Source organism: Nuphar pumila, chromosome 4 (assembly GCF_984573655.1).
Source record: "Nuphar pumila chromosome 4, dmNupPumi1.hap1.1, whole genome shotgun sequence".
NCBI lineage: Eukaryota > Viridiplantae > Streptophyta > Magnoliopsida > Nymphaeales > Nymphaeaceae > Nuphar > Nuphar pumila.
This window is the reverse complement of record NC_143252.1, coordinates 126,798,591-126,942,769: the sequence shown is the minus strand read 5'-3', so window position 1 is coordinate 126,942,769 and position 144,179 is coordinate 126,798,591. Positions and strand designations below refer to the sequence as shown.

Below are 144,179 nucleotides of genomic sequence, written 5' to 3'. Positions count from 1 at the left end.
CTTAAGCATGTTCAAAATCCTCAAGAAAAGAAAAGTAAATATCATTATAGAAAAAAGGGAAAAAACTGTCTAAAAGGAAAATGCAGGGCATTGGAAAGAAAGCGGCCATTTTTATAAGCAAGAAGAAGAGAAACCGAAATGCAACCCAAAAGATAAATGGTCTTTGAACAAGAAACAGACAAAAAAACGTTCGTAACAAAAACCAAGAAGAACCAACGGGGGCTCCACTTGTTTGGTAGGAACAGTTAGTGAACGTCACCTTGTGTTTGGGACGTTGCAAGTTCAAAACCCAATGGTACGGTTGTATAACTGGTGGAGGGTCTGCCTCCCAAAAAAAAAACGAAAAATAGAGCCCAAAAGACTGGGTCATTCGCAAAAATCTTTGCAATGAAACCCCATAAACCAAAATGCCAAATGCAACTAGAAAGAAAGCAGTGATCGTAGACAAAACACAAAACGTCAATTCACCAAATGCCCCCAAAAAAAAACACAGGCCCGAAAGACATATACAACCATTTACAACAAAACCCAAGAACACAAATGTAAAACAAAACAAAAAAAATAAAAAATGAAAAATGAAAGAAAGAGACCATGGACAGAATTTTTCATATTTATTTGCAAGAAAGACCCAATAACCACAATGGAGAATAGAATAACCACCGACCATCCTCCCACAAGCTCCAAACGAAGAAATGGTGGAAGAGAAGCCACAGGATCACACAAAAACCGACCAATCTCCCAGAAACATGCATCACCCGCAACTTCAAATGAAAAATAAACGCCGGAAGAAGGACACCAACAAAGAAAAAACACTATTTTTTCACAAAAATACCATAAAAAAATCACGCGAAACCCAACACCCAGATACCAAAACCACAAAAACAAGCCTGCCAAGAAAGAGAAAAACGAGAATCTCTTCAAAATAAAAAATGCAATTTGAATGAATACCTTCAGGGTACCGTTACACGCACAAGGAGACTCCAACTCCTTCTCTTCGTCTTCCTCCTGGCATATTCTGCACTCTATGAGCCCCCCTTTCTCACCCTTGCTCGAACAACCCTCCCCCTGACAACTACTACCACCATTGCAACCATTGTTCGTCAGAGGGAAGTTTTCTGGCGCTTCCGTCCTCCCGTGGCCGTTGAGGAGACCCTCGTTGACGGTATCGAAGCAGGCTGAGGAAATCAGACGGTCGACGTACACCATGAAATCGTCCACCATCTTTTCCTCTACGCTTTGCTGTTTCTCTTCCCTCCCTTTTCCCTTCCCCCTATGTATTCCCCTTACTTGGGGGTACTTTAAGGATGGAGTAATTTTCAATGCCCCCCCGCTTTCGTTTTAATTGACAGGAACCTATCAAAATTTTGCCATTTTCAAAGTATCGTTGAGCAAAAACACTCCACCGTCTGTCTCTCACCCTTGGCTCAATCTCAATTTGATTATAAAGCCAAATTTCTCTTATTGCCTATCTATAACTTTTTTCAACTCATGTGCAACCATGGGATTTGAGAGGCAGGGCAACTCCAACATCTATTTAAGACAAACCCCCTCTCTTCAGTCATTCGTCTTTAAAATATTGTGCACTCATGGTGATGCATGTGAACGTTACCCGTTTGTTCATATAAATTACTTTTATTTATAACAATATCCTTTAAAAAATTTGTTTTTTAACGCTATTCTATGTTGATGATTTTGGCGTGCTTATTAAAAGGAGATATGTGGGGCGTTAATTTCTAGTGCCCCACAGTGTGAGATTTTAAAATTTCAAATGAAGAATCACTGGCCTGACCTTACATGATCGACCCTGAAATCTTGGAACTTATACAAGTGCAACTGGGGATCTGGGATCTGGAATCAGGAATATAACATCCCCCTTTGAATTGGAGGTCAAATTCCGCATGTGGCCCATGCCAAATCCGACCTTCAATCTCATGTACGTGAACCATTCAAATCCAAGCATATAGATGTTTTGTTGTCTTATCATGGAAAAAACATTATAAATTGAAATTATTACTGATATTCATGGCTATTAGAATTCAAATGGGATCATGCTACTACTCTAAGGGTAAATTAGTCATTTCACCATCTATTCTAAGTTAACTTTTTTTCCCCCTCGTGTTTAAAGTTTGAGGACATTTGTTTAATAAGAGAACTTGGCTCAAATTAAAAGTTTGTTGATGTTGGGAAGACGAGTCATTTTAATATAAGTACTATCATGTAAACTGGGCATTATCAGCACCTTTTTTTTTTGAAACTTCAAGAATGTAGATGTGTTTGGAATACATTAGGAATCAAATGTTGGAATATACATTTTTGAGAAAAGAATATAATTTTTTGATGTTTGAATATTTACTTTGATTATGATGTCTTGATTTTAAAGCATTAAAAATTAGTTTATTCTAATGATTTTGTTGAATGTTTTTTATCGTAACTTTAGATGAAATCCATGGATATTCGTTCAAATAGGGTCATGATTATATTTATGAACTATTGTTCTAGCATTAACTTATACAAGATTTTATCATGGTTTTACCAAATTATTGTTGTACAGTGAGCTCATCTAAAAACTTATATAAGTTAATGTTAATTATAAACATAGAAAAATACTCTAGCCTTAAAAATTTTTATACTCTTTCTCGATATCTTACAAATCAGGTTGAGGGTATAAGCTTGACTGAGTTGGGGGGACGTGTATCTTGAAGATAAAGCTTTCAAGAGATAGACCTACTTATAACGTCAATATGAGAAAATTACTCAAGAAGACCATGAAACATGCAACACACATGTTTGCAATAGACTTCATATTGTCGACAATTTGATATGCACAAAGACAATGTGTATTGCAATTGACCGAGGAGGATGCAGGGGGACAAGGTTTCCATCTCCGTGATTGTGAAACTTTAAACCTTCACCCCGTTCCATCCTAATTTTATCGTCTTCGTTCTCATTCTCGCATCTCACCAAATTTATCGTTCTTGTGTTCGTTAGAAGGAGAATGAGAGGCTGAGTCGTTGAGAGGATCAAGTTGTCATGCGGAGCAACATAAAGAGCCTTTAGAAGAGGCTGAAAAGGTTGATCACGGCGACTAAAAGAAAAAGAAGAAGAGAAAGTGAAGAAGTCCAAAGGATCATTTTCGGTTTTAGGGTTGAAAAAATAGTATTAAGAATATATATATATATAATATTATTAAATAAATAAACGTATTTTAATCATTTTACTAATGATAATGGGGGAGGGCACTCATTCTCTGTTTCATGTCCTCTATCTCCGCCCCAAACAGGGTAGATGGATCCCTACGTCTCCTACGGTCCACTGCCATACCCAAGGGTCAGGTAGCCTTATGAACAAGATTTAGAGTACAATCCAACAGATTCAAGATTTGGTCCTTATAAACGAGACCACATATTATGATTAAATTTAAGATTAAAAAACAAAAAATCCACTAAAAACATTATTCACATTGAGCTTTCAGATTCTAGTGACTCATGAATAGAGGAGAAAAGAGTTGGGGTGTGGGGATGGGATACTTCAACTAGGCACAAACATTTGGTGGTGACCTGAAAATTGCGCTTTTGAAGATTGAGCTGCAGGCTTTGATATATGCCCTTCACTGACTTCTTTTCTCCATTGGCTGTTTTAGTGGGGCTGGTGGTGGGCCCAATAACATTGATCTATTGGATGTGCACCCCTGTTCATTTTGTTTTCTCTTTTTCGCAGGTGCTACGGAGGTCGGTCGGGTATAACCCGATCCAGATTCATACTGGATCTGGTAGGTTCGGGGTTGAGTAACAAAGGAAGAGGTTCGATTAGCTATCTGAGCTGGACTCATAAGATTCGGTTAGGATATGGAAGAAGCTATGATTTATAAAATTTAATCTGTCTGACCCAAGTTTCGATTAAGTTCTGCAACTTTTCACTGTAAAAAATATAACAAAATATTGTTTTACCAGGTAATGACTTGGCTTGGTTCATATAATGCTGATTAGGTCGTGTATGGTTATTCTTGTGGTAGATCCAGTCAGACCCAATTCTGGTCCTTGTACCAGCACTTCTTAGTTGGATCTGGATCCAGACCCACTCATTTTTGGAGGAGGTCCGACCCGTTAACACCCTACATGACATGCATATTTTGTCGTGGGAAAGTTGTTTCTTTTTATGAATGGAGCAACATCGTTTTGATAGTGAGTGTTGGAACATAATTGAAAACATCTAGTTCAGTGGGGACAGTGAATCTCTTTCTATCAGTGGGAATTTATTGACACCCTTGACCCTACTGCTAGTAGGAACTTGTAGAATCAATAAATTTATATTGTTTTGCAGATAAGAATATTGCATGATGCCATCAGAATTTGGAATCCCTAGCATTTTCAAAATCCCAAATTTTATGTGGCATCTATAATTCATGATGCAACTAGTTAGAAAGGTGAAGCCTTTTCAATTTAGATTAGTAGCATCTTCTGTGAATAGTTTGGAACATTGGCTCTCTTTTTTATTGTAATGGCAAGAACAAGTTCAGTTTTTGGCACTACGAGAATCTGTGCTTAAATCGATGCAAGGGAGAAAACAGTTCTTTCATATGAAAATAGTTAAAAAAAACAAAACAAAACAATCAAAACACACCTACCCACACTTTGGGCAACAGTGAAAAACGTACTTGAGTTTTCGATATTATTCAAAACACACTGAAACTTTTTCATGATTAGTTAAAACACCCCATGGTTTACTTTACTTCCGTCAAGATTGTCATCAAATGAATGTTGTAATTATCAAAAACTAGATGTGTTTTTTATTGTAGCTAAAACTTTAGATGTATTTTGAATTTTTTTCAACAAAATTATTATTTTAAAAGTAGTAACTTTCTTCTATTAACTCAACTCGGATCGATGACAACCTAAGTTAAATGGACAGAAATATGCTTTTAATTAACATAGCATCAATTTAGGTGTGTTTTTACAATTCAGGTGTGTTTTTAACAATATCAAAAACTTACGTGTTTTTATTATCACTAAAACTTTATTTTATCTTTTCCAAAATTTTCATTAAAAGAAAAAGGTAGTGATCAGCATTAGAATTATTTTACAAGGTTGGCTTGAAACTTCAGAAGCGCCCCCTTTCCAATCGATAAAAACTCCACAAGGAAGGTGCTTTTGTAATCCGAGTTGGTGGTCCCAAGAGTTGAAAAACAAGAGAAGCTCAAGGCCACTGGTTGCTGTGGTAGTTTGCTCTGCTACTGAGTTTGTTTTAAAAGACCCCATTTGACAAAACAGCATCATGATGTAGGTTTTCCAACGAATACTATGTTAATTTATATGCTAAGCTCAAGAATGAGAGGTTTTGACTCCCTTAAATTGTGATTCTAGAGAGAGAATGCAAATAGAGTTCACTGGAAGGTTTCACCTTTTCTTGAAATCAAAGGCTCAGATTTGGATATGGAAATTCTGATATTGGCAGTAGATCTAGTCTGACGCAGTTTAGTTCAATAATATAAATGCAAAGGTACATCTCGTCTCCCTTTTTGTATTGATATTCTTCAGTTAGGTGATGAGGAATATTAAGTCCTGAATTATCAACTAGCATAAATGACTAGTTTCCAACTGTTCCTCTCAAGTTTAATGTATATTGGTCCACTCAACTTGCATCCCCAAATGATTCCAAGGATAAGATAGCATTGATAAGCAATCATACTTTATATATAAGTAGTTTGTGACATAAAATATAAGCCCAATTCATGCCAGTTCTCAGGTGTTGTTTATAAAGATAGAGGAGTTGCTCACCCCGGGTGATCAAGTGGTTAGGGTAGTTCCTAGAAAGATGGTACAACGTTATCTTGCCAGGATTAATTCTCGTGATCAATACTGGTGGTTTGTTTGGTGGGTGTCCTTTCCACCCTCACCTGAGGTTCATTATTTAGGAGGGGAACCCCATTTAGTGTCCCTTGTTCATAGGTAAGTTCTTGGTCATCAAAAAATAAAAAATAAAAAATAAATAAGAGAATTTAGAAAAAACTTATTTAGGAATAATTGCTTCAATGTGGGGAAAGATGTCTCTAAACTTATATTATTGGCAAAAATATTGAAGGTATACTTAATACCCAGTGCAAAGAGGTGGAACCACCCTCTCCCCATTAAATGGGCAGTGGGGAGAGGAAGGAGCCCCACCTCCTCTCTCTAATTAAGAGGAGAAACCACCCGCTCTTCCACGATTTTGGTAGTGGGAGAGAGAGAGGTAACTCCTCTTAAAGAGAGCAGTAGTGGCGATCAAAGTAGCAAGGGCTTCGAGGATGAAGTCCCTCTAAGTAGTCCATCCTGTGGGCTGTTGTGTGGCTATCAACAAGGAATTTAATTCGACGTAAATGTTTAAGTTTGCACAAACAATTCTTTCTATTGATGTTCTTAATAGGCATCTAAGTTCTGAATTTGCACAATTCATAAAAATCTAAACAATTCAGGAATTACTTTCATATTAGTGCATACAAATTTAAAAAAAATACACTCACCACGCGATGTTGGTCAGTTGGACGAGTTTGAGCCAAACTTTCTCTTTAGCTCTGATACCAAGTTGTAACACCCCAAATTTTTTATCTCAAAAATAATGATTTTTTTTAATTGGTTTTATAAATTACAGCAAAAATTCAAACGGGATAAAAGCTTTGACATATTACATATCGATTACATCTTTTCAAATATACTTTGAATTTAAATTAAACATCTATAAATAATAATTATCCATTACAAACTTTGAATTAAACAATTTTAGAGTTCTTTAAATTAAAATATTATCAGAGTCTTCGAGTTAACCGCATTTAACAACACTGCTATTTTACAACAATATATGATCAAATCTCAAATAGAGCAGCAGTTCGAGACATCCTAACCGATATTCTGACATTTATAAATGCAACACAGAAAATTAAAGTTTGATCATCAGAACTAGTCTTTAATACTAAATATGCGTGTAGTTTATAAATAAAGTCAAATGAGGGCTTCATTTTTTCGTATAATCAATAAATATCTCCACCAAAGCCAACAATGCTCCTGAATTTAAGCAAATAGGTCACAATAGAATCACGTAGGCAATACCAACGAAGGCTCCGCTTGTCTGATAGGAAGAGCTAGTGAACGTCACCTTGTGTTGGGACGGTGCAGGTTCAAAACCCAATGGTATAGTTGTATAACTGGTAGGGGTCTGCCTAACCCCAACTTGCCTTTAAAAAAATAAAAGAATTATATGGGCAACCTATTACCAAAGTAACTATTTATTAAACCTAAATTTTGTTTTTTCTTTCTTTTTGACGCGGATGAATCTGCCTAGGAACCCTAACCCACCAAGGGGAAAAGATAGTAGACCTCAGGTGGCAGCCTAGGCCACAAAGGCACACTCACCAACCTAATCATGGGTAACTGGGAACCAAACATGAGAGATCTAGATATAAACAAACAATTGCACTTTGACCTAACCATGGTCAACCCCATGGTGAGTACCTAAATATTACTAATATAGTACAGAAAGAATCACAGAAACAATAGATTAAAATTTGAAAACAAAAATAATTGTTGAACATATGAACAATGAATAATGACTAGCATGGCATTTACCAACATAAAAACACTAACCTCTAAAAATTATACATGTACAACCAGGGAGGAGGGGAACCCCGCCTCTCTCTCTCTCAATTTTGTTGTGAGGGAGAGAGAGGGGACAAAGAAAGAGCAAGAGATTGAGATAAAGAAGGAAGAGGCAAGAGAGGAGAAGAAGAAGAGGGTGGCAAGGAAGGCATCACCGTCGGTGGAAGGTAAGTCTATACTCTCATTTTCTTTAAAAAAGAAAAAAAAATGCCAACCACCATGGTTGCCGACAACGATAGTGGAGCATCGTCAATGAGAAGAGAGGGGCAGGAACAGGGAGCTGCCTCTGTCCCTGCTCCCTGCTACCCTCGTTGAGGAGGCACAAAGGGGGGGTGTTCCCTTTGTCCTCACCGCCAACAACCAATAGGTTGTTGGTGGCTGAAAATCAAGACCAACAACCACGAGGGTTGTTGGATCAATACAAAAAAAAAGAAGACCGCATAGGTCTCAGGTTCCTAAGGGATCAACTCGGTCTATGTAGCGTGGTTGATCGAGTCGGTCAGACCGCTCGGTCTGGGTGCGACCCATCGGGTCAGTATTAACCCAGAGCTGGTCGGCCAGCCGACTCAGTTTGGATATGGTCCAGACCGAGTCGAGTAGAAAATATATATATACTAGACCAACTCGGTCTTGATGTACTCCATACTAAGTCGAGTCTATTTGTTTTTAGCAAACCTACTCGGTCTAGACCGAGTTAGGTCTATTTGTTTTTTGAATTATATAGATATATATGTGTATGGATATATATACATATAGGTGTGGATTGAGCATGGTGAACGTCTCATATGAGTCGGATCTGGGTTTGAATCTAAAATGGATCCAAACTCAGATCAAATCTTGTCTATTTATAGTAGATCCAAAACAAACTTAGATCCAGTTGCATTCAATTCAAACCAAACGCATTTCATCGTTGACACCACACTTGTACCAAACACATTATGAACAAGGGTTGGATCGATCATACTAGATCCAGGATCCAGTTGTGTTTATGTTTAAAATCTTAAATTGTCCACATTAGAGTAAAATTGGATTTGGATATGAAACTCAATCAACAAATACAGTTGAACTAAATCTAGACCAGGATGAGTGTGAACTAGGTGTGGTATACATGCAAGTCTGGACTCAGCCCAAAATAATTCTAGGATAAAGTTCCATGAACCCAGGGATGGTCGAAAAGTAAAAAGACCATTTTCCCTTGAAATGTCTGATTAGTAGATTAGGCATAACTTTTCACCCTTATATCAGATTCAATAGACTCTTGAATCCTTGAATTTTTCTTTTCGAGTAGAATCCATTAGCAAGAGACATGATAACAAACTCTAGTAAGTGGAGGCAGACTTTGGCATGAAAGCATAGGGGTATTTTTATAATTTTATAAGATGAGCATCTGAATGATGATATTGGATTTTTTATCTATTTTAAATCAGAATTTGCAAGAAGACTAAGGTTATTCCTTAGAATTAGAATTTCAGTATTTCAGATAAGTGAACATTTGCAAATTCCTCCTTAGTTAAATAAAATACATGTCATTTTATTTAAGCATCTTATAGTGTGATTCCATGTGTTATTAGTATGCTAGTATTATCCTATTTTTAGTTGAACAACTGAGTAGCATGCTTAGAAATCTATAATTTTGATATTCAGTATGATGCTTAAAAATGTCGATACATATTACATGTTCTTTAACTTATGACATGATTTCAATTATGAATGTATCTTGTATGGAGAAAATCATGACATTGATGTATGTAAAATGCTGCTAAATATGGATGTTTGGCTTTGAGAAATGAGAGTAGAGTTTCAGGGTTTCAGGATGAGATTTATCTTGAGAATGTCACACTTATACCTTGAGAGGAGGCATTGTAAATGTTGTAATGTGATGAGCGGACTCTGTGGTGGGTTGTTATCCTTAGAAATATGACATGTGTTGGTGATTATATGTTAAGAATAGTTAGTAAATATACATTAGTTATTGTATATTGCATTAACAACATGAAATGAAAGTTGAAAGAATGATGCATATAGGATAACAACACAGAGTATAATAAGGAACTCTACCAGGACAAACATGGTCTAGGGCATTGTTTGGGATATGTGTGCCTCGCTCGTACATCAGAATTTACTCAGGAATTCCTAGGTAACTCTTAGGGGGTAAAAATATTGCCCAATAGACACGTATAGAATACAACATGAACCATAAACCTTGGGGGCAGGTATAGCTCCTCGAACACCTTGGGGGCATGTATAGCTCTTCAAACACCTTGGGGGCAGCTATAGCTCATCATGCACCTTGGGGGTAGGTATAGCTCATTATGCACCTTAGGGGCAAGTGTAGCCTCTCGGGCTCTTCGGCTAGCTACCAATGAGCATTTTTAGGCTCCCGACAATCAAGCGATAGCGATTGAATCCATAGTCTGGGCCGGTTTGGACTATATTGTTATGAGTGGTTCATATGTATGGCTGAACCTTGGAGGCAAGTATAGCTACACTCATAGAGGCTATTTTCGAAATAATCGATTAGTGTATAATGTGAATATCTACTTTGAGAATGACGATAGAGAAATAACAAAGGGAGATAAAATTCATAAATAACATGTGTGCTCAGTTAGCAAACTAAACTAAGATTATAAGCTTAGCGCACACTATAGTTGTAACGGTCGTGTCGTATTTATAAATGTGAACTTACTGGGTTATAGACTCACTCCCGCCTGGTTACAACTGTAGGTTCAGAAACTTTTGTTGATCGAAGGACGTGATCTCAGACTCAGACACAACTACTTTCAAACATCAAGTACTTAGAGTATTTTAGTTGATCTTTGCATTTTCTTTTTATTTAAATTATATAATTTGAATACTTTTTATTGGGATGATAATTATTGCAATTGATGGATGAATAGACCTTACTGTTATTATCATTATAGAAAAAAATTCTAACATGATATTTGAGTTTGTTTTGGTAATTTCCCTCTAGGAACTAACGTCCACAAACCCGGACTTGAGAGACCCCAGTTTGGGTCATTACAATTTGTATGAGTCAGGTTTATAAAAAAAGAATATTATAGATTGAGGGTTATCAAGATTATAAGGTCTTATAAAAAAGATAATTTTATCATCCAAGTTTGAATCAGTAGCATCGAGTCGTAAGAAAGTCCACCAAGTTGGTTAGATCCCAAGCTTAATAAGTGTTTCATGTTAGCAGGTATGGATGCTAACAACAGCAACCAAAACGACTGTAGGAATGGTAGGGATACAAAGAGATAGATGTGAACACCCCAAATTTTTAAAAAAAATTCAAAAATTCCCTTTTTGCCACTGACCCCCATCTTCTGAATAATTGGGGCAACTTCTGAACAATTTTCATTTATTTCACAGATTCACTGGTTGAAGATCCAAAATTCAAATTCAAATTCAATTTCCATATCTGACCCAATTTCGGATCCAGATCTGATATCCAAATCCAACTCTGAGTCTGAAACTTCTATTTTTAAGAAAAAAAAAATCTCTATATTGATTCAAGATCCAATCTCAATTCGAGATCCAAACTCGAGTTTTTCCTCAAAATCCCAGATCCAGATCCATTTTTTAATCTTAATTTCTGAAATTAACCATGTATTTCCCTCCAAAAAACTTATTTTGAAAAATCCTTATATTTCAAAACAAATATTTTATAAAAACCTTTCAAAAACCTCGTCAGGATCCCATCTTTTAAAATCCTCATGTTTCCTTCATATTTTCTTAAATTTTTCCTTCAAAAAAAAATTATATATATATATATATAAAGAAATTCAGAAAATGGCCTTATCCTTTTTTCTGAAAAACTTTGTAAAAGGAGACCACCATTTTTGAAAATTTCAAAAATCAAAGGACCTCTTTTGAAAAATAGCCTAACGGCTTCCTCTTATAAAAACAACCCGCAAGGGTCGATGAATGGCATCGCTTCTTCACCTCTCCACCCTCTGATCTGCTCTTCACCTCTCCCTCTTGCATCAAGCATTTGTTTCCTCTATCCACGAGCACCCATTCCTCTCTATGCTCTCATTTCCTCTCCCCTTTCCTTCCTTCTTCCTTCTGTTTCCTCCCCTTTCAATCAAGTGAAAGAGTTTGAATCTACAACAAGAGTCCACATAGTGCAAGGAAGGAACTTCATCTTGTTCAGGTATGAATTCCTTTCCCATTCGCTCTTCTTCTCTTCCTATTCTCCCCTTTATTTTTGTCTTTATGTTTTCCATAAGTTTTCTGGTTTCTTCTTCAGTATTTTAATAGCAAGCCTCCTTGTAGTGCCGATCTGCGTATAGCAGTATCGGCCTACATATGGCAATATCACCAGAATGTTTCTATTCCAACATTTTGTTAATTTCCTTTTGCAATTTGTTATTGAATTTCTCTTGCTTATGCATATTGTTGAATATTTGTTCATTAAAATTGGTATTCCTTTGTTCCTACATTTTACCTGTAATTACTTTAGATCCATCTCATTTGTTTTTTTGTGTTTTCTCTCATTCATGCCTCCTCAATTTAACACACCGTGCATCCTCTTATTCACGTTGCATCTGCATTTTGCTTTTAATTCATAAATAGCCTTTGCATTTGTATTCATAGCATCGGTTTTATGCATAGCGTTGCATTCATTTCATTGTTGTTGGCCTTCATCATACCCATCTAACGTCTTCTTGCACGAATTTTGGATATAAATTTGGGTCTTGGATATGGATTTATATCCAAAATCGATATATAGTCAATTTAAAACTTTAAAATCAATTTAAAATTTAAATTGGGTAGGTAGAGTTCTACTTCGGTAGAACTCTACTACATGAAAGCTTCCATAAGGGGATGACACTCTCTGGAATGTTTAATAGAGCATTATATTTTATCATATAATAAATAATTAATTAAAATAATTAATTAAAAAGCGGTATTATCTAGAAGAGGTAGAGTTCTATCTTTGGTTAGATTGCACATGTGTGTGTGCATGTGCAAACTGATCAGATTTGCACTATGTATGTAGTCTGATCAGACTTGCCTACAAGCCATGTGAGTGTAGTTTTATCAACCTACAATAGGTTGTTTTTTTATATTGTAATCAGATTTGCCTATATGTTATTGTTGATACTGATCAGACTTGTATGTGTATGTTAATTTGATGATCATTATCATATTTAACCATATGTTTTTTTTTATGATTGTTGTTAGACTTAACTATATGTTAATTTGATAATCGTTATCATATTTGAATATATGTTAACTTGATGATTGTGATCAGATTTTATCATATGTTATTTTTTTATGACTGGATCAGACCTCTATATAGATGTTATTTTGATGACTATTACCAAATTTTGTCTATATATTATTTTAGAGGACTGTTATGAGATCTGCCATTGTGCTTGGTGGGTGCAATTTGATCAAATTTGACACTGTTGGTGTAAGTGTATTCTGATAATGATTATGTGTAAAAAAGGGTTAGATTCTATTGATGAGTATGTTAAAAAATTTAAAGCCATTTGTGATGACTTTGCCGCCATAGGTAAGCCTGTTGAAGATAAAGAAAAAGGCTTTTGTTTTTTCAAGGTCTTGGGCAAAGGCACAAGTCGTTTGTAACCACTATGTTGAAAACCTAGTTCCCTCCTACAAAGAAATTGTTACTCTTTTGCAAAACTTGGAAGTTTGAAACAAAATCCATGAAACAAATAGCCAACCGCAAGTTGCCTTTTATGCCCAACATGGTCAAAACAAAAGATGAGCAGGATACCACTATCAGTTCAACTCTAGGGGTCGTGGGTTTGCCATAGGAGGTTGAGGTGGTGGCTCAAACAACCATGGCAATAAACAATAAGATGGAAATCAAAAAAAGGAAAAGAAAGACATTGTTATTTGTCAGATTTGTAAAAAGAAAAATATACCGCCTTGAAGTGTTACAATCTCTTCAATCATGCCTTTCAAGCTGAGGATGATCCACATGCTCTTGCTGCCTTGACTATGAAAGAGAGCCAAGATGTTGAATAGTTTGCTGGCATGGGAGCCACCACACACATGATTGGCGATGCAGGTAAGCTCAAGAACCTCACTCCTTATTATGGCCATGACTCAATTATCGTTGGAAATGAGAATAAAATCCCTATTACACATGTTGGAGAAGCCAAGTTTTCATCAAACATTCATTTAAAAAATGTGCTTTATGTTCCTAGTCTTACAAAAGATCTCATTTCAGTGAGCCAACTCACTCATGATTTACCATATGCTTTTGAATTTACCTCGTCTGGTTGTGTGTTAAAGGACAAAAGGACGGGCAGGATAATGACAACAGGGAGTGAGCGAGGTGGTCTTTATGCTATGGACATAAGGGATCGACAATAGGCAATGTTCTTCTCCTCTCGTTTCAGGCGTGTTTCAAAAAACAAATGGCATGAACGTTTGGGACACCCCCAAGTGAATATTATTAGGCATCTTAAAAATAAGCATCTTATTAAAGTTGTTTCCAACAATATTTATGATTCTATGTGTGGTAGTTTTCAAATGGGGAAAGCATGCAAATTGCCTTTTGTTGATTGTGAAGAAGTAACTTTTGAACCATTTGATAAGATCCATACCGATATTTGGGGGCCATCCCGGTCACGTCTCAAGAGTTCTATCGTTATTACATGATTTTTGTTGATGACAAAACCCAATTTACTTGGTTTTACCCCTTAAAGAAAAAATCAATTTTTTGAAGCTTTTGTTCATTTTCAAAAATCTAGTGAAAGGCAGTTTGAAAGAAAAATTAAAAATTTTCAAAGTGATGGAGGAGGAAAGTTTATAAATGAGAAACTTATTGCTTATTTAGATGATCTTGGCATAAAAAGGCAAACTTCTTGTCCTAAGACTCCCGAGTAAAATGGAAAAGCTGAAAGAAAACATAGAAATATTATGGAGTTAGGACTGACGATGATGTTTCATGCCAACATTCCAATTTTTTTGGGATAGAAGCATTTTTATGGCAATTTTTCTTATTAATCGTCTTCTTACATCAACCTTAAAAATGGACTCTCCATATTTTTAACTTTACACAGGATATCCAGATTACTCAAGTATGAGGGTCTTAGGGAGTCGATGCTTTCCATATTTGAAAGGGTATGCTTCTAACAAATTTTATCCAAAATCTCTCCCTTGCATTTTTGTTGGATATAATACTCAATATAAAAGATACAAGTGCTATCATCCTGGCAGCCAACAAATTTACATGTCAAGACATGTGATATATGATAAAAATACCTTGCCTTTTAAGGATTCGAGATCTCTTTACAAAAACACAAAGTTAGAAAATGATTTTTCTTCCTTCAATGACTGGAAAAGTTTAGATAAATCAAGCATGAAGGATCCTCCTTCTCGTTTTGTTTCATATCCACGCATACATGTTCGTGAAAGTGATATTCAAAATGAAGATTGTCATGCTCCTTCAAATGAAAGTCAAGAAGAGGGCCTTGAGAATCAAGATATGCATGATCATGAAGGTAATATTCAAAATGAAGATTGGCATGCTCCTTCAAATGAAAGTCAATAAGAGGGCCTTGAGAGTCAAGATAACATTCTTAATGAAATTAGAGAATCGAAACATGGGGAATCAAGCAATCATGGGGAGATCACTGTTGAAAATCGAACCATAGTTACTTGGAGAATGGCGGGTATATTTAAACCTAATCCTAAATATGCAAACATATGCATGACCTATGATTGCATTCCTAAAGAGCCATAAGGTGCCCAAGAAGCTTTGGCTCACCCAAGTTGGAAGTCAGCCATGGACGAAGAGATTGTTGCTCTTCAATCTAACAAAACTTGGGAGCTCGTACCTTGTCAACCCTCTATGAATGTGGTTGGATCCAAATGGGTTTTCAAATCCAAACTTAAGTCAGATGGAAGCCTTGATCGACTTAAAGCTCGTCTTGTAGCTCGAGGGTTTACTCAAGTTGAAGGCATTGATTTTAAGAAAACATTCTCACATGTTATAAGACCTGCAAGCATTCACATTATTTTTAATATTGCCACTATAAAGAAATGGGAAATACAATAATTGGATATTAAAAATGCTTTTCTTCATGGATCGTTCCATGAAACGGTTTATATGGAGCAACCATTTGGATATGAAGATCCACTTTTTTCTCACCATGTTTGCTGACTTTGAAAGGCTCTATATGGTCTCAAGTAGATCTCTAAAGCATGGTTTGAACGATTAAGTGATTTCTTGCTTCAATATGGATTTCAAAACAATTTTTAAGATCCATCTATGTTTACCTATCACTCTTATAGGGATTGCCTTATTTTACTTGTATATGTGGACGACATGGTACTTATGGGGAGCAGCTCATGACTCATTAATAAGTTCATAGATCAATTCAAGCATGAGTTTCCAGAAAAGGATATGGGAAAATTTTAATACTTTCTTGACATAGAAGCCATTTATACTCATAAAGGTCTACTTTTGTGTCAAACTAAGTATGCTCAGAATATACTTGAGAGGACAAAATTGCTCGATTGCAAGCCCTTAAGCACTCCCACGGCCACCAAGATGAAGCAAATTAACCCTAAAGACAAGGTTTTTGACAATCCCACTTTGTATCGTTGTATAGTAGGAGCACTATAATATTTGACTATCATAAGGCCAAAATTGTCTTTTTCATTAAATTTTGTAAGTCAGTTTATGCATACCTTGACAGAAGGACATTTTTAAATTGTTAAATGGATCCTTTGATATGTAAGAGGAACCATGGATTTTGGACTTCGGATATTATCCCAAAGCTCCTTAGATCTTTATGTTTTTTCAGATGCAGACTAAGTCGAATGTCAATTCACCAGAAGTTCAACATCAGAAGTTCAATTCTTGGATCAAGTTGTATATCTGGGAGTGCAGAGAAATAAAGCATGGTAGCCAGATCTAGTGCCGAAGCAGAGTATCGATCTATAGCATCTACAACAGCAGAAGTCACATGGCTACTATGGGTTCTTCAAGACATTAGAGTTAGAATTCCTCAAGCTCCTGCCCTTCATTGTGACAATTTAAGCCCTCTTCATCTGACAATAAATCCAATCTTTCACAGTCGGTCCAAGCATATTCAAATAGACTTCCATTATGTTAGTGAGATGGTTGCTTATCAAAATCTTGTCTCAAAATTTGTTCCTTCTCACGGACATATTGCTGGCATTTTTACTAAGCTTTTGAGAAAAGCACAATTCTTAAGTTTGAGAGACAAACTCAGCCTATATGCAGCTGGCTTCGTTTGACTGAGAGTATTAAGGAAGTTGATCCGAATAAGTAGTTGTCGTTTCATTCGGTATTCAAGATAAGGATCCAGTTGGCGATGTTAGGGAATTGCATGAATTAAGGAATGGTGAAATGATTAGGAATGGTAAACAAAAAAAAGATGTTGGCTATGGTAATAGCAAACAAAATCAGATTCGGATGAGAGACTTACCTTATCATGTTCCTAAAAAGAATGCCAATCAACTTGGTGATGAATAATATCTAGTGCGTGAGGTGAGGGTTTTCTGTGGGTGTAGGTTCTGACAAACTAAACCACGTATATTCCTTGTTTGATTCCTTTTACTTTATTCTTTACGTGTTGCTTCTTTATGTTGCTCCACAAATCTATGGAAGATCATGATATCATGGCTAGGAACAAGTCGAATACTGGAAAGGATCAGTTGCAGGGCTGTTACCGGCAACCATCTTCTTCTCAACCACCAATGAGGAAGATGAAGGAGGTGTATCCATGTGTGCAACTAAACTGCCTCCACTAATTGTCGTTTTTCTAGAGATATTGGGACTTTGGATGGTTCCTTTGTCTCTTCCAATCTCACCTGGATTCGAATTTAGTGTTGTTGCTGAAAAGTCTACATCTTCACCACCCGTTGGTACCTCTGAAGATAGGGAAACTAAAGCTAAAGCCTTGCGAGGTGCTACCCGTCTCTGCCCTCTTATTCAACAGGGTACTATGAATCACTATTCAGGTGGTGCTCGATCGTCGTCAATCATCGGTACGAGCTAGTTAGTTGGGCTTCAAACGATGAACTAATGGTGAAAACATGTCCCACTTCAGCCTTCACCTCCCATTGCCAACACGTCCTCTGGTTGTCCCCTGTTGGCATTTGATATTTATGCACGAACTCCACAAGATTCCTCTTTGGGGATTGAGAATGCAAACAGCTCAGTCATGCATTCTGATCTAGAGTCACTTGGTGGTGACTTGTATCCTGACCATTCCATACTCTTATGAAGATCCTCACATGAAACGTCAGGAATTTGCTAGCTACTTCTGTAGCACAACGTGAAGTACAGGATGTTCTGTGGAAGTACAAACCAGCAGTTGTTTTCATTATAGACTCTGCTACGTTTTGTAGGCATTGACAAACTTAAACGTCAGTTGACTGGTTATGACTCCTGAGTCCTGATGGGTGAGGATGGATATTGCAGGGTTTTATGTTTTTGGGATCCAATGCAGGTAATCTCACTAGCTGCCTACCCAGATACAGGGACACACGAAAACCAGATTTAACGTGGTTGAGTGTGGCTAACACCTACGTTCACGATGGGTAACTCCACTCAATGAGTATCGTTGGTGGAGCCTTCCACTATTTATAATGATTTTACAAGGTAGAGTTTAGAAGATTTAAATCACCAAGCTACTTAATTATATTCTAAAACATAAGGTCAGTCATAAGAGGAAACTTAATATTTGATGAGACCCACTGGGTCTCTAGAATTGGCGCCCCACCCTCTTTCTTTATCTTTATGGAATCCTTCCTCATGTGACTTGATTTCGAAGGAAACCCAATTACCTTATCACCATGGGTTTCCCTTTTATAAAGGATTTCCTTAGCATGGTAGGTTTCCAACTTGAGATTGAGATTGAGCCTTATCTTGGCACCACCAAGAACGGAATCTAAACCACGGTTTTGAATATAGATTGATGGGATCATCTCGCTATCATGCCCCCTTAAACTGGATGCAGGAAGAACAAAGAGGCCTAATTTGATTTTCAGATAAGCAAACTGAGAACGTGGGAGAGCCTTAGTAAAAATATTAACAATCTGCCTGGAGGATGTCACAAACTTTGTTACAAGAGTGCCCAATGCCACCTTCTCTGACAAAGTGATATTCTATTTCAACGTGCTTTATCATAGAATGAAAAGCAGGTTTAATATTAGTATGCAGGCTGAAATATTGTCACAGAACAGAGTTGGTGGAAGCTAAAGGTAGATGCCAAGGTCAAAAAGAACGAATGTCAATCAGACAATACTAGAAGTATAAAGCGATATTCGGCTTCAGGACAGGATCTGGCAACCGTGAGTTGCTTTCTAGCACTCCATGAGATGCAATTGAGCTTCTGATAAGGGGGCAGCCCAATCTGCATCAGAGAGTGCATATAATTCGAGCAAGGACCTGGATAGTACCTGAATCCTATGATTAAGAGTGCCATGAACATTTCGAAGAATCTTTTTGATCATTTGGAAATGAGAGTTGGCTGGAATGATGGTCAGAATGGCACTGCCCTGCCAGTCCAACCTTTGCCCGACCAAAAAATGAACAGATTCTGGTTTGGTGCATGGTGCTCACATGAGGGTTGTTGTAGCATGGTGGTGGTGAGGTTTGAAAACACGCTCCCTCTGATAAGCCTAGTTGGAAAAATAGGTGAAGGTGTTTTGCAAAACTGGGTTTTTTTAAAACCTAGTTTTGTGCCAACCAAGGTTAACCTAAAACCTGGTTTGGTGGCACCCAAACAGCCAACAAACAAAGTTTTGGGTCTAAAACCTGGGTTGTCACCCAAATCCAGGTTTTCAACATGGTTTTGGGTGTCATCCAAATACAACCGTACTTCTGCTTTTGTCATTTGCTATTGATGATCCAAGTGCTGCAATCTTATATAATAAAATTCATCAATTTTCACATTATTTTTTTTCAAAGTAACATCTTTATCTCTTTATATTTTTATATAGATATATACGAGAAGGAGGAACATGCAACCAACTCTACAACAACAACAACTACACCTTCATTCCAAAACAATTGGGGTCAGCGATATGAACAAAAAAAGAAAATCATTCTGTATCTTCCACATGAATCCTTCTCCTCCAATCATTTCTATCCAATGCCATGTCCATGGTGAGGTTCAAAGCATTCATATCCTTTCCTATCATCTCCATCCAAGTCTTTCTAGGGCTTACCCAACCTATTTTAACTAATATATTTTCCCATTTCTCCATCCTTCTAACTGGAGCATCATTAGGCCTTTGTCGAATATGTCCAAACCACCATAAACGATTCTCTCTCATCTTATTTTCAATGGGTGCAACGCCTACCTTCTTACGTATCTCTTCGTTCTGAATCTTATCTTTTATTGTATTTTCACACATCCATCTAAGCATACGCATCTCAGCTACACTCATTTTTTGAATATGATGTCTCTTGGCAGAACAACATTCTGTACCATATAGTAAAGCGGGCCTAATAGTCGTCCTATAAAACTTTCCCTTCAACCGCAATGGCATTCTATGATCGCACAACACTCTAGTTGCACTTTTCCATTTCATCCACCTAACCTTTATCCTATGATTTACATCTCCACCAATTTCTCCATACTTTTGAATGATAGATCCCAAATATTTGAAAGAATCATCCACCGATATTTCTTGCTCACCAAACTTCACTACACTCCCATCACTACTTCGTTGCTTACTAAACTGACACTCCATATATTTTGTCTTACTCTTACTCAACTTAAAACCTCTTGATTCCAATGTTTGTCTTCATAATTCTAATTTAGCATTAACCCCAGCTCTAGACTCATCAATCAAAACAATATCATCAGCAAACAACATACACCACGACACATTTTCTTGAATTGATCTCGTAAGCTCATCCATCACTATAGCAAATAAGAAAGGGCTTAAAGCAGATTCTTGATGTAACCCAACCGTTATAGGAAAATTGGTTGTCACCCCTCTACAAGTGCGGACATTGGTTACTACTCCTTCATACATATCTTTAATTATACTAATGTACTTGAGAGAAACACCTTTCTTCATCATTGTCCACCAGAGAACGTCCCTAGGTACTCTATCGTATGTCTTCTCCAAATCAATAAAAACCATATGCAAATCTTTGTTCCTCTCTCTATATCTTTCAATAAGTTGTCTAAAAAGATGTATAGCTTCCATAGTTGATCTTCAAGAAATAAAACCAAATTGATTTTCTCTGATATCATGGCAACCTTCCTCAACCTAGACTCAATCACCCTCTCTCAAAGTTTCATAGTATGACTCATGAGTTTTATACCACGATAGTTTGTGCAATCTTGTATATTACCCTTATTCTTATATAGAGACACCAAAGTACTCTTCCTCCACTCATTAGGCATCTTATTTGTCTACCAAATCTTGTTAAAAAGATTTGTCAATCATTCTAAACTTTTCTCTCCCAAGCATTTTTAAGCCTCGATAGGTATACCATTTGGGCCAACTGCCCTTCTTGATTTGATTTTCTTCAAAGCCTCTATAATTTCTTTCTTTTGAATCTTGCACATGAAGTCATGATTCATCCCATGAAAAGGAATTTAGAAGTCTCTAAGATCCTGAGCATGACTTCCATTAAATAGCTTATCAAAATAATTTTTCCATCTCTCCTTAATCTCCTCATCTTTGACTAAAACCATTTATATTTCATCTTTGATACATCTAACCATACCCAGATTTCTCGATTTCCTATCGCTCATCTTTGCAAGCCTATAAATATCCTTCTCGCCCTCTTCGGTATCCAACTTGTCATAAACCTCCTTATATACTTTATCCCTTGCGTTTTGAACTACTTTTTTTGCTTCCTCCTTTGCTATCATATACTTCTTCAAATTCTCATTATCACGACTCTTACTTAAATTTCTATAACACTCTCTTTTAACCTTAATAGCTAATTTGACATCCTCGTTCCACCATGATGTATCCTTATCTAGCGGTGCACCGCCTTTAGACTCACCCAATACCTCCTTAGCCACATTTCTCATGTCGCCCTCTATCTTACTCCAAATTGATTCTGAATTATCCTTGAGACACCAATCAACTTCCTTAACTACCTACTCTACAAACATTCCTTGTTTAGCTCCTTTCAGTGCCCACCACTTAATTCTAGGATCTGTCCTATGTCTATCCTTTTGTGGCATTTTCTAATTCTAAGATCTAAAATTAAGACTCTATGTTGTGTAGCTACACTTTCTCCCGGTATAACCTTACAATCGACGCAACAACCCCTATCTCTCTTTCTAAGTATGAAAAAATCTATCTGACTCGTATTAACCCTACTTTTAAATGTTACTAGGTGAGACTCTCTCTTCCTAAACCAAGTGTTTGCTAAAATCATATAATCATTTCTCCACTTTCGTTTCTTTCTCCTATACTATAGCCTCCATGGATACTCTTAAATTCATCCCTACTAATGCCTACATGTCCATTAAGATCACCGCCGATTAAAAACTTTTCTCCATAAGATATCCCTTGTACTACTCCATCTAAATCTTCCCAAAATTGACGCTTAATGGAATCATCTAAACCTACTTGAGGTGCATAAACACTAATAATATTAATAATATACTTACATAATACTAATTTAATAAGTAAAATCCTATCACCCTTCCTACGGACCTTAACTACATTATCTATAAAATCGCGACTCATAACAATCTCTATATTTTTATTCCTATTCCTATTTATTCCTGTATACCAAATCTTATATCACCAAGGTTCTATCACTTTTGCTTTCTCACCTACCCATTTGGTCTATTGTATACATAAAATATCAATCTTTCTCCTACATATAACATCTACTAACTCTACCAACTTACCTGTTAAAGACCCTATGTTCCAAGTGGCTAACCTAATTTTATGGTCTTGGACTAATTTCTTTACCCTCACCCGTCCAACAAAGTGAGGGAACCCTTGCCTATTTGACACCACACCCGGGCGCCGGTGTGACCTGTCACTTATGGGCGACAACCTAGCAACCCTTGCCCATTTATCACTGCCTTCGGGCCTATAGAGTACAACGCGTCGCTCAGTAGGGAACGCCTCAACGAAATTCTCATATTGGTTCATATTCATAGGGTATGACTAAGTTTTTATGTTGGCTGTCACTGGCCTATCGCAACCCTCCTCCTTTATCCAGGCTTGGGACCGGCAATGTATAACTAAACAATTATACACAGGCGGAGTTGTGCATCCAACTCTACATGGGGCATTTATGACAAGATCTGGGTTGCTGGATTTGATTAAATCCCTTAGTGCAAAATTAATTTTGAAATTCAAACCTCCACAAATGGTAACTTGTACATAATTATGATGAATGGGAATTCACTTACAACCATTATTTTTGGATACTATTTAGTGTTGAATCCAAAGTTGATAAAACTTGGCCTGTTATATTGAATATATTCAAATTGTCCTAGATGATTGCATATATGCTCTATATATGTTTGTTACATTTTTTCTCCTTGTATGTGTATTTTTATTGATCCTTGTAATGGATTCATTCTTTCAGTTGTACTTAGTGCAACCCAAATTTGATGTTGATTGTTTTACATAAGGATAAATTATCTATATGTCAATCAGTGTCACGGGCCTATTTCTTCAATACGTCAGTGCAGCGCGATGATCCTTCCTTACTGCCGCAAGCTTTTTGGTCACTCGCTTGCCGTTGCGAAAGTTTTGATAATAGAGAGTGCAAGAGAGCGAGAGAGAATAATGAGAGAGAAATGGCAATCACTCAAAAGCAATCACAATGAGGATGAACAAAAGAAAGCTCAACACATTTGCATTCATTCACAATTTTGCTCACATGCATTATTACAGTTCAAATCTACGAACTAACCCTTCAGGATATTGATCAAATTGAGCCAAAGTACAAGGGTGGCCCAAAGAAAGTTACAAATGACTCGACACTTAACATCAAGACTCAACCAAAGCAAAATAGACTCTAGACACAACTGTACAAAGTAAGTCACAGAGGAACAGGCTCCCCCCTTCAAATCATGTGCTACCCTCGGCTCCATCTGCTTCATGGTAGGCTCTGACTTCATCTAGATAGCGGCTCTTTATCCAGAATGTTGGCTCCCACGTCAGTTTCGTTGTCTCCTTCCACTGCACCAGATGCTCCTTCGCTTTGCCCAAGTAGTTGACCTTGTAGTGAAGGTTCTTGCTGAGACACATCTCAGCCCGTTGTGTTGCGAGTGCCCTCCACAGGATAGGTGCGCATTGTGGCACGCTACATTTCGGATCTCCCTAATCCACATATAAAGGTTTTATGTTACATACGTAAAACACCGGGTGCACCTTAAAGTTTGAGGGCAAGTCCAACTTGTATGCTATGTTATCCACTTTTTTGATGATGGTGAATGGTCCCTCGTACTTCCTGATCAGTCGGCAGTACTGTCCACGGAAGATGCCAGTGTGATCTGGGTAAAGCTTCACCAACACCTAGTCCCCAACACGAAACCCTGCAGGCTGACGATGCTTGTTTGCCCACTTCTTCATCCTCTTGGCCACTTTGTGCAAAAACACCTTCGTTAGCTCGGTCTGCTTGTGCTAATCTCGAGCAGATTGATAGGCAAAGGATGACTTTCCCTTCTCGTCCAGCTGTCAATGCAACTCCTTCAGTTCAGTTGGCTCCATGCAATAAGGGATAATGGCAGGAGGCTTTGCTCCAGGGATCAACTCCAACTTGTGGTCGACCTCACATCTCGGAGATAGACATTTTGACAGTTTTGGGGGCATCATTCTCTGAAACTCAACCAATCGTGAGGCAAGGGTTGGCGACACTGCTGTTTCCACATTCTCTTCTTTGGTGCGCACAACGACTAGAGATGTTTGATCTCCCCGCTTGACACCCCTCTTTAATTGCATAGCAGGTAGCATTGAAGACTCGCCTCCAAGAGTAAGGCACTGTATCGTGTATGAAGAGTTTGACCCTATGATTGTCAATGAGTTAAACTTCGGCACCATTATCATATTTTAGCCGTGAAGAAACTCCATGCCTAAAATCATTCTATAGTCGTCTAGGGACACCACTAAGAAGTTGGCTTTGCCAGCCCAACTCCCAAATTGGATAGTCACATTTCTTACTTCACCAAGAATGGGCTTGGACTCAGAGTTCACCATCTTGATGGTCATCTGCTTTGGCCTAGGCTTCAAGCCCAACCACTTTGCCTCTTCCCGTGAGACGAAGTTATGCGTGGCCCTGGAGTCTACCATTGTTATAGTAGACTTCTCATTCGCAATGTCTTTCAAATACATGAGTTCTTTGCTAACTGGTATGCTTTCGGCTGCACAACTTTTAACTGTGTTGATGGTCTGCAAGGCTCCCTTCCTGGGTTACGCAACCACAACATCACTACTCTCTGCCTGTACCGCATTGATTTGCCCGTCGTTCCTCACGAGGCACTTTGGACATTGCCTAGCAATGTGCCTATCGCCACATAACCAACAAGTCATAACCGACCCTTTGTTGCTATTATTGATGTACTTTTTGTAATTCTGCCTCTTTTCAGAATGGTGTTGGGTCGATGCCTCACACTTATTGTCACATCGATCCTCCTTTTTGCTTTCGTGGACCGACTTCTTCCCAGCCTTAGTCGATGGAGTAAAGAACTTGCATTATGTATCCACTAATCGCTCGACCGTCACATACACATCTTCTTAAGTCTTGATATTGCTCCTTTCTACTTCAAATTGTGCCCAAGATTATAGTCCCACAATAAACCAGTTGAGTCTATCTTCATCTGGCATATTGGATACGTCTAGCATAAGCTTTTGGAACGTTCTGATGTAGTCGATCAAGGCTCCAGTGTTCTTCAATTTTGACATCATCTGATAAGCTTAACATTGTACATTCCTTTGCATAAAGTAGTTTCGTAGCTCAGTTTTGAAGGCCTCAAAGGTATCAATCATACAATGCCCTCTTTTCATGTCGCTGCATTTCCTTCTCTACCAGACTATCGCATCTCCATCAAGTAGAGTTATTATTGCCTTCACTCTTAGGTCTTCAGCCAATATATTCTGAATGTTTAAGTAGTTTTCCACCTGAAACAAAAAGTTCTCTATGGTCTTGCTATCCCTTGAACCATTGAGCTTCACTGGTCTCGACATATCTGTCTTTGATGGCCTATCATCATTTCTGCTATTTAGGGGTCATTGTCCGCTGTAGAGTGTGGTTCTTCAACTAAAGCTCCCCTACTTCAGTCTACAGGGTGGTCACTATTGTAGTCAGCGAAGTAACCAGTCCCATCAGCAAGTTCACCTGCTCTCGCAGGCTCATCACCTCGTCGTCCAGTCCTCTGAATGACTCAACTACGCATGAAATCACTTCCTTATGCGAAGTCACAACAACCACCAGTTTGTTGACAGTCTCGGCCATCTGCTCATGCCCTCGATGTGAATTCATCTTCTTGGTGTCGGCAACTGCCTTACCTTTGGTGCTACGTAAGTTATATTGGGGCGCCACGATGTCTTACTCACAAATCGCGGTCTGTCGGCGCATCTCTCGACACCGACTCTAGAGTCCTTTCTCCAGCTCGAGAACGGGTTTTAGTATCACTTATCATAGGCTTATTTCTTCAATAGGCTAGTGTGGTACTTTGATCATTTCTTATTACCGTAAGCCTTTCGGTCGCTCGCTTGCTGCTGCAGAAGCTTTGATAATAGAGAGTGCAAGCGAGCGAGAGAGAATAGAGAGAGATAAAAATTGTAATCACTTGGAAACAATCACAACTAGGGTGAACAAAAGAAAGCTCAACGCATTTGCATTCATTCACAATTTTACCCGCCGACATCATTACAATTCAGATCTACGATCTAACTCTTAAGAGTATTCATCAACCTGAAGCAAAGTATAAGGGTGGCCCGGAGAAAGTTACAACTGACTCGACACTTGACATCAAGACTCAACCAAAACAAAACAGACTCTAGACACAAATGTATCAAGTAGGCCACAGGGGAACAATCAGAAGAGTTCTATTAATAAATAACATAGAAACCTACGAGAAAGAAAAACAGTCTCATTGTTGAGGTAACTTTTACTCTCTTTAGCACCATGACCAAGGATGATCCACCTTATTTTGTTCCTTAAGACTACTGTTTTGGGACTATGCTGAGATTTAGGCAAGCATGTTTGTACGTAAACATGTGTCTATATTTGTCCATATAGCTATATATTATCTATTAACTTATGCATATAGTCCCAATCCTTAGTTCTTAAATCTCTCTTTTTGAAAAGACAATATCCAAGCGTCAATTCCTAACAAATGGACCGCCTCTTAGACACGTGGAGTTAGATTCTCAAAATTCACTATAAGTGACTAGTTCAAGTCACGATACTGACGGTGCTTTGTACCAATGAGTTTTCTTATATATCTTGCTATTGATTCCTCTTAACTCTTTGAGGGTGCAAACAACACTAGTTTTTTTTTTTTAAGTTTGTTACTCTACATATGTGATCTACCATGATTGTTTTTGTAGGAATTGATTTTTGGATCGTTGCAATTGTGATACATAAACATGTTCTGGAAGGGCTTCAAAAACCAATAGCCTAACATATTTTATATTTTCAAGACAAAATTCACATCTTCTATAAAAAAACATAAGATCAAACAACTGGCTCAGGACAGAGAAAGAAAAAAAAACTAAATTGTATTAAAAAATGTCATATTGCTTGAAAACCCAAAAGTTGTTTTGGCAAAAGAATCACATAGCTAGGTTAATTTCTACGTTACCAAGCTTTTTCAGTCATCCAAACAACTCAAAGTCTAGGGAAAAAGTTGTTCTTAGTTCTTTTTTCTCATTTCTTGTGGGGCTAATTTTGTTATATGTATACAGAGTAATGGGTCCGTGCTAAATGAAATATGCTAGATGAAACATGCTGAATAAGTTTTTTAGGTTTTTTCATTTTATTTTTAAATTCTAACAGTACATTTGTGATCTATGTGCTTGATTTTATAGGGATAAGCTCTTGAAGTGTTCAATTAAGACACATGGGTGGGTTTTTATAACGTTCAAAAAATCAACGGTCCAAAAACTTTGTAAAATTTTAAGGCTCCAAATATCATTTTCATTGAAAACACATGATCCATATGTGGATTCCTCGTAAATCGACCATGCCCAACACATTTATGGGGTCAGAACTGTGAAAAAATACCGAAAGAGCAGAAAAACCTATTTGGCATAGGCCCAACACACACACACATATATATATATATATATATATATATATATATATATATATATAGAGAGAGAGAGAGAGAGAGAGAGAGAGAGAGAGAGAGAGAGGTTGCTTTTGCCTAATGGTAGGAGGGTGCATATAGTCTTATTTTTAACACTTTTGTTATTTTTTTTGGAATCCAACCATATATATGTAATCTATGTAATATGTTTAGTAGAAATAGGATTTTGGATCATATTATACGTGAGCAGGTTTTGTAAGGCTTAAAAAAATATCAACTTAGAATTATAAAAAATTTAAAGGCTTATAAAAATCATATTTTTTCATTGAAGAAACATTATCCAACAATTGGTTCCTAGTAGGGAACAAGCGGAACACATATGTATGGTCAGATTTACAAAAGATGTCCTGAAACATCAAAATCTAACACTGTTCACACTTTATATATATATATATATAGTAAAGTGTATCGTCAAACACACAAAGCTTTCGATGAAAGATCAGTGGTGGAACCTGTTTCGTTTGTTATAAAGTCCATTTAGCAACAGTCCGGACCACTGCTAAATGGTATTTTTTCACCCAGAACTTTAGCGGCGTAAGCAAAAAAAAAATGAAATGAACGAACCTAACGCGTCCGACCTTGTTCGATGCCCAGCTCATCCAATGATACTTCTTCCCCTATATATATATAAACACATAAATGTATTCAGCATAATTTGTTTGCTAGGATCAAACCTTGGGTTGTGTTATTTATTTATACATATATGATTTGTTGAGTCACAAAATTTAAATTTATTATGGATCCTAGAATTTTTTTAAAGTCCTTAACAAAACCTGCTTACATGTCACGATCACACGATGCAGAACTCATTTTCTACTAAACACATCTTCTAGATAATATCCATGGGGTATGAACTAAAAAGAAAAATCTAAAAATATTCAATAGTTGTGTGCCTTCAATAGCACCAAATATTATCCTCATAAATATATATAAGGAATGGTAGAGAGAAGAATAATTTCAGTACAGGTGCTTAAAGTATCTAAAATTATGTTTGATGCTTTAGTTGACAAACTTTTAAAATAAGCGCAAAGGTTTCAAGAAATTGCTCAAATCGGTGCATGGGCTAAGGAAACCATCAGGTATGTTGTAAAATTACTTGTTTACCCTTTTGATTTTCATTTTCGTCCCAAAACATCACCTCAAAACACTTTGCAACTCGATTAGGGTTTCCTCCATTGATACTCTGACCTTGCGTTCCACCATTAAAACTGGATATTTGATGCTGAGATTCCTCAAGGAGCAGAGAATACCCGATCGAAAATATAGACCCTAAGGGGTCAATGTGATATCAAAGCAGGATTAGAGATTTGAAACAAGGATTTAGAACGTAGGAGGCCTCCTGACGATGTTAGCAACTTGAGAAAGAAGTGGGAATTTGAGAGCAGATTTCAATGTGGGTTTATTGCATCCAATGTAGGATTGTTTAGAGGATTTTGGAGCCACTTATTGGCATTTTTGGTGAAGGTATGATGCATCTACGATTTTTCTTCATATTTTCTGTCACTGAGCTCATTTGGTTTTGTGGATTTCGGAATGTCCTTTGCCCTGTCTGGGAGTGTTTGTGAACTGAAAATGGTCTGGGATATGAGTCAAGAGGTGTATGAATCTAATGAAAGTGGTTTCTCTCAATTAAGCTGAAGTTAGGTGATGTTTTTTGGGTTTTTCTACATGCCCAGTGCCAATTGTTAGGGTGAATCTTACCATTTATTTGCTATTATCAGGCCTACTATAACAACGTATAGATTGCAGACCGTGTTGGCAATATTTTGAAGGGTTATGTTTAGCTTCCAGCAAGTGTATATTTCAATTTTCACTAGGTTATGTTTGAAGCTGGCCATTTTTGCTGTTCTTTTGCAACTGAGCCAAAACTGATTATGTTATTCCCTTGTTGCATTCAGAATCACAGTGGGACATGCAGATTATATGTTCTATATGAGGGCCATAGGTTGAGTAGCACTCATGCTGTTTTTTCGAGATTAACAGCTCTTGGAATGATGGTTTGACAATGGCATGGAATTGGTGCTCGCAGCAACAGATTTACTCATTTTTGCTGGCTTTTCATAAGTTAGGAGCGCATTTTCCCTTGATTCAAAGGACCTCATGTTGCAAAAAGGTTGCTCAAGTGCATATTGGTGGATGTTCTCTTCCAGCTAGTTTTTCTAGAAAGGTAAAGCGTATGACTACAACAGCGTTTATTTTGTGCAAATGCTCATGTGCTCCGACCTATGCACCCACATCCTAACATGCACACATGCACATTTGCATGCCTATGCATCTATACGTGTTCCATTATTATTTTAATTGATGGATGTTGCCATGGTGCATCTTGCACTCACTTTCATCTACAATTTCTTTTTTGTACTCACTTGTATATATTTTTTTTATTTCTTTCCGTTATTATTATTTTTTTGTAAATTTTCTTTTAATGTTCACTGTATATTTTTCATTATTTTATCCTCTTGTCCATACGCGAAGAACTGTAGTCCTGAAGAAAAAGATGTAAATAAAAAGATAACGTTAGACATATTTTTCCTTTTGCTAATTTACTTCTAGAATCTATCCTTGGATTTTTAGGTCATCTCACTATCTGGAACTACATTACCCATCTTATTGGTCATTTAAAAGCCAGTAGCTAATCACGAGGGTTAAACTGGGTGATATTTTTTCTGAATCTTCTTTTTGATTTTTTGACTGAGAATGTCCTATTCTCTAACTTCTGTTTTGGACCAGTAAATGCTGGATCTCATTTATAAATTCCAGTTCTTTGGTTTCTCATCGTGTTCTTTCTCAGGACTTCACAGACTGTTGTGATATTATACAACAACAAACAACAACAACAACTACGCCTTCATCCCAAAACAATTGGGGTCAGCGATATGAACCAAAAAAGAAATTCATTTTGGGTCTTCCACATGAATCCTTTTCCTCCAATCATTTCTATCCAATGTCATGTCCTCGGTGAGGTTCAAAGCATTCATATCCTTTCCTATCACCTCCATCCAAGTCTTCCTAGGCCTACCCCGACCTCTTTTAACTAATATATTTTCCCATTTCTCCAACCTTCTAACTGGAGCATCATTAGGCCTTCGCCGAATATGTCCAAACCACCGTAAACGATTCTCTCGCATCTTATTTTCAATGGGTGCAACACCTACCTTCTTACGTATCTCCTCGTTCCGAATCTTATCTTTTATTGTATTTCCACACATCCATCTAAGCATCCGCATCTCAGCTACACTCATTTTTTGAATATGATGTCTCTTGGCAGCCCAACATTCCGTACCATATAGTAAAGCGGGTCTAATAGTCGTCCTATAAAACTTTCCCTTCAACCGTAATGGCATTCTACGATCGCACAGCACTCCAGTTGCACTTTTCCATTTCATCCACCCAACCTTTATCCTATGATTTACATCTCCATCAATTTCTCCATACTTTTGAATGATGGATCCCAAATATTTGAAATAATCATTCACCGGTATTTCTTGCTCACCAAGCTTCACTACACTCCCATCACTACTTCGTTGCTTACTAAACTGACATTCCATATATTCAGTCTTACTCTTACTCAACTTAAAACCTCTAGCTTCCAATGTCTGTCTCCATAATTCTAACTTAGCATTAACCCCAACTCTAGACTCATCAATCAAAACAATATCATCAGCAAACAACATACACCATGGTACATTTTCTTGAATTGATCTCGTAAGCTCATCCATCACTATCGCAAATAGGAAAGGGCTTAAAGCAGATCCTTGATGTAACCCAACCGTTATCGGAAAATTGGTTGTCACCCCTCCACAAGTGCGGACATTGGTTACTACTCCTTCATACATATCTTTAATTATACTAATGTACTTGAGAGAAACACCTTTCTTCATCATTGTCCACCAGAGAACGTCCCTAGGTACTCTATCGTATGCCTTCTCTAAATCAATAAAAACCATATGCAAATCTTTGTCCCTCTCTCTATATCTTTCAATAAGTTGTCTAAGAAGATGTATAGCTTCCATAGTTGATCTTCCAGGCATAAAACCAAATTGATTCTCCGATATCATGACAACCTTCCTCAACCTAGACTCAATCACCCTCTCCCAAAGTTTTATAGTATGACTCATGAGTTTTATACCACGATAGTTTGTGCAATCTTGTATATCACCCTTATTCTTATATAAAGGCACCAAAGTACTCTTCCTTCACTCATTAGGCATCTTATTTGTTCGCCAAATCAAGTTAAAAAGATTTGTCAACCATTCTAAACCTTTCTCTCCCAAGCATTTCCAAGCCTCGATAGGTATATCATCTGGGCCAACTGCCCTTCTTGATTTCATTTTCTTCAAAGCCTCTGCAATTTCTTTCTTTTGAATCTTGCGCATGAAGTCACGATTAATCTCATGAAAAGGAATGGAGAAGTCTCCCAGATCTTGAGCATGACTATCATTAAATAGCTTATCATAATAATCTTTCCATCTCTCCTTAATCTCCTCATCTTTGACTAAAACCCTTTGCGTTTCATCTTTGATACATCTAACCATACCCAAATCCTTCGATTTCCTATCTCTCATCTTTGCAAGCCTATAAATATCCTTCTCGCCTTCTTTGGTATCCAACTTGTCATAAACCTCCTTATATACCTTAGCCCTCGCGTTTCGAACAACTTTTTTAGCTTTCTTCTTTGCTATCATATACTTCTTCAAATTCTCATTATCACGACTCTTACTTAGATTTCTATAACACTCTCTTTTAACCTTAATAGCTAATTTGACATCCTCGTTCCACCATGATGTATCCTTACCTAGTGGTGCACCGCCTTTAGACTCACCCAATACCTCCTTAGCCACTTTTCTCATGCCACCCGCTATCTTATTCCACATTGATTCTGAATCCTCCTCGAGACACCAATCAGCTTCCTTAACTACCTGCTCTACAAACATTCCTTGTTTAGCTCCTTTCAGTGCCCACCACTTAATTCTAGGATCTATCCTATGTCTATCCCTTTTGCGGCATTGTCTAATTCTAAGATCTAAAATTAAGACTCTATGTTGTGTAGCTACACTTTCTCCCGGTATAACCTTACAATCGATGCAACAACCCCTATCTCTCTTTCTAAGTATGAAAAAATCTATTTGACTCGTATTAACCCCACTTTTAAATGTTACTAGGTGAGACTCCCTCTTCCTAAACCAAGTGTTTGCTAAGATCATATCATAGGACAAACAAAAATCTAAAATCCTTTCTCCACTATCATTTCTTTCTCCTATACCATAGCCTCCATGGATACTCTCAAATCCATCCCTACTAATGCCTACATGTCCATTAAGGTCACCGCCGATGAAAAGCTTTTCTTCATAAGATATCCCTTGTACTACTCCATCTAAATCTTCCCAAAATTGTTGCTTAATGGAATCATCTAAACCTACTTGAGGTGCATAAACACTAATAATATTAATAATATCTGTACCTAATACTAATTTAATAAGTAAAATTCTATCACCCTTCCTACGGACCTCAACTACATTATCTATAAATTGATGACTCATAACAATCCCTACTCCATTCCTATTCCTATTTATTCCTGTATACCAAATCTTATATCCCCAAGGTTCTACCACTTTAGCTTTCTCACCTACCCATTTGGTCTCTTGAAGACATAAAATATCAATCTTTCTCCTACACATAACATCTACTAACTCTACCAACTTACCAGTTAAAGACCCTATGTTCCAAGTGGCTAACCTAATTTTATGGTCTTGGACTAACTTCTTTACCCCCACCCGTCCAACAAAGTGAGGAAACCCTTGCCTATTTGACACCACACCCGGGCGCCGGTGTGACGCGTCGCTTCTGGGCGACGACCTAGCAACCCTTGCCCATTTATCACTGCCTCCGGGCCTAGAGAGTACAGCGCGTCGCTCAGTAGGGAACACCCCAACGAAATTCTCATATTGGTTCATTTTCATAAGATATGACAAAGTTTTTATGCTGGCTGTCACAGGCCTACCGCAACCCTCCTCCTTTATCCGGGCTTGGGACCGGCAGTGTATAACTAAACAGTTATACACAGGCGGAGTTGTTGTGATATTATAGTGATAGAAAAATGATATTATGAAAAACCTTTGGGTGATTGGCTCTTTTTTTTTTAAATAAAGTAATTTGATGTAAGTTAATCATCGTTCCCTTTGAGTTGTAGCTTAAGGCTTTTAGTTGCTCATTTACTCTCATTGGGTGCTCAATTAGTCTGAAAGGTGGCAGCATGTTTGTTTCCTAGGTCATTTTAGTGATCTTGTTCAGGGATGTCAACTTTATGGGTTTGGGTTGGATCTGACTAACTTGAATCCAGTTATCGTTAGTATGGATTTTCAGTTCTTAACAGTTAATTGGGTTGGATTAGTTTTCAGGCTTTCACAATAGAATCTGTACCCAACCCCGATGATGAATCTGGAATGCATTAAATCAAGCCCATTCACATGTAAATATAGATCTGAATCACTGATTATAAAAAATGACTAATTGTATCGGGTTTCTTCATCCGATTTCCGGATCCGATTAGGCTGCGTCTGATTACTTCTGACCTGAATCTGAATTGAATCCAACCCATTTACATCCAATATTTGATATCTATTTGATGCCATTTATAATTCCTTTGACAATAATTTTGGTGCTATTCCTGCCAGGCTTATTGTACACTTATCAGTGACTCTGGGCCTTTGGATAATGGTTATTCAAAGATTTTCCAAAATAACTCAGATACATCACTTGAAGTGGAGAAATCAGTGACGACCAGCACACATCTGGGTTCTTCTAAACTCAGAATTAATGACAACATTCAGAACCCTTCTGCTCAACGGCTAATGCTTATTGATGGGTCTGCAGTCATGTATAGAGCATATTACAGGCTTTTGTGTATGCTTTCAGACTTTTCTTGGTTTGATGTCAGTTGAGGTGCTCCATGCCTGTTTTCTTGTTCTTTTTTATGTCATTTCTTTTCTAAGCCATATAGTACAGCAAAGACATTGAATGGTTCAATTTTTTTGACCCTCATTTTTCATTTTTCTCAAATTTAATATAGACAATCTTTCTCAAACTATAGGCAGTATACAAATTAGTTTTTCTTTAATTAACTCATAATTTGTTTTTTCTTTTGCATCATGCATCGTATAGAATGATCTGATGCCTTGCAATTTCATCCATAAAGATTTGTTTAAAATTATGCGACTTTTTTTAGTCAAGTATATAAGAGTTGGTCCCCCTTGCAGCTACTAAAGTTTTCTCCAGGTGTAAGTCTGTGCTTTATGGTACTGTTTGTAGATAATCTCTTATGTTTGTATGATTCTGCAAATTTTTTATTAGCTTGCAAAATTGTTTGATAGGTCTCTAGCTTTATCTGTAACCTTTTCACCAGATTATGTATCTTTTCTTCTATACGGTCTTAAGCCTTTTAGTTCAACAAAAGAGGCTTTAAACATATGATCATGTCTAATACTATAAATACCATGATTTAAAAAGTAATAAATTGGACCCTAAATTTTCAAAAATAAATTGCTTGAAAATAATGAATTTTGTAGGGGATGATGAAGTAATAAGAAAAGAAACTAACCAAATGCAAAATAAAGAGAAGAAAGAAGTAAAAATCATGATATGAAGAATTATGTGCAAAAAGAGAGAAAATGACATTCAAATATTTTTTGTTTTTTTTTCAACTTAAAATTACTCTTCAACGAGTTTATGTGTTTTTTCCTTTTGATAATCTTGGCGCTTCCCACTTCTACTGAGGAACTCATTTCAAATGAATGACATTAGTATTTAGAACTAGAAATAATCTTAGTTTCTAAACATGACTTTCAATAGAAATAATGCTATTTATATTTAATACTGATACAAATTTTCTTTGTGAATCACCTCTCTCTCTCTTTTTGCCTGATGATAAAGCTAGGAAAAAAGTGGATGAATGATTTGTACAAAAGATGCTTAAATGTTGAAATAGAGGATAAGCTTTGTGAGGAGCATATTTAGGGCGTGTTTGGATTATGATTCACTGTGGAACTATGTAGACAAAAATGGTAGTTGGTACCTAGTCGGTGGATCCCTAAAAAGACTAGTTGGAGACTAGGTGGGACTAGTCTGTGCCCCAATAAAATAATATACAAAATTAAAAATTTACAATTGAAATGCTAAAACTAATAGCAAACATGCATGCAACATGAAATTAATCAACAAGAAAATATACAAAGTATAAGACATTGCTACTCGTCAAGCACAGTAAACCTATTATATTACAAAACATGCTCAAATATTAAGAACAATTGAATAAACAATGCAAACAACTGCCAATATCAACAAATGCCAAATAATTTAAATATAATCCAAATTCTTAAAATAAAGTGCCAAAACTAATAGCAAACATTATCAAACATAAAATTAATCAACAACAAATGCCCAAAGTATAAGATATCTCTGTCATCAAGCATAGTAAACCTGTCATATTACAAAATCTGTTAAAAAATTAAGAACAATTGAATAAACACGTAAACAACTGCCAATATCAACAAAAGCTATATAATTTAAACATAATCTAAATTCTTAAAATAAAGTGCTACAATTAATGGAAAACATGTATCCAACATAAAATTAATCAACAACAAATGCACAAAGTATAAAATATCTCTATTGTCAAGCATAGTAAACCTGTTATATATACAAAACCTGCCCAAAATTAAGAACAATTGAATAAACAAAGCAAACAACTGCCAATATCAACAAAAGCTATATAATTTAAACACAATCTTGTCTTAAAAATATTAAAATAACATTCAAGAGCTCATAGTTCATGTCATATCTAAAGTGCTGATAGGGCGATAGTTCATGAAAGTCTAAAAAATAAAAACATTACATTTAATGTCTCATATGCTAAGCTCCCATCTCTGAACTGTAAAGACCATAAAACTAAACTACACTGGCCAAAAATTAGGACAATGAGTCTCATTGTGGCATCCAACTGTCGTGCTACCGCTTATTCATATTTATGGAGCCAACTGCTGCATCGCAAAGTCAATGATCGTGGAGGTGGATCATCATCATCATCCTCAGAATTAGGAACAACTTCTGTCAGTCCTGCTTTGCTTTGTTATAATCTTCTTTTTCTTTCAGCTGCTTCAAGCTCAACAATGGAGACTGTGTTTTGCAAATGCTTTGCCTTTTGTTAATATTTTTGCATGGTCTAATATATGTTTATTAAAGCTTTATTTTTTCTTGTGCACCAAGGCAGCAAGGTTGCACCATGGTCATTTGGAGCATGCTGATGGCAATGGAGACTGGGTTTTGACTATCTTTTCAGCTTTATCCACAGTAAGATTGCTTATTTTTTCAGAAATATTGTTCAATTGCACTAAATGATTTTTTTTAACCTAAAGCAGACCACTGACTGAACTGATTAAGCATATATGAAACACATGTTTTTTCCCTGAAATCATGCTTGGTTACTTCTATTTTGGTGCCTCTTATGATCTCATGTATTTGCCATTGATTGGCTTGTGTATTGTACCTTTGTGGACTTGTGCTTGTGTACATTTAGGCTCTTTGTAGCCATTGTTTGTATTGTCCTTTGTAGGACTTGTTCTTGTGCTTATGCACATTATGGTCTGCTTTCCGTTTGATTTCATTACATAAGGTTCAAATATACTTGTTGGTCATGATTGTTTTCTTAACTCCTATATTTATGTGCATTTGATCAGATCCAACTCTGATCCATGTTCTACTGCTAGTCCAATCTCATGATACAAGGAAGTTGTTTTCCAAACAAGATTTGGAATGAGGAAGAATTGGAACCGGAATCCTTTTAGGAATTAATGATGCTTCCAAGCAATAAAAAGCATCCTTATTTCCCTCATGACTGCTTCCCTTGACTACCAGTATTTGTATTTCCTACAACTTCTTCTGAATCCCTCCAATATGCTTCCTCCCAAATGCAGCCTAAAATTGATTAATTAGAATTTTACATATAAATGGCAAGATATAATGCCAATTCAAACACCTTATACCTACAGGAGAGGAAGCTTTTTGGCATTCAGGAAGGTGTGAGAGAGGAGCAACGTCTCCTCCTCATCTATCCTTGGATTTGTGCTCAATTTCCATAGCAGTAAATATCTTAGGAAGGTGTGGACTCAGAGATTTATTAAACATATATTTTTTGCTGTTGTGCAGGGATAGTTTAGTATTTTACCACAAGGTGTCGGGTATGTAATATGCAGTCTGAATTGTTCCAGATGGGCATGGCATGTTTTTAATATGTGTATTTGTAGTGTCATGTTTGTAATATCTTTTGTATGCCATAGGTAGATTTGTATGTAATAGGTGATATAATAGTGATATTATATATATACTCCTCACAATATGTAAGATTCTTAATAGAGAAACATCTGATTTATCTTAGATAATCTCTGCTGGGCTGCACTTTTATTTCTTTTTTTTTCTCAAACTCTCTCTCTGGTGAAATCCATGTGGAGATTGTTGTAAGACAGTGAAAGATACCATGTTTGATCCACATCTGACGGAGGGAATGGCTAATTGTTATAGGTGTTTATTGTTTGGTCTAGAAGGGATTCTTCTGCAAACCTTTTGAAAGGCAGCTTCTTTTGGGATTTGTTAGGGGTTAGCAGTCAGGATTCAGGATTTCAGAGAGATTGCCAAGTGCACCCTTCTCAATGCTACACTGGAAGACTACATTGCGTAAAAACTATGTAGTAACATCTAGGAATTGTTGCATGTTTCTTGATACTGTTAGGAAAAATGAAACTTTCCTTCAACCTTTCAAGATATTACTTTCCCAATTTTAATTTTATTTGTATGTTTATGTGAGTTTGGTATTTATCTGGTTGCAGATTCTTGAAATGCTGGAGTTCATGCCTTCACATGTAGCGGTATGTCTTTGATCTAAATGAAATTTGAGATTAAAGAAAATTATGGACCAAGTTAATTTGTGCACCTCGTCTATTTTGATATTTTTTATGGTTCCATATCTTTGGCATTTATCAGTTTGAAATGTCTTTTTTTTATGCTTGGCAAAGATATGCTCTTGAATTTACAGTATGCTTTCTCTTTTGTGACATTAATCTCTCAATATTAAGTGCCTACTTCCAATTGGTGAACAAAACAATGATGTCTTTGCTGGATGAAGCATTAAAGACTTTTGATTTGTGCTAAATGCTTTTGCTGAATCTTTAAGTCTGCCATATCTTCAAGGACTTGGTGGAATTGTTGAAGTCCAATTATTAGATGCCCGTATCTTTATGAGTATGCTGATCCACTTGGGCTGTCAACTATGAACTTGACTGAGTCTTCTGTCTTAAATTGTTAATGACATGATTTGAAGCACTTGGTATGCTAGCAGTTTATATAAAGGTATGCATGAGAGGCATGAACAAGTTTACTAGTATTGTATCTAAAATTCTCAACTTATTAGGTGTCCAATTTTCACCTGTGATGCAAGCATGCATTCACTCAACCATGACCAGGCAGGATCCTGTCATTGACTCTAACACCAATTTTTACTATACACTTATTCTGCTCACGAGTTTCCAAAAACTTGCAGTTTATTCATCTAGATCACACTGCAAGCCACAACACCAGCAGACTCTCCCACTTGGACTAGCCAACCTGAATTGTGGATATTCCGTATATGTGATAGCCTATGTCACAGGGACTCGGCATAGAGGCCGTCGCACCCACGTCGACACGATGCGATGCGGGTGCGGCACCTGTGTGGTCAATGTGACCTTGGGTACGTCAACTCACACCCAGGGTTATTTTTGTCCAAAATGAATTTGATCAACTTTATATGAGTCCATTTTAGTACATTAAAAAAAGAAATTTAAAAATATTTAAAGTTTTGTCCCGTCTACGAAGCTTTGAAAGTTTGAAACGTTGTGCATTAAATGTTCTGAGCCACGTACATTCTTTTACTGTTTTTAAAAGGCTTTGTCATAAAAAGCTGAGCCATGTACATTCTTTTATACTTTTTACAGAGCTTTGTCATAAATGCATTAATAAAAAAGTGAAAACTGCATTGGAATAGATTTCTGTATTAAATGGGGAGATTTGACTAGGTCGGATTCTGTATTAAATGTACTTTTGTATTAAATAGGGAGAATCGAGTAGGTCAGATTTCTGTATTAAATGCATTAATAAAAAAGGGAAAACTGCATTGGAATGGACTTTTGTATTAAATTTATATAAATCCAAATCTAATTAAGCAATACCCGATTAAAATCTAATTAAACAATACTTCTGAAGTTTTTATTGTTTATGATGAAAAACAGATTTTGTCATTGGGAGCTTGCTTTATGGATAAGTTTTATATATACATATATTAAAATATTAAAAAATGATATATATATATATATATATATATATATATATATATATATATATATATATATATATATATATATATATATATATATATACCCTTCCACGCCTCCGCACCCAAGTTTTTTAAAGTGCCGTATCGCCGCACCCGTACCTATGTGACATAGGTGATAGCTATCTAACAATCCTAATCATGACAATATCTGAAATCATGGGATGATGATTCTGAACTAATATCCATGGTCTTAACAATGGTATCTGCTAAATCTTGATTGATCTCTTGAAGTGCCTGCAGTATATGAAGGAAAGAAGGAAAACATAAACGGAGAGAAGAGGAGAGGTGAAGAGGGAAGAAGGGGAGAAGAAATAGAGACAAAAAGAGGGTTCATCTATTGATCATTCACTTCATTATAAAGTTATAAACCCTCATGGAACATTAAAATATTGCAAAAATGACCTTACAATAAAGTTTACAAGACAGTAAAACGAGGGAGACTGGTCAAACCAAGGTCAACCATAGTCGACAAAACTATGGACAAACATAACCTTGACTCTCAATAAAGTCTTTTCCTGCAAAATCACAAGGATGACATAAATGCTCACTGACTCAACACTCCCACTGAAATTGGGGAGAATATATTGATTGTCCCTGTTAAATAGTATAATGCATGTGAAGGGTGTAATACATGTATTAGTGTTGGTGTTGGTGCTACCCTTCTAGTATTGTATATATAATTATTTTATAAGGGCATTTCTGTACTTGGCTAGGAAGTTAGAAGTCAACAGTTTTTGTCTTTTTGTGTAACTAAAAGGGGATGTCCCCTATATGTTGTAAATCTCTCTCATTGTTTTGCTGATGAAGTTTCTCTTCTCATCTTCTTCTTTGCTATCTCTCATGGTTGGAACCTTATTACTTTGATATGGTATATGAGCAATATCCAACCCTACATGGAGTTGTTTTGCAATAATATGAAAGTAAGGAGGAAGAAGAAACTCCATTATGGTTCATTGGGTGTGTGCCCCAAGGACGTCCAAACTTTTGATTCTCTTTGGTTCAGCTGAGATGGGGCTTTGCGGGCTTTTGATTATAGATGATTTTTAAACCAAGAAGCATTCCTATCGGAGGTATACCCGATTTTTATATGGATTTTTTTTCTGATTTTTTTTGAAGGTGATGTGAATAGTGACCATATCTGAATTTTTGATGATTCTGTGCATATTGGTGGTCTTTGATGCTTCTTATTTGATGGATTTGGGTCGTTTTGACTGAGAAGTATTTTGGTGAAGTTTTGGAGGCTTGATTTGGTGTTTCAGATGAGTTTTATTGGTGTTTCCTTGTGATAGGTTGGGGAGGTGACCTATTTTTGCTGAAGAATCAAGTCGGCTTCATTGTGGCTTCCTTGTTTATGCAATCTGATTGTGTTTGCTGCCTACTAGTGTTGAAATATTGTGTTCTTGGTTGCGATGATTGTTTGAATGGGGGTTGATAGTTTTCTTTTTGGGAATTATTAGAATCAACACTCTCTTTGGCCCAAGTTTTTGCTCTTCTTGATAGTGACAATATTGTTCTTTTTTGCTCTTGTGGTATGTTGTAACGACCCCAACTTATCCTCGTAAAAAGTGGACTTATTTTTTTAAACAATTGCATAAATTAAACCCAAGGATCCCGAGTCTCATAGATTTAATATATACAAAACCACAACCAGACAGTACATTGAATCAACGAAGAATAATCAACTTTATTAATCAATGAATAATATAAAATAAATGAATGTCAAGTAAGTTGAAAAAGAAAATCATCTATATCAAGGAGCCACTTTGTCAAGAACCCATAACATGTCACACAAGACTCGCAATTTCTATATAGCAAGTCATCCCATCATTGTGTACCCGACCCTATAAAACAATTTTGAAAATGGGCAAGAACCAAAGTCTTTTGTACGAATTCCTCCAAAAATCCAAACATAAAGAAAATAGCATAAACCAAATTCATGCATAATTTCAGAGGAATATCATTACAACAATATCCATAATCAACTTACCATTCAAGCATTTAAAACAAGTATAATGCAATAACCAATATCATGCGAGACAAAATAAGCATGAATGAATGAACTAAAGCAGAACAGTAAAAATGCATGATTCAATGCACATGCATGAATAACTTATTAAGTTATTTATCAGAGTTACTTTTGTATGCATGTTTCTATTAAATGCACATAATTTTAGTTTTCACTTTTCCTTAAACCCGCAAATACTCAAAACGGGCACAACATTCTCGAAGTTAAAGTAAGGTTCCCAGTTGTAGCTTAACACACAATTTGTATTTTATTACTGGGTTCCACACTCGTTTCTTGATCGATATCAAGATTCTTTACCTTCCATCAGAATATTAGGAATCCTCACTTAATACTGAAACATCAATGAAAATCCTCAACCATTGACGCTACTTTCTTATTATACCAATAACTACATCTGAGTCAACAACACCACCTCTAGGAAAAGTGGTTGAAATCTCCCTAAAATCATGGCCAGAATGTGAATCACGACATCGGGTTCAGGGATACAATCGCACACAAAGTTTTTGTATCTTCACGGCCCCCATGATCGCTATCCAAGATTCTCACACTATGAAAAGGACATTAAGGAAGAGATTAATTACACTGTTTGGTCTCTTTTACCTTTTTAAACAATTTCAAGTTCTTTATACTTCACAAATGCTTGGGAAGTAGGCCATAAGATACAAAGTAGCATAAAGAATGAGTGGCACAAAGTGTTTTCTCTTTTCAAAGGGCAATAATTAAGTCAAAATATATGTAAAGATCTCAGCAGAATTGTTTGGAATCTCTTTGTTTTGTGGCACATCCGGATCTAATTCTTGAGGAGCATCATTGGCATTGCTCGTGAAAGGCTCAGATGTTACAACTTTTCTCTCCCTCCTCTCTGTTTAATCATTGGGAAATTGTGTGTAGTGGTACAGACTCCTTGAGTAGTGCTTTCTTGACCCAAATGTAGGTTTAAAAATAAGTCTTGACAGCTGGCTATGCCACATGCAGTTTAGTCAAAGTTTTTCCCCAAACAACCACTCTGTTAGTTTTAAAAGTAACCTGAACTTTGTACAGCTGGAAGCTTGAAGCGATGAAGACATGACATTTGAGTTGAGTTTAGTATGGGTCAGCATATCACAGCTCTAACACCTTTGACTTGTCAAATGCTAATACCTGCTGTGTCTATAACACACACTATTTCCAAACTCAAGATGGATATTTTGTGTGTTTCAGGAAGAGCAAACTGACAAGCTTGGTAAAGAATTGCACCAATTAATAGTTGACAGTATACATCAAAGGATGCAAATTATGTGCACAGTGATTACTGGCTAATAATTTTGTCAGTGGTGGCCAATTCCATTATGTTTCTATTCACCTAAAGAAAATATTGCATTTGAGTTGTGCAGCTTTGTGCAATGTCTAGGTGCAGTAGTGTGGTTGTCTATGAATGTCGTTGCAAAGATTTATTAACAAATCCAAATTTTCAAAATGGCCTGAACCTGACATGTTACTCAGCCTCTGTTCTGTATCGAGAAATGCATTCCAATAGTAAAGTTTCCTTTTTCAAATATCATCTGGCCTATCTTTCAATTGCAAGGCTCCTATAGATGTTGCTGGATTATGTGCCATCTGTTTTGTAGAATTTTTTGAGTTAAGCTTTTGGCTATTATATTCCTTGCTTTGTACAGTAATATGGTTGATTCACTGTGCATTGTGGGTGACATGGTTCATCATTTTGGTGCAGGTGATATTTGACCATGATGGTAAGATGTGTAAACAATAATATCCCCGAATTGGTAAATTACAGTCATGTCTAAGCTATATGGTCTGGTTTTTTACTTGAGACTGTGTTGTATGTATTTCATGTAAGTTAGTCTGGTGACATTAACTATTTGTCTACTAAAAAAAAGGATAAATTTCTTGCTTTCTTATGCCTAATTTATCTTTTCACTGTACATACATAAATTAAGATGCAAAGGTACTGCAAATGTACTTTTTTGATGACAACTATCTGGTCTGAAAATGAACCTTATCAATCATTGGTTTTTTTCTCTATGCTGTTAGTCTTAGATGTAGCCTTACAGTTTTTCCTGCATTGATTTTTTTTTCTATGATGTTTACAAAATTAAAGGGCATGTTTGCAATGCCCTCTGATTCTTGGATCCTGTGATTGTAAATCACAATAACCATACTTTCTGCAAGGTTAGTGAAACATTAAAAAAGTACAATTTGTGATTGTGATTGTGATTGTTTTGCCTGTTGTGGCCTTGAATCTTGTGAAAGTTGGTCACAAGGTTGACTTTGTGACCATCAATAATAGCTTCTACTTTCTCACCAGTGACCAAAGCTAACATGCCCAACATGTCTATGCTTGCAGCTGAAATGTTTATATTTGTGGTTTCTTTTATTTAATGATTCATCCTTTGCTTGTTAATTATTATGTATATTGTTATTTTATTTGATTCAAATTCATTTACAACCTTGTAAAAGTGTGCATGTAAAAGGGATAGGAGTTAACAAAGTGGAAGCGAGAAACAATACGGGAAGCAGAAGCAAGAAGCAATGTTTTTTAAAATGTATAGGAAGTGGGAAGCGAGGATTAAAAAAAACAATATAAGAATTGAAATGGAACACAAATAAAAACTAAAATAAAAGTGACTTTTTAAATTTCATGATTTTTTAGTGTAAAAATTAAAATTTTAACAAAATCTAAAAATGATGACTGCCAATTTAGAGAAAGCACATAGAAGTGAGTGAGAAGCGTGAGAGAAAACACACAAAAAACATGAAAAGTAGAGTGAGTGAACATATAAGAATAGATGAAGCGTGTGAAAAGCATAAGAGAAGCGTGGGAGAACCGAGATTCTCATCAAGTTTCGGAAGCGAAGTGTATCATGCTTCCAAAGCGAGTTTCCGGAAAGCGGGCTTCCCACCTATCTATGAAGCTTCTGGAAATTCTGAGTTAATCCCATTAATCTTGAGTCCTGGGCTTAATAACTTCTGTTGTACCTTCGTCCAGGTTCTCTAATATAAGGAAAATGTATTCTGTACAGTTTTATGAACATCTTTTTGACATTTTTATTTGATGTGGGTTGCACATGGAAAGACTATTTGCCCCCTGGTTCTGTTGGGGTGGTGTGTTTTGGAAAGGACCATTTTAGTCATGCCTATTATGTATGTGCTGAGGAATGACTTAGTTGTCACTCAACAGGTCATATGTCTGTGTTGATTTTCGGTTATTATTTTGTAGTAAATGGACTAGAAGGACAGAAATCGCAACATTGAACAGAATTCTTTTACTGAGCTGAAAGGCAATGTGACTGGAAAAGTAAATTCAGATTCTCACTCTTGTGCAGTCATTAAAATTAAAATACATTTTATTCAGGGCATGTTTGAGGTTTCTTATGTCCAAGCGGAGTTTCTTAATTTGATTAAATTGGTTTCTTCTTCAGTTGAAAATGCTACAGAAAAGCCCCAATGATTCTGGTTTTGTGCCATATTCCAATGCATCTATTCAGACTGAGTGCAGACTGGATGTATAAAAAATTAAATTTGGAATGTCAATGAAACTAAAATGTGCCAATTTATTCAAGGTATGTTTCAGGTTTGTCGCATCCAATAGGAAAATTGCGTAGGCTGCTGTGGTGTGAGTCATGTGACATTCCATGCAAGGGATACATCTATCGGGTTCCTTTGTCGCCCTTATTCACTTTTTCATTGCTGGGAGACGCCTGATAGAAATGATCACACTGACCTACTCTGAAAACATGTGCGCATCCTTGGCTGCATTCCTGTCCAACATATTGAAAATGTGATTTTTTCCCCTAAACTGCAAGTGCACCTAAAGGTGTCATCAAAGACCTATGTTGGGGTGACTTTATACAGCTTTCTAGCACCATGCTATATGTGTTATCAAGTGCTTTGCATCCTTTCAAGAAAGATGATCCTTTTCTCCCTTAGTTAGCATTCTATCTTACCAAGTGTGATGTAACAATCCCAACTTGTACCCATGAAAAAGTCACAATTTTTTTTTAACAAGTGCGGAAACATTTTCAGAAACCCGGGGCTTTTACAATTACAACACATCTACAATTACAAGGGATCTTATACTCATCTTTCAAACCAACCAAAACTTTATTTATTAAAGTGCATATAGTGTAAGACACAAGCAAACCAAATAGAAGTAAAGCAAAAAGAAGAGCCACGTTGTTTAAAAGAATCTGCCAAGCAATCGTGTGGTCTCCTCGTGACTCTTCAAAAGCAAGTCACCTCACTAGGTCTCTGAGGTTGCGAAAAATACAAAAGTAAGGGTGTCAGAATACAAAGAATTCTGTATACAAATATCTCTAATGAAACAAATAAGTAAAAAGAATATAAAAGATTCATACAATATTTTAGAGGGATGCAATTATAACAAATTCATAATTCAATTAACCATTCATGTAATAGAGAACAATTAATAAGCACGAGAGAATAATTTAACAAAATACATAAACTACAATTTAAGCAATAAAGACATTTAATATGCATTAAGAAACAAATATCATGCATTCACCAATATATCACAATTAAGGGAATAAGTAAATATGCATGATCTAATGCATGATTTTGGTGCACATGCATGAATAAATTATTTTTTATCAGAGTTTTATTTTCACATTCATGTCCTTATTAAATGCACACAATTTAAGTTCCTCTTTTTAATTACCGTTGCCCACGGATACTTCAAACGGATAAGAATTCCTGAGGTCAAGTAGGGTTCTCAGGGTAACTTAGTACACGAGTTGTATTTTATTACTAGGTTTCAAATTTAGTCATCGACCGAAACAACCTTCAGAACATTAGACATCCAAATCTAATGTCGGAACATCTAAATCTCCAAGTGCAACTTTCTTGGTATATCAAAACAACAACTGTGTCTACACACCACCTCTAAGCAAAGTGACAGACTCTCTCTAAAATCGTGGATAGGAGAAGAACCTCAATATCGAGTTTAGGGGCAACAACAACGCACACAGAGTTTTAGTATCCTCACGGTTCCCCAAAATCGAAATGTCCAAAATTTCCATACTATAGAAGAAACATCAAGAAAACGTATATTACACTGTTTTTTAATTTCTCTTATCTTGTTATTAATTCATCTGTTTTAAAATTGCAATTTAACATGCAAAATTAATAACACAAGCTCACAAATAAACATACGAAGCTCTTCACGAGACCATAGCCCGTGACAACATAGAACAATTTAATTAGAACAATAATATCACATTTGATTTTTGCAATGCATAAAACAACTAAAACAAAGAGCAACACATGCTCAAGGCTCACACGGTCTACGATGATCCATTTTGATCATCGATGCATTCTTATGCAAAAATCATAAATATCATGCCACTATGCATTCATTTCACATGCTTTTCAATGCATATTCATACACGTTCATTTGAGATGTGCAAAAACCAAAACGTTTATATGCATGTGTTCAATATTCATATGCATAAGTTTACACATTCATGCCAAATGCATGCTTCCATTCAGTTCATATATTCATGTCAAATTTATGCTTCTATTCATGAATCAATTCAATCAAACAAGTGAACCAATACATGCTTTTATTCACAAATCACGCAACTGAACATATGAACACTCCTGTTACTGACTACATGCAAAACATGATAATTGCAGGTCTTTACATGCATAAGAAACAACTAGGCACTAATACCATGAACATGCACGTCATACACAACCTAGACATGTGTCCAATGTCATCATTCTTTCATGCATAAAACCAAGTGTAATCCAATTAACACATGCAAACACTCACGTCATTATGAACATGTAAGAGCATATCAATTTTATTATATGTCCACATGAAAATACAACTATGTAATACCACTTTGATTCAACATAGTGTAGCAAATTTAAGCACAAGAGTATTACATTCTCTTGCATGCATATGGCCCAAGTTTTTTTTTTCTTGTAAAAACCCGCTGCCCAGCCAAGCCCACTCGGTTGGGTCCTACAGTATCAAGTCAGGCATGTCAAAAACAGGCCTGACGACTCTAGGCAATCCGGCCAGTCGAAAAATAAAGCCTCCGCAAAACTGTCAAAATAATTTTTCCCTTGCAAGTATATTCAGATTAAGAGTCTATGAATGCATTTATTTTTATACATGCCTTCAAGCATATGTATTGTGCATGTACATGAACTAATATGCAAGCATGATCATGCTAATACATTAAAAGAAAATATTCTGATTCATACACCGTTATACAAACTTTCAACGAAGAATACATGTATATTCGATATTTTATCACACACTCACATGCTTTTAACAATACATATTGTGGATCATCCCTGGAAATCGATAAACACATAACAAGCTATTTTTTTATCATCAAATGAATTCTGTTTTAGCATAAAAATAGGTATGTACAGAAATTTTATTTTTGAAAGGATAAAAGAATAAAAAACACCCCCATGGAAGAGGATCCATGAACCCTCGTCCGTGTATTTTAGAGTAAGCATCTAGATTTACTCTTTTCTCATGGATTTCTATCAAAATATTGCATGGAAGTCCAATCTATATTCAATTTCTCACTTGATTCAATTGAGAAAATCCGTACCTTACATAAAGATCGAAAAGAAACAAAGAAATAATGGTGGAAACAATGGATGATCAGAGAAGAAGCTCCCTTCTTCCTCTTCCTCTTCATCTATTTTCCTCTCCCTCTCTTTCTCTTTCTCCCTTTTTCCTTCTCTTTCTCTTTCCTTCTTTTTTTTTGATCTATATATAGAGTTCTAGGGGGGGATATAACCCCCTCCTTCTGCCGCCCCTTCTAGATGGACTGGAGAAGAGAGTGCAGTCCCATATGGAACTCTCTTCTCTCTTAGAGTTCCGAAAATTAGACTCAAGTTGACTTTTAAAATTTTTATTTCAAATGGACTCTAAGTCTCTCAAACCTTTTTAGATGTTTTTAGGTGTGTTTAAGGACTCTTTTAAGAGTCCTAAACCAAAGCCAAATTAAAATTTCAGAATTAAATAAAATTAATTAATTATTAAATATTAATTAATTAATAAATACTTAGAAGCTTTCAGAAGTTATTTTATTAAACTAGGATACTTCTTAAGTGATTCTATATGGGTTTAAGGACTCTACTTAGAGTCCTAAACCAAGACTTAAATCAAATTTCGAAATTGAAATTAATTAATTAATTAATTAATTAGTGTTAATTGATTAATAAGTATCTAGAAATTTTCAAAGGTTATTTCAATAACATAGAAGACTTCTTAACGCTAAATAACTCCAATTTAAAGCAATCTAATGAATTTAAAGGTGAAAATTCGATAGACATGGATTTGGATCTGGATCTGGGTCCAAGATCCAAATTTATCTTCAAAAATCCAAATGGGTCTTGGGCTGGATCAAATCCAGATTAATATGGGTCTTGGATAGAGTCCAGATTCATATTAATTTGGATCAAATCCGTCGGATCCAATCCGATCCAAATCCGGATCCAAACTGACAAATTGCTTTTTTTTTTTTTTTTAAATACGATTTTCGTACCAACCGGAGATCGAATTTAGAAAAGTAAAATATCATTGTGCTCGAAATTCTGAGACGCATTCAACGATATATAACATGAACATAAATTTCGAATTTTGCTCGAAAATAACCCGAATTTTGCTTGAATTTAAAGGTTGAAAATAAAACTTTTTCTCACATTTTAAGTGGCTCATTTAGGCCTTGATAATGAGACCTGGGCCAAGCCTAGACTCAAAAGCATCGGCCTAAAATCAAGATTTTACCGATTTTTCTTTTATACTTAGCCAACTTTTCGAAAAATCTCAAATTTAACTAAGTGTGAAAATACGCGATATTACATGTGATGACCGCCTGATCATTCCTCATATGCCTGCTTGAGCAGAAAATGTATAGCCAAATGGAGCATTCATGCATTGGAAACCACACTGTACTTTGTGAACTGTGACAAAATAACATCTCTTTGTATATTGAGCTCCTGAATTTCATTAATATTGCCATATCCTAATGCGGAGTGGAATGTGGTGGATAGGAACCAAGTAGAAATTTAAACTTGGCTGTACCATTATAAGTAAACTGATTTGGAAGCTTTTGAGAATCCAGTGTAATGCAGCAGGATTTCATTTGGATAGATGACCATATTTTGGGTCTCTGTCCCATTCCAATGCCTGATAATGAATTGCTAGGCTCCTTTTTAAAGGCTGTGCATCATAAGCCTTCTTACTCATGCAGCCTGCTAATATGTTTATTTACGGTACATATTAATCATTTGCGTCATCATTCTTGTGTATTTGGCTCTTTTTCTTCTATTAGTTTTCTTACTTTATAGATGGGTTAATTTTTTTTACTTTCTCTCAGATGTTACTTTTATTTGTTGTTCTTCACTACATGGTATTATGTGGCTTTTAAATGATGATTAAGGACTAGGAAAAAGAGAATACTGTCAAAGAGGAAAGAAATAAATAACAAAACATTGAAGATCTTGACACCCTCTTTATTGAAGATTGACGTCAAAAAATTTAATTTGCATCTAGTAAAGTATGTGGTTATTTGTTGTGAAAATCTTCCTAACTATTTAAGATCAGGCACCTTTACATTTCATGCATACTTGATCCTCTTATATGTTGGAAGTTATTGTAACAGATTGCTGGGTTCTTTCACTGCTAACTCCATTTTAGAATGCTGATCACTTCTTTGACAGCATCCCCTGAGCATGTTCTTTTTTTTATTGTGGTCCAATTGGATGAATATGTCAAGGTCAACATACGTAGCAGCAGGTGCATCACGTATTTTTTGCTTGGGAACCAAAACGACCACACCTACAACCTACTGGACTTTCGACCAGGCGTTCTACCCTTGTCGAATCGGAACCAACCACCACTGCACTCCAACAGTTGAGCGGCCTAGGACAGCTACTTCTGTGCAGAGGCATAGATTCATTCTTCATATCTGGTCCAGCCTTAAAACCCTTCACGGGTTGGTAAATGCTAGATTGACCTAGGCTCTCATGACAAAAATTTCCTCCATGAATGAAAACATTAAATATAGTGTTAGTTTTTATCACAAAGATAATTTGCTAACCTCTTTTATGATGCCATCCAGTTATCGTCCAGTCCATGATATAATCCTTGCCATAAAATGAGGCATTTATGATATTCTTTTACAATTCAAGCTTCATAACCAACTATTTGCTCTTCATTAGAGCTCGTGATTTTGGATGTATCACATAATACATTTGTGCTATAGGAATTTAGGCTGTCTAGTGTCTCTTTGTTGGGATTTGTTGAGGTTTCACTATTTGTCCAAATCTATGCTTTTTGAGAGCTGATGGGTTTATTCTAAAACCTAACTGGTCCATATCTATCCATTTACATATACTAATTCATATAAGACTACATTTTATGATGCACCTATTTTAGTCACACAGCCAATAGGCCCAATACTCTCTCCTTTATTCAAGAGTATCCTTAAGAAAACCACCACGGTGTTTACTTTGCCTGTTTCATAGAGGTGTCGTGCATCCAGGAGGTGGAGGGATTATAACTGCTCCTTAGTTTGTAAATCTATTCACTGCTACCCAACTCGCCTACATATTCTAATAACATTTGAGTGGTCAAAATTTCTTTTTCAGGATTATCATTTCATAAAACAAGTGCAGTGCCATCCAAAGAAAATAAGTTTGCAAAAGGTAACATCCTCTGTTCTTTCTGCACAACTTAGGTATTAAATCAAACATCTAGCATTCTGATTGTTCAGTTAGTTGAATGTGGTTCTCTAAAGTTGGCTGTTGGAACTTTCTCATTGGATTCTAAAAATTTGAATGTTTTTTTGTGATGACAGAAAATGAGTTTCTTATTTAAGACATCTGTCATTGGAGTGTATCTATGCCGTGTACTGGTATATATTTGATTATCCAATCTCATTGTCGGAGCTTTACCTGGGTGATGAACTCTGAATGATTTGTGTTGCTGAAAGAATTGATGTAGTTTGGAGCTGAGCCATCTTGTCAGGATGACTAATTTTTGTAATTTTGAAATGCAACTGGACTGAATTTGAACAAAGGGCCATTTGAAATACTTTGTATTGGATTGAAGGGTGAAGAGCTATCTTCATTAGTTACTGAGAGGATGTCTATTTATCTGTTGATTAGGGGCATGCATGTAGTTCGGATCGTGTCTGTATTTTTGATCGAAAGTGCAGGGAGGGTGGCTTAACATCTCTGTGTTGCTCTTATTCATACACCTGAAACGACAAATTTGTGCAACTTGTTCCTATAGTATGTGAACCGGTATCCTTGGAATTAGTTTTGGATATAGGTGTTGCGTTCTTTGGAAGAGGGAAGTCAATATTGGTACTTGGATGATTTTTTTTCTATTGGCACCGATTGAGCCTCGGACTTACGTGACACCAGCAATTCTGGGTGTTGGGAGCCTAATCCTAGAGCCAAAGTATCCTCTTGACTGGTCCACAAAGCTAGATCTCTTTCACTGGATAACATAGACAGAAAATGTATTTTTGGATAGCAAACTGCATCATTTTTGGGAACATATTGTTGGTAAAACATGGGTTTCCATATGTCAAGGGTGCTAAAACTCCTATTTAGTATTGCTTGGCTGGAGGATGTTGAGGTTTGGCACATAATTTTTTTTTCAACTCTGAGACTTGGGTGAGAATATTGGTTAGGAGTTAGAACTTAGGACTTAGAGACGGTGAATCAAACAGAGTTGGTGATACCAGTGGCTGTGAAAAACCAGTCACATTTCGATAAATGCTTTATGCTGGAGCTTTTACATTTTATATGTGCTTTTCTGCCTTTACAAAATAACAAATCTTGTTGGTTAGAATTTGCAAGGATTGATTTATGGTCCAAGACTGTTACACCTCAAATATTAATAGTTAGCTCTCCTAGGATGACTTCTCATCACCTTGTTGATAAGTTTTCCTTATTTCGTCAGAGAGGAGATATATCTTAGGAATGAAAATTTATACTGAGAAAAATATGCATGAGATGTGGTACAGGGGAACATGGAACTGCATCTTTCAATGCATATATAGTTGATAGTCTTTGTCTGGAATCTGAAAAAGGTGGAATACTGTAATTTTGGTTTCTGCATGGCCTTGTTTGTTTTTACGAGGTGAATGTGTATATATACTGTTTCTTGATTACCGTGCATACTCTTTGTTGTACAACTCAAGGCAACCAACTCTCATGGGTATCAAACTATGTTCTTCTTGTTAATATTTTAGTTAATACAACATCAAACAAATTTTTTTCTTGCATTTGTATCAGAAAAAGACAAATTAAAAAATTAGAAACAAAAGTATGCAAAAAAGAAACAAAATTAAAAAATATAAAAAATAAAAGCCTGTTTTCCCCCCCCTGTGAATCAGCCATTAAAAACATAAATATCCTGATAAAATTGTGATATTTTCATTAAAACAATATTGTCACAACATTTTGAAAATGCCATGATATTTTGCTGTTTAAAATGGTGACCAAAATGCTGCTGTGTGTTTTTTGCGATATCTTGAAAATCTTGCAATATTTGTCACTATAATGTATGTATGTATATAATAACTTGAGGGACACTGCATGAGCTTCCTTCAAGACCTAAACCATCCTCTTGTTCGCCTTCCTAGACTGCATGTACCGTCCATGCTTCAATAGTCTGATCTTGAATTGAAAGGAGTAAGGTCATCTCATCGCCGCTTTTGATTCTTGGTTGCTCAAATCCTGCAATAATGTAATCATGGATATTGCAAATTTTGTCAAGATCTTTCAATCACAATTTGAATTGCATGACTCCATTACTGAAATGTTATTTGACAGTGTGCCAGTGATTCTTATGGTTGTTGAATGTTCATGGCTGTTTTGACTATGAAACAGATATCTTTGCTCATACATGGTCAATCTTGGTGTTTTTCAAGGATTCAGTCAGGATGTGTTAGTATGGGTACTGGTGATTCTTGAACATTCATGCAGATATGGCACAATTCTGGAGGCATTTGAATGCCTCCATTTATTGTTATTTTTTTGAAAGTTACTAGAATGCGTCATATTATCGTTCTGAGGTAGGATTACTGTGTGGACTGCATACAGAGATCTGAGGAAGTATCTCTGCCTAGGATCTCAAATCTGCACTCTCTAGTGATATTCAGTAAGGATTATTTGCCTGACCCTCCACCATTTGGCCAATAATTCGTCGATCTTGTGATCTTTGAATCTTTGTATTTAAGATTCAAGGCATTCAAATGCGGCCTCAGAAGGATAAAAAAGTTCATAAGGGAAAAATGCCAAGTAATATACCCTCTACACACCAAGGGTGGGTTCTTTTGAAATTGTGTCATATGTCGAAACTGTATCCATTATTTGGAGAGTACATGATTTTATCTTTAGGTTGCTAGTAATGGTGTTGTTGCTGTGAACAATTCTACATGCATATCTAACTTGTCATTTTACTTCTGATTTGGTTATGTTGGCTAAAATTACCTGGATATGCATCACACCTTGTCACTACCACATTATCGTTTGGAGGTTCTGTGCCACCTATTGCTTGGGTCTTTAAGGGCCTTAACGGTTGCTTTATGACTTTGTAGTAGATGCTTGCTTCTGCTATACTTTTGTGTATTCTTTTATCTAGACTTCCTTATTTGCTAAATTGTTAGAGAATACATATCTTGTTCTTGCCTTTTTTGATGAAGGCTTTATGAGTTCTAAGTTTTATGGCCCTTTTGTTATCTATGCTCCGCCTTTAGTATGTTTTATTTGCATTTTTATGGCCTTACTGGGGTAAGTAAACCTCATAAGAGAGTAACTGCTGTTTTATCATGGGATTGTCCAAAGAGCATTCTTGATTGCAGAACATCATTTTTTTTCCTTTAAAAATTTAAATGTTTTCATACATGCAGGTATGACTTTTCGACACACTCTGTTTGCTTCATACAAGAGAAACCGCATACCCACACCAGATACTATCGTTCAAGCACTTCAGTATTTAAAAGCATCTATCAAAGCTATGTCTATTGATGTATTTGATGTAAGAATTACTTAAAGTTTGTTATGATCCATGAAGATTAAGAATTGCACAGAAAAATATACTAATACTAATAATAACAGGTTCCGGGTGTTGAAGCTGATGACGTGATTGGTACATTGGCTGTAAATAGTGTTGCTGCAGGGTTTAAGGTAGATAATTATTTTGCTGTATTGGCTTGTAATGGCTTTATTAAAGCTTTTAATTGAAATAGCACTGTTGGAGCTGCCTTGAAGCTCTGCTTGGTAAGTATTGACACATATTTGGGGGCATTGGGAAGGGATTTGGGTCACTGAGGGGGTGATGTATGTTCATTATCTATGTCACATGGATATGGATGTGGGAACAACGTACAATGCAGATACGCTTGGTACAATACCCTAATTTTAAAAAATTAGGACACAAGGACTCAGATTTACACAAATAGATGTATTTATGTGCATGTGTATAAAACAAACACTCTCAGTCACTATAATTAGGAACATCAAATAATGAAACCTAGTTGAAATTAACATGTTATGTAATTGATGACAAATTTTAAAAGAAAAAGAACTCAAGTGAATACAAAATAAGTAAATAAGTTCATAAAAGGAAATAAATAAGTTAATGACACAATATTGACTGTGTGAGATTGGTTTGACTATATCCATGAAGTGCCGTGTCGTGCCCGTGAAGTGATAGAGTGTCATGTCATGTCGGTATGAGATACGCATGCTAAGTGAAGTGTCTATGTGACATAGTCTATGTCGCCTGGGTACGGGTGCATGTATGAGTACGAGTAAATAGGGTACAACACGACAATTCCAAAAATGTGGGTACGGGGACACGACTATATATATATATATTAAATATTACATAAATAGAAAATAAATTCAAAATAATTTGAATATAATCTAAATCTATATGTTGTAGTTCATTAGTTTTATGAAAAAAGAGAACTAATGAAATCTCTCCTAAGGAACAAATATTTTTTTATTCTCCTGCTGAGGCTAATGTTCTTTGAAAATGTTAGGTCATTTTAGTTCATTGTCAAACGACTTTAGGTGTGCCTTTTATGCTTAGTACCATGATTTTCTCTTTTTGTATAGTGGTATTTCATCATTTGGACAATGTTTATAATTTGGGCTGTTGAATTCTTAAATTAACCAAAAATCTGTAAAGATGAGGTAGTTATGCAACCCTCATTGGTATAACCTCACACCTTAGTTGTCAAAAGCGGCGCTTAGGCTTCGCCTAGGCCGCTTACACAGGCTAAACGTGGGTCCACCTCCTAGGCTTTTGCATCTAGGTGGTAGGGCCTTGTTTTTTCTCCTAGGCAAAGACATGGTGGTTATTTTTCTTGTCTCCTTCCTTTCTTTTTCTTTTTCCTCTTACCCCCAAAAGTTTTTTTTTGTTTTCTCATTTTCTTCTTTTGCATTTCCTTTTTACCTTCTTATTTTTTTTCTTCCTCCTCCTTCTACCCCTCTGTCTTCTCTTTTTCTTCCTCTTCTTTTTTTTCTCATTTTTTTTTCTTCTTTTTTCGTATCTTTTTTTCTTATGTATTTTTTTTTTCTTCTTCTTCCTTCTCTCTTCCCTCCACTCTCTTCTTTTTCTCTTTTTTTTTTCTTTTTGTTCCTTACATGTATGTGTTACAAATTCGCCCCACCCTAGAGCCGATCCGAGGAAGCTGCCCTAGGATCTGACCTAGAGGACCCGCTCAGTCAGGGTCCCACTCAGGCTGGGACTATGTAGGGAAACCCGCCTAGCCTGGAGTCTCACTCATGCTGGGATTGTGTAGGGAAACCCACCCAGCCTAGAGTCCTACCAAGGCTGGGATTGTGTTGGTCAACCAGCCTAGAGTCCTATATAGGTTGGGACACTTCTATGTATTTTTTTTCTTTTGCTCTCTTGTAATTCTATAAATAGATGTACCTAGCTTAGTTATTTTTCAATGAAGTTTATTCAGAGATTTCTCTAAGCTTTGTTCTGGTTCATGTTCTTGTTCACTGAGAGAAAATATTTCTCCTTCACCTCTCTTCCACACCCATCATCGATTGAAGGATGTTAAAATGTAAAACTGTACATATATATATATATATATATAATAATAATATTATATGACTGTTGCTAGTCAAGTCCTGTCCAGACTTGACTAGCAATAGAGCTGTTGGACTGACACAGTCCAACATCTCTATGACACAGTCCAACAACTCTATTGAGTCCTCTTTCAGTTGTGTATATAAAGGGGTGCAACCCCTCTTGTATTTTATTCCAATGCTTCTTAAGCAATTGGTTTTTCATATCAATAAAGAATACATTTTTATTTTTATTTTGTTTCTAGTTATACCCTTTTTAAGGGTTATGCTTTAGTGTCATTCTTGACACTTGCCCTTGTGAATCTAAGCTCGTGTTTCGAAGATCTCCATTTCATTTCATGGTATCAGAGCCATGGAAGTACTAAATCTTGAGGAAAAGCTGCATCGGTTTCCGTACCCATTTGCAAAAGTGTTCGCCACTTGAAGAGAAGTGTTTTATCACTTCATTGGGGAAGATTTCACATCTTGTTGTATTGTATTTTCTTCTTTCTTTTTCATTTCTCTTCTCGTTTCTCTTCTATCCCTATTCCTTCTTTCCTTGTAATCAATGGATGACAATGATAAAGTCACCATCATGCCTATGAAACTAAGCGATACGAACTATGTAACATGGGCTTCAATCATGAAGCACCATGTATGGGGAAAAGGCCTATGGGAGATTGCGGATGGTTCCGATTCAGAACCTAAGCTATCTCTTACTAAAAAGGAGGGAGATAAAGAGGTCCCTCTATCGGAAGAAGAGAAAATCAATGCTATTGCCTCATACGAGAAGAAATGGAAAGAATGGAGAATATCTCATGCGAAGATAATGTTATGGCTTATCAATAGCGTTGACATTAAAAAATGCTCAAGTCTTGCCAAATTTGATCATGTCGATAAGGCATGGAAATACCTTAAGAATATGTATTCCCTTAAAGATATTGCACACGTGTGCAACCTCCAAGAAAAAGTTCGAATGATGACACAATGAGACAAAACTATTCGTGAATATTACAATGGGTTGTCCAAACTTTGGAAAGAACTTTCCCTTTTAGAACCAAAGTGGCATTGTGCCGAAGACATCGTGCTTCGTCAGAAACAACTCGATGCTGAACATTTTTACCAGTTTATCATTGGATTAAGGCCGGAATTTGAAACCACTAAATTGGCCCTACTTCACTGTGGAAAAATTTCTTCTATTGTTGAAACTATTGAAGAGTGTACAATGGAAGAAAATCGTCTCCGAAAAGGTTCTTTAAAAATTGAAGATGATTCCGTTTTAGCCGTGTCTAGACCAGGGAATCATGTTTGATCATATAGGCCTCCTCACTTTAACCGACAAAATGGTGACTATGATAAGAAGAAAGTTATTTGTCGTCACTGTCATGAACCGGGACACTACAAGCCACAATGTCCCAAACTTAAGGAGCTGAGAGAAAAAAGAGCTGCAATTGCTGGATCGGAGCCTAAAGATCAGGATGCACCAGTTTCTCTGGCTCAACTAATGGAGATTCTTCAGCCTCTCATAAAAGGTGCCTCTTCCTCATCTGAAGCTTCAACCGACGCAACAACCTCATCTTTTTCTGATCAAGGTAAAATTTCTTGGCTCCTTGACTCTAGTGCATCTTTTCATATGATCCCAAATAATCAAAGTCTATCCAAATGTGTTAAAAATAAAACAAGTGTGTCAAAGGTCTTTACTGCTGATGGGACTTCTCTTGAAATAGAAGGAATAGGAATTTTTAAAAAAAATTATAAAATAAAGAAATTTTCTATTCCAGAAATTAGACATGTTCCCAAATTAAATTTAAATCTTTTATCTGTATCTCAAATTTCTGATTATGGGTGTAATATTTCATTTTCTTCTCATGGTTGTTGGGTACAGGATCGCCAGTCAGGCAAGCTGATTGGGGAAGGCTATAGAAAAGGACTCTATTACATGGATTTTTTGGAAATGCCGAAGAAAGTTTTTTGTTATAATATTAAAAAAATAGAGTTGAAACTGTGGCATAAGAGACTTGGTCACCCACATATAGCCAAAATCCAACATTTTCCAAATCTAGGGAAATTTTGTAACTCTGAATAATTTGATTGTAAAAATTGTATTCTCGGCAAAATGAAAAGATTACCATTTCAGAACAGAACCTTTTTCTCTTCAAGACCACTTGAATTAATATACTCGGATGTTTGGGGTCCTGCACCAGTAATTTCTAAAGGAGGATTTGTTTACTATGTTATTTTTTGTCGATGATTTCTCTCGACATACGTGGATTTATTTTCTCAAATATAAGTCTGAAGTATTTTCATACTTTCAAACTTTTCATAATATGGTTAAAAATAAGTTTCAAAATGATATTACTATTTTTCTCACAGATTCAGGGGGAGAGTTTTTATCCACAGATTTTCAAAATTATCTTAAATTGCATGGCATCACACATCAAAGATCTTGTCCTTATACACCTCAACAAAATAGACTGGCAGAACGAAAACATCGCCATATTATAGAAACCACTAGGACTTTATTAATAGCAAATCAAGTCCCGAAAGACTTTTGGGCAGAAGCTGCCTTAACTGCCACCTATCTCATTAATAGGATGCCATCTTCTTCGTTACAAAATATCACTCCCATTGAAAAACTTATGAACATTTCTTCAGACTACTCTAGACTAAGAATATTTGGGTGCAAATGTTTCATATTTACTGACAAAAATGATAAACTTTCCTCTCGTGCGATTCCCTGTGCCTTTTTAGGATATGCTGAAAAACAGAAAGGTTATAGATGTTTTGACTTCAAAAATAATAGACTATATGTGTCTAGATATGTTTCATTTCTTGAAAAGGAGAGTTTCTTTGATTTTAGAAAATTAAAAGACGTCACTGAGTACTCTTTTTGCTAGATCTAACATCAACATCTGATGAATATGACCTTGACTGTAACTTTGATGATGATCAAAGAATTATTGATCTTAATGTTGAAAATGAAGAAGTTCATAGAGATATTAGTATTCAATATTCCAGGCGACAAGAGTCTAACCCTCCATGTGCACTTGAAAAATATTCTAACATTCCAACTAGACAATCATCCCGAGTCTCGAGGCCTCCAGGAAAGTTTGTATCATACGAGTCTTTCTCACCCACATATAGGGCAGTTATTGCATTAATTCACTCATATGAAGAACCATCTACATATTTTCAAGCAAAAAATGATATCAAATGGATAGAAGCCATGAAAGCTGAATTAGATGCACTTGAAAAGGCTTCTACATGTGGGTTTATAAAATTAAAACCAAGAGTGATGGTACTCTTGAAAGATATAAAGCCCGTTTAGTAGCCAAAGGTTATGCCCAAGAATATGGGATTGATTATGAAGAAACCTTTGCTCCGATGGCTCGTATGACAACTGTTCGAACTTTAATTGCCTTAGCTTCTATAAAAAAATAGTCTATTTTTCAAATGGATGTCAAAAATGTTTTTTTAAATGGAAAGCTAGTTGAAGAAGTATACATGGAACCCCCTCCTGGTCTAATTATTCCTAAGGGTAAAGTCCGCTTAGAAAAAAGCTCTTTATGGACTTAAACAAGCACCAAAAGCTTGGTATGATAGGTTTAGTCGTGTTATGATTGATATTGGTTTTTAATTCTGTTTAACTAACACTGCTTTGTTTATTAAGAATTCTGATGCAGGGATCATTGTGCTTCTTTTCTATGTGGATCATATGATCATCACCGGAAGCGATAAACAGGAAGTTGAAACGATCAAAACACTTCTTAAGTCTCATTTTGAAATGACTGATTTAGGTTTGTTGAGATATTTTTTAGGCATTGAAGTTGCTTATTCTCCTAGAGGATATTTATTATCTCAGACTAAATTTGCTTTTGATATTGTTTTCAGGTCTGGTATTACTGATGATAAGAAAGTCGACACTCCAGAAGTTGTTAACGTTAAAATGAAGATTGATGATGGAGAACTTCTTGCAGACCCTACTCCTTATAGACAGCTTGTCGGGACACTTTCCTAATTATCCATTACCAGACCAGATATAGCACATGCTGTTCACACAACAAGTCAATTTTAACATGCTCCTACTTCTGTTTATATGAGAGCGGTCATGCGTATTATCAGATACATCCAGTCCTCTCTTTCACGAGGACTTTTCTTATCTTCCTCATATTCTCTTGATTTAATTGCATATACTGATGCTGATTGGGGAGGTGATCCCAATAACAGACACTCAACCACTGACTTTTATGTCCTTTTAGGGAAATCATTGATCTCGTGGAGGTGTAAAAAGCATCAGAAGGTATCTCTCTCATCCACCGAAGCTGAATACAGAGCCATGACAACCACGACCATGAAAGTAGTTTGACTTCGACGACTGCTTGCTGACATGGGAGCTGAAGCAACAAATGCTTCATAAATGTGTTTAACAACAAAAGTGCGATCTACATTGCCATTAACAGAACATTCCACGAACGCACCAAACACATCGAAATGGATTGTCACTACGTCAGAGAGGAATATCTACATGGGATAATTGATCTGCCATATGTCACTTTAGAATATCAGTTAGTAGACTTCTTTACAAAGCCTCTCGCTGCTCCCCGATTTCACTTTCTCTTAGACAAACTTTCGCTCATTGTATCGTAAGTTTAAGGGGGAGTGTTAAAATGTAAAACTGTACATATATATAATAATATTATATATATATATATATATAAATATATTTTTCATTTCTTTCTTTTCTGTAATTTTTTTCTTTTATTTTTGTTTTTTGTCTTTATGTCATCTAGTTCAGTTTGAACTAGAATGACTGTTGCTAGTCAAGTCCTGTCCAGACTTGACTACCAATAGAGCTGCTGGACTGACACAGTCCAACAACTCTAAATAGAGATGTTGGACTGTGTCCAACAACTCTATTGAGTCCTCTTTCAGCTGTGTATATAAAGGGGTACAACCCCTCTTGTATTTTATTCCAATGCTTCTTAAGCAATTGGTTTTTCATATCAATAAAGAATACATTTTTATTTTTATTTTGTTTTCAGTTATACCCTTTTTAAGGGTTATGCTTTAGTGTCATTCTTGACACTTGCCCTTGTGAATCTAAGCTCGTGTTTCGAAGATCCCCATTTCATTTCAAAGGAGATGCCTTTCCTTCTTTTCTTGCCATCGACCCCCTTGACACCAGACGCCCCCTCTGTATTGTTGTCTTGGAGAAACACCTCTCTCTCCTCTCCACGCTGCTTGCTTCCCTCGTGGTGCGCTCCTCTCTCTCTCGAGTCGTGCTTCACTCCCCCTACTTGTCGGAATTTATAGAACTGATCTCTCAGGGCTCGGGGTCTTAACAGTTCTGGGAGCTACACTGACTAGCAAATCCTGTTTTGGATGACACAACAAGGGCCCACACCTTCTTGGTTTTTGTTCAGGTTTGAATCAATACTATTTTCTATTTTTTAGTTGTATTTAATTCATTAGCGCCAAGCTACCGATCAGGCCATGAATCTGCATTCCCAGCTAGGGCATGTAAGAGAATCTCGCCCGAACGTTCAGGTGAAGTGGCTCTCACGCGAGCATATAGAGGAGCGTCACAATATGGTCCTCTGCTATCACTACGACGTGGTATGAACGAGGAACCATAAGTGCAAGATCCTGAATCTGTACTTGTGCGACAATGATGCCAAGTTGTCTGACTCAGGTGAAAACATTTTGGAAGAGGTTCCAGAAATATCGTACCACACATTAGCTAGTGTGGAGGTACCCCATACTATGAGAGTACCAGATAGAATCAGCCAGTTGTCTATTTTCGTGCTGATTGGCACCGGTTCAACACTACTTTTTGTGTGCGGAGACGACAAAGAGGGGCAAGTCTGCAACTACACCCGAACATCCCTTCGAGGTTGTGGTTGAGAACGACAATAAGCTTAGGTGCACCGCCATTTGCCCTGGAGTCCAACTAGAGATCTAGGGAACGATCTTGACCACAAAAATGTATGTACTATTGATCAAGGGTGCGGACGTGATACTAGGAATGTAGTGGCTCTAGTCCTTGGGTTTTGTTCTGTGGAACTTCAAGGACATGACTATAGAGTTCGAGTACAGAGGCCATAAGATGGAGATCTGAGCTCCTCCCCGGTCACCTTCGACTATGGCTGAGTCTAAACAACTCGCCAAGGTGGTCTGGGAGGACGTGTCATAGATATTCTTGACGTTGAGGAGGTACCCACGATCCCCAAAGAGATACAGATTGACTTAGAGGCCTTGCTACACGAGTTCGACACGGTGTTTGGCAAGTCGAAAGGCCTTCCGCTCTCTCAGTCTCATGACTATGTGATCCCTATCGAGCTTGGGGCCAAGCTGGCCAATGTACGACCCTACCGGTATGCACACGCTAAAAAACTGGAGATTGAGCGGTTGGTGAGGGAGATGCTCGTGGGCAAGATCATATAGGCCAACAAGAGTTTGTATTCTTCTCCGGTTTTGGATCCGATCCAAATTCATGCCCAATGATTTTTTCTAACTTTAAATTCATCAAAAACCTTTAAATTGGGGTTTATTTATGTTAAGAAGCCTCCCACATTAATTTGGTAATTTTTGGAAGCTTTTGAAAATTTACTATATGGTACAGAATGTTGGGCTGCCAAGAGACATCATATTCAAAAAATGAGTGTAGCTGAGATGCGTATGCTTAGATGGATGTGTGGAAATACAATAAAATATAAGATTCGAAACGAGGAGATACGTAAGAAGGTAGGCGTTGCATCCATTGAAAATAAGATGAGAGAATCATTTAAGGTGGTTTGGACATATTCGGCGAAGGCCTAATGATGCTCCAGTTAGAATGATGGAGAAATAGGAAAATATATTAGTTAAAAGAGGTCGGGGTAGGCCTAAGAAGACTTGGATGGAGATGATAGGAAAGGATATGAATGCTTTGAACCTCACCGAGGACATGGCATTGGATAAAAATGATTGGAGGAGAAGGATTCATGTGGAAGACCCAGAATGATTTTCTTTTTTGGTTCATATCGCCGACCCCAATTGTTTTGGGATGAAGGCGTAGTTGTTGTTGTTGTTGTATTAAATATTAAATATTAAATAAATAAATAAATAAATAAATAAATAAATAAATAATTTAATGCAATTCCGAAAATTTATTATGGGGACTCTTGAAAGAGCTTTTAAACACCTATGGAAGAGTTCAAGAGGATTTGAGAGACTAAGAGTTCTTTTTTAACAAAATTTTTAAAAGTCAAACTTGAAGAGTTTCAAAATTTTTGGAAAACTCATATAAAAGAGTTTTATTTTCATGAGAGTTCTCTCTCTCCAGCCCTTTTAGATGGGCTGGAGAAGGGGGGGGGGGCGTCCTCTCCTATAGGGCCTATAAAAAGACTTCAAAAAACGAGAGAAAAGAGAAAGAGAAGGAGAAGGGAAAAAAAGAGGAGAGAGAAAGTGAGGAAAAGAGAGGCAAAAGGGGGAAGAAGAGTAGGATATTTGATCTTTTCCAGCCATCCACCCACATTTTTTCAATATCTGCCATCGTTTTTCTTCACATGGTACTGGTTTCTCTTTTGATTTGAGTGAGAAAAGGGATATAGATTCGATCTCCATGCGGCATTTTAGTGAAAAACCATGTGAATGAGTAAATTTAAACTTTTACTCTAAGATCCATAGATGAAATCCATGTATTTTCATCTTCTTGAATGTTATTATGGTTTAATATACTTGTGGAGGTACTTTTATGTTATTTTTTATCCATGAAAAATAGTGTTGTTATGCATGTGCACCATGATATCATCAATTTCCAATAAAAACTCATGATAGGATTGGTTAGGGTATGTGAAATCTGGGTATAACCAAGCAAAAACGTGGTTGCACATATGCTTATGATAATGAATGTGATTTATTTCATAATCGGGTTGTGTACTTCATGAATATGAGTATATTTGATCCTTACATGTTTTCTTTATGCAAAAATGTCATGCACAGGCATACTGGGACTTGTTTTTATTTCATTAAGCATGCTGATGTCTGAAATTTATTTTAGTGTTTCTGTTGGTATGCTGTCATCAATATATATATATATATATATATATATATATATATCCTGCTGTGTGGGCCACAGCCGACCACAGTCGGCTGAGCCATGTGCTGGCAGCCCCAGTTGACTGGGTCGGCTGGGCTGGGGTTTCGACCCGGCCAGCTGGGTGCTGACCATATAAATTTTTTTTTTCTGTGTAGGCTGGCTGTCAGACCAGCCGAATTCGGCTGGCCTGACAGGCCGAGCTCGGCTGGGCATGTTTAAAAAAAAATGAGTTTAATAAATTATCTTTTTTTTACTTCATGTTAGGGCCCAGCCGACCCTAGTCGGCTGAGCCATGGGGCAGTCATCCCCAGCCGACTGGGTCGGCTGGGCTGAGTACTTGACCTAGCCGACTGGGTCGGCTCGGTGGGGTTTGGCTGCATGCCAGCGGTCAGCTGGGTCATTGGTTCTAAAAAAAAAATACACACATTATGTGCATATATGTTAATCCAGATTATTCACAAGTTTCTTTTTTTTTATTCTGTACATATATAGCTACTCCTGTGTAAGTGCTTAACTGATTTATATTTGTTGCTTGACTTGCTGCATACCTGCTCAATGTTCATGCATCCAGTCATGCCTGTGTACAGTGTGACTAAAATGCAAATGGTCATGCAAAGCTGTTAAGCATACACCAATGTAACATTTATGAGGGCTGCCATGGTTTAGCTAAACATGTAATTGTTTTGGTAGCCATAATATACGCTATTTCCAATGCTTAAACTGGATATTATATGCTGAGTTAAAAAGTGTTAACGCATGGTTGTTTACTTATACATACATGGAATTGATGTGGGATTACCTGTAAGTGACTGCATGATGTGTTCACAAGTTTGCTTAAAGTGGATTCGAGTATGCAAATTGAATGAAGGCGTGAAATTAACATGATCATGTGAACGCATGCACATGCATACAAATTTTATTATGCACACCCCTAAATTGGCATCCATGAATGTGCATAGAAAAACATTTGAAAGGAATGCATAGTAACATGTTAATCATGATTTTTGCATACGAATGTATTAATGATCAAGTAAATCATCATGGGTTGTGTGAGCCTTGAGCATGTGTTGCTCTTTGTTTTAGTTGTTAAATACATTGCAAAAATAAAATGTGATATTATTGTTCTTATTGCACTCTTCCATATTGCTACAAAGCTGTGGTCCCGTGAAGAGCTTGACATGTTGATTTGCAAGCTTATGTTATTAATTCTGCATGTTGATTTGCAAATGTAAAAGAGATGAATTAATAACAAGATAAAAGAAAGTAAAGAACATTGTAATTCATGTTTCTTTGATGTCTCTTCTTTAGTGTGAGAATCTTGAATATTACTGTTTTGGGGAAACCGTGAGGATACTAAAACTCCATGTGCGTTGTTGTTGCCCCTGAACCCGATATTGAGGTTCTTCTCCTGGCCACGACTTTAGAGAGAGTCTGCCACTTTACTTGGGGTGGTGTGTGGGTATAACTGTTGTTTTGGTATACCAAGAAAGTGACATTTGTTGATGCTGATGTCCCGACATTAGATGCTGATTTCTAATGTTCCGATGGATGATGCTGTTTCTTAATATCGATTGAGGGTTAAGTTTGGAACCCAGTAATAAAATACAACTTGTGTTCTAAGTTACCCTGGGAACCCTACTTGACCTCAGGGATTTTACCCGTTTTGAGTATCCGCGGGCAATGGTAATTAAAAAGAAGAACTTGAATTGTGTGCATTTAATAGAGACATGCATATAAAAAGAAAACCTTATAAAAGATAATAATTTATTCATGCATTTTACTGAATCATGCATATTCTTGCTATACATTAGATAATGCATAAACTGTGATATATTGGTAAATGCATAATGTTGTTCCTTAATGCATGTTGAATGTCTTTAATGCTTAAAATGTGATCCCTGTTGTTATTAACTGTTCTCTCAGGCTTAATAATTGTTCTCTATTGCATGAATGATTACATCAAATAAACAATAAAGATATTTATCATGTAATAGGGAGTAAATATCATGTAATCACCAATATATCGTAAGTAAAAAAACAAGTAAATATACATGATTTAATGCATAACAGGAACGTGCATGATTTCAGTGCACATGCATGAATAATTTATTATCTTTTATAAGAGTTTTCTTTTATATTCATGTCCCTATTAAACACACACAAGCTTTAGATCCTCTTTTTATTGCTACTGCCTACAGATATTAAAAAACAGGTAAAATTTTTTGAGGTCAAGTGGGTCTTCAACTGTAGCTTAACACACAATTTGTATTTTATTACTGAGTTTCACACTCAGTCTTCGACCGATATCAGGAATCAACACCATCTATCGTAACATTAGAAATCAATATCTAATGTTGGGACATTATGAAAATCAAAATCTACTAATGCCACTTTTATTGGTATACCAAAACAACAGTTGTGTCTACACACTATCCCCATGCAAAGTGACAAAATCTTCTTAAAATCGTGGTTCGGAGGGGAACCTTCATATCGGGTTCAGGAACACAACAACGCACATAGAGTCTTAGTATCCTCACGGTTCTCCAAAACCGCAATGTTTAGGATTTCCATACTATAGAAAGGACATTGAAGAAACATAGATTACGTTGTTCTTTTCTTTTATCTTGTTATTAATTCAACTTCTTTAATTTGCAATTCAACATGTAAGAATTAATAACACTGGTTCACAAATCAACATGCGAAACTTTTCACGAGACCAAACCCGTAGCAACATAGAACAGTGCAACTAAAACAATAATATCAAGTGTGATTTTTGCCTTGCATAAACAATTAAACAAGGAACAACATATGCTCAAGGCTCACACGACCCATGATGACCCATTTGATCATCGATGCATTCATATGCAAAAATTATAAATAACATGCCACTATACCTTTATTTTACATGCTTTTCAATGCACAATCATGTATGCTAATTTAGAGATTCGCATGGAACAACAATATTCATATGCATGTGTTCACAAAATCATGCCATTTACATGCTTTCATTCAAGAATAAACTCAACTAAATATGTGAACACTCATGCAATGATGCACGTGCCCAAAACACATCAATCATATATGCACATGGAAGTAAAGTCGCATTTGCATCTTAATCATGCATGATATATCAAGTCTAAGTAGGTGAAAAAGTTTTATCCTTAGCATGCATCAAGCCAAAACTAATACATTAAGCAATTTTATGCACATGCACATGGAAGTAAAGTCGCATTTACATCTTAATCAAGCATGATATATCAAGTCTAAGCAGGTGAAAAAGTTTCGTCCTTACCATGCATCAAGCCAAAACTAATACATTAAGCAAGCTGAAAAATTTAGTCCATCTAGCTGAAGTTCTGCATGCCCAAATCAATGTATTTCATGTGCAAAATCTGAACATTCGTCATGCTTGAAACTGAACTTCAACTATGCATAAATCTATACATAAACAAAGAAATTCGAAGCATCAACAGTCTTATTTTAACATTCATAAAGTCACAAGATTAATGCATTTAAACAGTCCGTTAATATAACATGTCCAGGCCGAAACACATTACCCGTTTTTTTTTTTGTTTTTGTAAAGCTGTCCCAACTGAACCCAATCGATTGGGTCTGTCATGACTCATACCTGCCCAGTCGAACCCAATTCGGCAGGGCTGCATGCCAAACCCAGGAAAAAAACAAACTGTTATAAATTTTTTTTTTTGTAACACCCGGCCCGGCCGAACTCACCCAACCGACACAGTCAGCTGGGTCAGTTTCCCCTGCCCAGCCAAAACCAGTTGGCTGGGCCCTGTCAGGGCCCAGTCGACCTACTGTTGGTTGGGGCTTCTAGTAAAGACAAAATTTTATATAAGATTTTTTTTTATAGAAGCAATGGCCTGCCTAGCAGGTCTGGCACGCTTGGCCAGCCGGGCCCGGCCCTGCTGGGCCTGGTAGAACTCGGTTCTGCTGGGCTGCCTGCCAGCCCATCTAAGACCCAAACGAAAAATATAATATTTTATTTCTGTTTTTCAAACCACCCCCTTTTTTTTTGTTTTGACAGTATGCCAGCCCCTGGGACTGGACTCTTTCAGATTCAGTCCAGCCCAGAGTTACCGGAAGCGCCTAGGCGTAAGGGGAAGCACGCTTCCTCGATATGCATTTCGGAAGTGCGAAACGTCGTGCTTTCGAAATGCGTTGGAAAGCGTGCCCTTTTTTTTGGGAAGCGCGCTTCCCTTTTATGGGAAACACACTTCCCATTTATGGGAAGCGCTCTTCCCCCACGCTTCTTCATTTTTTTCGCTTCCCCCTCGCTTCCGGTTTGCTTCCTAGGTCGCTTCCGGTTCGCTTCCGAGATGGTTCATAAATTTCTTCTAAGTGGTCCCACGCTTCCCCGCTTCCTAAATTTTTGAAAGTGCCTCGCTTCCCGTATCGCTTCCTGCTCCCGCTTCCTCGACTTGTAACTCTGGTCCAGCCGACTGAATTGGCTGGAGTCATATATATATATATATATATATATATACATATATATATATATATATATGTGTGTGTGTGTGTGTGTGTGTGTGTGTGTGTGCGTGTTATAAAATTTTTTACATCAACAGCGGTCCAGCCCAAATCTGGACCTGTCCCAACCGACCGTCCAGGCTGGGACTGGACAACTGTCCGTCCTGTCCCGGATCGAAAAATCACCCAAAAATCCAAATTTATTGTTTTTACTGAATATGCACCTATTTGTATTTCTATAGGTCTGGTCTGGTCTTAAGAACCACAATCCCATGTCCACCTGTCCATAAATATATACCTGTCCAGGGGACAGATCTATCCAGAACGGACAACATGGACAAAGGCTCAAATCTGGCCAGTTCTGCCCATCATCACGTTGGCCTGATCTGCCCACTAAAAGCATGGAACAAAACTGTCCAGACCTGTCCAAAGAGTCCATACAAGGCAAATATATATATATATATATATATATATATATATATATATATATATATATATATATATATATATATACATACATAAATATACATGCTTCTATATATATATATAAATAGAGAAAAATGTAAAAACATGCATAAAATCATAGGAAAACGAATATCACATATACTAAGCCTTCCTACATCGATTTTCATGGATTAAACCATGAAAGATTAAGATAGAATCCATAGTTCCTAAAAAACGTTGCCTAAAGCTTATTTAGTCTTTTTTTCTCATCCAAGACAAGAGAAAGACCCGTACCTTAATTGCAGACCGAAAAGAAGCTAAGGATGGATGGATAGAAAACATCGAACGGCCGGAGATGAATGGATCTCCAAGCTTCTTCTTCTTCTTCTTTTTCCCTCTTTATCTCTCTCTTTCTTCCTCTCTTTCTTTCTACTTTTTTTTTTTTGAACTTTTTATAGGCCTACTAGGGGGTGATGCCCCCCGCCCCCCCCTCTCCAGCCCCTTCTAGATGGGCTGGAGATAGAGAGTTTCCCCATTTTGGGACTCTTACGCTCACTTTCCTAATATTTTGAAATTCCTTTCTTTGTTGGCTTTTCAAAACTTCTTTCCTAATTCCATTAAACTTTCTCAAACCTTCTTAAGCCTAATACACCTATATAAGGACTCTCCTAAAGAGTCCCAACTTATAGCCAAAAAGTGAAATTTAGAATTAATTAGAATTAATTAATTAATTAATAATTAATAATTAAATATCTATAAACTTTCAGAGGGTACTTTATCCCTTTGGGATTCTTTTTTAACTCTAAATAACCTCAATTTAAATATAAAAAGTAAATTTAAAGTTGGATTTTCGTTGGGCATGTGTTTTGGATCTGGATCTGGATCTAAGATCCAAATCCATATCCAAACCCCAATTAGGTCCTGGGCTGGATCAACTCCAAATTAATATGGGTCTTGAACAGAGTCCAGATCCATATTAACTTGGATCAAATACATTGGATCCAGCCCGATCCAAATCTGGACCTGTCCAGTCGAGGCAGTCCTTTTTCGAAAAAATACGATTTTCGGGCCAACCGTAGCTTGAATCTAGAAAAGTAAAATATTGTTACGCTCAGAATTTTGAGACGCATCCAACAATATATAACTTGAATTTTGCCTCTGAAATTCGTCCGAAAATAACCTGAATTTTGCTCAAATTTTGCTTTAATTTGAAGGTTGAAAATAAAACTTTTTATCACCTTTCGATTGGCCCATCTCGACCCTGTCGATCAGATCTGGGCTTAGCCTAGACTCAAAGAACATCAATCTAAACTCGAGATTCTACCGATTTTCTTCTATACTTGGCCAATTTTTTGAAAAATCTCAAAATGACTGTGTGAAAAATACACGATATTACACGTCATCTCAGGCTAGAGTGTAAAGATGGATCTCGAGAATGTTAAGGCAATTCAGAGCTGGTCGGTGTCGCATTCCCTCAAAGGACTGCAGGATTTCTCGGCTGGAGTCCTGAGGTGACCACGATCTTCAAGTTCCTGAAGGAGGCCATGACTTGGGCACCCGTGTTGGCCTTACCGGATTTCACGAAGACCTTTGTAGTTGAGATTGATGCATCTGGGCTAGGGGTAGGGCTGTGCTCATGCAGGAGGAACACCCCTTAGTCTATTTCAGCAAAGTCATCGCAGCTGGAAAGTAAGGTCTGTTCACGTACGACGAGTTCATGGCTATCACCCTGGTCGTGGCCAGATGATGACATTATCTGATTGGCCGACATTTTGTAGTCTGGACAGACCATAGGAGTATCAAGCTCATACTCGAACAACGGGTGAGCACTCCCACCCAGTAGAAGTGGGTCTCGAAGCTCCTTGGGTACGACTTTGAGATCTAGTACTGCAAGGGGGCTAGTAATCAGTTGGCCGATGCCCTTTCGTGGCGGGGACATGAGGACAAGTTGATGTGTCTCAGCATGACCGCAATCACTTTCCCATTCTTGGACGACCTCTAGCAGGAGAATGTGGTGCACAACTTTCTCTCTTCAGTCAGGGCAAATATTAAGAGAGGGGAGACTCCCGAGTTTGAAATTTGAGGGAATTTGGTGATGCACCATGTGCGGATAGTAGTTCCTTCCGGATCTAGTCTTACAAACCTTCTCATAGACCATTACCACACAACTTCGATAGCAATGCACAAAGGAATCCGCCAAACTTATCGAAGTTTGAGCAGGGAATTTGTGTGGAAGGGGATGAAGAAACAAGTTTGGTAGGTTGTGGGACACTGTAATGTGTGCCAATGAGTCAAATACGAGGTGGCCTCCCCTGTGGGGTTGTTGTAGACCTTATCTGTACCAAACCGCGTTTGGGAGGACATATTAATGGACTTTGTGCTGGAAAAGTCCATTGTCATGGTAGTTGTGGACCGTCTGTCCAAGTACAACTACTTCCTAGCCATGACTCACTTGTACACTTCCAAGTCCATCGTCGAGTTGTTTGTGCGAGAGGTGTTCTGCTTGCATGGAATGTCCTGTACCATCGTCAACGATAGGGACCCGGTGTTCATCAGTACTTTCTGGGTGGAATTCTTTTATTTGCAGGGAACAAAACTGACCATGAGTACCGCCTACCATTCCCAAACGGAAGACCAAACCGAGGTACTGAACATGTGTTTGGAAGACTACCTCTGTGCCTTTGTGAGTGACAGATCCAAGGTGTGGGTGAGGCTCCTTTCATAGGTCGAGTGGTCCTACAACACAACCTACCGCTCCGCCATACAGGTGACATCGTTCCAGACTGTGTATTGATGATATCCTCTGACCATAGCTGAATATGTGGGTGGGGCAGCTTGGGCTGATGCAATAGAAGCATCCTTGCTAGAAAGAGACTACCTCTTGTGGCTACTACAATGGAACATGCCTGCAACTCAAGAAAGGATGAAGCAGGCGTACTACCAGGCGTACTACCAGAAGCATCACCCGCGACAATTTTAGGTGGGTGACCTTGTACTCCTCAAGTTGTCGCCCCACCGACAAGGTACAATACGTCGAGTACAACAACACAAGTTGACACACCGCTTATATTTGCCTTTTCCCGTCTTGGAGAAGGTCAGGACAATGACTTATCGTTTGGATCTTCCCGCAGGAGCCCAAGTGCACCTTGTGTTCCATATTTCATGCCATAAGCCGTATAATGGAGAGCAACCCGACGGGCATCCGGCCCTGCCTGATCTCGGAGATACTTTGCCTCAACCTCCTAGGATTCTTGGAAAAAGAAGGCGGCAGAAGGATGGTCGCTTAATCACTGAGGTGTTAGTTCAGTGAACCGAGAGTGGAGTTGACGAAGCGACCTGGGAAGAGGAAGACCGGCTAGTGGCTCAATATCTAGAGTTCTTGCCTTGAAGGCAAGGCGTGTTTGAGAGGGGTGGATTGTTACGAATCCAACCCGCCCTAGAGCCCATCCAGGGAAGCCGTCCCAGACTCCAACCCAGAGGACCTGCCCAGCCTGGAATCCCACTCTGGTTGGGACTGTGCATGAAAACCCACCCAACTTGGAGTCCCACTCTGGTGGGACTGTGCAGGGAAACCTGCCCAGCCTGGAGTCCTTCCCAAGTTGTGATTGTGCTGGTCGACCAGCCTAGAGTCCCATTTAGGTTGGGAAGCTCTTTTTTGTTTTTACTCTTTTGCCCTTTTGTAATTCTATAAAAATATGTACCCAACTTAGTTATTTTTCAATAAAGTTTATTCAGAGATTTCACTAAGCTTCGTTCTGGTTCATGTTCTTGTTCACTGAGGGAACGTATTTCTCTCTCGCCTCTCTTTCACGCCCATCATTGATTGAAGGGAGCACCTTTCCTCTCTTCCTTGCCCTCGACCCCCTGCTACCAAACACCCTCCTCTGTGCAGCCGTCCGAAAGAGACACCTCTCTCTCTCCTTCCCACATTGCCCGCTTCCCTTGTGGTGCGTGCCTCCCTTGCTCGAGCCGTGCTTCACACCCCCTACTTGCCAAAATTCGTAAGACTGATCTCCCCATGACTCCCCCTCTATGCAGCTGTCCAGGAGAGATGCCTCTCTCTCTCTCTCTCCTCCCCATGCTGCCCACTTCTCTTGTGGTGTGCGCCTCCCTCGCTCGAGCCGTGCTTCATTCACCTTGCTTGCCGAAATCCGTTGGACCGATTTTCCTAGGGCTCAGGTCCTAAAAGTATGTCTGTGTTTTTGACACACATGTGCGCGCACATGTATATATATAAAATTTTGTTTTTTCATTTATATATATAGTAACCCGTATCTTCAAACACATAAAGTGTTTGAAGATACATTGGATGAAGCGTCGCCGTTGATTGCACGCGATCAAATGATGACACTGCATCATTTTTTTTTTGCGCGCTCAAGAGATTTAGCGTCGGTATTGACATCTGCTAAATATCTGGGCGAAAAGCAGAGATGAAGTGGCGATACAAAACTACCGCTAAATCTTGTCTTTTTGAAAAAAAAAAGAGCACGCGGCATTGCATCGCGCGTTTGAACGAGTTCGAAGGAAAACCCATTCGAAGATACGGGTTTCCTATATATATATATGAGAACTGAACATATTAGGCCCCCTTTTCTCGTTCTGCCCCATTAGGCTCCATAGTTTGAAGTGTTTTATGATAGATCCGAATCGTTAGATGTGTTGATCATGCTCGATTTAGTGGGAATCAACTCTTGGATCATGTTTTTTGACGAAAGTTGTGTTTTTATGAGGCAGAAAATTTGATGACTTCATAGCCATTGATTTTGGAAAAACCTGTGTACAGGTCAGTTTCTGGTGATTCAAAAGCTAGTTCCCACTAAACAAAACCTATATATCACATCTATGGTGTTAGATGTGAGAAAAAATACCGCAAACTATGATTTTTTAATGGGCCTAACAGGGCAGAACAAGCACATTACTCTCTCTCTCTCTCTCTCTATATATATGTATATGAGAACGAGGATATCTTGTCCCCTTTTTCTTTAGGTCACCATTAAGACCCTCCAAATATCAAAGTCTTGGGTGTTTTATGTTCAATTTGAACCCTTCGATGTGTTTATTTATTAAAAATTAAGCGTTGTTTCACTATGATTTGATTTAAAAATGTGAACATTTTATCATGAAATTTTAGTATGATTTCTACTGATGATTTGTTTTACCTCTTTAAAATACACATCTTAGCATAAAAATGCTTGATCAATTACATGTTCTCTATGTAGTAAACAGTGATAAACACATCTAATGGTTCCGATCAAACATGAAACATCTAAAACTATGTTTTTTGAAGGGTCCTAACAGTGACCTAACGAAACAGGGGGTAGGATAATCCCCAGTCTCTATCTATCCCTATATATATGTTTTATGTTCAATGTTATGCAATTTCACAAATGTTGCGACATGTTATATTGAATTATGTACTTCATTCACAGTTAAAATCATATGTTTGTTACTAAATTTAACTATTTATTGTAATATTTTTGCTTTTCTTGATGTTTTATTTTTTTTGTCCCGCCTAAGCCGACTAGTCCTGCCTAAGCTCAGACTAGTCCTTTTAGGGGTGCCTAGGCTCCGACTAGAGCTTTTGACAACTAAGCCTCACACACACACACACACTCACTACCTCACTCATATCAGTATCACTATCAGTTAGGGGTGTCAACGGGTCGGGTTTGGTTCGGACCCAGGTGGAACCAGACTTGGACCAGATTTTCGGGTTATGGTATCGGATCTGGACTCGGGTCTGATCGGGTCCACTATAAGAGAAACCATACCCGGACCCTATAAGAACTACATGAACCAGACTCGGACCATACCTGGTAAAATAATTTTTTTTATCATTTTTACATTGAAAATTTGTGGGTCTTAATCGGAAATTGGGTCGGGCCTGGGTCTGGTATAAAATTTCACAAACTATACCCGGGTCCATGTATTAATCGGACCTTCAGGTCCATACTCAGGTTTTAATCTTGTCTTCTTATTTGTCATCATACTCAGACCCTATAGGGTTTGGTCCGGGTAAAACCGACCCGTTGACGCCCCTACTATCTGTATGTGTGTGTGGAAGAGGGGCTTATCAAGGAAGTCCTGGAGCAGTAGTGCAGCAATAATGTGATTATCATCTATTTTTCCCTGTACCTTATTCACTTAAAATGTTCACTTTTATTCTTAAACCTTTCACATGAAATGCTTTATTGTTGTGATACATATGTCAGTTTATTTGGTAAATATTTATTGCACTGTATTATAACTATGTTAATTTAATTTTCAAAGTCTAAATGGTCCTTGGGCTGCTCATAACTATTTCAAATGTTTTATGCTCAACTTCATTGTATGCTATTACTGATTTAGCTATGATTATATGGGCTTCTTTGCCACAGGTGCGGATTGCTTCTCCTGACAAAGACTTTTTTCAGATTTTATCTCCTTCACTTCGCCTTCTACGAATTGCTCCAAAAGGATCTGAGTTAGTACTTTTTTTTTCCTGCTAAAAGAGTTAGTACTGTTGCTTTTGAAAGAATGTTCATTGTGTTGGAACAGCGCCACTTTCTACTTTTCTCTTTCCATTGGGGTTCATTGATTTTAAGATTTTTGCCAGTTTTGGAAAAGCAAGTTACACTTGTTTTTTTTATGTACGCAAGCATACACAAAACATACACAAAACATACACGTATACTTACATTAATAAGTACATATGCATATATACATACATATGTATGTTTGCTTGCTTATATATGCATATATACATACATATGTATGTTTGCTTCTTTATATATGTGGATGTATGTATGTGTGTGTGTCAGAGAGAGAGTATTTTTAGTTTAACATGCAAAAACTTTATTTTTGGCTCTTCTATTTTCTTCTCTTAAAAAAAGTAACTCTTCTATTGGCACATCTAGTATGATTATCTCATACTTAAATCTAAATTGAATTTTGCTGCTTTAGATCTATGTGCTTATCATATTTATGGGTGATGCTCACAGAATGGTATCGTTTGGAGTTGAAGATTTTGCGAAAAAGTTTGGTGCTCTCAAACCTCATCAAATTGTTGATGTCATGGGACTTGCTGGTGACAGAGTTGATAACATTCCAGGTCTGGATGCTCAACCTTAATATGTAGTTTCTTTAATTTTTCTCTCAAAACTAGAGATTGTTCTTCAAGCATGCACACATACATGCACACCCATATAGAACAAGACAAGGGGCCTGTGTGGATGAGAGTAGATTGTGGGGGTTGTTGGCCTCTGTAACGATCCCAACTTATCCTCGTAAAAAGTGAAAATATTTTTTTTTTAAAAATAATTGCAGAAACAAAGCCCAAGGATTCGGGGTCTCACAAATTTAACATATACCAAACCACAAGAGATGATGCATTGAATCGATGAAAGAGTGAACAACTTTATTAATCAATGAAATGAATGTCATAAGCATAAACACTTTGTCAAGAACCCAGAACATGTCACGCTAATCTCGCAGGCTCCATCTAGCAAGTCGTCTCATCACTGTGTACCCGGTCCTGGAAAAAAAAAAACAGTTTTGAAAGACGGGGTAAGAACCAAAGTCCTTTGTATGAATTCCTCTAAAAATCCAAAAAGAAAAGAAATAACATAAACTAAATTCATGCATAATTTCAGAAGAATATCATAACAACAATATTCATAATCAACTTACCATTTAAGCATTTAAAACAAGTATAATGCAATAACTAATATCATGCGAGACAGAATATATGCATGAACTAATGCAGAACATTAAAAATGTTTGATTCAATGCACATGCATGAATAACTTAAGTTATTTTTCAGAGTTACTTTTGTATGTATGTTTCTATCAAATGCACACAATTTTAGTTTGCATTTTTTCTTAAACCCGCGAATACTCAAAATGGGCACAACATTCTCGAAGTCCAAGTTAGGTTCCTAGTTGTAGCTTAACACATAATTTCTATTTTATTACTGAGTTTCACACTCGTTCTTCGACTAATATCAGGATTCCTCACCTTCTATCGGAACATTAGGAATCTTCACCTAATGCTGGGACATCAATGAAATTCTTCAATAATTGACGCCACTTTTTTGGTACACTAATAACTACATCTGAGTCAACACCCCCCCTAGGCGAAGTGACTGAAATTTTCTTAAAATCGTGGCCGGGATGTGAACCGCCACATCAGGTTTAGGGGCACAATCGCACACGAAGTTTTAGTATCTTCACAGTTTCCTATGACTGCTATCCAAGATTCTCACATTGTGAAAATGATATCAAGGAATAGATTAATTACACTGTTTAGTCTCTTTTACCATTTTAAATAAATTTCAAGTTCTTTACACAAGAACTGTTTTGCAAATCCACATGCAAAACCCAACTAGGGCCCTGACCTGCTACATTTTTAACAATGCAATTAATTTTGGAAAACAAAATTTTTTCAGAAAATAAATTTTGCAATAGATAAATAAATTCAATAACATTGGAGCAACACCCGCTCGTAGCCAACATGGTTTGCAATGGTTCACATCTGACTACAAAAGCATCTCAAAGTGATTTATGCATCTAATGCAAAATTTTAGTGAACATGCAAGGCACTTGTTTCAAAACATATTCATAATGCACATTCAATCACACAACAAGAATGCACATAAAATCAATTGCATATGCATGTGAACAAATGCTTGCAACACACACTATTATGATCTTTCTCATGCATAACATCCAAACATGCACATGATCATATTTATGCAAACATCAAGATAATTTCAGAAATTACATGCGTATGATATACATATTTATGCCAACATGATATTCAATTACATGAGCATACATATCCAATCAAAATATGAGGTTGGATGCATAATCCTACAGCCGAGACGAATGTGAGCCTGAACACTGCGAAACTGTTCAGGTTGCACATCATTAGACAACTAAACTTTGTCCACAAGTGTAAACCTGTTCACACCACTCATTATGGATTCTGGTATTCACACATGAAACATGCAATCTGGTTCATGTGCAAAAACTGTGCACTATATATATTGTAGCATCCAGCGCCATGACATGCTGTCAGCTGCATGCCACTACTGTGCTAAAGCAAGCAGCATCATGTTGCCAGCAGCATGCTGTGCTGCCAAAGTGCACAGCAGCATGCTGTCAACATTACTCAGCAGTGTGCTGTGAACAGCACCTATGGCTGCACATAACTGCAGCCCAACTGTCCCTGTCAGCTCGCTAAAAGCGAGCTATATGCAGTCGGAAACAGGTTCAACAGCATCTAAAACAAACAGTTTGATATGCATGCTCAGTAGTGTGCTCTGAACAACACCTATGGCTGCACACAGCTGCAACCCGACTGCCCCTGTCAGCTCGCCAAAAATGAGCTATATGCAGCCGAAAACAGGTTTGACAACATTTTGATATGCATTACAACAAAACAGTTTGATATGTATAACAGCAAAACAAGTTTGATATGCATAATCAGCAAATACACCTATCACATGATTATCAGTCAAACAAAATGAGTTTAATAACAGTCTATAGTAATGCATATTAAATCTGATTATCAGTCAAACAAAATGAGTTTAATAACAATCCATAGTAATGCATATTAAATTTGATTACCAGTCAAACAAAATGAGTTTAATAACAGATTGATAACTTCTCAAAACAAGAATTTACAGCAACAAACATGTTGACATCTTGCAATGTTTTGATGCTAATCCAAGTGATGTCAAACATCATACCCCAAAGTTGTGTATGAAATTAAGTGTTCAGATCATCTGTTTGATCACAACCAATCCAAAATAGCCTTGAACACAGGAAATCGGCTGGGTAAAGTATTTTCAACAAGGAAACAAGCTCATGCAAAAATAAACATGTTACATGTGTCGATATTCTCATTGAACACAAGTAACAAAAACATGCCTATGCCAAAATCGGTAGGGCCAAAATTTATTTATATATATATATATATATATATATATATATATATATATATTCAACATAGGATACACTCGGTAACCATAGATTACATGCAATCACATGAGCATGAACAAAATATCAAAAAAATCTATCTACATGCTTCCTTTATTTTTTTTCCCATGTAAAAATTAAAATCGTAAGTATCGCCAAATTTGAAAATATATTTACATATATTTCCAGATTTGTGCACACAGGAGAAATCGATTATCACAAGAAATAACCTATATATATATATGTATATAATCGATATTATATATACATATAGATGTATTTTTGAATTAAATTTCAAAATTTTCTTTTTTCCTCATATATATATACATCAATTCAGATTTACGCCATTTTCTTTTTGTAAGACTTAGAGAGAAACCTGTACCTTATTTTGGAAGTGAAAATAGACCGTAAAAACGATGGATGTTGGGTGAAAATGATGGATCTTCCTCCTTTTCTCACCTTCTTCTTCTTCTTCCTTCCTCTCTTTCCTTCTCTCTTTTACGTGTTTCTAGAGAGAGAAAAAAACTCCTTTTTATAACCTGTCTAGAATATTTTATTTATTTATTTATTTTATTTTTGTTTTATCTCTAACTATTTTTTGTTTGATTTTTATCTAAAGGACCCGTTTAGATGGTGACACTCTCTCTAGAGGATTTCTCCTTTAGAGAATAGAGTTCTATCAAAGGTAGAACTCTATCTCTTCTGGAGGTTTATCCTCTCATTATCTCTTCTTCCTTTTTCTTTATATTATTTAATTAGGGGTTTATCTAGAGGGTGACACCCCCTCTAGAGAATCCATCTAGGTAAAGTTCTACTTCATGTAGAACTCCACCTTATCCACTAAAATTTTTAAAATTTATTTAATTATTATATATTATTATTTATTTGATATTTAATTATTAAATAATTAATTTTAAGAATATCCCAAAGGGTGTCGCCCCCTCTGGAAGTCCTCGTGATAGGATTTTACTCAATTTAACCTTTAAATTGGTTATACATGGATCTCAGATTTGGATTTAGATCCAAGATCCAAATCCATATCCAAAATTTATATGGATCCAACCTGGACCAAATCCTAGTTAATATGGGTCCTGGACTGGGTCTAGGTCCATATCAACCTGGATCAAACAGATTAGATCCAGTCCGATCTAATCTAGAAAAATGTAAAAATAGAGGTGGGTCATTTTTAAAAAACACGATTTTCGTGTCAACCGTTACCCGATTTCAGAAAAACGAAATACCAATGTTCTCGCAATTACGAGACGCATCTAACAATATACTTACCTGATTTTCGCCTCTGAATTTTGCCTGAATTTAACGTGTTTTTTGCTCGATTTTAAAGGTTAAAAAAAGTTTTACAAATATTAATTGTCTTGTCTTGGTCTTCTCAGTGGGTCCTCAGCCACACCCAGACCCAACTGATGTCACCTACTTTCAAGGGTATTTTCCATGATTTTTATCATATTCAGTAAAGTACTTAGCCAAAATTTCATAGTTTTCGAATTTAAAAGCCATGAAAAAGTACACGATATTACAACCACTGAGAGAGAGACAGAGTATCGTCCATTGGAATGCCTATGAGCATCATCCGGACCTTTCTCTTTTCCTAGTTAGAGTGACCACTGTCGTGTCCCAAGTGATGGAATGTGCATTGGATTTAGATCTAGATCATCTCTTTTTTGATGTCCCAAGTGATGGAATGTGCATTGGATGTAGATCCAGATCCAAATCTAGTGTATGAGTTGGACTCAGGATCTGATTGGGCCCATGGCTGGATGTGTGAAGAAAATGTGTGTCTTATTGCTATATTAACACAATAAAAACAGTTTTTCTGGAATTTTTAGACCATTTATATTTGTATTCACATTTTATATATTTTTATACTTTTTATATATAGCAAGATTTTCTCAAGAAAAAACTACAATTTGAAAATTTAGCAAGGTTTTCGCTCAACCAAATTTTCCCCACGTTGAGATTTGTGAATATGATTAATAGTGCATTACCAATCATTTTTTTATGAATTTTCTTTGCAGACCATGGATGGCTAAAGTGTGAAGAGACCTACTTTGCTTTCTTTAATGTGCTTTCCATTTCTTTCGAAAATGATGAAGTTATTTATGACTTTGCTAAATGAAGAAAACCTTTAATCCTAACCGGTGTTAACCTATTTACTGCTGTAATTCTTGTAATAGTTTTCATATTGAAAAAGTTTTTCTTGTGTTGTGAGTTTTCCCTTTTGGTTATGTAACCACCAAAGGGTACTATTGTAACGTGGGCATGTTTCTAATTATAAATAGACTACAAAGGTGGACATTTGACCTCTGTCACTATAGAGGGGCTGGTTTTGGCTGCAGAAATGTCTTCTATCTTCTCTCGAAATTATCTTGGTATCAGAGAAGGTTTTCCTTTAAACTTTTTTTTTTAATCCTTCTCTCGCTTCTTCTTCTTCTTCTTTTCTACTCCATCCTTTCTTTTACTTTCTAGCATCAGATCTGAGTTACAGATCTGAAACCAGATCTGTCTATAAACTAAATATGATCTCAGATATGAAATCAGATCTAGTTAACTGATCTGCTCCGAATCCCTCTCTAAACCTCTCCTTTCTCTCTCTTCTTCTATTCTTCATCATTGTCTCTTCTTCTTTCTCTTTAAGGTCCAGGGTTGAGATCTAAAACCAAATCTGATCTGATTTGATCGTTCACTGCCCTAAACCCTTATCTTTAATCTCCCTTTATCTCTCATCTTCTCTATCAAGGTTGTAAGTAGCGTATCATTACCTGTATCGGTCGGGCCAATAGTAACACCGTATCGTATCGTATTGTATCATATCGTAAACATTTCATAATTTTTTAATAAAAAATGAAAAAATCTAAAAAATAAAAAAAAATCAAGAAAAAAATTGTAAACATTATAAAAAAATCATCACATGAAATAATGATGAATTGCACAGAATACAACCATAAAATCACATATGAAGCATTTATGTCTCTGTGAGCTACATAAGACATCATCAAACATCAACTAATATAGAATCATAGATAATATTGCATCATATCTCACAAGAACAATGCAAAATATTAAATATCTTGCAATTAAGAACTTGCCACACGACTCATACTTTAATATTACATAAACAAAAATATTATGACAATAGTTGCATTCGATTTTCAATCGGTTTTCACTCATTACTTGAGTGCCTCATTGCCATGCCGGATCATCTTATGTCATCTTTGTTGGAGGAGTGTGGGGCCTGATTTTTATCTTGATATAAATCTTTAATTTTTGCGGATCCAACTTTCTAGTAAGTTGGCGGGGGGCAGCACCCCCTAGGCCAATTTTTTTTGGAGAGTAGCTTTGTAATTTTACTCATAATAAAGATTTTTACCTTAACCCATTTTCTTGATTTGAAAAATGGTAAAAATGTATTTTTTACCTTAATCCACTTCTTTGGGTAAAAACAATGGAAATGCACTTCTAATGGTCTCTAGACAAATGGAGAAGTCGGCTCTCAAAAAGTATTTAAAACCCAAAATATAAAAAATAACTTTTGGCCTTTTTAAAATATGTTGAAGGTATCCTGGACGGTGCACCCTGTATCATATGATATGACACGATACAAGGGTGTATCGTATGATACACCCGATACGGGTACGATACACACTCCTATCACGATACGGGTGTGTATCATATCGTAAACCCCAAAAGTAATGATATATACTGTACCATATCGTACAATATGACACGATATGGAAACCTTGCTCTCTCTTTTTCTTCTTCTTCTTTCTCCTTAGGATCTGCAATCAGATCTGATTAGAAATCAAGTCTAATCCTTGCTGATGTCATCAGTCAGGTGACATCATCCATATCTCTATCATATATAAAAAAACTGCCTAAATTCATTTGGTTTATATTTGGGAATCCTAAGCATCTAAACCTTTGGATTTTGGACTTGGGTTTTTGATCTTGGATCCTTAGATATCAGATGTAGTGCTGAAAGGTTTTTATTCCGATCAAAATCTGGACCAACTCTAGATCATGGATATAGAGCCGCAAGGTCTGAATCAGTCCTGGATCAAGTTTAGATTGTAGATATAGTGCCAAAAGGTTTTTATTTGGATTGATTCTAGATTAAGTTTGGAGTGCAGGTATAGTGCTGAAAGCTCTTATTTGGATCAGTTTTGAATCAAGGTTAGATTGCAAATATAGTACTGAAAGGCTTTTATCCAGATCAATTCTAAATCAAGCGTGGAATTTAGATATAATGTCAAAAGGTCTTTATTTGTATAAGATTTGGATCACGAAATTTCATGGCCTCCAACAATAGTAATATGTTCATGACAAACAATAATAATATGTCATCTTTTTTAATTCATCATTCTCAATTCTTGTCCCTAAAAAAATGGATTCCACCAATTTTCTAGTATGGAAGAAGCAAATTATTTTGTTCATACAAGGCCATGATCTCATGGCTCATATTAATGGGTCTTTCTAATACCTTTTGTGTTCCTCAATTCAAGTGTAATCTTATTTCTGTATCGGTTTGTTGAATTTTGGAGATTCGTGAGATACAATGATTATTATAAGGGTTATCGCTGGTATCGTTCTCATACCATTTTTTTATTTTATTTCCAAGCATGTGGTGTTTGATTAAACAAGGTTTGAAGTGCGAATAAAGTGTCCGATAAAGCAGCTGCTAATTTGTTTTCAGAGCAATTTGGCTGTATGCACGTAGAAGAACCAATCTTAAATTCTATGGGACAAGGTATATAGAGGGGCAGTACTAGTTATGAAAGAGAATTCTTTCCTGCAATCAATACAAACAGCAATATTCATGACGTCAATGCTGAATCAAATACACAAACTGCAACACCTACTTCTATTATGAATAGTACACTGTGTGATGAACCACACAGATCTACAAATGCATGAGAGTTTATACAAGCACGGCAGAACAGTCATCTCATGATGAATATATAAATGCTGGTTGTCAAGAGGAGGATAATCTAAATAACTCACAGTAGCATGCTTGTAAGCAAAATGCATTAAAATCAGATCCTGATGTCACAAAGGTTCAACCTATAACACAAGACAGAATATCAACAAGAATTTCACGGCTTGTAGAATGGTTTGTAAGCTTTTCCGTTGAATTCTACACTTTTATTGCTTCTATGATAGATTCCCATGAGCTACATATTCACAATGAAGCTAAAGATAATCCACATTGGTTGATGCTATGAATAAAGAAATTGAGGCTCTTCATAAGTGTGGTAGAGGGGAGATGGCTGATTTCCCATTGGATAAGAACGTAGTTGGATCCAAATAGATTTCCAAGATTAAATATAAATTTGGCAGCATTCTAGAGAGAGTTATAAGGCTCGTATTGTGGCAAAGGGGTATATACAAGAATATGATCTAGATTATGATGAGACTTTTAGTTCTTTGGTTAAGGTGAAAACGATTCAGACAATACTCTCTTTAGCAACTATATTCAATTGGTTCATTGAGCAATTGGATGCAAAGACTGCTTTCTTACATGGGAATCTTAATGAAGAAGTATATATGGAACAACCAATGGGTTATAGTGAAAGAGATTCAGTGCATAAAATCTGTAGATTAAAAAAAGGCTATATATGGGCTGAAACAGGCTTCACGGTCGTGGTTTGAAAGTTTTGGCAATGTGGTACGGGAGTATGGTTTCCATAGAAGTCAAGTTGGTTGCTTTCTATTTGACTTTAGAAAAGATAGGTGCATCACCATTACTTTATTATATGTAGATAATATTTGTTGTCACAAGGAATTCCAAAGTACATATACAAGAGATCAAATAATTACTTCATGAAAGGTTTCGTATGAAGGAACTTGGTTATAAGTATGCTAGAGACTTGTTAAAAAAATCAAGTATGGCTGATTGCAAACCTGCTATGACTCCAACAACTATAAATAAACATTTGCATGATTGAGGCCTATTATAGATTTGTTGGAGCATTGCAGTATTTGTTCTTCACTAGAGCAGATATTGTCTTTCCAGTCAATCAAGCTTCATAATTCATGCATGCACCAAGAACACATATGGAAGCCGTAAAGAGAATTCTTCGTTATATCAAAGCCACTATGTTGGATGAAATTGTTTATAGAGTTTCAAAACAAAAGTCTTACAACAATGCTTTCGAAAGTAGTTTCATATTTAGATGTGGGTTGGGCAAGAGACCTAAAAACAAGAAGGTTAACCTTAGGATATTGGGTACATCTTGGAAACCATTTTATTTCCTAGAGTAGCAACAAATAAAAAAAGTTCCAAGATCAAGTACATATCCAGAAACATAGGGGAAGTAATTTCAATTGCTTTAGAAGTCACATGGATAGAAATTTACTGGGCACTGTAGGACTTCCTATTTCAAAGTCTGCCTTGTTCTCTGGCAACAAAAGTGCAGTGGTTGTATCTATAAATCCCGTTCAACATAAAAAGATGAAGCACATTGAAATTGATACTTTTGTATGGGAAAAGATTGAAAATGAGGAATTAAAGACTCAATTTGTGTAAGGGAAAGATTAAATTGCAGATTTATTCACCGAATCCCTTATGAAGGTACACTGTTGGGAGCTGAAGAACAAGCTATTTATGACCAAGACCATGCATAGCTTGAAAGGGGCTGAAGGAACGTCAATTGGATATGGATCCAAATCCAGTAGATAACCCGTAACTAGGATCCGATTGGTCCCATCACTGGACGAGTGATATAGGGAGATATTTACTGTTGTAATTCCTGTAATAGTTCCCATATTGAATAAGATTTTCTTGTATTGTAAGTTTTCCCTTTTGGTTATGTAACTACCAAAAGGTACTATTGTAATTTGGACATGTTTCTCATTATAAATAGAATACCAAGGTGGACATCCAGTCCTATCACTATAGAGGGGCTGGTTTGCGCTGTAGAATTGTCTTCTCCCTTCTCTCACAATATCTCCAAGTAGGTCCATTCGGTGTGTATGTGTGTGTAGGTTATGTTATATTATTATTTAAGATGAACAGATGCAAAAGAAAATGATGTTTATTTATAGGTTATGCTAGACTACTGCAAGTCCAAGATATATATTTTTTTCATGGGTATCTTTTTAATAACTCTTTTCTTTCTAATATGACAATAAAGAAGAACATTATTCAATTCTTATGTTGCTTGTCTTGGAAGAGTTCATTTGGACAATTGTACTTTTCCAACTTTTAATTCATTAATCAATTCTCTAGTCAGAAGAACATTAAAATTTTGGAGTCAAAGTGAAAAGTATGTCACTGTGAATAATTCAAGAGTGATCTCTCTCTTTCTCTCTCTCTCTTGAAAGATCAGCTATATTGTCATAATCTTGTGTTTAAATTACATTATAAAAGGCACCATAGCTACATGTTTTCAAAAACATTTAGAGAAACAATTTTTTTATGGGGTACAAAAATATTAAAGAATCTTAAAAAGGATTTGTTTTGGCATCGTCTTTGATTCTTTATACTTTTGGCATATTTTCGTGGCTTTCTCTTCTTTAAGCTCCTTTTTTTTTTAAGTTCTCCCACTTGCGAAAACTGATACAGTTACCATGTTTCTGATGCTGTATTTATATTTGTCTAATAGTCTTAAATAATCAGCTTGATGCTTATCCTTTGGACATTCATTCTGTGCAACTTGTCAATTTTTTGATGTGTTTTTCCCTCTACTCAGGCATTGAAGGAATTGGAATTTTAAGTGCTGTCAAGCTGATCATTAGATTTGGTATTGTCTTTTACCTTGTATGGAGAACATGGTTTCAGTTTTTTTACTTGTTTAGGTTTCAGGAATTTGATCATGTTGGTGATTGATATTTGCTCCGGTAGCATGTTTAGGCAGTGTGAGCATTTGGGTTGCTACTCAACTGATGCTTGCTAACATATTGCATTCCCCCTTCTCTCTCTCTCCACATGCACACACAGAGACACATTGTGGACCCCTCTCTTTAACCATGGTTCTGACATTGAGTACATGGGCATTTGCGAGAATTTGAATCTTATATGCTAATTGGCTAAATTTTGTCTCTGGTTACTAGGACACCAAAATATGGTTGGATTAAAAAAATGAAACAAAAATTATAGGTAGAAAATATGCACATTATTTTAAGGTATTGGAAATAACACCAAATTTAGATTGGTTTTCAATATTTCAATGTGCCAAATTGTGTCCAGTACACATGGAACATCCTCTGTTTAATGTCTTTCTTGTTGATGCCAAAAACACCAAGTAGGTGGAGTTATGGGTTAGGATCTTATATGCTAGCTTTGACACACGTACATGCATAAAGGAAACATTTATTTGTGAAGGATTCAACAACTTGCCTGCTTTACTGTACTGGTAAGCACTATCTATCCATAGCTTTAGAGCAAGCAATGCCATTGCCAAGTGTTGGACATAGACACCTTATTTGGTTCAAGTTTTAAGGTAATATAACTGAGAAACCTAGATAGCAACTGATATACTCTATGTCGCATAGGTAGGGTACAAGTTCAAATTTGGGTATTGATACAGAGGGTATGACACAATAATTACTATGAGTGTGGGTAACATTGATGAAAACAAGCTGAGGAAAGCTTGTTGGGCCTATATTTATATTTTGAGTGAAACAAAAAAGGAGAAAAGGGGTGGGGGTGGGGTTTGATGTTTCAAGATAAAAAGATAGAGAAGAGAGCTTGGGCATAAATAGAAATCCTATTTTGTCCACCAACCTTCTCTATCTCTCTCTTCGGTGCCAAAAGGGAGGGGTTGTTGGTGGGGTCTTCTGGGGTTGGGTCAAGGTTGGGATTGAAATGGCCCTAGCCCTTTGACCAAGTAAAAATTATACCTGTACTCATGTTGAAACATGTACCTTGGGGTCTCTCCTCATGAATTGACGCTACATAGGATATAACTAGAGCATGTATTAGAGAGCATAGTCACCTATATTGTTCAAGGTATTTTCTCGGCGAGGGTATTTCATGAAGAGATTTTAAAAAGTTTAAAAATCTTGGGAGTTTAAAAATATAAATAATAAGAAAAAAGATAAGAAATAAGAAAAAAGATAAGAAAATAATGGTCTTGCATGTTTTTTCTTGCAAAAATATAAAGAAATAAGTTTTAGAAGGTTTTATCATATAAAAGAAACAAAAAATATAGAATATGTGCTTAAAATATTAAAAAATGAGTTTTCCCAAAAATATCATGATATTATCACAATATTTTATGTATTGGCGATATTCTGAAATATTGTGATAATTTGCAGATGATATCAGCCGACTTGATATCGTGGATATTATCACACTATTTTCAAAACATCGGCTATATCAGTGACACTGCTGGAGAGTTGCTTTAGTGTTCCATGTTACATAGTTTTGCTATAGTGCTCCTAATGCTAAAAAGTTTGTCAAGAATAGCCTTCAACTGTTGTATTGCCGTCACTGTTCCCTGTTATAATAATGTCATCTGCATAAGCTGAAACAATGGTGGGGTCATGCTTATCATGATGAACAAACACTGAATATTTGCAGTGACTCCGTTCAAACCAGCAAAAGGAAGCACTCATTGTAATATCATGTGTTTTTCCATAGTTTAAGTTCTGCATTTTATGAAATTTTAGCTAAGTATTTTGTAAGTCGATAGAAATCTTCGTTTTTAGTTAACGTCAGTTGAGTCTGGGCGTGGCCCAGGACCCATTGACAAGACCAAAACGAGGCAAATAATATTTGTAAAACTTTTTGTTTTTGACCTTTAAAATCAAGAAAAAATTGAGTGAAATTCGGAGGCAAAAATCAGGTAGTATATTATTAGCCTGAAACTGACCTTCTCTCATTTGGATCTCCTGCCCAGTCTGCATCTGTATAGATAAGGATTTTATGAGCTCCATTATCTAAAAGATTCCTCTTTTAAACGAGTCCATCTCCTACTGTGCCCTTTAAGTATCTCAATATCCGTTTAACTGCATCCATGTGCCCAGCTCGAGGTTCATGCATAAATTGAGATACTTGATTTACAGAATAGACAATATCTGGTCTAGTGAAGGTAAGATATTGGAGCATTTCGACTATACTTTGGTATCTGGTAGGATCATCATATAAGTCTCCATCAAGGGAACTCAGCTTCTGCTGTAAAACACTCGAAGTAGCTATATGTTGTGTTAGGGTCAACACATTGTCTTTCCTGTCAACTTCTATTAAAAGGAAGTACCTCAGTTCTCCAAGGTCCTTTATCTTAAAATTGTGACTTAGGAATTCTTTGACTTTCTGGATATGACTGCAAGAGTTGCCCGTGATAATTATGTCATCTGCATAAATCAATAAGAATGTGGTTGTATGCTCGTATTCGAAGATAAAATGTGAGTGATCAAGAGTGCATGTGCGAAAACCAAGATTTTGAACTTTGAGGGAAAAACTATCAAACCAGGACCGTGATGCTTGTTTTAGACCATAAAGAGCTCTCTTCAATTTGCAAACATATGCCTTAGGGTCTCCTGCATATCCAGGTGGTTGTTCCATATGAACTTCTTCTTTAAGGTCCCCATGAAGAAAAGCATTCTTCACATCCATCTGACTCAATGTCCATTTATGATGAACGACTAAAGATAATATGATATGAATTGTCCCCATCTTGACCACATGGTTAAATGTCTCATCATAATCTTGCCCATATTTTTGAGTGAAACCATGTGCAACAAGTTTTGCTTTGTGTCGTTCAATGCTCCCATCAGGTTTATACTTGATCTTATAAACCCACTTAGACCCTACGATATTTCTGTCCTTGGGTCTGGGAACAACTCTCCATGTTTGACACTCATGTAACGCTTCCATTTATTCATTCATTGCCTCTATCTACTTGTGTGACTTGATTGCCAGATAGAAGTTAGTAGGTTCTTCTTGCTTTTCAACCTGTGATAGAAATAACTGAAAATCCAAAGTAAAATTATCATAGCTAACCCATCTCTGAATTGGGTGTTGAATTCTTTCTGATCTACTGATAAAGGAATGATTTTCAGGTTCATCAACAATGACATCAGTAATGGTGAGAATATTTTTTGTTGCTCTTCTCATATAGATTGGTCCTGAAAACTTCTCAATCTCCTTGGGCGGCAAATTGTCAATCTCGATCTGAGTTGTGCAAGAGGTTTCATCTGGTACAAGAGTAGGCATGGGAGCAACACTACAATCTGATGAACACTCTCCATTGATGTTAGCAAACAACTCGGCATTCAATCATGGAGAATAGGCTTCAACACTATGATACGCATTTTGTAAAGAATGACCATCTTCAAAATTCTACTCATTAAATACCACATTTCTAGAGATCTTAACACGCTTGGACAGAGGCTCATAGCAACGATATCCCTTATAATCATCCGTATATCCCACAAATCTGCACTTAGAAGCTTTATCCTGAAACTTATTTCTTAATGATTTGTCAATATGCACATAACAAATACAGCAAAAAACTCATAAACTATCATAATTTGGGTGCTGTCCAAAAAGGAGTATAATAAGGTGATTTATTTGCTAAAATGACCATTGGCAAACTATTTATAATATAAGCCGCAGAGTGAAAAGCTTCTGTCCACAACTCAATAGGAATATAACTCTCATGCAACATACTCATCGCACTCTCAACAATGTGACGATGTTTCCGTTCAGCCACACCATTCTGTTGCGGTGTGTGCGAGCAGAAAACTGTGACTTATACCACTGTTTCGAAGAAAAGCAATAAAATAATTTGAAGTATACTCACCTCCCCCATCACACTGAAAATTCATAATATTTGATGAAAAATGAGTTTTGACAAAGGCATGAAAGGTTTTAAACAATTGAAAAACCTCAGATTTATGTTTCATGAAGTAAATCCAGGTATAACGTGAATAACTATCAATGAAAACAACATAGTATCGACTTCCCTAAAGAGAACAAGTAGGTACAGGACCCCATACATCAGAGTAGATAATCTCAAAAGGTCTTAAAGTTCTTTTATTAATTGAATTGAAGGGAAGAACATGACTCTTGCACAATTGACAACTTGTACATTTCTCATTATAAAAAATAGGACTCAAACCAGATAAGGAAATAAGATTATCTCTTACAAGTTTTTTAACAAAAAAGGAACTACAGTGGCCAGGTCGACTATGCCAAAGATTTGACTTATTACATTTAGACAAACTAAGAAGACACTTAGAAGAGGATTCATAGGACTCCAACGAAGGCTTTAAGACGACGAGAACAAAAACACTAACAAAAGGGTCTTCCTTGAAGATATACATGTTTTCTCGTCGCTCCCCTTTAGCGAACGTCTTCCTCGTTTGAAGGTCCTTTACATACATATAAGAGGGAGTAAATTCGACAAAAGAATGTGTATCATCAACAAGTTTAGATACAGAAATAATGTTCTTTTTGATATTAGGAGCAACTAGAACATTAGACAATTTTAAGAAGGAATTCAAGAAGGGTATTATGGCATTCTCAGTGTGAGAAATGGAATGATAAGTTCCATCTCCAGTGACAATACTGCCTTTATCGAAATAAGGAGATAAGTTCGAGAGTTTACCTACATCTCCCGTGACATGAGTGGCTGCCCCAGAGTCTATATACCATACTTCCTGGTCATTTTGTGCTATTGTCATCTTTGAGAGAGCTGCCAATAAAAGTTGTTTTATATCTCCACTAGATTTACTCCCATCTGTCTGCCTTTTTGACTGAATAGTAGGATTCTTGCCTTTGTTCTGAGGATTGAACCAAGAGTCAACTTTAATGTGCTCCCTTTTATTACATAGGAAGCATGTAAGAATATTTCTTGGATTTTCTGCATGAGAATTAGGAGGCATGTTTGGGGTAGTAAGTAGCCCACGCCCCCCTTATCCACCATATCGTGCTTGAGCTCTACCTCCGCGATAATTATTTCCTCCAACATTTTGTGAGTCAAGTTGTCCACCATCATCATCGGAAAGGCTCTTCAAACTGATCTCATAGTATAAAAAATTAGCCCGTAAATATTTAAAACTGGGTAAAACGGGCAAGCATGTAAGGGACGTGACAAGAACGTGATAGTCTGCTCTCAATCCGCTTAAAACTTGCTGCACCTTATCTCTCTCTGAGATCGCATATCCAACAAGAGCCAACTGATCTGGGATGCTTTTTACCTTATTCAGATATTCCACAACAGACATGCTGAAATTCTCGCTTGAGATACAAAACCTTTACTTTCGACATTTGAGAATAGGTTTGAGCCAACATATTCCATAGTTCAGCGGCGGAACAATAATCTGGAATTGCAATCAGTATTTCCTGTGATAAAGTAGAAGTGATGTACGCGACTAGTGCTTGGTCTCTTTTCATCCACGCCGTGAAATCAGGATTTTGAATAATCCGAGATGAGACAACCCTTTTATCATCCTGTATTTCCTGCGTGATAAATTGAAGCGGGGCTGAAGTTGATCCATCTAGATACCCAGAAAGATCTTGGCTTCGTATGAAAGGGATTATTTGTCTTTTCTGAGTCAAGAAATTTGAATGGTTGAGTTTTTTCGAAACAAGTTGACTCAGAGAGCTAAAGGAAAGACCAGAATGAGTAGAGGACGAATCCATATTCTTCAATTTTGGATTGCAAACTTTCTAATACCTTTGATTATGAATCCCGTGCTGTGTATCCCTTTTTTTTTGAAATATTAGTTCTGGTTATGTACCAAAACAACAACACAGGTTCTTATGAAGCCCAATATGTTAGAACAATGGATTGCATGATTAAAAAAAAATGACGTCAAATAGAGGAGAAAAGAAAAAATCGCCCCAACAACAATGAGATGCCGAAACAAAACTCCTTTTGTGGAAAACCAAGATGCAATACATCAATCTGAATAAGGAAAAATAAAGAAAGAAATAGGGGTGAAGAATGAAAACGATTTTAGAAGGAATAGATATTTAACCGATTAAGGCAATAGAGGAAAGAACAGATCAGATTTAACGTGAGCTGGTTTTGAAAATAAGAAATTACAGATCTTCAAAAGCTAGATCTGAAAGAAAACAATACTAGATCTGGTATGATCAAATCTGTCCATTTTTTTTAAAGGGGTCTCCACCCAACCGACCCAGTCGGCTGGGCTCCAGATCAAGCCCAACCGACCTTGGTCACAGGGTCTGAGTTGGACAGATCCTGCCCAGGCCTGTCAGCGGACTATCTGGACTGGCCCAGACTGGGCCAGGCAGGTCCTTGCCAGCCCTGGGCTAGCCGAGTTAGGCCCGACCGAGATTGTCGGTTGGGCCTGCCAGCATGCACAGGCCCAGCCTGGGTCTGTGTGTGCTGTCAGGGCATGGCTGACAGCCCCAACGACAAAAAGACATTTTTTTTGCAAGGCCCACAAGGCTGCCCAGTCGAGCCACTCGGCTGGGCCCCAAGGGCTTAACAGGCCAGGCCAGTTGAATGGATTCGGCTGGGCCTACGGCTTGTCAAAGTATGGCCAAATCAGGCCACACCCGCAGCCCAAGACACTAGCTCGGCTGGGTCTTACTGCAGAGTCCAAACATGCCATAAAAAAAATATATCTATTAGAATATATTAGAATGTGGGCTGGATATGGATCCATTCAATAAAGGACCCATATCCGTTCTAGGTTTTGTATTTTAATGTAATATAAGTTACTAATACAGGGGCACTTTTGTCCATGTACACATTATTGTAACCCTATTAATGTTAATAGAGTATTAACGCAGCCTGTGTGAGAAAACAAAGCTGCCGATTCCCAACAACAGCAAATCTCTCTCTCACACGTCTTTGATTTATGCAGCAAATCTGACATGGTATCAGAGCAGCGACAGGTCTGGGCATAACACACTTCCACCTCCTTCAGCCAACTGAGTCATAACACGCCTCCATCTTCTTCAGCCAGTCGAGTCCTTCTCTTTAAGATTCTTCCTTTTCAGCCGAGTCCTTCAGCCAAGTCATCTTCATCCTCTTCAGCCGAAACAAGTCAAGTTTCAGATTCTTCAGCCAAGTCGAGCCTTACATCATCTTCTTCAACAGATCGTCTTTGGTTTTCTCTATTCTTTATTCTTTCTTTCTTTTATTCCCACTTTTATTTTCTGTTTCACGACAGATCTGGGTTCCTTTCAGATCTGGTTTCTTTTATTCCTGCTTTTAATCTACTTCTTATTACCATTTATTTTTTTCTTTAAGGACAGATCTGACGTGCTGCCTCTGATCACGTCAGATCTGGTGCTGTTTCTCTGGTGCCTCTTTCTGTTCAAAGAACAGGTCTGATCTGACGTGCTGTCTTCTGTCTAAAGAATAGATCACGTCGGATCTGGGGCTGTTTACTGTTATCTCTAGTTTCTGTCTCTCTTTCTAGTTTCTGTCGTGATATTGATTTGCCTGTGATATTGATTAGTCTGTGATATTCTTTTGTTTCTTGTTGATACATTTAAAATCTATTCTTTTGATCCCTTATTCATCTTCTGTCAATCTTCCATACACTTAAAAAGGGGATATATATATATATATATATATATATATATATATATATATATATAAATATATAGAGCTTCCATTTCTCTTGTCGTGACCTTGTGCCGATTTCTGTCAACTGTGTCAGTTTATGATAAAACAACCAAGTTTCTGCCACTAGTGTTTTTTCAAAAAAAAAGGGGAGGTTGTCAATTAGCCTACAAATGGATACTTCAGCTAATTCGGGTCTTTCTTCCAATTTCCTGGGGCAACTAGTTTCGAAAAAGCTAACTACAAACAATTATCTGACTTGGAAAAGGCAAATTGCTCCTTTCATTCGAAGTCAAGACCTTTCAGGTCACTTGGATGGCTCCACTCCAATGCCTCCAGAATTCATCACAACCGAAGCCAAAGAGGATGGGGGATTGCCGAATATTGTTCGCAATCTTGCATTTGTTTCTTGGATGAAGCACGATCAGGCCTTTGTCGCATACATCACTTCCACGTTATCACAAAAAGTACTAATCTCCATTCATGATGATTGCACATCCAAAGTTTTGCGGGAGAATTTAGCTCATACCTACTCTCAGATATCGAAGGCCAATTTCTCAAACGCGAATTTCAAATGTTAAAGAGAGGGGCAATGAGCATCATTGAATTCTTGAATCAAGTCAAAAGCATTACAGATCAGTTAGCCATGGTTGGATATCTAGTGTCAGACAAAGAAAAGGTGCAACAGACACTGAATGCTCTAGGGCCAGAATATCATGTTCTTGTGACATCTTTATTGTGCCTACCTACGCTACTCAGTTTTGAAGAATTACGTGCCAAACTCTTTCAGTATGAAATGACTCTGAAAAGCATGTCTGATGCTTCAACAAGACAACCATCTACGCATGAGGTTCTTGCCACAGGAATAATAATTGATCGTTCACGAGGACGTGGCAGAGGCAGGGGAACTCTAACCCAGGGTGGACGTGGGTTACTACCTACACCAAGTTTCAATGTCAGTTTTTCAAGGAATGTTCCCACGTGCTACCAGTGTAACAAACGTGGTCATATCAAAGCCAACTGCTGGTTCAATCCACAAAATCGGAATAGAACACAAAATAATAGAAATGCTGCTTCAGGAACTGCAGGTACATTTCGAGTCAGTGATGATGCTAAGGATCTTCTCTTATTTGCGATGACCAACTTGAATCTAAAATAGAATGCTGATGGAATATGGTATGTTGACTCTGGGGCAGCAGCACATGTCACTGGCAATGCAGGTAAGTTCTCTACTTTGACTCCTTATCTTGGTAAATCTAATATTGTAACTGGAGATGGGACTCACCACCCTATTTTAAACATAGGCAATGTTCTCATTCCCTTGTCTGAGTCATCTATTCCTTTATCTGATGTTGTTCATGCACCAAATATAAAGAAAAATATTATCTCTGTTTCTAAGCTTGTTGACTCTACCGATTCATCTGTGGAATTTACTCCTACTTCTGTCTTTGTCAAGGATCTTCAAACAAAGGAGATGTTCGCTAAAGGAGAGCGACGTGGAAACATGTATGTCTTCGATGAAGATTTAGCCTCTAGTGTCCTGAAGCCCAAGTCTGATCATGTCTCCAAAAGCGTCTTAAGTATATCCAAATGTAATAAGCCAGATCTCTGGCATTTTCGTCTTGGTCATTGTAGTCAAGTATTTATTGACAAGTTAGTGTCCAATGGTTTTCTTTCAGAGTTTGTTTCACCTTCATTAAAGGATAAAATGTGTCCCAGTTGTCAGGTCTGCAAAAGTCATGTACTTCCTTTTCATCAAATAAATAAAAGAGCCTCCATGCCATTTGAAATAATATGTTCTGATGTTTGGGGTTCAGCTCCCAATCCTTCCTCTTCGGGAAGCAAATATTATGTATCTTTTATTGACAATTTTTCTCGTTTTACCTGGTTATTCTTTATGAAACACAAATCAGAGGTTTTTCCCATCTTCCGTCGCTTTCATGCCTATGTTAAAACTCAATTCTCCCAAAACATTCAAATTCTTCAATGTGATGGAGTTGGTGAGTATTCCTCTAAAGAATTTTTAGATTTTCTTCAAGATAATGGGATACATCGTAGAGTTTCTTGCCGGTACACTCCGCAACAAAATGGAATTGCTGAACGTAAACATAGGCATATTGTGGAAAGCGCAATGAGTATGATGCATGGTTGTAATTTGCCCATTAGTCTTTGGACAGAAGCTTTTCATACTGCCACTCATGTGATAAATCGTCTCCCTATGCCTATCCTTGAAAATCTGTCTCCCTATTATGTTCTCTTTGGTGCACATCCTAATTATGATGAGTTACGAGTTTTTGGATGCACATGTTATGTACACATTGACAAATCCATGAGAACTAAATTTCAGGACAAAGCCTCTATATGCCGATTTGTTGGTTATGCACATGAACATAAGGGTTACAGGTGCTATGACCCTGCCAAGAAGAAGATTAGAATTTCCAGAAATGTTGTTTTTGATGAAAATAGTTTTCTGGAAAGTAAAGCAAATCACAATCGAGAACATGATGACGTAGCTGGTAATTGGTATGATCCATGGCTTAGTGCTGAACTTATTTCACATACTGCCGAAGATACTATTTTGACTCCTGAGGGCATACATGGTGAGACGGTTTTAGATGATGCATCACAAACAACGTGTCTGAGATACAAAGGTAATGTGTACACCAGGAGACCCAAAGAGCAAACGAACGCCCCAGCTGAAGAACACGTTGCATTGCCTGATAATAGAGAAGTACCAAGAAGATCATGCAGGATAAGACATCCTATTGAAAAATGGGTTAGTTATGACAACTTTTCTATGGACTTTCAAATTTTTCTATCCAAGATTGAGAAACATGATGAACCACGCGGTTTTCATCAAGCAGTTCAATCCAACAAATGGATTGAAGCAATGAATGAGGAGATAGAGGCACTTCATGAGTGTCAAACATGGGAGATAGTTGGTCGTCCTCCAGATAAGAATGTTGTTGGTTCCAAATGGGTATATAAAATTAAATATAAATCGGATGGTAGCATTGAACGGTACAAGGCACGTCTTGTAGCCAAGGGTTTCACTCAAGAATACGGTCAGGATTACGATGAGACATTCAGCCCAGTGGTGAAAATGGGTACTATTCGCATCATACTTGGCTTGGCAATTGAACATGGTTGGATCCTTAGTCAGCTTGATGTTAAAAATGCATTCCTTCATGGAAACTTAAAGGAAAAGGTCTACATGGAGCAACCTCAAGGTTACACAGAAGGAGACCCAAAGGATTATGTATGCAAATTAACCAGAGCCTTGTATAGTTTGAAGCAAGCTTCCAGGTCATGGTTCAAAAGCTTCTCCTTAGAGATTCAGAAGCATGGTTTCTTTCGTTCCCAACTAGATCATTCTCTGTTTATATACAGGAATGATACCACCTGGTTTTCTTACTTATATATGTTGATGATATTGTGATCACTGGTAATGCTCTTGACCACATTCAACGAATTAAAGCTTTTTTGAGTATGCAGTTCAAAATGAAAGACCTTGGGGAACTGAGATACTTTCTTGGTGTAGAGGTGCACAGACGAGATAGCAAAATGTCATTAACTCAACACAAATACACTCTTGATCTTCTGGCTAAAGCAGGAATGACAGATTGTAAACCTCTATCCACACCCAGTGTTGTCAACCAAAGGCTCAGTATTTGTGATGGTGAGTTATATCCTGATGCAGTCAAGTATCGCAGTTTAGTGAGTATGTTGCAATATCTTACCTTTACTAGACCAGAAATTGTATATTCTGTTAATCAAGTATCTCAGTTCATGCATGAACCAAAGACTGGTCACATGGATGCTGTCAAGCGCATCCTTCGCTATCTAAAAGGCTCGATAGGTGATGGACTTACATATACTCAATCTTCATGGAAGTCACCAAAACATAACATACTGGCCTATACAGATGCAAACTGGGCAGGGGATCCAGATGAGAGGAGGTCTGTTTCAGGGTACTGTATTTTTATTGGAAGAAATCTTGTCTCATAGAGTAGCAGAAAATAAAAGACTATAGCAAGGTCTAGCACAGAGGCAAAATATAGATCTATGGCAGCCACCACTGCAGAAGTAACCTGGATTAGGCATCTACTTACAGAGATGGGGGACGATATCTCAAATTCGACACTTATGTGTGATAATAAAAGTGCTATACAAATTGCATTCAATCCCATTCATCACAGTTGCACTAAGCATATCGAGATTGATCAACATTTTATCAGACAAAAGATAGCAGACAAAGAGATTGAACCAGTTTATGTGCCTTCAGAAGACCAAGTTGCTGATCTATTTACAAAAGGTCTTACAAGTCAACGTTTCTGGTATCTGAAGAACAAGTTGCACATGGTTCATTCCCATGCTCAACTTGAGGGAGGGTATTAGAATATATTAGAATGTGGGCTGGATATGGATCCATTCAATAAAGGACCCATATCCGTTCTAGGTTTTGTATTTTAATGTAATATAAGTTACTAATACAGGGGCACTTTTGTCCATGTACACATTATTGTAACCCTATTAATGTTAATAGAGTATTAACGCAGCCTGTGTGAGAAAACAGAGCTGCCGATTCCCAACAACAGCAAATCTCTCTCTCTCTCTCTCACACACACGTCTTTGATTTATGCAGCAAATCTGACAATATTAGCATAGAGTCCATAAGAATTTTTTTTCATAAGTAGATAAATGCATGCTATTAAACTTGTAGTATGCATGCACATTTAGATTTAAGGACCCCTGTATGCACCCACTTGGGTGCATACGTGGCTTCAAGTGTATGCATTAGGCATGATTAACACTAATATGCATGTACAGGTATACAAACAACTCCAACAAGATACTCGTTCACCAACCTACGATATTTATTTTTTTCCTCCTTTTTTCTTTTTTTTCGATGAATGCATACATATAAATCAATTAACCACCAGAGTACATGCACATGATAGTCCCTTATATGTATCAGTCATGGGAACCAATGTCTATCAAAAGAAACATTAAAAAAAAACACTTCCACCATTAATAAAAATTCTGTTTCAATATGCACAGAAATTTACCCTTACGAAAATATGAAAAGTATCAAAAACACACTTCAAGAAGAGAAACCATGGACCCTCATCCATGTGTTCTAGAGTGAACATACAGATTCACTCTCTAATCATGGATTTACACCACATATTGCATGGAAAATCGAATCGGTACTCTATTTCTCACTTAATCCAAAAGAGAGAACCTGTACCTTTGCGTGGATCGAAAGAAACAAGAAAAACAATGGTAGAAAAAGGGGTTGGATGGCCGGAGAAGAAGACCCTTCTTCTTCTTCCTCCTTTCTCTTTTCCTTCTTTTTTTTTTCTTTATATAATGAGTGGGAGAGGGGGTGACGCCCCCCCTTTCTCCAGCCTTTTCTAAAAGAGTTTTCAAAAAGGAACTCTTTCTCCCTCTTGTTTCCAATCATTTTTTTTAAACTCTTTAAAGGTTGACTTTTCCACATTTGGTATTTTTTTCTTTTTATAACTTTTAAAACTCTCTCTTAAGTAAGAATAAGGACTCCTTCAAGAAGTCCTACTCAGCCTTAAAATAAAAATTTGGAATTAATATTATTTAATTAATTATTAAATATTAATTAATTAAAATTATCTAAAACTTTCAAAAATAGCCAAATTAACCCAGAAGGCTCCCTAACCTTATTAAACCCCAAATTAAAGCTTTATATTCAATTTAAAGCTGGAAAATCATGGGGCTTGGATTTGGATCTGGATTCAGATCCAAAAATCCAAACCCATACCCAAAACGAAAATGGATTAAGATCTGGATTAAATCTAGATTTAAGTAGGTCTTAAATAAGATCCAAATCCATAATAAATTGGATCATATGCCTTGGATCCCATTCGATCCAACTTTGGATCCAGTTCGACAAACTGCTCAATTTTCAGAAAAACATGATTTTCGGGCCAACCGGAACTCGAATTCAGAAAAGTAAAATGTTGTTGCGCTCAGAATTCTGACACATCCAACGATACATTACATGAATATCAAATTTCGAATTTCGCCCGAAAATAATCTGAAGTTCGCTTGAATTTAAAGGTTGAAATTAAAACTCTTTCTCACGCTTCGATTGGATCACCTCAACCTTGTTGATGAGACCTGTGTCGAGCCCAGACTCAAAGACATCAATCTAAAAATTGAGCCTCAAATTGAGGCTAATTTTTGACAAAATTTAAAAATGACGTATCAAAATACACGACATTACACATGTACTCTCTCAACCCATACACTTGCACACACCCACACCTTTATTGAAAGAAGAGGGGAGAGAAGAGTGATAACCAGGGGGAGAAGGGAGTACCCTTCTTGCTGTTGGACTAGCCTCCAATGGGTAGAAGAAGTCAACCTAGGTTGACTAAGATATAATATATATATAATATAATATTATATACAAATAAATAAATAAATATATTATATATATGCATATATATACATATATATGCAAAGAAAAAGACATCTATCTTAACGCCTACATCCTATAGTCTTTTTTCCTATAGGTAATAGTTAAACTTTTTAGGTCTTGGCCTTTTCAAGGTTCCTTAACTCTAGATTCATGGCGGCAATTTCTTTGGCCTCATTGTAGGTTGAGGGTTCATAAAAGGAGTGTATAAACATAAGACATACTCTATATCTAGGTGAAAAACTTTCACATGACACAAACATTCCAGGAAGCCTAGAAGTTTTATTAGATTTCCTAATACTAGTTTCTCCTAGACTTTGGTTTTGAGAATACTTATCAAGTGCACATGGAGGGTGTTCCACAATTCTTTTAGAATAAATTTGAGTATCACGATTATGGGTATCCTCCATGGAAACACCAAAATCATCAATATGCATGTCATCAAGATCATAATCATGTATAATTTTATCAGAAGCTTTTTTAGGCAATAAATCAAATAAAAATGAATACTCAAGGTCAACCTTAGGCTTATCAAAATCAAAACTATTTTCATTTTTTAGAAAATTTACATTTCTTGATACATATAATTTGTCATTTTTCTTATCATAACATTTATACCCTTTTTGGTTATTGTCATAACCAAGAAACACACATTCAATGACTTTAAGGGATAATTTGTCTATTTTTCAATAAGTACAAAACATTTACATTAAAAAATTCTTAGTCTACCTAAATTTGGAGAAGATTGATAAAGTTTTCCAATTGGGGATATGTTTTGTAAAGAGGATGAAGGCATATGGTTAATAAGGTATACCGCAGTTAGGGCACTTTCAATCCAAAACCTTTTTAGAACATTTTTTGAGATAAGCAAAGTTCTCAGTTTCAATAATATGATGATGCTTTCTCTCTGCTAAACCATTTTGTTGGGGGGTATTTGGACGAGATTTTTTATATAAAATCCCTCTTTCTTTCAAATAATTTTTGAAATCATTAGACAAGTATTCTCCTTTGAGCCCGATCAGAAAATGACAATATTGTGAAATTCTTTGAAGCATGAGAGTACATCCGATTTTTTGCCTAAAGAAATAGATCCAAGTATACTTAGTAAAAAGTTCTAAAGCCAAAAGGATTTTTCTACATTTTTCCAAGAATACAATCATTACATATGAACTCTTTAATACAAGAGTCTTTCAAAAATGAAAAAGGAGATAACTTAGGTACATTAGGGTGACCTAATTTTTGATGCCACACATAAATATCTTTTTCCTTAACAAAATTATAAAATGATTCTTTAGGAAGATGAAGAAAATCCATGTAGTAGAGATTTCTCCTCCTATTGCTTTCCCCAATCAGCTTCCCTGATTGACGATCTTGTACCCAACATGTTTTTGATAAGGAGACCTCGTAGCCATAATCCGAAATTTGAGAAACTGATAATAAATTTAAATTGAGTTTTGGAACAACTCTAACTTTAGGTTCTTGATTTTTTTTTTGAAATGTTTGAAAATGTTCCAATACTTTTAATTTCTAAATTAGTTCCATCAGCTGTAGAAACACAAGAATTATAAAAAAAAAATGTGCATTCGAATAAGAGGGATTCTTAAGGAGGCACCAAAGTCAAGAATCCAAGAAAGCGTACATGGAGGTGAGGAAGTAGATATGGTGGCACCAAAAGTAGACGTAGAGAAAGTCTTAAGGAATAGTTGTAATGCTTTCGTTAGATGATGGATAGAATCCTTAAGATCTCCTTTCATGATAGCTTCATCACTCTTTTTGAGAGTTTCTTCAATGGTTGCTACCTTCTTCTTGGGTGGGACGCTTCGGTTTGATGTGTCCCGACTCTTGGCAAAAGTGGTAAATAATTTTCCTTTCTCCTCTTTTGTTATAGTTTCTTCCTCCATTGTTATTTTTTCAAAAATGAGGTTTATACGCTTTAACATTGTTGTCGGGCTTTGACATGACGATAACCTCCTCACTGTATTGAAACAAGTGCACAAATACAATGCCACAAAGTGGCTACAAAGTGCACACACAAGTACAAAAGCCTCTAATGGGCCAGATACAAAGAGCCACTAAGGGCTAATACACAATCTCTCAAAAGAGAGCAAACACAAGTAAAAATAACATGGCTTTATTCAAATATGCTACCTCCCAATAACACTTTTACAACAGTAAAAAACTAAATAAAAAGAAAAGAGAATAAAATAAAAAATAAGTCATCAGTTCCTAGTGGACTGACGCCTATTATAATGTTGAAATACCCTTGATGAGTTTTTCATTTTGCATACACAGAAAAGGATATATATATATATATAATACAGTTTAGCACCCCCCCTCTCAAACTTGCGGTGTGATAACCGAAAGTTTGTCAAGATAAAAATAAAATTGAGGTGACGAAAGAGCCTTGGTGAAGAAGTCTGTTAGTTGATACTGAGAAGTAACATAAGGTAGGGTGATGGTCTGCCTCATAAATTCTTCACGCACAGTGACAATTCATTTCTATATGCTTGGTTCTTTGATGAATTGTATAGTTGCCAGCTATGCATTGGACTCTTATTATCACAACACAGTCTAGAAGGTGTCTGAAGATGAGCGCTCATGTCTTCAAATAATCTTCGCAACCAAACGATTTCCTAAGTCACACGGACTCGGCTAGGGAGGTGCCGCACCCGAGTCGACACGCCCCGACACGGGTACGAACAAGGGTGCGGCTTCGGACTCGGCCTGGACTCGGTCAACGTCGAGTCAGACTCGGTCAACGAGTCGAGGCCGAGTCCGTCCACATTTTGGACTCGGTCAACTTTAATCGAGTCCAAAAATGTCCATTTGTCCCTAAAAAATAAAATTTTTATATTTTTTATTTAAAAAAAATATAAAAAGAGTCACAGTGCACAGTGCTGTGCACAGTCTGGGCACTTTTTTAAAAAATAATATATATATATAGCCGAGTCCCCGTGTCCAAAAAATTTAAAATTGTGCCGCACCCATGTCGCACCCGCACCCGCATCCGCACCCGCACCCATGTGACATAGACAATTTCTGATATTGTTGTAGCCATTGCACGATACTCTGCTTCAGTAGATAAAGATACTTTATGTTGCTTTTTCCACTTTTACGACACCAGAGAATCACTTAAAAAAGTACAAAAACCAATATTTGAGCGTCGATCATTTAGATCTCTTCTTCAATATGAGTTAATACGCAATCAACTCAAGAGAGAAAGAGTAGGATAACAAAAGACCTCTAGAGGTAGAGGTTTGTACATATCTAACAATTCTTATCACAACGCTCATATGAACTGTGGTGGGAAACTGTTGGAATTGGCTAGCAGTATGAACTACATGCGCAATATCAAGCCTAGTAATAGTTAAATAAGTCAGGGCGTCAATCATTTAGCGATTTGGAGTAGGATCCTTTTTGGAAAAGAAAGAGTCTTCATTTTGCCAAGAACACAATCCTCACAATAGAATTTTTCATTACAAAATTTGTTTGAATGGGGTAAATAAGATAACTTTGATAAACTAGGATGTCTCAATATTTGATGCCATAAAGCTAAATTTACATTTTGAACATTATAAAAAAAAATTTCTTTTTGGAAAAATAAGATGATGCATGTAGTAAAGGTCTCTTTCTCTATGTCCTTCTCCAATCTGCTTCTGAGACTAGAGATCCATAATTCATGAAACAGAAAAAGATTTAAATTCAGTTTTAGGACAAACCTAACTTTTTGGAATAGAGAATTTTGAAGTGCTTTCAAATTTTCTAATGCTTTTTATGCTAAGAGAGGAACCATTGACGATACAAATATTATTTTGTATTGAATTAGTGTGCAACATTTAGAAAGCAAAAAAGAATGTGAAGTCATATACAATGAGGCTCCCGAATCCAAAAACCATGAAGCCTTACTAGGAGCTGATGATGTAAAGGCCGTTTAAAAAAAAAATCCATGTCGGACACGTGTCAGACCCGTGCCTTGCACGCGTCGGACACGTGTCAAGCTTGGTCCGTTGTGTCGGACCTGAACCCGAGCCCGAACCCAGACCCGACTTCTCGAACGATCGAGAAGCCTGTGACTTTAAAAAGTCACAGGCGCCTCGGGCGAGGTGTAGAAACCCTCGCCCCTTCTCTCTCCTCTCCCGTCTCCGTCCCTCCCTGCAACCACCGACACCGGTGACTCGCCGCAGGCCACCGCCTTCGTCCTGGGTGCTTCAGCCGCCGACGATTGTGCCTTCGACCACCACCTCTCTGCCTCCCGTCTCCGGCAGCCTGTTGGCAGACGCTAGCGATCGAAGCCACGATGACTTCCGTGCATCGACGACCTCCCCGTCGCCGGCGATCGCAGTAGTCGGCCATCTCCCCCTCTGAGCACCGACGACCTTCAAGCTCCGGTGACCCCCCTCTCCGTCCACTGTTTCGCAGGACAACGACGATCGAAGCCGACAGTGGCCCTCGAGTTTCGACGACCTCCGACTGTCGGCGATCGTCGCCATCTTCTCCCTTCTCCGGCCTCCTGACGTCGGCGAACCCGAGAGCTCCTTCCGTCCAGTCGTTGGCTGCGCCAGAGCCCCCTCTGACTGCCGGCTACCATCGCCAACCATCTCACCTTCCAAGCTGGCGTCGGTGATCCGTCGTCGGCCTCCTTTCTCCTTCTCCCTCTTCTCTGCTGTGATCGGCGACCGTGCTGACGGCCTCCAGCCGCCATTCTTCCCCTTTGGTAATCCCTCGATGTCAGAATCTCCACCCCCAGCACCGGTGAGCTACCCCTGTCACTGTCTCCTCTTGCGTCGGTAGCCTCCGTCGACACCCTCTGTTCCCGACCATCGCCACCCTTGCCGAGGCAGCTCAGCCGATGTCCGCTGCTGCTCTCGTCTGTGCTCGCATTCCGGAGTCGCTTGCCGACGACTTCCCCTGTTGTCTTGGTCTCCCCAGGTAAACCCTCCTCTCTTTTCCTTTCTCCTTTGTGAGGGGTTGGTCGACAGGGGGCTGAGCCCCCTGTCGTTACCTCTTGTCGGCAGGGGGTTACCCCCCTTGCCTTTTTGTAGTCGGCCGACAAGGGGGGGGGGGGGCTGAGCCCTTGTCACCGCCTCTCGTTGGCAGGGGGATCTACCCCCCATCCTGTGTTCGGCAGGGGGGTTTCGCCCCCTTCCTCGTGTTTCTCGGTAGGGGGCGAGGTCCCCCTGCCTTTGTCAGCAGGGGGCTTCGCACCCCTACCTTCTCTTGTTTCCCGGCAGGGGGCGAGGCCTCCTCTGCCTTTGTTTTGCTTCTCGGCAGGGGGCTTCGCCCCCCAACCTTCTTTTGTTTGTCGGCAGGGGGCAAGGCCCCCTGCCTTCAGTCGTTTTCCCTGCAGGGGGCGGAGCCCCCCTGCACTCTTGTTGCTTCTCGGCAAGGGGTTTTGCCCCTGCCTCCTGCGTTTTGCCAGCAGGGGGTTCTGTCCCCTTGCCTCCTTTGGTTTCCCAGCGGGGGGTGAAGCCCCCCTGTCCTCTTCATGTTTTCGAACAGGGGGGCTTGCCCCCTGCACCTTGCTTGTTCTCCGGCAAGGGGCTTTGCCCCCTTGCCTTGTTCTTGCTGGCGGCAGGGGCAGAGCCCCTGCCTGTCTCGTGTTCTAACAAGGGGTGTTCCCCCCTGTCTTGTTATGGCAGGTGTGGCAAGGAGCCTCTGCTCCCTCCCCTGCCTTTCTATGTTCTGGCAAACAGGGAGCTCCTGCTCCCTGCCTTTGCTGCTGTTGCCAAGCAGGGCTGAGGCCCCTGCCTCTGGGACCCTTGTCTGCAGGATGCAGAGTTCCTGCATCCTCCTCCTGCAGGCAGGAGGCCTTGCTGCCTCTGTCCCTCTCTTGCAGGGAGCTGAGCTCCCTACCTGCTCTCGTGTTTGGGGTCCGGTACCACTGCAGGTCTTACCGGACCCGCTTCTCGTTTATATCACGGCATATACTAACGCTTCAGGTTGAACGGTGGATCTAGCTCGCCCTCTGTGGCTCGAACTTTTGTTTGCTTACGCCGCATGCATACGAGGACCCGCAATCCCTCAAGGTAGGAGATTCTTGCGTAAAAGGACAATGAACGGATAAATGCTAAAATAAGGAAAGATAACTAAAAGATGATGATATATGTATACGCATAATATATATACGTATGTTTTTACCTTCAAGGACGCAGTTTCGCGATCCTTGTCCTCTTTACTTTCTCGCACTTTCCTTTCTGTTGCTGCCGCGCTATATGTGCCTAGGCTTTTAATTCATGTCCTTACATTTCATGTCTTTTAACTCAAGGACGCGGTTTTGCGATCCTTGTCCTCTTTACTTTTTCGTACTTTACTTTTCTGCTGCCCCGCGCTTTGCGCCATGACATTTATTTGTATATGTCTGACTTTTACTCCAGGATGCAATCCTGGTCCTCTTTTACGTTCTCGCACTTTGCTTTCTGCATTTGCCTTTGTTGCCCGCGCTTTATGCGCCATGGCCTTACTACTTGCTTTTGCTCTTCGTACCTTACTTTCCTGTTGCTGTCGTACTTCTGTTGCACTCACTTTTTATGTGTTGTTCGTCCTTACTTTGTTGTTGCACTTCGTGCATGTATTCGTATATCTGTCGTATGCTCTTTTACTTGCTTACGCTTATCGTTTGATCTAGGTGCAACCCCATGCCTCGTGAGTCTTCCTTTATACTTGCTTAGTCAGTATAGGATCTCATATCTCGTGAGTTGCTTGCGTAGTTGCCTGCTTGTGTGTTTCGATGATCGATGTATGATTTCATACCTCGTGTGTAGCTCTAGCGTTCTACCCTCGCGGTGCAGCTTCGCACATCGAGTCTTGCCCCTCGATTTGCCATTGTATTAATATCTGCACGGGTTTGCCTTTTGTCAGCTTGCACTCCTTGAGTGTAGCTTCGAGTGTATAGTGTATATTGTCTTAAGAGTCATGACACACTTATGCACTTCGGTTCTCCAAAGATGATGGTTTTAGGTGCATCCATCTTCATAGATATATAGCTTTGTAAAGCAGGGATAGCGGCTGGATCTCCCAAACCGATGTATTTGGGAAAGGTGTGTTACAACCTCAGTTTGCCTATCCGATACGACTCAGATAACCTTGTTTAGGAGCCTATGCACGAGTAGGGTGGGAATCCTATTGAGGTACTTGCGCCATCGCTAGATCGGCGTTACATCACTTCTGATGCGAGACCTAGTTCTAGGTTTTCTGGTTCAACCAAGATAGTAGCGCCTTCCTTCCTTCGTGAATGTATGGTTGTTGGATTTCTTACGAGGAATCCATGTACCTCTTCTTGTAGTTGTATCCTTAGTCACGTACGATACGTTTGAGTTACGAAGAGCAGGACACGAGGTCTATAGTAACCTCTAAACGTGTATTGACACATTAAGCTAAATCCTGTTATGTTGATTTCGCCTAATAGGTAGAATGCTTGCGATTGTCTAAAAGACCCGAGCATGATAAGTTGAAACTGGAATGAGTTCACTGTGGACTTCTGTAAAGCAGATGTGTTGGGATTTCCTGAGAGAGATCTTTACCCCTCTCATCATGGTTGTACTTTTGAACATGTACATTGCATACTATGATGAGTAGGATGAGAGGTTTATGTCTACCTCGAACGTGCAATGGCACGTGTTTAAGATCACAAGAGATGTTTCTACTTTCACTATGAGTTGACCCCTCTCATCATGGTTGTACTTTTAAACATGTACGTTACATACTGTGGTGAGTAGGATGAGAGGTGTGTGGTTGCCTCAAACGCGCAATGGCGCGTATAATTCACATAAATGATAATCATGCGCCTTCACAGGCAAGATGCTCGAGTGGGTCGAAAGACCAGAGCATGTAGAATGGGACGGCGGTTAAGAAACCCCCCGTCGTGCTCATTCGGGACGGTTCATCAAGAGAGAGGATGGATGGTACAAAACTCCGATGGACAGTCATTAATGACAATCACGGGCAAAGATCCGACTTCCTCAGTCATCGGAGGTTAGGGAAAATACTTCAGGCCACTTCTGCAGAAGTTCGGATACGCATCCATGGGCCTTTGTTTGCCTTTGGGGATTTACTCTCTTGGTCACTGGCCGTCCCCATAGGAAGCGGACTCAGTCAGTCATTCAGGGTATAATAAAATACATAGCATAATGGACGCCCGAATCGATCGCGGCTGTTTCTACGTTTTTGCCTTGTGTGTACCCACAACGGCCTGCTCATAATGAGACAAGATATAACTCATATACATGATTAGGAATTATGTGTGTTGTGACATGAATTGATTGCTTGCTTGTTAGCTTGGTAGTTCGGTACATTACTCGTTGAGCTATGTACGCCTGTCGAGGCGTTACTCTAGTTGGTTAAACTGCTTACGCATACTAGTTAAATGCTTATCATGTGTAGCTTATGAATTGCTTGTGATGCAATAGCTTGTGCCTTACAATTAATATAGTTATTTGCCGATAGACTGAGTCATCCAATGGTACTTGTATGTATTGCGAGCATTGTTATGAATGCTCGTCTTATTCAGTTGCTTTGTTTGATTGGTGGATAAAGTTAGTTACTCTTCACCTATAGTATCAGTTGGATTGTTGCATGTTTAGCACTGTGATCCTTACTGCTCTTGTATGTAGTTGTTTGCCTTACTAGAGTTTTGCTTACTCCACAGTACTTTTGTTAGATCTGCTAGTCTTGCTTTTCCTACTTGATCTAGCGATTATCTTGCTTATTGCAGCTTTTGTTCTTCCTTGTCTTTTGTACTCCTACTAGTCTGTTGTGAGACTGACCCATTTCATGGGCAGGTGGTGAGTAGGTTATACAGCTTGCGATGACACGATGACGTAATGCGTTCAAGGCGAGACCCCTTTTTTGACGTTGCGTTCCTGGGGACCCTTTTGGTAAATGTGATATAAAGTTTCTTTGAAAGCATCTCTTTTGATTAGAACTTAGGATTACTAAAACTGTATTACCAAAACATGGTTCTTCTTTTCATTTCAATAAAATGTATATTCGAATTGCAAATTGGTTTATAAGGGGAAGATTGCATTTGTGTTGTAATGCGGCCAAAGTCTAGGGATTTGCTATTTTAAACTTGATCTTCCGCTGAACTTCTGTTTCAAACTCTGATAAATGATTGATTTCAAAACTTTCAACCTTTCTCATAAAAGGTTTCAAGTCCACGATTTTGGGGCGTTACAGATGATGTATAGACCGCGACACCGGAAAGAGAAGAGTTTTTTATTAGTGGATGAAGGGCCTTCATGATTTGAGAGAACATGGTTCCAATAGATTTTGAATCTTCATTGGTTCTACTTTTTTCTTCGTGAGACGCTTCCAAAGAAGCTACCTTTTTGTCATCTCTTCTTTTAAACTTGGGGCAAAATGGTCTAATATAGCTCGGTTCTCCATGATTATGACAAGTCAATATAGTTCTCTTCTTGCTGTCATCATATTTAGACTTCCCATGGTAAGGTTTTGAAAAATGAGGTGGTTTATAAACATTTGTATTGGAACCTGATCTTGAGACGACCAACACATTATCCTTTATCTTCTTAGATTCAGACATAGATCTTAATCTAGTCTCCTCCATGCATACTTGAGCCATGACTTCATGTAAGGGAAGAGGTTTTTCCCTATAAATAATATTGACCCGAACTTGTTCAAATTGGGGTCTAAGACCTTTAAAAAAATTGGAACAATTGTTCCTCATACTTGTATTTCTTCCATTCTTGAGCATCATTAGGAGTCTCTCATATAGGCTCAAGTTTGGCCAATTGATCCCAAAGCCTTTTGAGGGTACTATAGTATTCTCTTACGGTTTTATGACTTTGTTTGCAATCATGTATTTTGTCTTTGATGTCCCATTTGTATGCCACATCTTTTTGGGTATATGTTTATCTAATATATTCCAAAGCCTCATCGACTCTTTCAAACTCAAGGGTATCAGAGCAAGGCTCCTCATGCATACTATCATAAAAAGGAAAAGAATCTTGACATGGCCTACTTCCCACTCTTTATAGGCCTTTTTATATTCAAGCATAGCCTTTTTTTCTTTCAATTTCCTTAAGGCTTTCTTCTTTGGATTCACCATCGGTTCCAACAACTAATTTTGTGAGAATTGGTTGTGGTTCCAATGCGGATCCATCAACAAAGTGCCACAAATCTTTACCCATGAGGATCCTTTTCACCCTCACGGCCCACATATTGTAGTTTTTTTCGTCAAATTTTGATAGAAACAATTATAATTTCTCTATCGGCCATAGTGGAGGAAAGAAAAGAGATAAGAAAGAGAAGAAAGCAGAGGAGAAGATAGTAAGAGAAAAATGTTGAAGAAGTTTGATGCACACCTCCCCAACGAGGCAACAAACCAATGCTCCACCAATCCCACGATCCTCCTCTTTACGTACAAGTTTCACCCAAGAGCACCGAAAGCTATGATATCATGTAATGAAACAACACGTGCATAAATAAAATGCTACAAAGTGGCTACAAAGGTGCACACACAAGTACAAAAGTCTCTAATGGGCCAAATATAAAGAGTCACTAAAGGCTAACACACGATCTCTCAAAAGAGAGTAAACACAAGTAAAAATAATAGGGCTTTATTCAAATATGCTTAGAAACAAGCATAACATAATACAAAGGAGGGAGTGCCTTTAAATTGGTACTCCCATACACAAGGGGCTGGCCTAACTAGCTATTGGGCCAGCTCCCAATAACACTTTTACCACAGTAAAAAATAAATAAAAAGAAAAGAGAATAAAATAAAAAGAAGAATCCTTCAGTCTCTAGTGGATTGATGCCTATTACAATACTAAAATGACTGAAATACCCTTGATGGGTATTTCAATTTACATACACAGAAAAGGATATATATATATATATAATACATTTTAACACTCACTTCCTTTAGTCATGCCATGTCGGGTCTCGACTTGGTACATCTCTCCAAGGGCATCATCAAAAGAGATTGTGGTGGACCTAACTTGCTCAAATTCGGGTCTCAACCCGAATAAGAAAGTAAATGAATGTTTCTTGCCAAGTTGCTTTTGCCTCATTTCAATAGAGGGGTCTTCCCACTTAGGCTCAAACAAGGCAACTCATCCCAAAGAGCTTAGAGGGTACCATAGTAATTTCTCACTCTTATCCCTTTGTTTAATCATTCAAATTTTCTCTTGAAGAAAATATTTTTGTGCCAAATCTTTTTACACGAACATGTTTTTGAGGAAAATCCAAGCCTCACATGTTTTTTTGAACTTAACTATATTTGTCGCGATCTTGAGTTCTATACTCTTATGGAACCAAGAGATGATTTGGGCATTGCCGGCATCACAATCTTCCACCTTGATGTAGTATTTTTTGAGTGCTTTATCTCTTTCTTTATCACTAAGAGCTTTAACTTGGTTACCATCCGTTTTGGTGAGTATGAGTTGTGGTTCATATTTAGTACCACTTACATATCCCTATAACTTTTTGCCTTTAATATGATGCACCATGGCGGCGGCCCATATCAAATAGTTGGAGTCGTTTAGCTTGAATGTGATCACCGTCGTGGATTCTTTTTGGCCCATCTTGATGTGAGAGATGCAAGGCTTGTGTAAGATCCTTTCTTTGCAATCACGATCTTTGAAAAAGCTTTACACAATCCCAAGAGCCGTAAGCTTTGATACCATGTAATAAAACAAGTAAAAATACAATAGAGAACCCAATAATGGTTAAGAAGAATACAAACAAAGTGCACTCGCACTAATCCACCAAGGGATGACAGCCACAAAATAAGAATAAACCAGAGTTACCGGAAGCTTCTTAGGTAGATGGAAAGCATACTTTCTGGAAACTCGCTTCAGAAGCGCGATACTCCTCGCTTCCGAAACTTCATGGGATTCTTGATTCTCCCATGCTTCTTTTATGCTTCCCCACATGCATGGTCTATGCTTCCTATATGATTTCTCATGTTTCTTTTCATGTTTTTCATGTATCTCCTCTCATGCTTTCCATGTACTTTCTCTAAATTGGTAACCATCATTGTTAGATTTTATGAAAAATTTAACTCTTTTACTAAAAAATCCTAAAATATAAGAATAATCAACTTTATTTTAGTTTTTTTTTTGCTTCTTGTTCGATTCCTATCCAGTTACCATTGCTTCATTTTTTATTCCAATTTCGCTTTCAAATTAATACTTCGTTTCCCACTTCCTATAAATTTTAAAATGCATCGCTTCTCGCTTCCGCTTCCTAGTTTGACAACCTTGGGATCAACTCAATAGCACAACACATGCACACAATAGCCACGAAGGGCCAACAACAAAAGACAAAAAATATAAAATTGATTTTTAAATGCTTAAGAAAGCATTGAGAAATACAAAAGGGAGAACCCCTATTTATAATACAATGGAGAGGTAGTGGGGGCAGCCCAACTAGTTATTGGGCTAGCCCCCAACTAGCATGTTTATGACCGTTGGGGGCATCCCAATGACTAGTTGGGCTATTACCCCAACAACTATATTATGTAAACAATAAAAAAAGAAAGAAAAGAATAGAAATTAAAGGACAATCAGCCTTTACTAGGTTGACACCTATTCTATTACCCCAACAACTATATTATGTAAACAATAAAAAAAGAAAGAAAAGAATAGAAATAAAAGGACAATCAGCCTTTACTAGGTTGACACCTATTATGTATGTTAAATGGCTGAAATGCCCCTGATGAGTATTTTAGTTTACATGAACATATATATGTGTTTGTACAAATACACATACAATTTAACATTCTTGACTTGGGGGCTTCCTTTTACAACTCGTAATGAGAATGTTATTTCTGATATATACAATTATGCACTTATTGAAATGTATCATGTGTTTCAATCGTTGATGGGACATCTTTAAAAATCAAAAGTATTGGAACTTTAGATTCTAAAAATTCTCAAAAACTTTTTATTTCAAAAATTAAAGTTCTCAAATTGAATTTAAATGTTTTTTCTGTTTTTTAAATTTTCGACCATGGGTAAAATCTCCTTCTCATAGAAGGGTTCCTCTATGCAGGATCTCTGGATAGGGAAGCTGATTGGGCAAGGGCATAAGAGAGGATATCTTTACTTCATGGATTTTTTATCTCTTTCTTTTAAATCTTTTTGTAATTATGTCCAAGATAAAGATATTGTAACTTGGCTCATAAGACATGGACATCCAAGTTTATCAAAAATGCATCTTTTCCCTTTTGTGGAAAAATCTTGGAATGAAAAAGATATTGTTTGCAAAGCTTGTATCCTTGAAAAAATGAAATCAATTCCCTTTTGTGGAAAATTTATGAAAAATGAAATGAAATCAATTCCTTTTCGAAATAGATCATTTATTTCTAAAAGACCATTTGAGTTAGTGCATTCGGATATGTAGGGTCCATATGCGGTCATGTCTAAAGGTGGCTACTTGTATTATGTTATATTCATTGATGAATTCACTAGCTATGTGTAGGTCTACTTCCTTAATCTTAAATCGGATGTGTTCTCATTTTTTTAAAGAATTTCACATGATTGTTAAAAACCAATTTTAAAGCAATATTTCTATTCTTAGACGCGATTCAGGTGGAGAATATATGTCTAATGACTTTCAAAATTGTTTGAAACAAAATGAAATTTGTCATCAAAGATCATTCTCTAGAACTCCTAACAAAATAGGCCAACGGAAAGAAAATATAGACATATTATAGAAACTGTTAGGACCCCACTCATTTCTTAAGACATTCCTAATTTTTTTTGGGTTGAAGCCGTTTTGACTTCAACATATTTGATAAATCGTATGCCTTCTTCATCCTTATAAAATATTTCTCCATTTAAAAAATTATTCAACATGACACCCGATTTCAAAAGATTATGGATTTTTGTTTGCAAGTGTTTTGTCCTTACCCATAAAAATGATAAATTATCTCCAAAATCCATTGAATGTGTTTTTGTTGGCTATGGAAAAAATAAAAAAGGGTATAAGTGCTTTGATTTCAAAAATAATAAATTGTATATTTCTAAAGATGTGACTTTCTTGGAAAATGAGAATGGCTTTGATAAAAATAATGATAAAGTAGTTTATTCTTTCTTATTTGATCTCTTACCAAAGGAAGAACATGGTTCTGCTGAACCAAGTGATTGTGAAATAAATCATAATGATGATAATTCTATTTGTGATAATACTAGATAATGATGTTCATGAAGTTAATGATACTTTAAAATCATCTCGTAGTGATCATAACATTGTTGAGAATCCTTCTAATAATATAGAAGTCTATACCCGACGTGAAGAAAGAGACCAATCATGTGCTCTTGAAAAATACTCACAAAGTCTACCTCTAGAAGAATCAACCCTTAGAATATCCAATCGTGTTTTCATCTTCATCCCTCCAAATAGATTTGTATCCTATGAATGTTTTTCTCCAAATTTTGGAACTTGTTTAATAGCACTTCATTCTTATTATGAACCATCTCATTACAATAAAGCCAAAAACTACTCACACTGGGTTGAATCCATGAACATAGAACTGGAAGCCCTTCGTAAAGCCAATACTTGGGAAGTTGTTAGCTTACCTTCAAAAAAGAGGCCAATAGGATATAGATGAGTTTTTAAAGTTAAAACTAAGAGTTGTAGGACTTTAGAAAGGTACAAAGTAGGCTAGTGGCTAATGGTTACTCTCAAGAGTACGAAATTGATTATGAAGAGACCTTTAAACTAGTAGCTAGAATGACTAGTGTAAGGACCTTGATAGGCATTGCTTCCATTCAAAAGGGGCCCATTTACCAATTAGATATCAAAAATGCATTATTTAATGGTGAACTTAATGAATATTGAAAAAGGTAAAACTCTTAGATTAAAAAAATCTTTATATGGTTTTAAGCAAGTCCCTAAGGCTTGGTATGATAGATTAGTAATGTTATGATTTGTTTGAGTTATCGATCTTGTTATACCTCTAATTGTCAAGAATACAGGTACTAACATTGTTATACTTCTGCTATATTTAGATGATGTGATAATCATTGAGAATGACAAAAAGGGAGTTGAAGAAATAAAACTATTCTTAAGGAAAAAATTTGATATGTCTGATATGAGATTTGAGATATTTTTTAGGCATAGAGGTTGCATACTCACATAAATGGTATATTTTGTCACAAATAAAGCTTGTTGCAGATATTTGTGCTAAGTCAGGAATCTCAAATGACAAGAAAGTAGATACTCCTGAAGTTGTCAATGCAAAGCTAAGGCTAGAAGATAGAACTCTACTTGAAAATCTAACAACATACAATTGATTGGATCTCTCACTTGTCCATCACTAGACTAGATATTGCTCATGCCGTTCACTCAGCTAGCCAATTTAAGCATGTTCCAACCATAATGCACATGAATTCAATTATAAGGATTGTTCGATACATCAAAAATTTCATAACAAAAGGGTTTTTCTTATCCTCATACTGATGCAGATTGAGGAGAAAACCCTAATGATAGAATACCAATAATTGGTTTTTGTGTATTTTTAGGAGATTCCATAATATCTTTGAGGTGCAAGAAGCAAAAAAAAGTATCATTGTCTTCTAATGAAACCGAATATCGTGCAATGACTATAACTATGTAGCTAGTATGGCTAAGAACTCTTCTTACATATATGGGCGGTGTCATTTTCAAACCTTCGAAGATGTGTTGCTATAATAAAAACACAATTTACATTGCAAGCAACCACACCTTCCGTGAGCAAACGAAGCATATGGAGATGAACTGTCATCATGTACATGATGAATACCTGAGAGGGATTATTGAGTTGTCGTATGTCATTTCAGAGTGCCAGCTTGCAGATTTCTTCACTAAAGCTCTTTTGGCTCCTCGATTCATTTTTCTCCTTAGCAAGCTTTTGGTGATTACACCGTCGGTTTGAGGGAGGGTGTTAAAATATATATATATATATATATATATATATATATATATATATATATATATATATATATATATATATATATATATAGAGAGAGAGAGAGAGAGAGAGAGAGAGAGAGAGAGAGAGAGAGATAATACCCTCTAGGGGTATTTTTGTCTTTTCATTCATATGTAATAGGTGTTGCCCATTAGGGGCAGCCTTGTCTTTTTCTATTTTTGTCTTTATAACTTTGTGTAAGGGCATTAATGTAAATGACCATTAGAGCTGTTGGGAGCTCCCCAACGGCTCATAGAAGCCTCTTATAAGGGGCTTTTGGTCCCTCTCTATGTGTGCTTGTCTCAAACATTTCAATATAAATAATTTTTATTTACTTTTTGCTCTCTTGCTCTTTGTGAGTGGTTTGTGTTAGCCCTTTGTGGCTTATTGTATTGCTTTTGTGTTTGTGCACTCTTTGTTCTCTTGTAGCTCTTTCGTGGCACACTTTGATTTCATTACAATCCATACCTTCAACCACCCACTAGTTTACACTTACGAAGCAATAGATTTCACAAGGCCAATAATAAAATTCAAGAGAAAAAATTCCAGACAAACTATCATCATCAGCCTCTCTTTCACAAAGTCTATTCAAATCAGCAAGATTGTCAGCAATTATCATGAAACAAACTAAGAAACAGGTCTGCCACCAGGTATGTCACACCAAAAATCATGTTAAAAGCATAGTTTTAAAACCCAGTGACTTGCGACTCGACTCGGCATGGGTTGACTTGTGACTCGGCCGAGTCATGATGACTTTATATTTCTATAACATATATGTATATAATATGTTTGTATATATTGTGCAGCTAATTGTTACATATAATATATATTATAGTATACATATTATGTATGCCAAAGTATATATATTACATAATTAATTAGGCAAATATATCATTTATATATAATATACATAGTACCCATGTATATACATAAAAAAATATATCATATATGTATGACTCATTCTATGACTCGGCCAAGTCAAGCTATGACTCAGCAGAGTCAAGCCATGACTGCCAAGTTTTGTTATGTTCCGGGTCATTCAATAATTTGACCTGGCGAATGATTGAGTCGAGCTGAGTCACCCGAGTAACTGAGTTGACTCGGCTAGTTTTTAAACACTGGTTAAAACTTTCCCTAGTCACTAAATCCTTCAACTAGCCATGGTTTCTCTTAGTCTATCAAAAACGACCCAAACAGAACAGATTTTTGCCCTTGAAAATAAAAAACCTGTAAAGAACTTTCTAAGCCCATGTGATATATATTTATATTTACAGGCAGCAACTTCTGTAAATGCAGAAATTGGATTTAATCTTTTTTAGTGTGTACCAATTAATTTGCTTGTCTGCTTCATAGAAAAGCATTGCCAATGGTTGTGGGAAGTGTTCCACAGACACACTGAGGATTGGCATGTTGGTTTTGTTCATCTAAGTGCTAACACACACACACACACACACACACACACACACACACACACACACACACACACACACACATATATATATATATATATATATATATATATATATATATATAGAGAGAGAGAGAGAGAGAGAGAGAGAGAGAGAGGGTGTTGGCATGTTGTTGGGTTTATTCATCTAAGTATTAACACAAGCCAAATCTCGTAGCATTGGTGAGGCATTATTTATTGCCTTGTTGCTTCTAAAATTTATTTAGCTTAATAGTTTTTTCTTGTACATCGTTTCCTTTATTCTTTGCATTATTATTATTGTTAATTCATTTTCTCCTGTTTTGCATGTATATCTGGTAAATTCCTATGATTGTCAATCAATTTCAAGGTTTCTGTCCAAAATCTGAAAGTGTATGGAAAGCATCTGAATGATTGTCTTAGTATTTCTAGGCACTTTGGAGAACTTACTGCAACATGCTGATGAGCTGGAGGATGAACGATTGAAAAAGGTAATGACAGTATATTAGAGGGTGTAAGATATGCCAATCATTTATTCAATGCTACTAATATGCTTAAATTTTGTTGCATGTGCATATCTGTGAGCTTTCTCTAGCAGCCTGCTTGAGTGATGCTGATTTTTCTTAAATGTTTTATTATTACAGGCAATCATAGCTAACGCTGACCAAGCTTTGTTAAGCAAGAACTTGGTACGGCCTTGAACTTTCTGTTTATCAATAGAAGTAGAATTGTCTGATTTAACATTAGTCTCCTGCTTCTATAGGCGAAATTCTACAAGAACAATAAAATAAGAGATGAAAAAACTGTCATTTATCAAACATATTATCTAATCAAATGCATATCCAAATTGCTTAATCCCAAAACTGTTGAAGTGCTCATGGAAGATCCAGAAGCAAGTTAATGCTGAAACACGGAGAATCAACCTCGAAAATCTTGCTTGGTTCGTCTGTACCACGTACAATTGACAACAGTGTGTGGGTCAAACTTTTAAAGGGTAAAAAATAATTTCTTCCAAGATGCATACCTTTTGTTAAACACTTATGTTAATCACTGGACGTGTCCAGAGATTAGCTTGATGTGTAAGTGCTTGAGAGTCCCTTCTGAAATTTGGGCCTGCCTTGAAATTTAGGCACTAGATTGAAAATCAGCTTGACCTCTCTCAGTTTGCTCTCAAGACTATACCTGATTCGTACTATTTTTTTGACAAAGATCTATCTAAAATTCAGCCTTGACAGGTTCAATTTTGAACTATAATATTCACATTTAAGATTAAAAAAAAATCTCACTACAACTTGCTATTGAGTATTGATCTTCACATGTTTTTTCCATTTATCTTAATATTATTGTTGTTTCAAACTTTGCAGCCATCTATGGCTTTATGTTCCTTTTGTTCCTTACCTTTTCATGGATGCACGATACCATTTAGGAATTGAAACGTGTAGAGGATTTTGTTTCCCTTTGTTAACATTCTCTTTTCTCCAGGCAACTTTACGCTCTGATCTTCCTCATTATATTGTACCTTTCGATGTGAAGAACTTTAAATTCAAGAAACCTGAGGTTAGTTTTGACGTGCACATGCATATATTAAGCGTTACATGCAGTCTTATCAACACGTTCTGCTTTTGTCACATGCTTCTTCTCAGCTTGCTCCTTGTCTTTTTTTCCTTTAAAATTATCTGTTCATTTTTTATATTTGATACAGGATGATGGAGAGAAATTCATTAACCTGCTAAGAGCAATCAGTGCATATGCTGAAGGTTCATCTTCTGAGTATATCATTAAAAGAGTACGGGCGTTATGGAACAAAATATGAAAGGAAGAAAATTTCTTGCTCTCTTCATGCTTCATGCAGATGTTTACATTTGAAGGAATCCTTGAACAGGAATTACAGCCATATGCATAATCAATTTGGTGGAAGAAACTGGTGGGCAAGAATTAGCCGCATTCAGATCATTTTGGGGGAATTATAATCCTGGGCTATTTGGTGTATTGGTTCTTGCTATTGCTAAAACGGCAAGGGCAATGATGGCATTGCATGTCTCATTGTTCATAGCTAAAAGGAATTTGCCATTATTGGTTCCTTCTCTCCTCATAAGTGATTTTTGGAAACCACAAATTTGAGAGAGAGAGAGAGCAAAATGTTCTTGTATTATGATACCAAGGCTTGTCAAATTCTATTGTAGCATTAAACGAAAACTGCTGATGTGAATTGAACGATGCCTCAAGTTCTGGGCTTTGTGTTGTAGGGAAGGCTATACTTTCAAACTTTCCTGAGTCAAAAGGAAAATTCAAATTCCAAAACAAGCTGGCAAATATTGATGATTTTTGAGGGAAATGCAAAAATAATTTATTAAATAGAAACAGGTGGAGGATGTGAGCATGAGGATGAGAATATAACTGGGAGAGACTCCCTATTATTAGCTAAGAGGAATATGTACAACGCAACCAAGTACAAAATTAGACTGATATTACAAGCCTGAGCAAAATCTCAGGCTTTGGGCCTGTTCTCCCATGTATAACACCTGCCACAATTCATGGGCCTCAGCAATTGTGCACACGTCTCCACCGTAGGCATAGATCTGTCAACAATAACATCTCGCAATGCCTCTGAATACCGATAAACCAAGGGTCCAGCTGTCTTCAACCCTCAAATAACTTTCCTCAACCAACAACACCAAGCAGCATTGTCACATTAAACCTTAAGGCCCTGTTTGGATAACATGAGGCAAAACCAGGTTTTTTTCAAACCTGGGTTATGAAGTGTTTGGATGACCAAAACTTATTCTCAAAAAATTTTAAAAGAGAAGAAAAATGAAACAAAAAAGAGGTTGCCATTTTCTAGGCTAGTGTTGCCTTCGCCAGCGACACATACCCGACTATTATCCTGTTCGTTGCTGGCTGGATATCAAAAACAAAAAAATATTTGAAACAAATATAAAAAGCTGGCCAGCCAATTTCCTAGCTGGTGGCTAGCCAGACAATGGCCAGCCAGCACTTTTTTTAAATGTTAAAAAAGAAAGAAAATTTTCTTGGCAGACAGCAACCAGGAAATGGCCGGCCAGTCAATCTTTTGAAAAAAAACTTAAAAAAAACATTTCTGGCAAATTTCCAGCCGATCACAGGTGGGATTGGCACTGCCCGCTGAGGGAGATACTAATTCAGCCATTTTTGGTTAGTGGCCGGCTAGAAATGACTGGATTAGTAAGCGGAAGGGGTGGCTATTAGAAAAGAGGAGACGTTGGAGCCCCCCTCACCTAAGGGTGGACATCGGGCGGGCTTCGCCCGATTAGGGCCCTATCCATGTAGAGGCCCGAGCCTAGACTGACCCAGTAATATTTGAGCTTGGGTCAGTCTGGACCCTTTAGGTCCAACCTAGTTAACGAGCCCAGGCCCGGCCTAAATCGGCCCTGAGCTGCAAAATGTGGCCCACACTCGATTCGATATGAGCCCGTCGGGCACCCGGCATAGTGGGCACTCCTACTCCCACCCCACCCCACTCGATAAATCAGGTTTGTGAAAACCTGGCCAAGTGAAAAAATAAAAAAATGATCATACTCTACGACAAAAATGACATGTTTCTTGAAAACTCTACAATTTTCGAAAATTTGCTCGTTGTCCAAAATCACAAGCGTTTATTATTAAAAGAAACATTTTAACCTTTACACAATGGACCTTTTAAGGTTTGAGCGATATATCAGTATGCTTCTTGGGTATCACCCCCCCTCAATTAAAGATAGATTCACATGATTTTTTATGCGGACCTCACGAAGTTTGCATAAATATATTTGTGAACCTCCTTTTAAACTGATACATCAAAACATTACAAATATCGTACTAAATTTGCATATATAATATAAAGTTCAAATAACCATATATGCCAACCTCAAAAGGTCCACTAAACTTCCAGTAACTGAAATCTGTAGAAACTTTGCAAATATTTCATTAAATTCACATATATAGTTCGAAATTTGCATAACCATATCTGTGATTTCTTTCGTGGTTAAAACTTCATAAAATGACTTTGCATACATAGTGCAAAGTTCACACAACCAAATGTACATACTTTGTGTAACTGAAACCTCTCAAAACTTGCAAGATCCGCATGAAAATAACATGTTCATACAACTTCATTCCCTTAATTAAAAAATGAACATGTTCATACAATTGCATTCATTCATAAATGAACCTGCTCTTTCAATCATTTATTCATTCCATTCATTAAAAAATGAACTTGCTCATGCAATCAATTATTTTCATTGAAAACTTTGGCACAAACTTCATGATAATCATCATCAACTAACTCAGGTTTTGGCATTCACAAAAGCAAAGGCTTCAAATGTTGTACATGCCCACTGGGAGACATATATTTGTTCCTGCATGGATTTTGTGCAATTAAAAGATGTGTATCTTAAATTCTGAAGTTCTCTACTTGGGTTTCGAGGACTACGTCGCACATGGTCATTAATTGATGAAACAGAAAAATGCTCAACATCAAGGGGTTTGTTCTTTGGCTTTTTAATGACAATTAGATTATTATTTTTGTTTGTAGACCCTCTCTTCTCTCAAGCAAATGTTTGAGGAAAAATCACATCCTCTGCAATCCGACTCTTGATCTTGTGAATCCTGCAATCTGACTCAAAGCATGCACTTGCTCCACTAAGGACTCATCCTCCACCTCCTCAGACTCCTCGGCATCCTTATCCGCACTCTCCACAACTAAGGCCTTTTTCTTTGATTGATGACCATCAACATCGTTCACCACCTCAACATCTCCACCTCATATCTTCTCTAAAATCTTCTTCACCTCAACCATGGCATCCTTCTCTTGTTATTTTAGTTGTTAACGATATGCTTACCATCACTTTTTTATAGATGAAAATAAACCCTAAAATGTGAACCATCACTTTTTAAATAATGAAGCATTATTTTATGAAGCATTATATTTAATGCTAGTATGGACATTCGCAAAAATATGAAAGGTTCACATTTAAGTCTTTAGGAAAACTTATGAATCTTGTGCAATATTTGCGAAGTTTTGATAGGTTTTAGTTACAAGAAGTTCGTAGAATCAGTTGTGCAAATTTTTTTCTATATATATGCGAATTTTGTAATTGTTTCTCAATGAGATCTACAAATATGGGGGATTTGCACAAATAATGTGTTGTGAATTTTTGTGAAGTTTACACTCAGAAAAGTTCTCAAATTTGATACTAACTTCACAAAACATGTCATTGTGAATATGCTCTTTGTATGCAAATTTTTTGAGGAATTTATGGATTTTTTGATACATCACAAATATTAAAGATGAATTCCATACAAATTTCCTTATTAGTGGATTTCTGTATGAACATTAAATATGACCTTTATTATATAAAAGGTTGAATGTCGCACCCCAATGTGCTTCCCTTTGGCAATAATTTTTTATGACTATTTTTGGCGAATCATAGGTAGGTTCAATTTTTTAATGAATTGAATGAATGCAATATATGAGCATGTTCAGTTTTTGAATGAATGAAATTAATGTAATTGTATGAGCAAGTTTATTTTTTAATGAATGAAAAGAATGCAATGTATGAGCAAATTCATTTTTTAATAAATGGACTGAATGCAATGTATGAAAATGTTTATTTTTTAATGAATGAAATGAATGCAATATATGTACAAGTTTAATTTTTAATGAATAAGATGAATGCAATGTATTGGCAGATTTAGTTTTTGAATGAATGAAATGAATGCAATTGTATAAGCAAGTTCATTTTTGAATAAATGCATATTCAGTTTTTTAATGAATGGAATAAATGCAATTGTATGGACAAATTCATTTTTGAATAAATGAAATAGATACAATTGTATGAGCACGTTCATTTTTTGAATGAGTGAAATTAATGCAATGTATAAGCAGGTTCAGTTTTTGAATTAATACAATTAATGCAATATATGAGCAAGTTTAATTTTTTAATGAATAAAATGAATGCAATGTATGAGTAGATTCCGTTTTTGAATGAATGAAATAAATGCAATTGTATTAGCATGTTCATTTTTTAATGAATGAAATGAATGAAATGTATGAGTAGGTTCATTTCTTGAATAAATGAAATGAATGTAATGTACGAGCATGTTCATTTTTAACAATTTGATGCTTGGACATCTTCTGCAGTATGAAATTAAACATACAAAATACATATTATATTAAAACTGGAACAAATATTTAAAGTACATTTACATAACAATTTCAGTAGGGTTTATATACAATCTTTAACAATTCTGTCAAATTTACACAATTTTTGATAATTCGCTTAAATTTATATCCAATGTTTTACAAATTTGCAAAGTCTAATTCTATGTATAGTAGGACCTTTAATGTGTGTAACAGTCGAAGCTTAGCCATCCTATAAAAAAATAAACCACTTTACAAATAAGACATTTGAGTAATTGATTAAAAAATAATAAATATAAAGAAGAAATTCTTTAAACAACTCTTAACAAATAGATTACATAAGACATTGAAGAATTTTATAAAAAAAATATAAATACCAAGAAGCAATTCATTAAACAACTCTCAATAAATATACATTTTGCAAAGCATGGGTAAACAAACTTATTGTTATTTGTGCTTCCGCATATTGTGGCCAACCTCACCACATACACTATACTTGTATAGCACAATATCCTTTTGTTTTATTCTCTTTCTCTTCACCTTAGGTCATCCTGCTTTATAAAATCTTTTTGATGGATAGATAAAAATAAGAGTTGATGGAGCGATGTGTGAGACAATATCCGCCATCGGAATTAATCAAAATGTATGATATATAGTTTGATACAATTCAACTTTGAAGAACTAGTCACAGTAATCCTTTAGTTACTTGCCCATGTTCAAAATATATGTGATCATATGTTCGCATGGAATCCCGCAGATCTGCCATAGGCACCACAACCCCTATCTTTTTCTCTCTGACTTCTTTCTTTTCTCAAAAAGTTTCATTAGCATAAGAAAAAGCTTCTCAATAAGACTAATTAGGGGCTTTTTATATATGACGAGAATTCACGCATTGAAGCTCTCTAATATATTAGATGTTAAGCACCTATAGCTTTTTATTGAAAAGTGATTGTTAGCCCAATGTTTTGGATCAATGTCAGTATCAATATAATGGTATGCGACTTCATCTTGCTCTTGGATTTTTTGAAGAAAATAATTGCATTGTCGTCTTGTGGTTGCTTGAAATGTGCTCCACTAAAGTGCACTTAGTGGTGAACTAATTTTTTTAGAAAAGTTCTTTTTCAAGTGCTTTATGAAATATCCAACATGACATGTACACCATGTGTGGGGAACAACATACTTTAGACCCTTTTGCCTATCTGAGATAACTGTAAACTGTAATTTATCTTTATAATCATCGAAGATAGCGAACTCTTCGTTCACATGTTCTAAAAATCACGCCCATGCATCTTTTAACTACTTATCAATAACTGCAAATGCTACCAGAAACATCTCATCACAAGGATCACTACTATGGGCCTACAATAATATATCCATATATCTTCTTTTTAAGAATATTCCATCTACCATAAGAATTGAAGGGAACCCATTGTGCATGGACGAACATATAAAAACAAATAAATCGATCTTTTTGATTGGTCTGAATGTACCTTAGTGATCCTTGGTTAACCTTCATTAAATAATCCAAATAGGTAAAAAGTATCCAGAAGGACTCTTCGAATGAACTATATAGTGCCTCCATTATTCGTTCTCGTCTACTTCATGCTTGTTTGTAAGTAATCTTCACACCTTTCTCGTGACTGATGTCATTCATGATTTCTATTAAAGCTATTTTGGGGTCATCATGATTGCATTTGTGAATAATAAATTAAATCCACTTGGAAGATACTTTTTTTACTATAAGGTTTTTTAATAATCCACCATATTGATGATCACTTTCATACTTCTTCACTTGAACGACATTGCTTCATGTATCTTTGTGCAATGAATCTTTTAGGGTCAATCAACCATAGCCTGTGGGTTCTTTCTTGTAAATATCATAGTGGCTTTGTTATTGGAGCTCTTCATGAATTTTGTTTTATAGTTATTCTTTATCACATTATCCTTAAAAAACTCTCGTTAGTGCTGAAGATCATTAGATCTTTTGCTGAAAGCAATTTCGTGATCATTTGATCCAGTTGTTAGTCACTAAAAATGTTCGCAATCATTAAGTTTTTGTTATGCAACTCGTCATACAACTAAGATGTCTCTACTTTGATGATTTGAAATTTTTCTTACTTGTATGAAAAAACCCATTGAGTTAGAACATGTTCAACCATGCTTCATTAGTGTAAAAAATAAAACAGTTTTATTGCCTAACAAATACTCATATAGCTTATACAACCATACCAAGGGTTTGACTTCTCACTTGCAATTTGTGCAATATTTTCAACTGCTATTATTTATCCAATGTCTTGGTCCTCTCCTATCATTTCATCAACGATATCATCTGATTTTCCAATGTGTACTTCATCACTACTACCATTAATTGATTATTTCATTGCACAAACTAAATCAAAATTTATCGTATTTATCACTTTTTTTGCTTTCATGCATGCAATATTCTAACATTTTCAACTTTCAATATTAACCATAAAAATATAGCATTCATCATCATACCTACATCTCAAGCATAAATTACAAAGTCCAACAACTTTTACTTAGCTTAGTCATCTTCCCTAGAAGGTTGAATGCCATCCACATTATTGCGACCAATATCATTAGCATTGATTTTTTCACGTAGTTCAATATCAATTGCTTATGAAAGTTTTTCATTGCCTGCATGTCAAAAATCTATATTCCTAATCAGTTCAACCAACTGTATGCCCTCCATGTGCCTGAGCTCAATGTTTGGGACATGAATATTGTTCATTGTTTAGGATAGTTGGATGTTTGGTAAAGGAATGAGCTTGATCAATGGTGCCTAAGATAAATGAACATTCTTCACAAGATTCTTATCATTTCATTCATCAACTACTTCTTGTACATCACTTTCAACTGCTTGTTTAACTTCATAAGCAACAACTTTTTGTTCGGCTTTGCGAGCAATTAAGTAAACATCACTACTACATAACATCGAGTCTACATTATCATCATGCAAAACTTTTGTCCATATTTGTTGTCTCTCTACATTTAGAGAATAATTATACAAGAAGCTCAATAACTCTTTCGCATATCCGATTTTATAAGACATCAAAGCTATAAATTTTTTAAAGATATTATTTTTAGACACCATTATAGATCTCCAAATAGGATAATCAATGAGACGATAGTATGCTTTAACCCTTTTAGAGGTCATCATTAACAAAATATAAATTATACTTTAACCATTTCAGATGTCATCATTAACTGCATACAACAACCATGCAATATATCATTCATCTAATAAAAATAGCATGTGAGAAAATACCCTCTATGTACACTTCATACATTCAATTAACATAATTACTTACAATAACCACTCTGGAAACCCTTATTCAATGCTTGTGTACAATAAACCCTAGCCTCATTACACAAACTCAAAAACATTGAATATTAACTAAAAGACAAGTGAACAAACATAAATACACATAGGGTTATTAAATGATCACCTTTCGACCTAGCCTTAGAAGTCGATGCAAAGGAAACCAAAACCTCATCGGAATGCAACAAAATAAATTTATAGGAATCATCGCAATTTCTCGGGAATCATCGCAAGGTGAGAGAAAAAATGTTGATGTTTCTAGAAGGAAAATGGTTAGAGTTCTTCCAGAAATAAACTAGAAAAAGAAACAAAACAAACAAAAATGACTTTACATATGATTCATCAAGCATTCGAGTGTAAGAAAATTTGCATGCCGAAAACTTGAGCAAATCTCTCTTTATTTGTGATCTACTTGAGTTTCTTAATTGAAATACATATGTTTCTATGCAAACTTCATACTATATATGCGAAGTTTGTTTGTGATGTTCTGACCAGAAAGCTCACAGGTATGGGTATACGAACTTTGTACTATGCAAATTTAGTGAAATATTTGTTATGATATATTAACATGAGGTTCACACTATATATCACAAATTTCATGTCATATGAGAATTTAGTGCGATATTTATGACGTTTTAAGGTACCAGTTTAACATGAGGTTCGTAAATGTAGTTATGCAAACTTCGTTAGGTCTGCAAAAAAAAATTTGTATGAACCTACCTTTAAGTAAGAGGGTGCGATACCTAGAGAGCGTACCAATATATCGCGTGAACCTCAGGAGGTCCATTATGTGAAGGTTAAAATGATTCGTTTAATGACATATTTGCAAATTTTTGAAAATTATAGGGTTTTTCAGAAAATGTATCATTTTTGTTGTACAATACAATCATTTTTCGGTGAAAAATAGGGTGGAACCAGGTTTTCACAAACTTGGTTTTGGGGTGCAAAACCAGGTTTACACCCAACCAGTGCATAAAACCAGATTTAACCTCTAAACTTGGTTTGACACCCAAAACAAGGTTATTAACCTAGTTTTGGGTGTCATCCAAACAATACCTCATTGGTCTCCTCCCTACTTCTATTTGCCTTAGAACCTTATCAAGAATAGATGTCTCTCGCATTTGTAAGTTGGCAACATCTTGAAACACCCCAGCCACCAAATAGGAGCCATCTTCCTACCGCGGAGTATATGCAAGCCATCTATCAGTTCCCACATACTAGGTAGGACATTCACAAATGTAAGTTGTCATTTTTCAGTTGAAAACTCTTGTAAATGTCCCCAAAATGTGCGAACCTCCAAAAAAATAGCACAGGTAGGACATTCACAATTGTATTTGTGAATGTCTGCCTGTCTGTGACATTTTTTTTATAGAGGACATTTGTGTGCCTATGTCATGACATTCGGCCTTTAGCGGTGCTTTTAAGCACCGCTAAAGGTCCCAGTTTCGATAGGACCGTTAGTGGCACTTTAAAATGGTGCTAAAACCAATTGAAAAAATGATGGGCGCATCCCCACAAGGGCTTTTTGCGGCATTTTGAAGTGCTGCTAAAGATCCTAGGTGCCACTTTAAAAGCACCACTAAAGCATCTTTTTTGCATTTTAAAGTGCTTTTGTGCATTTTTTTGTATGTTTTTATTTGATGACCACCCATTGGTCAACACACGTGTTCCATTTAGGTAGCTATGGATTAAGCAACAATCACTTTTTCGCAAATGTCAGAGTATTTGGTTAAAGGAGGTTCACATATTTTAGGGACCTTTGCAACCATGAGTTGCGAAGGTCCCCCAAATATCATTTTTTTTAACTAAATACTCTCACATTTGTGAATGTACTCACATTCGCATGTGAATGTCCTCACACATTTGTGAACGACCTCATAAAAATAAATGGCATAGGCAAGGGGACATTCACAAATACATAACGATATTCACAACTCATAGTTGCGAAGGTCGTACTGTATTTGCAAATGTCCTCCTGCCTGTGCCATTTTTAAATTTTTATTTATGGAGGTTCACACATTTTGAGGACATTCACAAGTAAGAATTGTAAAGGTCATGTTGTATTTGTGGAAGGGTACAAATGTCCTAAAAAATCAAGAATCCAAATTTTGGATATACAAGAGATTTTGTCAAATTACTAGGTATTTCAAAAAATTGCCACTTTGCAAAGAGAGTACAGTCATTTTTTCCCCATTAGTTTTTTTCAAAATCTCTTTCATTAAGAGAAAATAGTCAGTTTTTAACGGTTAATGCCAAAAGAGTCAAAAGGTTGGTAACCCTAGGGATGTTTTTACAATGGTTAACAAAAAAAGGCAAGGACTTCTTTTGCAAAATATGATAGGGCATAGCCTTTTTTGCAATTGGCCAATAAGGGAGGGATTAATTTGGAAAAGACATGTACTATGTGTAGAACAAAAAACCATTTGTCGTAGATTGAGTAACGTACTTTACACTCTCTCTCTTAATGTGCCTGTTGCAGCTACATTAGCATTTGTATACTTTGTTTTTTATTACTTGAGGTGTACTTAGTTAGTCGCTAATAAGAGAGTGAATTTCTTTAAGTTTAATTTCAAAAAATTATGTTTTAGGTCAAATGCCATCCTACTTTTGACATGCATAATACAATCAAACATTGATAAAGAATGAGACTTAAGAGAACATGTATAGAAACAACATAAAATGACCATACTGTATAGTAAAGATGACGTGTTTTCTTAAAACCTCACAATTTGCTAAAATTCATGTGATGACCAAAATCACAAATAGTCAATGTTGTTAGGGCCTTTTTACCCTCCGTATGTGCAAAACTTATGAAGTTCGTGCGATATATCGCTCTGCTCATTGCGTATCATAAACTTTCACTTAAAAGGAGGTTTACACATTTTGTTGCAAACATTACGAAGTTCGCATAATAATATTTGCAAACATCATTTGATACCCAAACCTCAAAACTTCATAAATACCTAAGTGGGCATATATGTCTTCCTAATATGTGAAGTTCCTCTAAATATAAGAAGTTATTCCAAATATGCAAAGTTATTCCCAAATATATGAAGTTTCTCTCAAATATGTGAATTTCCTAAGAGATCTGCAAATACATATCAATCTGCCAAAATTTTTAGCATGTAAACCTACGTAACTTCGCATGCTTTGCTAAATCGCATATAAAAGTCATTTTTATTCATTTTGTTTCTCTTTTTTGTTTGTTTCTGAAATAATTATAACCCTTTTTCTTCTAAAACCCCAAGCATTTTTCCTTCCCTTCCGACGAGTCCAATGGAATTTTTTTGCTGCATTCTGATGAGGCTACAATATCATCCTTCTTATCAACTTTCCCAGTTATGTCAAAAGTTGAGTTCCAAATGAGCAATATATATGCATATTGTTATATTTTATTAACTTTTTTTTAGATATGAGCATTTAATAGCCCCATGTGTATTTGTGTTTGGTTGTTGCTGTAGATGTTTTTTGTATGTTTCTTGTGTTTTATTTAATATTTGTCACACAATTTACTGTTTAGGGTATATGTATATATATATATATATTTGTTTGTGTTATAGCTTATTTATGTTTTTTTGCTTGTCTTTTAGTTAATATTTGATATTTTTGTGTTTTAATGAGGCTAGGGTTTAGTGTACACAACCATTGAACATAGATTAAGGAGTTATTATGGGTAGTTGGTTTTTACAGTAGTTGTTGATGGTAGTTATGTTAATTGAATGTATGAAGTGTATATAGATGGACTTTTCTCACATGTTATTTTCATTAGATGAATGATATGTTGTGTGGTTGGTGTAGACAGTTAATGTTGAACTCTAAAATTATTAGAGTACACTATAATAGTACTAATCATCCTACTTGAAGATCTATAATCATTTCCAAAAACAATAGCTATAAGAAATTTATGGCTTTGATGTCTCATAAAATCAGATATATGAAAGAGTCAATGATCCTCCGATACAGTTTTTCTCTGAACTTATATAGCCAACATATATGGATGGGTGTATTAGATGATGATGATATAAAATCTATGTTATTTTATGGTGACGTTTACTTAGTTGCTCGCAAAACTAAAGAAAAAGTGAAGAGTGCATATCTATTTGAGGCATCATCTATCAAGCTCAGTCCTTTGACGATCATCTAATTGTCCCAAACAGTGAACAATATTAACATCTCAAACATTCTACTCAGGCACACAGAAGGCACGTAGTTTTCCGAACCGATTAGGGATATAAATGTTTGATGTGTAGAGAATGAAAAATGAACAATTAATGTTGTACATTATCAACAAATTACATTAGAAGACATGGAACCACGTGGAAAAACCAGTGTCAGTGTTCTTCAGCACAATAATTTAAATGATATCTAGCCTTCTTGAGCAGATTGCAAAGCTAGGTACAAATTGTTGGACTTTATAATTTATGCTTGTAATTTAGGATGGATGTGAAGCTTTTATGGTTAATCTTGAATATTGGAAATGCATGAATGTTGAATACACGAAAGCAACAAAAGTGATAGATATGATGACTTTTGATTTAGTTTGTGTAACTGAACAGTCAATTAGTGGTAGTAGATATCATGTCGATGGTAGAGAATTAGATGATATCGATGATGATGACTACATCATGTCGATGAGAGAGGAAGAAGACACTTATGACATGAGACAAATGACATTTGTGAATTCGAACCCTTGGTATGTTGTATAACCTATATGAATATTTGTTAGGCAGTATTACTGTTTTATGTTATTACACTAATGAGACATGGTTTGAATAAGTTTTTTTTCGATGGATTCTCCTACAGTGAAGATCAATTGAAAATCATTGAAACAGAGGCATCTTGTTTGTATGACGACTTGTGTAATGAACAACTTAATGATTGTAAACAATTTTAATGGCTAACAACAAGCTCAAACGATCAAGAAATTGCTTTCGGCAAAAGGTTTAATAGTTTTTAGTACTATTGCGAGTTTTTAAAAGTTATAGATCAGGAATAACTATAAATCAAAATTATTAAAGAGTTGCAATAACAAAGTCATTGTCGTATGCACAAAAAAGAACCTGCAAATGATGGTTGATTGCCCTTGAAAGATCTATTGCACAAAGTAGCACGGAGTAGGGTTCTTTCAAGTGAAGAAGTATCAAAGCGAAGATACATGTAGTGGATCATTGAGCAACCTTGTAGTGTTAAAAGTGTCTTTCAAGTAGATTTCAGGTGTTATTCACAAATGCATGCACAACTCAAAAGATAACTCCGAGAAAAATCAAGAATGACATTAGTCATAAGGAAGATGTAGAGGTTACTTACAAACAAGCATGGCGTTGATGAGAACAAACTAAAGAGGCGCTATATGGTTCATTCAAAGAGTCATTGGGGATGCTTTATGCCTATTTGGATCATTTGATAAAGGTTAATCAAGGATCGCTAGGGTATATTCAAACTTATTAGAAAGATTGATTTCACTATATGTTCTTATCCTTTCGTCCAAGCATCGATGAGTTTTTGTAAGAATGTCCTCCAAAGCATTAGATTGTAAATAAGAAACTATCATCACTATATAAGAAGGCAAAATTTCTAAAATGTATTCACCATGAACTTTTGTATTGCTTTTGCTAGATCAAGACAGAGGATGCCATCAATTCTGCAATAGATCAACTTCTTCATGGACAATGATGACTTTTGAGTATGTACCTTAGCACCATGTTAGATGTGACACACCAAAGATTTAAAGATTATTTTTCTTATAATAACTCTTTTAAAAATACACCGGAAGCCTGCTTTTTTTTAAATAGTGCTAACCTCGGGCACACCACAGATTTTAAGTAAAAATCATTCATTCATTTAAAGTAAGAAAATTTATTTCATTCTTTTTATTTAATAAAATATCAAAGTTTAACAGCCAAAATAACAATAGACTCTCAGAAGCAGTCTAGTTCATTACAAAATTTTCCTTGAGTTCCCGTGTACTGCGTTATCCGTCTAGCTACTCTTGCGAGCCTAAAAATTTAAATAAAATAAAACTTAAGGCAACATAATGTATTGTATTATTCCATAGACCCTCACCCAGTCTCTAGCATGCATCATACATAAAGCAAACATAAACTTTTAATTAATAGGTCATCATTCATATAACATTACATCGTAATTTGAGGCATGATAATTATGCATATGACATGACTTACTTGTATGGCATGGAATGGTTTATATCTTTTCATTTAAATTGCTTTTGAATTTCATGACATGCTTGCAATAATTAAGTAATCATCCTCATTAAATTCCTGAGACACCACTTCTCGGTCCATCTTGGGCTCTTAGGTCTCTCAGGGGTGATCATTCAACAATTTTATTTTATATATTTTAAACCCCTTGAGGAAAACTAAGATGCTCACATTAGGGTCCAGGATTTTTCATCAAGACATCCTTTTCCTTGGGACTTAGAGTCTAGGACATTTTGTCCCTCTCCCTAAAGTCAATGTAGTGCACCACTAGGCATACAACTACAGCTCCACCTCTACCTTGAGTATCAGAGTCTGTTGTCCCTAAGCCACCATGGAGGACAGTATACATTTGACCCAAGGCATGACCGTTGAAATGTGCTCATGCCAACATTTATTTCATGGGGTTTTGTGTAGGCATTTGTTCACAATTGACAAGCTAGCTTATTCACATTTGACGAGCAATGCCACCCCATCTTTCAGGGTGTGACTATTTTTAGTGCAACTTAAAATCAATTTTTTGAGAACAATTTTTCAAATACATGTCACATTTTTAAATTGTCTCAAGTTCCACCTAGGTTATTACTCATAAATTTTTATGACATTCATCCATGCATCTCATGCATTTACGTACTTGTAAATTTAAAACATAAACAACCAAAATTTAAAGCAAGTATATACATGGAAAGTATCCAATGGATTATATCATACATTCATTTCGTTCTTTCTTGAACAAATACCTGGACATTCCCAGGATGCATATTTAACTCAGCTATGATCTTTTATGCATATGTCATACTTGCATACATGAATTCTATTCATTATTGATGTATATGTCATAACTATAAACAGACATCATAAGAACTTCATTCATCCATGCATATACACACTGTAATTGTAAACATGCATCATTCATCATTCAAGTATACGTTTTAGCAAACTTGAGATTACTGTAGAATCTTCACATTTTAGACCATAACTTCTCTACAATTTCTTGACAGAACTTACTTTATATCAAGTTATAATTTTTGAAAATTTTATCAGAACCCATTTTATGTCAACTCATAATTTCAAAATTTTTTTATCAAAAGCCATTTTATATCAAGTCATAATTTCTGAGAATCAAATAAAAATTTTACCAAAACTTCCTTTAGATTAAATCCATATTTCTGAAAAACAAACAAAATTTTCTCCAGAATTTTCATTAGATCAAATCAATATTTTTGAAAATCAAATGATTTTTTTTTCCAAAACTTCCTTTAAATTAAGTCAAAATTTCTGAAATTCAAACAAAATTTTTTATCAGAAATTCCTTTAGATCAAATCAATGTTTTTGAAAATCAAACAAAAATTTTGCCAGAAAGTTCTTTTAAATCAAAACCATATTTTTGAAAATCAAAGAAGAATTTTGAAAGAACTTGCATTGAAAGATCAATTTAAGAAATTCATACTAGAATCTAGCAAGTTCTGAAGAATAATACCTTATTCACGTCTTAGATTTGTCAAAATTTTCTCTACAACTGGCTGAAGCTTTGACACTAACTGGGTATTGCCAAGAATTAAGCTAAACCCAACTTTCTAAAAGAGAAAAAGAGGAGAGAGAAAAGAAGAAAAGCTAGAGAGAGAAGAGAAAAAACTAAAGAGAGAAGAGAGAAAGCTAGAGAGAGGGGTGTTGTTAGGTGAGAGAGAGCGTGATTGAGCTATTTATAGCCCCTAGAGGGGGTGACCTCCTCTAGGTGTCAAGCTAAGGAGAGGGGAGAAGGTGACTCACCCCTTTCCCTGGCTAGGGGTCACCGTAGTGAGAGAAGGAGGAGGTGACTTACCCTCTTCAAGTGGGTCCCACCTCCAAAACCATCAAAGTTGTTGGTTTTGGATTGTTTTATATTATTTTTATTTATTCTATTTATTACTTTTATTAAATCTTATTTATTTTTACTAAAATAGCCTTGGTCTGATCCTACATAGCTAGGTTGCCATTTGGGTTATGAAAATTACCTTTTTACCCTTTTATGGTTTGGGTATTTACCTAAATATGCTATTAGAATGATAAATTACTCTTTTACCCTTAATAATTTTATTATTATTTTTAATATAACTTTAATTATAAAATTACTATTTCCCTTTGATAATATAAATATTTACAAATATATCCCTAAAATATGAATCTAGATAAATATTTGGATGTGTTGAAAAATATATGTTTGGATAATATCAAGATTTGTTAAAATATCTATTTAAATTTTGGATATAGGTCAAAATCAGTATCCAGATTTGGTAAGAGATCTTGATCTAAATTTTATTTGGATCGAGCTTCTGAACTATGTATCATGTCTAGATCCGATTCAAGATCCAAATACAAAAATGAATTTATTTAACATTTAAAAACTTCAGTTATTACATTAGATGACACCAACATTGATTTTTACCCACTCCATGGTGTGAGGGCCCTTTTGTCACAAGGGCAGAAAATGGTCGACAACCATGCAAATGGAGCAAAGTGCATGAGAGAGAGAGAGAGAGAGAGATGTGACATTTTTTTTTAAAGGCAAGCTGGATCCTGCCCGATATGAATCCGAAATTCAAACAATAGATCTAAATCCTAATTTGAAACTGAAATAGATATGAGGAGTTTAGATTGAATCCGAATATGAGTACATGTGGCAATATTGGATAAAAAAAATAGAACAAAACATGCTATTTACATGTAAAATGATGCATTTGGGTTGGATTTTGATTCGGATCAACTCCAGATCTGGCTTTAAATGTTGATCCAAATCCGACCCGAATGCATCTTTTTTTACATGTAAATAGCATGTTTTGTTCTATTTTTTTTTATCCAATATTGCCTCCGCATTTTGCCCTTCCATGTTAAAAAAAAACTCATAAAAATGATCAGAAAACCCACCTCAAAATAGGAGAATCGGTTCCAAACGTTCAGAAATCTCTCTCTCTGTTGATTCAACTCAAACCTGCATCTAATTCGAGTTTTAGGAAGAAGGTATAGAGGGAGAAGGGTACACAGGGGAACCAATCTGGCTGGTTGCTGCCAGAATATCGGTCGACAGGGAGCCCGATGGCCACTCCACCATCGTCGCAGTCCGTCCGATTGTTCGTCCAACTCATAAGGAGCGACATTCCGCCTGACAATTTCACACATCCCTTCATTCTCAAGTCATGTTGTTCATTCTTGATACGAGAAGGGAGGCAGATACATTCTGACGTTCTTAAGTTGGGTTTTGATCTGGATTTTCATATTCTTAGTACCCTTGTTGTGATGCATGGTGTGTGTGCCTCGATCGAAGAAGCGGACAAAGTGTTCGTTGAAATGCGTAAAAGAATGGAGCTCGATTATAGCAGCATATGTGCATCATGGTATCTGTCCTGATGCCCTGTTAGCATTTCGTGATAGTGCTTCCGAGATTTGTGATGGTAGTGATCACTGCATTAAAATATATGAATGGCATCCTTGCTAATGACATCATTGGTTTAATAGGCTTTTCATCATCACCATCCCTATTTTACCGTTAAGAACTAATTGGTTTCAATGGGGTTCAACTGCCACCACTTAACGATGTAAATAGTTCAAATTCGGGTCTAGTGCAACATATTTGAATTTGGAGCTGGATTTAGGATATTGATGGAAAGTGCCTCTAGGAACGCAGACATTTGATTAGCCATTTCGCCTTGTTGCATCTTACATGTACTAATGTTTCGCAAAAGTAACCAGATTAAAATGTGAACCCCGAATCAAATCTAATTCATTTAGCTAATTAGATCTAGAAAAGGCTTAACCTATCATACAAAAGATTATTCACTGAATTGAATTTTGGATCCAAACCTACTCCATTGTCATCTTTGCTAAGAGTTGGTGCTCACTAAAGGGCAAGGCAATCCGGTTAAGAGAGAGAGAGAGATAATATTTGCTATCTCTGACTATACCATGTTCCCCTTAGTAGGAATGCAAAATTTTCCAAACAGATAGAAACAAAATAAATGTTGCAAACTGGACATGGGCATAAAAATATATATATAGAACAAGCATATATGCTACAGAGGTAAACAAACTGTAAGAGTCATTGAGTTGGGATGCCAACAAAATGCCTCCAAGCTGTCTATATAGGTCGATTTGATCCTCGATTGAAAGGTTACCCAAGATCTGAAGCACAAACAGTAGTGATCTGAATTTGTGAAAACAGTAATGAATATCAAGAGTAACTCCGCTTGTGTAGTTATACACTGCCGGTCCCAAGCCCGGATAAAGGAGGAGGGTTGCGGTAGGCCTGTGACAGCCAGCATAAAAACTTTGTCATATCCTATGAAAATGAACCAATATGAGAATTTCGTTGGGGCGTTCCCTACTGAGCGACGCGCTGTACTCTCTAGGTCCGGAGGCAGTGATAAATGTGCAAGGGTTGCTAGGTCGTCGCCCAGAAGCGACGCGTCACACCGGCGCCCGGGTGTGGTGTCAAATAGGCAAGGGTTCCCTCACTTTGTTGGACGGGTGGGGGTAAAGAAGTTAGTCCAAGACCATAAAATTAGGTTAGCCACTTGGAACATAGGGTCTTTAACTGGTAAGTTGGTAGAGTTAGTAGATGTTATGTGTAGGAGAAAGATTGATATTTTATGTCTTCAAGAGACCAAATGGGTAGGTGAGAAAGCTAAAGTGATAGAACCTTGGGGATATAAGATTTGGTATACAGGAATAAATAGGAATAGGAATGGAGTAGGGATTGTTATGAGTCGTCAGTTTATAGATAATGTAGTTGAGGTCCGTAGGAAGGGTGATAGAATTTTACTTATTAAATTAGTATTAGGTACGGATATTATTAATATTATTAGTGTTTATGCACCTCAAGTAGGTTTAGATGATTCCATTAAGCATCAATTTTGGGAAGATTTAGATGGAGTAGTACAAGAGACATCTTATGGAGAAAAGCTTTTCATCGGCGGTGACCTTAATGGACATGTAGGCATTAGTAGGGATGGATTTGAGAATATCCATGGAGGCTATGGTATAGGAGAAAGAAATGAAAGTGGAGAAAGGATTTTAGATTTTTGTTTGTCCTATGATATGATCTTAGCAAACACTTGGTTTAGGAAGAGGGAGTCTCACCTAGTAACATTTAAAAGTGGGGTTAATACGAGTCAGATAGATTTTTTCCTACTTAGAAAGAGAGATAGGGGTTGTTGCATCGATTGTAAGGTTATACCAGGAGAAAGTGTATCTACACAACATAGAGTCTTAATTTTAGATCTTAGAATTAGACAATGCCGCAAAAGGGATAGACATAGGATAGATCCTAGAATTAAGTGGTGGGCACTGAAAGGAGCTAAACAAGGAATGTTTGTAGAGCAGGTAGTTAAGGAAGTTGATTGGTGTCTCGAGGAGGATTCAGAATCAATGTGGAATAAGATAGCGGGTGGTATGAGAAAAGTAGCTAAGGAGGTATTGGGTGAGTCTAAAGGCGGTGCACCACTAGGTAAGGATATATCATGGTGGAACGAGGATGTCAAATTAGCTATTAAGGTTAAAAGAGAGTGTTATAGAAATCTAAGTAAGAGTCGTGATAATGAGAATTTGGAGAAGTATATGATAGCAAAGAAGGAAGCTAAAAAAGTTGTTCGAAACGCGAGGGCTAAGGTATATAAGGAGGTTTATGACAAGTTGGATACCAAAGAAGGCGAGAAGGATATTTATAGGCTTGCAAAGATGGGAGATAGGAAATCGAAGGATTTGGGTATGGTTAGATGTATCAAAGATGAAACGCAAATGGTTTTAGTCAAAGATGAGGAGATTAAGGAGAGATGGAAAGATTATTTTGATAAGCTATTTAATGATAGTCATGCTCAAGATCTTGGAGACTTCTCCATTCCTTTTCATGAGATAAATCGTGACTTCATGCGCAAGATTCAAAAGAAAGAAATTGCAGAGGCTTTGAAGAAAATGAAATCAAGAAGGGCAGTTGGCCCAGATGGTATACCTATCGAGGCTTGGAAATGCTTGGGAGAGAAAGGTTTAGAATGGTTGACAAATCTTTTTAACTTGATTTGGCGAACAAATAAGATGCCTAATGAGTGGAGGAAGAGTACTTTGGTGCCTTTATATAAGAATAAGGGTGATATACAAGATTGCACACACTATCATGGTATAAAACTCATGAGTCATACTATGAAACTTTGGGAGAGGGTGATTGAGTCTAGGTTGAGGAAGGTTGTCATGGTATCGGAGAATCAATTTGGTTTTATGCCTGGAAGATCAACTATGGAAGCTATACATCTTCTTAGACAACTTATTGAAAGATATAGAGAGAGGAACAAAGATTTGCATATGGTTTTTATTGATTTAGAGAAGGCATACGATAGAGTACCTAGGGACGTTCTCTGGTGGACAATGATGAAGAAAGGTGTTTCTCTCAAGTACATTAGTATAATTAAAGATATGTATGAAGGAGTAGTAACCAATGTCCGCACTTGTGGAGGGGTGACAACCAATTTTCCGATAACGGTTGGGTTACATCAAGGATCTGCTTTAAGCCCTTTCCTATTTGCGATAGTGATGGATGAGCTTACGAGATCAATTCAAGAAAATGTACCGTGGTGTATGTTGTTTGCTGATGATATTGTTTTGATTGATGAGTCTAGAGCTGGGGTTAATGCTAAGTTAGAATTATGGAGACAGACATTGGAAGCTAGAGGTTTTAAGTTGAGTAAGAGTAAGACTGAATATATGGAATGTCGGTTTAGTAAGCAACGAAGTAGTGATGGGAGTGTAGTGAAGCTTGGTGAGCAAGATATACCGGTGAATGATTATTTCAAATATTTGGGATCCATCATTCAAAAGTATGGAGAAATTGATGGAGATGTAAATCATAGGATAAAGGTTGGGTGAATGAAATGGAAAAGTGCTACTGGAGTGTTGTGCGATCGTAGAATGCCATTGCGGTTGAAGGGAAAGTTTTATAGGACGACTATTAGACCCGCTTTACTATATGGTACGGAATGTTGGGCTGCCAAGAGACATCATATTCAAAAAATGAGTGTAGCTGAGATACGGATGCTTAGATGGATGTGTGGAAATACAATAAAAGATAAGATTCGGAACGAAGAGATACGTAAGAAGGTAGGTGTTGCACCCATTGAAAATAAGATGCGAGAGAATCGTTTACGGTGGTTTGGACATATTCGGTGAAGGCCTAATGATGCTCCAGTTAGAAGGTAGGCCTAGGAAGACTTGGATGGAGATGATAGGAAAGGATATGAATGCTTTGAACCTCACCGAGGACATGGCGTTGGATAGAAATGATTGGAGGAAAAGGATTCATGTGGAAGACCCAAAATGAATTTCTTTTTTGGTTCATATCGCTGACCCCAATTGTTTTGGGATGAAGGCGTAGTTGTTGTTGTAGTAATGAATATCAAGAGTTGTCTATAAAATGCATGCCAATGTACGTAGTTGTTGAAGAATCGTCTCAACCATATTGCTATATGGCACAATGAATGATTGGCAATAGATGTAAGAAAACACAGCCACCACCATCTCTGAAAAGTTGAAGAAAACTAAAAGGCAAGATTTAGAAAATATAACACCATAAATACAAATGGAGAGAGAGCTTTGATTTGGGGGGGAGGGATTTGAGGGAGGGAGAGCTCTGGTTTTGGAGGAGGGTTTTGAGGGAGAGAGAGAGAGAGAGAGCTCTGATTTGGGAGGAGGGTTTTGAGGGGGAAAGAGATCTCTGATGGTTGTTGGAGGGGACGTCGCGGCTCCGTGCCAGCCAATATTTTGACAGAAACCGGCCAATATTTCGGTAGCAACCCCTATGTCCCTCTCCCTGTATACCCACTCACTGGAACTGATGCCCTTGTTTTGAGGGGATGGAGGGTTTTTTTAATGTTTTTTCTGTTTTTTTTTTTTAAGTATGGAAGGGCAAAATGGGGAGGCATTCATTCTCCCCATTTCCCACCCTCAACGTCTGTTTTACACGTGGCGAGTGGGTAGACGCCATGTCATATACCGGCTCCCTGGAACCACTCCCAGTAAACATGCCCTTAAAATCTCTTGTTAAATTTTTATAAAAACTATAGTTGTGATAATGGTTCTTAAAGTGCCTTGGTCCGAGTCTAGTTTATCAGACATCCTAGCGTTGAGAGAGAGAGAGAGAGAGAGAGAGAGAGAGAGAGAGAGAGAGAGAGAGAGAGAGAGAGAGAGAGTAATTATATTAGATATTTAATTTTAATTTATGTTTAAATACTAATTTAAAACTTAATTGGGTCTTATATGGTCCCAAGTGTAGGATGACTAAGTTATTATTGTTTTGGCAAGAATTTTGACAGCTTAGTAGTTTAATAATTAAATCAAAGTCGACCTTGGCAATTTTTATTTTGAGAGCATCAAAATTGATTATCTATACCTCCGAATTGATTTTGATTTGAACATTTTATCATCGACCGAAATGCATGCTTAGTTGTAAGTTAAAAATCAATATTTTTCTTTGACTAAATTTTTTAACTGATTTGTGAATGAAAGATTAAATCTAAGACCATTACGATAATTTATATTTTGAGAGTTATTAAATTGATTATTTAAACATCAAATTTGGTTGAGTCTTTGTATCAGTAAACCTTTCGAAAGATATGTCACAATGGCATTTTTTTATTTCATTAATTAAATACTTAATTATGAGAAGTCCTATATATCTAATTAAGAAACCTACTTTGCTAAAAGGATAAAGTTT

At 36.7% G+C, this 144,179-nt stretch overlaps 2 protein-coding genes across 6 annotated transcripts in view; one reads left to right on the top strand and one right to left on the bottom strand.

Annotated features, from left to right (window-relative positions):
* LOC149840973 (uncharacterized) overlaps positions 1–1,221 on the bottom strand; it is an 8,872-nt gene extending 7,651 nt beyond the window's left edge. Inside the window, exon 1 of the mRNA XM_090005168.1 lies at positions 949–1,221. Coding sequence (XP_089861294.1) covers positions 949–1,221 — 273 coding nt within the window. The remainder of the gene's footprint in view (positions 1–948) is intronic.
* Positions 1,222–29,102: 27,881 nt separating this feature from the next.
* Positions 29,103–121,997, top strand: LOC149840972 (5'-3' exonuclease family protein). 5 transcript variants are annotated; one of them, XM_090003505.1, is made up of 16 exons: positions 29,103–29,371; positions 29,806–30,074; positions 34,582–34,810; positions 37,173–37,252; positions 38,785–38,823; positions 44,063–44,081; positions 51,994–52,050; positions 55,272–55,399; positions 55,480–55,548; positions 76,840–76,925; positions 77,443–77,552; positions 88,128–88,178; positions 120,165–120,223; positions 120,377–120,421; positions 121,215–121,289; positions 121,435–121,997. In XM_090003505.1, exons 2-16 carry the CDS (start codon positions 29,913–29,915, stop codon positions 121,543–121,545), a joined length of 1,320 nt encoding a protein of 439 aa, XP_089859631.1. In that variant the 5' UTR covers positions 29,103–29,371; positions 29,806–29,912; the 3' UTR covers positions 121,546–121,997. The 5 variants fall into 5 exon arrangements, with proteins under 5 accessions (XP_089859631.1, XP_089859630.1, XP_089859634.1 ...); XM_090003504.1 differs by having other exon boundaries at positions 120,156–120,223; XM_090003508.1 differs by lacking the exon at positions 34,582–34,810 and having other exon boundaries at positions 37,169–37,252; positions 120,156–120,223.
* The last annotated feature ends 22,182 nt before the right edge of the window (positions 121,998–144,179 follow it).

Excerpts from the sequence above, each read along its gene's own strand:
- LOC149840972 (XM_090003504.1), top strand. The coding sequence starts at position 29,913 with ATGGCATGGAATTGGTGCTCGCAGCAACAGATTTACTCATTTTTGCTG. Across the intron at positions 34,811-37,172 it reads AGCATATTACAGGCTTTTGT|CAAGGTTGCACCATGGTCAT; the intron begins GTATGCTTTCAG and ends GCACCAAGGCAG. Across the intron at positions 37,253-38,784 it reads TCTTTTCAGCTTTATCCACA|ATTCTTGAAATGCTGGAGTT; the intron begins GTAAGATTGCTT and ends ATCTGGTTGCAG.